Raw genomic sequence first — 104,691 nt, forward strand, 5'->3', positions numbered from 1 at the left:
TAAATACGTCTGTTAGAATGATTCCCTGGAGGTGGTAAAGCATGTGCATTGGGGGGCAGGGGGGCTGAGAAGCAGCAGGCAGGGGGGCGGGGGTGAGCGGCCCTGCCTTGGCTGGGGAAGGGGAGCAGGCAGAGACCTTGGCCCAGAGATACACAACAAACACCGAAAAGGAACTTTTCCAAAGAAGGGTCTTAGAATCTGACCCTACCAGAAGGGGCTGGGGGCTGGGTCCCCTGAGATTTCCCGGAACGGTTGATCCTGACATTCCCATCTCGTCCCCTCCCGAACCTGCGTGGTTTGGGGGTCAGAGGTTCTCTGCTGCATTTTCTCTGGATAAAGGCTCTTCCCAGGCTATGCTCAGGCCGCTCAGATTCGAAAGTTATCATCTTTATCTGAAAGAAGTTGGTGGCGGGTGGGGAGGGGGGGAGGAGGGAAGGGGGGGTGGGTCTCGTCTCCCTGGGGACAGCGAGAAGCAAAGCAGGGGGCAGATCTGCAATATCTTCAGCAACTCCTGAGGTCGTCCTGTCAACAGTTACATCCAAGCTTCCGGAACGTTCTAGGGGAACACAGCTGCATCCTAGGGGGAAACTGTCCCGTTTCCCGATTCTGACTACGGGTTTCGGACTGCCCAGCGGCCTCGCCCCCGATGGAGACCAGGCCTCAGCGAACAGCACAGGGCTCTTTTTTTCAAATTGCGGGGCCTTGACAAAGGGCCGCCCCCTCTAGTGACAATGACCCTGGGGAGCCAGGGCGACCCCGAAAACGTCCCAAATTGGCTTTGTGGCCCTAGAAGCCACTCAAGCGCTTAGGATTCACACAGGAACCTTCCATCTGGTTTTCCGCCCACCGCGGGGCTGGTTTCCCTCTGGGATACCACGTGTGAACGTTAAAGCCAGGAAGATAACATTTCAATGAAAGGGAAAGAAAGATTGTGTTTTGTATTAAAATACTTTATATTAACCATTCGAACTGAATTTTATACAACGGATGCGGACACCGCCCAGATGTCTGTCTCAGAAGAGGGGGTCGGGGAGGCGTCGGGTGGGGGCGCCCCGGCGCCGGCGCGAGCAGGAGACGAAAGGCCGGGAGTCACGGTCCTGTGCTCCAGGCGGAGGGAGAACCGGGTGCCGCCGCTCAACAGGGACGTCACGGCGCAGGTGAGCCCCCCGAGCCCGAGGCCCTCTGACCCGCGAGTCCTTGGCGAACAGTGGCGGCCACGCATCACCACGTGAAACGGGGGCCACTGTGCGTGCGTGTGTGCGTACAGACAGACTCGAGCTTTCTCCTTTTGCACCAGCGCCCCCGCGGCCGTCCCGCCCGCGCCGGTGGCCGGGGCCGGGCGCCTAGGCGGCGGGCATGTCAGCCTTGCTGAGCGCGATGGCCAGCTCCAGGTCCTCCTGCTCCTGCCGCCGCAGCCGCGCCAGCCTCTCCTGCTCCGCCTTCTCGCTCTCCCGCTTGGCCCACGCGAGTTGCTGCTCCTCATTGCCAAACTGCAAAGGAAAATGGAGGTGGGGTTACTCGGCCCGGAAGCTGCGAGCCGCCACTTGGGGGGGGGGCGAGGAGGGCGCCTCCCGCGCGCGCTGTCGGGGTGCAGGAGAATGCAATGCTGGGGTGCGCTGGGGGGGGGGGGCGGGGGCCGCGTGACGTGCACGTGAAAACCGGCAGAAGCCAAAGAAGCCCGTGTCTCGGTCGGGAGCGGGGAGGGGACACGCACGCCCCCCGGTCCTAACCCAGGGTCACATGCACTGAGAAACAGTCTGACCTGAACTGCCACCTGGGACCTCAGAGAAACTAGTCGCCCTGCCCGCAGGAAACCAAGGCAGGCAACGCGAGGCGTCAGTTTGGGGACACAGATTTCCTGCAACTCCCAGGGGTCGGAGTCTATGAGGCTTCAACGGGGGTGTGAAGGAGGAGCCTCTGCGTGGCCTCCTCTCGGGGCGTCTCTGAAAACGGCGGCGGAGCAGAGGTCTGAACCGAGGAGCTCAAACAGCGAACCCACAAGGCCCAGGCCTCGATGACGGGCCGATGACACCAGTGGGTGGAAGGTGCCGAGACTGGAGAGTTCTGGCACGTGCACGGGGCTCTGGGCTTCACATGTGCACAGCCGACTGTCTTGAAACGCGGCATCTCTACCCCGGCCACGGTCCGGGGAGCTCTGGGCCTGCTAAGCGCCACTTTGTACTTGAACATTTACAGCAGCCAATCGGTCCAGGAGTTCTTGAGGTCCTTTTCCAAAGGTTTCAATTCAAAAAAAAATTTTTTTCAGCAGCAGAGGAAACCGTTCTGATACCAAGATGGGTGGTTTCAAACCAGTCAAGGCACCTTAGCTTTCTGGCAAGAAAAGCAAAGCTAGATCTCACACGCTCTTCCCGTGGCGTGGGTCGCTGGCTCCCCCCAAGACCCCCCGTCACATGCCCCAACGCAGACTCGGGGCCCTTCCCAGGTCTCTTCTCGGCACCCGCTCTGCCGGCTCTTCACTAAGCGCTGGACGACACCAAAGAAACAGGCAGGCCGGCCCTTGGAAAGGTGGCCCTCGGGAACAGGCATACAGACAATCCCAATCTGACACGGGCTTCGAGGAGGCCCATACAGACCCCAGGGGGAGCACTGGGGAAGGAAGCACAAAGAAATTCGCGGCTACCTCTTCACACATGTACTGAGCCTGAGTGGCAACTGGGGGGGTGAGCTCGTCCGACAGGTGGGGACACGGAGGCCTGGGGACAGCAGGGAGCTCTGGCCCGCAGCACGCTGCACTTTCTCTCTGGGTCTGGGTGGAGGCGGGGCAGGGGCGGTCAGCCACAGCTGAGGAGTTGGGGCTACAGGGCACCTTCGTGAGTGTGGCTTTTGCCGGGGTGGGGGGTTACCAGCCAACCCTGACGTTGCCAGAACAGAGCATGGGGTGGGAGGGGCTAGACTTCCAAGGGCTTGTGCACCAGAGTGGGGGAGGGGCGGTGGAGGAAGCCTGGTCTGGACCACATGTGGCCTGGAGAAGGAGGTGGGACAGGAGAGGCAGCCTCCCTCCGTCTGGCCTTGGGAGTCAGGTGGGGACAAGTGTGGGGTCAGCATGAAAAAGAGCCGTCCCCAGGAAGAAAAGCTAAGTCTGACTTTCTCAAAGAAGCTACCCAGAAAAGCGTTCAGGGGGGTGATGAGTCTCCAGGTAGGACTCCCTGAAATCTGGTCCCCACCCCTGTTTCCACTGCCCATCACAGAAAGCCCCCACCCCCGCACTCTGGGGAATTTTCCCATACCTCATCAGGAGAAAAACAAGGAAAAAACAACAAATGCTGGCAGAAATGGCAGCATGGTTGACAGGGACCTTGTCCTCTGTCAGCTCAGAGGAGGGGGTGGGTGGGGGCTGACAGGCAACGGCCAAGGTGATCCAGCCATAGCCTGGAAGCAAGGCCAGGAGGGGTCAAGTATCAGCTGAGGCCACACGGCCACACCATGACTCCCGCCCAGCCCCAGAGTCTTAGGATGTCACCACAAAGCCTCCTGCTCAAGGGGTCTCCATTTTCAAATTAGATGTGCTGACAGGAACATTCCAGATGCCTTCAGAGCAGACTGGGTTGGGGCCAGCTTCAGGATCCTCTATGGAGACTCGAACCAAGCATATGGTTTGTGCGCACTTGAGAAGCAGGCTGGACCATCGTTTCCAAGAGAACACCGGAGGAAGAGGGTTCCTTGTGGCTCCCTCTGGGCCTCATGTCAGCAGAAAATTCTCTCCGGGTCCCAGCGGACCCTGGTCCTCTGACCTGCCCACGTCGTGAAGGCCAGAACCTGGAGCACCTGTGGATGCGGCCGCCACTCCATCAACGGCAGCTGACTCCCGCTTCACCCCTGCGCCGTCCTGGAGCGGAGACAGTGGGGCACAGGTTGCTGCCCTCCCTCGACATCTCGAGGTGGACACTTAGCAGTTTTACTTCAGCAGCCTCTTGGCAGAAATCCGGGGTCCAGACGGCTCCGCACACAAGGCACCCGGGACCGTTCCTCCCCGGGGCCCGAGGCGTGTGACAGAGCCTGTACTGTGCCATGCGCGGGACGCCTGCAGCCACCTCCCGCTGGCTCACTGCTGCCACCGTGAGAATCGCATCCAACTCGGTTGAGGGTGCACGGTGCACCCATCTGATAGCTGCTCTGCACTTCTGGAAAAAAGAGCCATTTTGCTAACCTATAAATGCTACTTCCTAATAAACACATTTGCCTGAGACAGAAAGTCTTGTTTTGAAAGAAATCTTGGAGACGTTTCCCGTGAACAGCTCCAAGGACAAGTAACCCATTGATGGAAACTCGGGGCTCATAAATTAGAGGCTTCCAGAGTGGCAGAGCCAGGGCGCCAACGGGGGACGGCACGCGCAGTGACATCGGCGTAACTGAGCTCCAGTGCGGACCCAGAGGCTTCTGCGCGGGGAACAGGGCGTCTCGGTGCCACTCTTAGAACATCCGAGCTGAAGGAGTCACACTGCCAGTGACTGGGCAGGAAGAGACCTGTCAGCGTTTACTTGGGGAAGCTGAAATACACAAACCGGAGGAACCGACTCTGGCCCTGTTTTGAGTTGGCCCAGATCTTCAAGGTCCAGGGAACCAGAAACCAGTGGCCAATGGGCTGCATCCCTGGATGCCATGAAAACGCAAAGACATCCTGAGTGCCCCAAGGTGGGACAGGTTGACCATCTTGGGACTATAGTAGGACCGAAGGGGACAAACCAAACCAGTCAGGTGTCCTGCCTGCCTCCCCCCACACTCCATCCCAGCAGAGTGGCCAAATCCCACTGTCGGGTCATTTCCTCTGGAAAAACTGGGGCATCCAAAGCGGGAAAGGCGATTTCAAACAAAGAACAGCAGGGCTGCAAACTGGGTGGAACCTGATCCCCCACCTGGAAACGAGAATGATCAAATACCAGGGATGTTTCTGGAATGACCAAAAATGTTGGGCCAAATGACAGCTTGAAACCTCAGATTTTTTTTTTTTAAATATTTTCCCCAAACCAGCCATCAGGTGGGGGGTGGGGGTCACAGAAACAGAACCATGCATTTCAGAAAGAGAACAGTCGAATTTCTCCCAATTGCCAATCACATCTACTTACCCCTCTTCCCTACCCAAAACAGAGTACCCGAATCATACGTGAACAGCTCTATTTTTCTCATCAGCATTTAACATTTTTTTTCCCCACCAAAATACAAATGTGGTACTATTCAAGAAACTGTAGATAAAGCGGGTTTTGTTTTGGGCTTTTATTAATAATGTTGCCATTTGTATACATCCACAGTGTGCACTGGCTGTCAACAAAATTCAGCTAAGGGCAGTCGTAAAATATTTATAAGTCGCCAAGAGCCGAGAACGCGTCGGCATCTCGGGCGATTTCGGTAACGCCACAGGACGGCTAGCTGTGCACGAGGTGGATCTGAAGCGAATCAGGCACTCACTGGGCACCGACAGGGCAGAGCCTGTGTTAGGACAGAGAGTCTGGGAGCAGGAGCCTCTATTAGGTCATGCGTCTCCACCCCTAGCCAGGAAACAAAAGTACTTTGCAAATTCGAATGAAGAAAACCTTTTCAAAAACAAACAGTGCGCGACACACAGACCGTGAAACCAGTTCTGGGAAGACAACATCTGAAGCTCTCGGAGAACAAGATTCTCGGTACCCAGGAAGGTACTGAAAACAGCCTGGAGGGACAGCGTTTTACAACCTGGAATCTTTTCTTGCGCTCCGCTCCGAGAAACAAAGCCAGGCTTTCAGAAATCCCAGGATTAGCTTCTGAAAAGGCACTTAGCTTTGCTAACTGGCTCCGGGAGGGTTTTGGTTTTGGTTTAGTTTTGGCAAAGGGAAAGGGCGTCAGGGCAGTTGTTCTGGGCTGGACGTCTCTGTGCATTGTAGCTGGTAACTGAATTAAGCGCTGAAAAATCAAATGGCTCTTCCTTTGCGGGTCCTGCCTGGGTCCATCCGTCCTCACTAGCCGCTCCAAATGCACTGGGGCGGGCCCATCACAACTCTGGCAACGGAGACCCTTCTGGGGGCAGCGACACCCTAACGAAACTTCTGCCGTCTTGTTTTCAGACTTCGGAAGCGTGCGACACCTCAGCTGCCAAGAGTCCCTGAACACAACAGCCTCTGGGCGACAGAAATAACACAGAGTCTAACCAGGAAGGACAGAAACAGGCCTGTGTGGCCACCCCGCTGGAAGAAAGCATGCCCTTATCACAGAGTATCCAAACCGTAGCTCTTTTTTTTGTTTTATTGAGAAACTGTTTTTCTTACAGAAAGCAGTAGTACAGAATAAATAACACAAGTGAGAGCACTGAGGTACCGGGGGACATAAGCCAAGTTTGCCTTTGGAAAGAGACAAAAAAAACAACCCCAAAGAAGCTGCAAGCGGAGGGTTGGGGGTGGGGGGTGGCGCAGAGGAAGCTCAACTTACAGAGGTGAAGTCTGCAAAGCCCAAGGAAGAGGCTTTAGAAGGTTTAGCTGAAGAGGAGGGAGCAAATGGATCTTTTCCACTAAACGGGTCCCCAAACCCCTTTTTATTTTGGAACGGGTCACTGCTGTCAGCCCCGAGTGGCTGGAATGGATCGGGGGGCTCGGGAAAGTCTGCAGAACCAAGCTGGCTTACAGGTGTACTTTTACCTGGAAAGTTTAGGAGAAAAAAGAAAAAAAAAAAAAAAAGGGAGAAAAAAAAAAGAAATACAAGTTACTGACCACGGACAGAACGGAGTCCTGACCGAGGAGGCCGGCACGCGCTCACGGAGACACCCTCTCCCTCTTTGGAAAGGGCTGGAATGCCGCTCAGTGGTGGGACAGATCCCGGGGAATCCTGGGTGGATCTCGCTTTATGCTCACCTTATCCCAGAGGCTTAACGGGTTTGCGGGCAAATACAAGAAAACCACTTCAGACAACCCCCTCCCTTCCCCACCCCACACAGCTAAAATTTACTGTCTTTAACAAGCGTACTCGCAGGCATGTTTCAAAGTGACTCATTTTAGTGTGGCAACACATTTACTTATCACACGGAAAGTCATGGCTGAGCAGAAAAATACACTGTAAAACTTCTAACAAAAAAAAGGGGGGGTATCTGCAATTAAAAGGGGGAATTGGTTTCACAACATGGTACAGAGTTAGCATTAGTTGTGAGGCTCACCAGACAAACCCCCTCTGCTATCCTGAGATTCAGATTTGTTTTCAGCTCCCACTTCTGCCCTTTGGTGCTGGTGGCTCCAACGGGCAGGATTTGGGCCCTTCTGGGTTCTTGCTGAGAGGGTGGCTCTAGGATGCCTGGGTCCTGGCAAGGCAGATCGCTACGGGATGAGTGTGGGATACACATGCTTAGAGTTAGAGACAACTGAGGCCCTGAGATCACACTAGGGGCTGTGGCTTGAGGGCAGGCAGCTTCTCCTAACAAGTCCTGCCAGCGTGCTAGAATATTCCACTAGGAACCAGGGGCCTCCCCAGGCCTGCCTAGCAACACTTGATGAGCCTCCAGGATCTGCCCATTTTGTAGGCCGGGTCCCTGCCTGACGCCACTCCTTTGCCCGATGGCAGGCCAGGGCAGTCGGGGTGCCCAGAGTGAGGTGTTTAATTCAGTCCAAGCAGGTCTGCGTCCAAGCCCCAGGCTAGAGACTAGAGGGCACTTAACATAATTCCAAGTGGTCAATCCAGCTGTTTACGTTTACTCTTGCAATTTCAAAACTAATGTGCGAGAAGAACCTAAAAGCCAAGGGCCACATTGCACATATGACCTGGGACATCTAGCTACACATCCAGAAGATGCCTCCAGCCCCGAGTGGCATCTCAGGTGCCCCCATGCAGCACCTGAGCCTGGGACACCTGCCTTCCTCACCCAGCCAGCCTCTGCCACATCACCTGCCAGCTAGAGAGACCGCCCACCCGTCCATCTTCAGGCCCAGCTCTCAAAACCATCCTCTCCATGCTGCTGCTCGAGCTACATTTCTAAAGGCCCTGAGGTGTCCCCAAGAGCTCTGGGGCCACGGCCTGCCTCTGCTTCTTTTAGTGTCAAGACCTCACCAAGGACAAGCACCTCAGCCCCAGCTGGCCGGTTTCCTACGTGTGAAGCGGGAATAAAGAGGCAGGGGTCAGATGAGATGGCTGAGGCGTGGTGCCCCTAGGAGCAGTGGGGTCTGGCCCCCCACCCCCGAGGCCACCTTGGCATCCTGCACCACAGTGGGTTCTGCCCTTCTCGGTCACACCGCCTGCCCCAGGCAGTACCAGTAGGACTCAGGTGGACCAAGAAGCGGGGAGGGGGCAGGCCGGCGCATCAGCCCACCTCTCCCAGTGGCCTCAAATCGATTCATAGGCAGACGCAGGGCCCGATGGTGGGCGGGCCCTATGAGCTAGAAGAAGGAGCCCCCCCAGAGAGCCTTTGCTGAAGCCCCGGGTGTGCCACGCTGGCATGGGTTATGGGACCGGATGGGTCACTCCCCAGAAGGGTAGTGCAGAGTCCGTGCAGCAGGAATTAGGACCTCCCTCTCCCATAGCAAGTGACTTGCCAGAGAGAAGGCCTGGGGGAGCCCCCCCCACATTCTATACTGGCTGCGACTCTACCGCTGGGGGCTCCTCCCCCGTCCACGACAGAGCCCAGATCTTCAAGCTGTCCTTCCGGCACCAAGTGCTGCTGCAGGTGCCATCCCCCCTGACATCAGCTCTCCCACCTCCTCCTCCTCCTCCTGGACCTCCGCGCCACAGGGCTGCAGGGAGCAGGGTGTTCTGGGTGCTCGCCACAGCTCCCTGGCTTGTCCCGCTGGCCTCGAAGAACCGCCCCCCCCAACACGGCCGCCGTGCACCTCCGGCCTACTCCCTGCTCTGAGGGATGAGCCAACGGGTGAGTCAAGGCCTCCCTGGTCCCCAGACTAGGGGGAGAGGAGACAGCTGTCGGGTGAGGCCGGCCCAGCCGCTTGCAAACTCCAGGCTGTCCACCTGAGAACAGTGGGGGGCAGACATACTCCAGGGGCACCCCAAGCGGGAGGAAGGGTGGGCATGCCCACACCACCCGGAGATGCCCTATTTCTCTTTGCAGCTACCGCCCCGAGCAAGCAGCTCTCCTCTCTCCTGGGTCCCTGGGAACCGCTCACCTCACTGGCCGCTCCCCCTCCCAGCTTCCTGCCCCATAGGCCATCCTCATCCAGCAAAACGGCTTTTTAACGGCTTTTTAACATCGAGCAGATCCCCACGCTGCTGAGATCTCCCAAAGGCTCTAGGAATACGCACCAGCCCCGCCCAGCTGAGTCCTTTGTGCCTGCTGTCCCAGGCCTGGGAAACCCTTCCTCTTGCAGAGCCAGAGGCTGACCCTCCCCACTTCTGGCCGAGATGCCTCCCCGTCTACCGTTCTGCGGCCCCTGTTACCTTCTGTCATTACGTCACGTGTGTATTTTTGCTCTCTCTCAACACAACATAAGCTCCCTGGGGCTAGGGCCCCGCCGTCCGCTGCTGTGTCCTGATGCTATCGTAGGGCCTGATGCTTTACACCCTCGCTGAACGGAGCTTTCTTCCTTACAGGTCCCGCTGTACCCCCAGCCCCACCCCGGGCCTATGCTTCTCCCATCGCGCGGTGATTCCCGAAGGCCCTGCAACCCATGCCAAAGTCTCCCCAACCGCACTGCCTGCCACCCCTCCAGGGCTCGAGTGGCACCTCCTTTCCTGGGAACCCCCCCAACGCGGGGTTTTTTTCTGGCTAGTCCCTCTGCCTAGGATGCACTCCCGACTCAGTTGCTACTGTCCTCTCGGGGGAACTCCTGTGCCCTGTGCTCAACTCTTCCAGCCCAGCCCCGGGGCAGGCCAGACCTACCCCTGGGAGACGGGGGGTAGCACAGCAGCCACCCCTCGACCCTGTCCTCAGCCTTAGTCTCCTACTCCATGAAAAGGGGTTGTTACGGGCCGAACTGCATCCCCCACAAGTTCGTTATATTGTGCCCACCCCCAGCACCTAAGAACGTGACTGCATTTGGAGACGGGGTCTTGGAAGAGGTGATTACACTAAAATGAGGTCCTGTGGGGGGGGCCTTGTCCCATACGGGTGACTTTATAAGAAAAGGGGATTAGGACACACACGTCCACAGAGAGAAGATGACGTGACGTGAAGACACGAGGAGAGGATCACCAGCTACCAGCCAAGGAGAGAGGCCTGAGAAGGAACCAGCCAAGCCTTTCGGCACCTTGACCTTGGACGCCCAGCCCCCACGGCCGTGGGACGGTGGTACATTTCCGTTAGGCCGCCCAGCCTGTGGTCCTGCTACGGCAGCCCGAACACACTCACGTGGGGGTCGTGAGGGGCCCACCCCGCGTGGCTGCCAGAGCAGTGACCAGGAGGAGGGATCCCCCCACGACAGGGCTGCCTGCTTCTGTAAACCAAGCTTCTCAGGTATGCCAGTGCCAACACGCTGTGCCGGCTCGATCCCGTGTCCTCTGTGGCTGCTAGGATAACGTGAGGCCTGCGGGGGATGAACACTGACTCTCTGGCCTTTCACGGGAAAAGCGCACCTGCCCCTGATGTGGAGCGGGCACGGAGCTCGGACAGCAAGCAGGCGGTAAGCACTCACTTCTTCCTGCCATGCGATCAGGCCCTTCTGGGAGACTGGAGCCCCCCGGGGCGCCCACAAGAAAACCGAGGACCCTTGGCTGCAGCTCTCTGCTCTGATGCAGCCACTCAGAAGCCCTGTGTGCAGCACGGTGGCACCTGCAGCCTCCGGACAAGGACACCTTCGCCTTGGACCGCTTCACAGGCACCCGCCCATCCCCCCTCCTCAAGGCCTCCTTTCCCAGCGTGGAGCACAAGCCAGGGGCCGCCCCCGAGAGAAGACGCACAGCCCCAGAAGACCCCCCTGTGGAGTGTGCCAGGAGGCAGACTCCACCTCGCCTTCCAAAGCCCGTGCAGCAGCAGCAGCCGAGGCCTGAGCGTGGGGGGTCACACGTGCTCCTGAGTGAAGCCCACTCCGGGGGCTCCTGGACACCAGGAAGACTGGCCCTCATCTACACACTGACCCAGTGTATGCAAGGACCCCTGAGGCCACAGGCAGGGGTGCCCTGGGGGACAGCATCCTGAGGGTTGGGGACACAGGCTCAGGTTGCATGAGGACGGGATGCTAACCCAGTATGCATGGTCCTCGTGGCATGGCCACTCCTAGCCTCTTTCCCATTGCCACTTCCACTGTCCTAACCACCTGTACCGTCCGTCCTGCCCAGCCAGTCTCTCTCGCCTCGCCCTTCCCCGGCAGACCCCTCCCTCAGGGCTCACTCCTCCCCTGCGGGGTCTCCAACTGCCTTGTCCCCCTCCCGTGGCACCGATCCTTCCTGGTGTAGCCCCCAGCACACGAGGGTCAGTTCCTCCCAGGTGGGGCTCGGCAACTGCTGGTACAAGCAAATACCGCTCCCTGGCCCTGGTGGGGGTCCCCGTGGGCCCGGGGCTGCCGTACAAGAGCCACAGGACTGTCCTGAGGGACCTGAGGCCCTTTCGGGGAGCCCCGTTGGGGAGCTAGAAAAGAGTTCTGGCTGCCCTCCTCTGCAAGAGAGACCAATATTCACTGGTGCCCTCGTGTGCTGATTTTTTTCAAGTCAAAAACTAAAATGACAATGGACCGAAGAAGAAGATTCTAATACAGGAAAAAGTACAGAGTTGCTGGGGACAGGCTGGAAATGCCAGGGCACAGCACAGCCAAGTGGCCAGCTGCTTGACTTCCTGGAGCATTTCTTGCAGGGTCTGGTCCCAAGGGCAGACAGCGGAGTGGGGATAGAGGGGTCAGCCGACCCCAGCCCGGCCCCAAGCGCGAGGAGCACAACGGTCCAAATGTTCAAAGGCAGAGCCTACTCTGTGCTCTTTCCTTCTTTTAAATTGGGAACATCTCCCCACCCTGGTTCGGGCTTGTTGTGGTTTTTAAATTGCTTTTGGGGGTGGTGGTTCAGAATCCAGCCCACTAGGATTTCAAGCTGAGGTTTCTGACAAGCAGAGAGGTGATCGGGGAGATGAAAAGTGTCGTTCACATCAAAACTGCTGGGGCCTGGTCTTGCTCCGTTGCTGAAACCGTTGTTATTTAGAAATCATGACTGCGTTAATATGAAACCAGGGCACATCAACTGCTCTTGATTTCAGAGGGGAAAAAAAAAAAAAGAAACAAAACGGTTTTTTCTCGGTTGTCTGTTTTTGTGCTTGGGCGCAGAGGCTGAATTATTGGACCCGACACGTGCAAAATCGGTGGCGACTCTGGCTTGGCCTGACACCGTGCTGGCGACCAGAGGCTTTCTGCAAAGAAACGCACACCGTGACTGCCCTCGGTCCAAACTTCCTACTCTGCACCCCCATTTATTTTTAGCAGCTGCACTTTTCAAACATTCTGGGTGTAGTTCCTGCTTTTACATAACCACTTCTGCTAACGCCTTAATCGTTTTTCCGATTTTCTGAGGTGCAGTTTATCTCGAACGTGACAAAGTCATTCTAAGCTGCCTCCGTGCCCCTGAGCCAAGTCACTGCCCGTTTTCTGCCTTTTCCACGACTCCAGGTACCACAAGGAAGGAAAGATGCTGACTAGAACATGGTGCAGAGGAGGCAACGGCAATCATTTTTTAGAAAGGGCTGGAAAAGAAACTAACCAGGGTGACTCCCGACACATGCCATTTGGGAGGCGTGGGGTCACCACTCCTAGAGGGCTGCGCGGGGCGCCGCCTGACCCCTTGGCGGAGGGAAGGTGGTGAGCGAGGAGGCACCGAGCGACGACCCCCCGGGGGCTGGGAGCTGCGGGCACGTCGCCCATGGTGACTCTCCAATCCTCAGAGGAGTCCTCATTAACAGAGGAGTGCAAGATTGAAGAAAAGGCAAAGTAGGGCTTATTTCAAACCGCAACAGTTTCAACAGCTACCCAAGCGGTGCACCGAAACCGCACACAGGACTGCCTTCGGCAAAAACAATACGAGCCCGATGGTTTACCACAGTGTGTGCTGTTAAAAAAAAAAAAAACCAGTGGCCGGCTCCACCCTGGTAGAAATTTCTTTAATTCTCCTATTTAACTTTTCAAGGCCGTGTGTGCCCCCCCCTTGCACCCCGAACCCTGGGCACCCGGGATCGGGGAAGCGGCCGGGCCCCGGGCAGGCGCCCCTGAGTCTCTGACATCAGGACTGCCCCCTTGTCACCCCTTTCCCAACGCGCTTTTCAGGAAACCGCTGCCCAGGAAGGGTCCGCAAGAGCCCGGCCCGCCAATGGGAAAAATGACGGGCTTACAAACACAGAAAACCGGGAATGCTCAAAACTCTTGATGGGAGGTAGATTCCCTTATTTGAAAGTCTTTACTTAGGAGGAGAGGAAGAGGTTTTGGGTGATTGAGGGTCTCGATGAACCTGAAGGGTAAAAATATCAAAAATGCACCGAAGTGTGAGTGCATTTTTCATCCCAACTGGACATTTGCTGGGCTCTATTTGTAAGATTCAAGGCCGCAGCTGGAAAATGCAACTACATTTCTAGAGCTGAGAGATAAATACAAAAACAAGAAAACACAACAACAAAAAAAAAAAAAAAAAAAAGAAAGAAAGAAAAGAAAAGAAAGAAAAAAAACAAAGGTTTGTGGTCAGGACAGCTGCCCCACCTTAGCTATTACCCTACACAACACAGGACGTTCACACAACTGCCATTTATGCCAACACGGGACACGTCGACACAGCTGCCCCTCACCCTATACAACAGGGGACCCTCGGGCGACTGCCCCTCACCCTCCACGGCACGGGCACCCACCCGATTGCCACGCTTCTGACTGTCACACCACAAGGGAGGACTGTGGCTGGAGAGGGGGCACTCTTGGCTTCTCCCTTCCCGCCCCCACCCCCCCCCCCCGCCCTCAGCAAAACAGCTTCACCGGGGGCAGTGGGGAGAAAGAAAAAAAGCAGCCCGTGCTGAGCACAAGGCTTCAAATTCATAATCCCTCGGGAACCTTTGACTGAAAGAGACTGCTTTTCAACCAACACACTTCAGCATTTTCCTCCGGCCCCCACCTATCTGGAGGGACATGGGGGAGGCGAGGGAGGGAAGAAACCCATTTCTCCAACCGCGGCGCTCGGGACCAACTAACGGCTTGCAGGCGAGGAGCCCTGCAGATGCCAGCCGTGCTCGCTCTCACTGATGCACATGTGAGAGAAGGCAAACCCCGCAGATCAAAGCCGTGCCAAGTAGCACAGCCCCGGCAGATAAAATCTGAGGTCCCCACCATCACAGCGTTGAGATTTTCCACTAAAAATATTTACTGAATTTTAAGAAAAATCTGCCTAATGCATTGAGGGGAACAGGATGAGGTTTGGTACTGAATTGTTGAGAAAAGCTGAACAAATATTTACTATTATCCACCAGGCATCTCCACAACTGATATGTTTTTCAGCCTCTACGGTGTCTGGGGTGGCCAAAGGTCATGGAATTGAGCTGGGTGACGACCCCGTGGATGTGGGGTCAACCCGCCATCAGAAGAGAGAGGAGAAAAGGGGGAAGGAAAGTGGCCACACTCTTTGGGTCCTCAAGACACACGTATCACTGAGAGAGGATTTTCAAGAAGTTTCAACAAAAGGCTCCCGACAGGGGCTACTTTAGTTCTGTGCCAAAACAGGGAGAGGAGTTCGCGACTTACAAGTCAATTTACCAATCTGTCAAATTACAGATCAGTCTTTACAACAAAAACAATACAGACTGCAGGTCTCATAGTTCTGCTTTTGCAAAAATCACATTTGTTCTTTGAATTTTGCCTTCGACACACTCTGCTGGAACAGCCCCGTGCGCCGACCTGCGCCAACCTCTCCCAGGGGCTCAGGGCGCCCTGGCAGGGGATGGGGAGACGCTCGTGGCTACGCAGCAGCCAGACGGGGGGGGGGGGGGGAGCCCTGGGTGTGTGCCACAGGGCCGAGGTGGCCCAGCCTCCGTTCGTCCCTACAGAGGAGCTCCAAAGCTGCCAAATTGCTACCTCGGCACGGGCAGAAAGGCGTCGTGCCCACATTTAACAAAATCACAAGTGTCATAGGCGGGTCTGAAAGACGGTTAGAAAGCGTGCGTGCACTGGAGGTGCACAGCCCCCCAGGAGCTCCCTCCTACTGTGGGGGCAGCTTGGAAGGAGTGAGTCCAGTCTTAGCAGAACAGGGGACCCCCCCCACTCTTGCTCTCTGCATGGCCAGACTGCCCCCTGCCCCACACGCACATGCTGTTTTTCAGCTGACAAAGGCAAAGGCAAAGGAGTGACTCAGTGCTTTGAATCGAGAAATGAGGGGATGTGGGACCGTGGAGAAGTAGGGGCCACACCGGGCACACCTTCCTAGGCTCCTTCACGTCGCTCTAAGTGGAACCAAGGGGTTGGGGGAAGCCTGGCAGCAGGCACATGAAGCCCTCAAGATGGCTGGGAAGGGGGCGGGGGACCAGGGGCGGGGCAGTGGCTCCTATCCATTCACACACACGGTCGGTGGCAGGATGGGCAGGGGGTCCAGGCTCCCTAAACCCACACCCCACCCTGAGGCCCCACAGCCCCCCAGGAACTCGGATTCCTCTGCTCCGGGACCCCACGCCACTGAGCTACAGATGACAACTGTGTCACTCAACTCCCACTCAATCTTCCCTCCGGGGTGCAGGAGGGTGGGCGTGTGCTAAGATAGGCAAATGCTTCTATTTTCAAACTCAGCCGACTTTGCAGAGCAGAAATGCACCCCAGAGAACAGTCCATCTCCAGGCATTTCTCAAGGAAGAGGCTGAGAAGAAAAGGGCGTTTCTCTGTCTGCGGGGAGCAGGGTCTGCTGGCGAGCGCGTGCTGCCAGGGCGTCACCCCCAGCCCTGACACAGATGCTCGTCCCCTCCCCCGCCCCCCCCCCCAGCTGGCGGGGACGGCGCCCGCGGCTCCGCTGCGGCACCCCGACCCAGGCTGGCCGGCAAGTGCCAGAATTTTCCAGGCTTCTTGAGATGGCGGCGAACCGCTCTTGTCCCATTCTAGAACTTCGCTTGTACCCACCGAATTATCTCTTTGAAATCATCGTGGGAACGGAATTAAAGTAGTTAGGTTCAAGGTTGAGGTGCTAACCGCACGGCTCAACTGGAGAAGCCATTTTAAAAGTGGATCTTGAGCGACAAACAAGAGGTCCGGGACCCACACGGGCGAAGGACGGCCACCCCGGTTTCAGCCTCAGCCTGGCCTGTCAGAGCAGGTGGAGAGCCGAGCGTGCACACGGGCTGGTGCTGTGGAGGAACTCGGGGCTTCCTCCACGAGCGAGTCCCGCGGGCGGCTCACCCGGGACGGGCAGGGTGACCGCCCAGTGAGCGGGCTGGCCTGTGGGTGGGCGGCAGCCAGTCACCCTGCGTGGCGTCCGCACACAGCTGTGGGAGGGGACTCCCGTTCCAGGGGGGACAGGACTGCTTTTTTGTTTTGTTTTGTTTTTTAATCATTTGACTCAAACAGGACTCAGATTAAATGCGATTTCATTTTCCCTGTGTCGGTTGGCGAATTGAGGGCAGGTGGGAGGGGACCAAAAAAGGCAACCTGGGCCTGTGCACGGCTTTATTGTGGAGGTGAAAAGGTCATTAGCAGTAATAAAAGGCTAATTAAATTGCGGAGAGGTTAAAGGTGACTTGGGGGCGCCGCAGGGGCCGGGCAGGGCACAGGGCTGCACTTGCAGGAAGTGGGGAGGGTGGGGCCGAGGGCAGGATCCCGCTATCTGTCGCTGGGGTGCGGAGGCCCAATCACTGACACCCACACAGCCATTTCCTGCCCTTGAAAAAAAATCTGTTTCTCCCTTTGCAAATCAACAACTTTTACCTAGAAACTCTTCAGCGGTGAGTTCTGACTGATCTCGGTCTCTGATCCGTTGCAGAAAATACACCATTGTTTACCTGGGGGAGGTGTGCGAGCACCAGCTTTAACTGACAGGTTTCAGAGGCTGCGAGCGGGGTCTGTTTTGCATCTGCCTGGAAGAAACCAATTCTCTCTACCAAGAACAGGCACCTGCTGCTTACTGAATACCTTGACAGACCTTTCTAGAAAAGAGCTCTGAGCACAGAGAACTCAGTGTGGACCCTGGAGCTCCAGGTGTCCCAGAGGGTGATTCTCAGTGGCCCGGAGGGCACGCTTTCTGGCTCGGGTCAAGACAGAACTGCATCTTTAGCAGCGAAAGCCGATGGCCAGCCGTGGGCTGCTCCAGTCACATGTACATGACACCAGAACTCTTTCACAGGGAACCTCGGTGAGGCTCCCAGGTGGCCGGTCCCCCACCGTGATCGCAACAGGCTGACACTTAAATACGCGAGTTTACTGCACGTCAAACCTCAGTGGAGCTTTTAAGAACAAACAAAAACAACTCCCACAGAAGGTGAACGCTGCAAGATACGGCATGCGAGAGACGGTACCCAAAAGACCATGCGTGACTCAGACCCAAACGTGCACCCAGTCCCGCACAAGCGACAAGAGCTGAGCTTCGCCAGAGAGGACCCTGGAGCCCTCTTTGAAGTTCAGCTACCCATGCTCTCTTTCAACTGCAAAGGTTTCTGCCAAACTGCAACCTCGTGGGGGAAAGGGTCCCTTGGTAACTCCCGGCGTGCACATGGCTGCCTCGGGCCCAGCTTCTGTCCGCCTCTGGGAAAGGAGCCTGTGGAAGAGGACCTGTGTCCTGGTCCCGGGACCCTGGGAGGGGTTGGGGACACACATCACACACATCACAGCGAGGGTCATCACCGTGCAGGGCACTTTCTCCACACGGCCCCTGCTCAGCCAGAGTCGGTCCCATGTTCAGTCAGGGAAACCGAGGCTTGGTGAGGAGCAGGCGCTCGCCCAGAACCCCTCAAGGAGATGGCAGAGCCAGAATGTGACCCTTGGCCCTTGCGCCAATGTCCAGAAACACGGACTGAGCCTGACCTACCATCCTGGATTCTAATGGCCTCACGTATCAGAGCCACCTCCAGGTGCAGAGACCTGGCAGAGTTCTAGACCCTACTACGGACGAGCCGTGCCTTCATGTTGGTTTCTATGAGTGCAGGCATGAAGCCGTGAGTTTTGGTTTGTGGAAAAAACCGTTCTCGCCAGGCAGTCTGGACCGTCCACTTGGGATCTCCATGGAGCAGGGCTCCCTCACTAGGACCACAGGGCCCCCAGCAGCCGGGTACCCACTTCACCTTGCCCCCAAGGTGGGGCCACAGTGGGGCCTTCCGCAAGCTGGGAAGGCCCTTGAGTGTGACCATGTGGTGTTCCCAGGTGGCAGTGGCCACCTCAGATGCCGGCCGAGTGGCCTTTCCACACGGCAAAAGGCCCGGTCAGTGAGAAGAGCGGAGAAGCACATTCTGTTCCCTCACTTTCAAAAGGTTGGCCTTCGTTTTCTTAAAAAACAAAAACAAAAACAGAAGAACAACAAAATTTGGACATCTCCCTGGCTGCTGCCTGTTGTAAGCAGCCAAGAAAACACAAGTCGTGCCCTCTGTCCTCATAACAAACACTTTGAGCAGGACTGGCTCCAGACTCGTCCACTGACCTGTCCTGCTAATAACCAGCTAACCCCCCAACTGCTCCGGGGCTTACGTGGTCTCGCTCTGTGCAGTGTGGACGTGGAGGGGTGGTGTCAGGGTGCACATCCCCCCCCACCCCCCGCTCCAGATGCAATCATTAAAGTGTCAACTGCTCGGTTCAGATGTCATGCGTGGGGTGCATCTACACGGCCGGCAACTTCCGTGTTGTTAGAGGTTAGTACGAAATCGCAGCTGAGCCACCGCTGGAAGCGCTCAAACGACAACGCTCACACGGCGTGTACCTACCACCCAGCAGTGTGTACAGCACAGAGTTTTTCTGATCAGCCACTGCTTCTAGGTAAGAGAATCAGACGAGAGACATTTAGACCTCAACGCAGGTACGTCGCGGCCGTTACAGATCAAACACTGCGCACACATCGCCAATCTCCAGAGCACTCTGAACCTCATTCCAACTGTTGACAGGGATGGAGAGGCCCAGGGGGGGCAGGTCGCTGGGTCCAGGGCTGGCCCTGCTGCCACTTTGCTGGGTGACAGTGGGTGGCCCACGTGACCTCTCTCACTTCCCTTTCCTCTTCTGAGAAACGACCATCATGGTGCCCGTCCTCTCTTGGAGGTCTTGCTAGGTAAGCTGGCTAGGGAACAGACCCACAAGTGCTCCCTGAGGGTCTATGGACATGAACAGGATATTTGGGGCACCAGCACCTCACCGGCCACGGCAGAGCAAGGGTACGGTGGCCCAAAGCCAAGAGCAAAGCAGCCTGAGACTCCCCAGAATACAGGCCCAAACCTCTCCCAAATGCGGATAGCTTCTCTGCTTTCTAAGTCCGCGGTGCGCTACAAGCAGAAGCCCAAACGGGGCGCGGAGGCTTTGCAGAGGGTGACACGAGGGGGAAGGGGACAGTGAAGAGCAAGTTTAAATGCAGATCCGGCACTGGTTCAAGTAAGGGGAGGAGGCGGAAATAAGAGTTTCCAAGAAACCCTGAGCGTGAAGTTCTGGAGCATCTCCTTGAGGCCCGACACCTCCTGCACTGTCCCGTGTACGAGCCCGTGTGTGCGTGAGAACGTGACGTGTGCAACGCACATGCAGGTGCGTGGGAGCACTGTGTGAGAACACGTACAGGCGAGGGTGCACGGGAATGTGTGCATGTGTGCACACGCGTCTGCACGTGTGAGCAGCACGTGAGCATGTGAGCACGCACATAGGCACATAAGCGTGAACCCATGCGTGGGTGGGGGGTATGCAGGCGTGTGCACGCATGCTGTGGCTCCCTTCTTTCAGGTGGAGCACGGAGGCCTGATGACTTTTCATCAGGAGACTGTCAGGGTCCCCGTAGAGCCGCCCTGAAGGCGGGGCTCCCGTCCTCCTGAAAGCAAGCCGTAGCTCTCTCAGGTGATATGACAGGGCAGGCGGCCTCTTAAAAATAACTTGCCCTCCCTTCACCTCTGCTAAGAGGAAGACTTTGGCGGGTGGACCTTGCGTGGGATGACTGGAGGGCCTGGGACCAATGACCAGGTGTCACTAGAGAGTTCCACGGGCCACCGAGTGGAGCCCCAGGCGGACTGAAGGGCAGAAGCTACCTCAGGCAGGACCAAGTTTCGAGGGAGCGTGTGGGTCTCCTATGGCCACCCACTCAGGACAGCGTCGCGGAGACTGCCTGAAGCCAGGGCAGCAAGAAAACAGTAAGCAGGGGTGGAGGAAGGGGCTAGGAAATTGCAGTGAATCCCTCTGCCACTCGAAACAACAGCTTTCTCCTTTCGAGTCCGGCAACCTGGCCTGTCAGCCTGTGGCCGTCATAGGAGACAGAGTCCCCACACAAGCTCTGAGTCCTCGGCCTCCTCAGGGGGACACCTGGGCCCTCTCCTGAGAGTGGGGCCCCAGGGGCAGGACCGAGAGAGAGATCAGCAGCACCAGCCACAGCCAGGACGGGCCAGGTCTACAGGAAGCCCCCTGCTTAGAGCTTTTCGGGAGCGACACCGGGCGGGAGCCAAGCAGAAAAGAGCCCAGAGCCACCTGCCTCCTCTTGCATCAAGCACAGCCAAAAGGACCACCACCCCAAACCCCACGCCGAGTCCTTAACCAGCAGGGAGGCACTGGATCGAGGGGGAGGCCTCAGCCAACTTGGAAAACAGCTCGGGTGGGAGGGGAAGCCAGAGGGGCCACCAGATCTTGACCACACACGCCACCACAAGGGCTGAGCCCTGGGCCTTCTGGAGACCACCCCGGAGGCCCACTCTGAGCCTGGAGCCCAGGGGCCCCCAGGACAGGGTGAGGGTGGGTGGGGTGGGAGGCGCGCTCCAGGCACACACTGTGCACGGACCCAGGCCTAAGCGGGAGGGAGACCCTCTTGCGCCAAGCGTGGGGCCCCCGACATCTGCTCCACTCTGGTCTGGTGAACAGAGAAGCCCCTGGTCCCCCTACCGCCGCCGGCCTGCGACGGGGGGCGGGCGCTGCGAGAGAAGAAAGCGTACTGACCGCTGGGCGGTTTAGGCCGCGGAGGAGCAGGTTTCTTCGGAGGCAGAGCGGGAGTGTCCTGTTTACTTTTAAAGGGGTCATCTGGGAATCCTGCCCCTCCAAAGGAGGAGGTGAAAGGACCAGAAGTTGGGGGCTGTAAGAGAGGACACGAAAGAGAGGCAAAAATAATCGTTAAAACGGAGGCAACGGATGTCCATTCAGCCAACGCTCACGTACCGAGAGCCTCGGCGAGGCCCCCAACCCTCCGGGGCTCTGCGGCACGGCCCCACGGGGACCCGGGTCTCTCCCAAGACCCCTGCTTTCCTCCACCCTCAACAGCCAGGGTCCTCTGGCCTGTGAGGGGCAAGCCAGCGAACAGAGAGCAGGCGAGAGCTGCCCTGTGCCTTGATGGGCTGATGTCACAAGAGGGGTGTGGCCTGCCACACGCACCATCCTACCCACACAGGGACACTGAGTCTTTCCTGACCCCAGGGTCCCCTGGGCCTCCTGCTCATGCTTCAGCGATGGGCCCCGCCCAAGCCCTCGCAGTAGCTGCAGTCCCTTCCGAGTGCCGCCTCTGGGCTGAGCACCGGGTCAGAACGGCAGCGGAGCACCCCCTCGCCCCCAGGTGGCCCGAGGGTGCTGCTGCCCCGCCCACTCCGGCCGGCACCGGCTCAGCTGCCTCTGCCAGGCTCCTCTCACCTCCAGCACGGCCCTTCCACCCCCACCCCCCCACCTCAAATGCAACTCAGAGCCGCCCTCCCAGTGAGACACATGCACGGGTGGGCAGGGGGATAGAGGGGACAGGTAGGTGTACAGCAGTCTGCAGCCCCAGTGCCCACAGGTGGCCTCCACAGCGCTCTTCAAGGTACAGGGGGACTTCGGCAGCGCCCCCCCACTGCCCGATTCTTCCGCCTCATCCCTGGGCCGCCCCCATCCCCTCGACAACTCCCCGGTCCCTGGAACTCCTTGCGCCCCACTGCACACGGGGTCTCCAGCTGGGACAAGCTCTACCTCATCCACCCTGATCCCCTCTTGTTCTCAGAGACTGACCGAGCCTCACCGCCGCCCCCAGAGTCCCTTCTGCCAACTGTGCCTGCCTGATATCCTGGTGGGACGCCACAGGACACACGTCACCATGCGAAGGCACGGGCCCCCGCCCAGGTGGTGGGGCAGCCCTGTGGCGGGCCGTGACTCGTCTCCGTGGGCAGCTCGTGTGCAGAGTGCCAGTACGGTGCCGGGCCACGACAAACCCCCAGCGGCAGACGGACGAGCTGCAGGTGGGCCAGCGCAGGTTCTGGGTGACAGGGCCTGAGTCCTCCCTCCTCTGGGATCCAGTCATGGCACACAGCTCCCCCTCCCCTGGGATCTGAGCACAGGGATAATGACGTGCAACCCCCGCCCCAGGCACAGTCATAGACACCAGGCTCCAGTGGGGAAGAGGTGGCCAGCCCACAACGAGAGGGACATCCTGCTGGGCAATCCTGGTCCCCTCTACCAGCCCTCCGAGACCTCTCGGGTGGGAGATGTTGGCTCCTTGCTGATCTTCTCGTCTTCAACGACGCTTTACACACAGGGAAACTGAGGCACAGAGGCGATGCAGCCTACAGCCACAGAGCACCTCAGTGGTGGAGTCAGGGAGTTAGGAAGCCACGTCATCTGCCTCCGGGGCCAGGGCCCTCCACTGCCGGCGGCCTACCCCCCGCGATAGGTCTGGGGCCTTGAACCAGGCCGAGCTCTGTCCTCGGGCCCAGAGAGACACAGGTGGATGCAGCCAAGAGGCAGAACAGGTCGCGGGGTCAGTGGGACAGCAAAAGCCCTGAGGAAGACGGGGGTCCCCTGCCAAGACCATGCCGGCCCCCCAGGAAGCTCAGAGCAAGAGGGGCAGACGGGGCTGGCAGGACTGTGGTAGGGCAAGGAGGTTCTTCCCTCCGCGGCCACTGCCCCCCCCCGTTCTGGGCTCGGTGGACACCTGTCCTTTTAGGAACAGAAGGCAGGGAGTCCTGCAGCTCAAGTTTCTGGAACGTCTGCACTACAGAGTGCAGTGGTCAGGAGGAGGCTGGGAGGCCCTGCCTGGGCTGGAGGCCCGGCCCTGCCACAGCCAACTGCTCAGTGCCTCAGCTTCCACATCCGTGAAATGGCCATAATGACAGGCCCTCGCTCTAGGGCTGCAGCAAAAATGCAACGAAGTCACGTGTGAACAGCTCCAACAGGCACCCCAAAAACACTGGCCCAAGATGGCAAAATGATCATGCCAAGGGTGTGGCCGTGGTCAAATTCTTTTAGATGCCCATAGGAACCTGCGGATGCCCCATCAGCTACTGATGTTTTATTCCTGCCGTTTCCCATTAACCACAGACCCTGCCCCTGGAGGGCGACAGCGTGAGAGTTGAGGCGAAGTGTCAAGGTCTATTTAGAGTCTGTAGTCTGGGAATGGGGGTAAGGGGTAGGTGGGCAAAGTTGCTGGGAGAGCATGTGGGTTCTGCTCCTGCCCCCGCCATTCACCAAACACAGGCTCATGCGATTTCTGCACAACCTGAGACAGGCAGGCGGGAATCAAAACCAATTTCTTAGCAGGGAGGTGGCATGACCAGCCCAAAGGCCCCCCACGTGGACCCCAGTCTTCGTCCCGACTGTTGGGAATGCACCAGCTCTGGAGTGGCAGCTGGAGCCCTCTGGACACACCCCGCTGTGCGTCGGGTACACGGGGTCCCTGTCCATCCAGCCCACGAGCTGCAGCCTGGACCACGAGCCGTAACGGTGGTCCCAGCTGGTGGAGGGCACTTGCAGGCCAGGATGTCCCTCTGTCCCCTGTGTGCTCAAACCCACTGAGCTGGTGAGCTCCCTCCAGTGGGACAGGGCTCCACCCATAAAGGCCCACTCCCACCACGTCCGTGAGCCACAGCACTTCTAACACCACACAGCCCGCGAGCAACATTTCCGAATCCCAATTTTCACAACTCCAGGTTTCCCAAGAAGCCTCCTCTGGGACCCGACCCGTTCCTCCTCAGGCTGCAGCTTCAGGGAAAGTCGCTATTTTTAGAAGGGTTTCAGTAAAGCCGGCAGGGGCTCTCCGGGCTGGCACAGCGTGAAGCGTGCTCAGAAAGAAAAAAAAAGAAAAAGAAGAGAAAAGCCACTATAAAAAGCACCTCTGAGAGGAACATGTTTGGGTTCACGGTTTAAAGAGTTGGTTTAAAGCAAGCTACTCTCACCTTTTAAGAAACGGCCCTAAATAGGAATGCATAGCTTTAAAAACCACTGGAAAAGCGACTGGAAAGGGCCTGATGACCAGCCAAGGACTGCACGGATGGCTTTTTTTCATGGGGGGAGGGAGTGAAATAATTATGTTCAGGTCTTGTTCTTACTCTCAGATGCTCAGAATTTGTTCTTAAAGCAAGGGGATGGATTAACACGGGTCTAAAAACATCTCTGCGGGTTGGGGGGTGGGAGGACCTCCCCTGCCAGCAGCAAGCCCGAAGATTCTCCCGAAGGAATGTGCTGGAACCAGCTCTCTGGAGGTCACCTTCCCTCTGCACCGCCACGCAGAGGAGGACACCTCGACTTAGGGTGGAGTCAAGAAAGGGCTCCGTGTGCATCGCCTTGCCACCCCACTCAGAAGGGGAAAAGCTGGCAATGTAAAAAACACACACAAAAAAACAAAACCAAGAAGCCAAAAAAAAAAAAAGCCTTCTCGCCACTTTACTTTCATTTCCTTCAGCATTTTATTTATACACACGATGTTTTTCTTGAAAAACAGAAAGAGAACCGAAGGGGAAAACAGAGTCCTACCAGGTTAGGGCTCAGTGCACAGCTGGACAAGTGGCAGGACACTGGGAGGTGACGGGAGCGTGGAAACAAAACAAAGGAGCACTGGAGACAAATTTTCCACGGCCCCGTCCAGCTCCGTCCAGCCGGTGCCTCCAACAGGAAGGGGCCACCAGCTCTGGAGTCACAAGTGCACGTGTGTGTGCAGCCTGATCGAGGGACACGAGGACAAGGAGAGGGAAGCCCAGAGCCCATCCAGACTGGCCGCCCTGCGCAGCCCCCGCCAGCCCACGCAGCCTCGATGAGGACACCTCTCAAAAGGGCACCTCTTGTGCCCTTGTCCTTGTCTCAGCTCTGGCCACTGGCGGCTCACTCCCTCTGTCTTTGGGGCCAGCCTCCCAAAGGGAGAGGGCTCGCTGGAGGACAGCTGGAGAATGCAATGCAGGCCCCTTCGTTTGGGGACTGCTGCCACCGTGTGGCACAAGTTTTCTGCTTTCAAGAGGTGATTTTCCTGCCTACTAAGCAGGGACGAGAAAGCGAAGGACGCACAGCTCCACTCCAGGAGCAGGGAGGGCCGTGTGTAACAGCCGCCAAGTGATAGGCAAACGTCCGAGCAAATCTCCTGTCCTGGGGCCTTCTGGCCAATCCCAGACAGCATCCTGACCGTCCGAGTCCCAGCGTTCCCACACGAGGGACGGAGGCTTGCTCCCCACAGGCACTGCAATGAGAGGCAGCTACACCAGCACCTCCGAGCTCCCTCCTGTGACAGCCGATGGCTAAGCAGACACCCTCTCTCTGGCCAGAAACTGGGTTTGCTACCTTGACAAAGTACGCTCAATGTGCTTCTCTGAAAACCCGAACGGAGTCTCAAAGGTTTCTCAGAAGCCGTGTGCCACAATCACACAGTGGCTCACCACAAGCGCTCAGTGCCCAGACGAGCGTGTGTCCCTCAGGCTGAGTGCACGTGGGGCCAGCAGGCCCCCCCGGGGGGCTGGCTCGGCGGGGACGGGTGGGGGAGGGGTGGGGGCTGCCCAGCAGGGGTGGGCAGCGTGCAGGAAGCAAGTGACTCCTTGCTGCGGATGCTCGGCTCCCACGTGCTCCGAGATGCCCTCCCCAGCTCCCTCTCCACCATCTGGCTTGTGAGCCTTCCCCACTAGGAGGGAAGACCAGGGATGGGGACGGGCTCCCGCTTGTGGCCGCCACCCGCCCCACACACACCACGGCGACGGCACCTGGGCGGGAGCAGGTGGATACTGAAGACTGCGGGAGTGAGTGAAGAAGCATGGCTCTGGGGCCGCGGGCTGTGAGGCCCTCACCCGCCTGCAGGGACTATCAGCAAAGCAGCAGAGCACAAGTGGGTCCTCGGGACGGGGCCCTGAGGCCCACATGGGGCACACCTAATGCCGCTTTCCCGAACTCTTATCAGAGAGGTACGTACTCATACTGAAAACCAAGGGACGCTAAAGATTATAACGAAGATCTGCAGACCCTCGGACCATTGCCTTTCCCACTCACCATGGCCGACGTTTTTGACTTCTTCGCGGTTTCTTCTGAGATTTACCTCTATAATCATGGGCATCTACTGCTATTTCTTGATCTGTCCATTTTGGACATGATCTACTGACTTTTTGCTACGTTAAAGATTTAGCATTCTCAGGGCAACGCTCAGTTGGTGGGTGGCTCAGTGGGTTAAGCACCCGACTCTTGATTTCGGCTCAGGTCACGATCTCATGGTTCATGAGACGGACCCCCACGCTGGGCTCTGCACTAAGCACGGAGCCTGCTTGGGATTCTCTCTCTCTCTCTCTCTCTCTCTCTCTCTCTCTCTCCCTCCCTCCCTCCCTCCCTCCCTCCCTCTCTCTCCCTCTCTCTCCCTCTCTCCCTGTCCCTCCTCCGCTCACGTTTGTGCATTCTCTCTCAAAATAAATAAATAAATGATAGAGCTTCCTAGCCACAACTCCCAGCCCCTCGCACAACAGGACCCCGACACCACCAGGGGCTATATTCGCCTGACCGTGGCACGCAGCTACTGCCCAGCCCGACAAGTGCAGGAGTGTCATCTGTCTTGAACCTGTGTATTTGTTCACAAAACCCAGCCCTCACTTTCCAAACCCTTCTCGGGTTCTCACGGGCAGCTCCCACTTACGTAACCGGCCCACGTTCTCCGGATCCCTCCCGCCTGCCAGCCTGCAGCCCACAGTTCCAGTCTCAGCTGCACGCACACCAGGCCTGGCACCCGTGACCCTCCTGAGTCCCCTGTGCCTAATGCCTTCTCTCCTCTGGGTCTGTGCAGCCACAACTTTATTGCCTAAGATCTGGCAGCTATAACAGACACCAGTAGGACTGGGGGGAGCCCGTGACACGTAGGCCTCGTGGAGGGATTCAGGGCTCTGGCAGTTTCACTCAGAGGAAGGGAAATGGAGCCAATCACAACCACAGGCATTTTCTAGACCCTGCCTGCCGGCTCACGGCCTCACATGAGGATGCGTTTCAGAGTCTGACAGGTGCCGAGGAAATACATACGTGGTATTAATAATTATGCCTGGCTGCTCACGACAAGACCACGACAAGAGGCACAAAGACACTGGCAGAGGCACACGTGCTCCGTGGGTGGGGCTTTACCTTGGACATCTGGCTGAAGTCGGCAAAGCCCTCAGCACTATTGAAGGACCCACTTCCAAAGGGGTCTAAGGTTCCAAAGGGACCTGCAAAGTGGCACCAACAGACGCAGAGTTACAGGGCGCTCAGGGAACACACCTCCTGGGGTCAGGGTCAGGTGCTGCCTCTCCATATTCCACGGCCCCCAGCGCGGGACATCTGAGGAGGTGGCCAGGGCCGTGCACCTGGACGCAGGCCCTCAACAAGGCCTCCCTGGCCCCACCTGCGCTGGCTCATGGTTGGTCTAGCTCGGCCGGAAGTCTCTTGCTGTGACGGCCGCCTAGGGGACAGCCACAGGGACTCTGCCCCATCTGTACTTCTAGCCAGCACTGCTCACGGTCAGCAGACTAGTGACAGGTGTGGAAGCACAGCCCGGGTCAGGGAGGGGGGTGCAGTTCTGCAGTGACCCACCACCAGCGCCATGTATGTGGGGTGCCTGTCCGTGCAGTTTGCCAAGCTTTCTCCTTTGGGGGGGCAATTTGCCTGGATAACCCCCACACCCACCTATGGTAATGAACTCTAGGCAAGCACGAGCTGCTAGGCAAGGCAGTAGGACCAAGCAGGGACTGTCCCCCAGAACCAGGGGGAGTCCACAAATGCTCCCCTCCCTCAATGCAGAAGCCAGTACCCTCGGTCAAACTTTGGATCCTTTTAGGAAAAAGATCCGAAGGTACAAACCAGAGATCCGTAAGGAGCAATGAGCAAAGAGCAACCAGTAACAGTGGTGTTATTACTGACTTCATCCCTACTGCCGACCTCCCTTTCCACAAAGATGAGCAGTGGCGGGGGCAGGGGGAGGTATAGCTGGCTTTGGCTAAAGTGCTTCCGGCGAGGATCTGGGTGCCCCTGGCTAATGACAAAAACTTTGAGGACACACAGCTTTGGAAATAAAACCATCACCGGGTGGGCTCCCTCCACTGGCAGCGGGGAGGGTCAGAAGGAAAATAAGCCATCGGTCTCACCTGATCCTTTTGAGGAGACACTGGAGGATGAAAAAGGTTCACTGGATTCAAAGGGGTCGAGCTGAGTGAAAGGAGAGAGGAAGAGTGAAAAGCAGTTCACTCATTTACCCAGCCATTCGTTCAACCACACACTGTCCTGACATCTGGTGCTGGCCACGAGGAGGATAAAATGATTTGTACTAAACCCTGGTGGAGTAAAATCCCCACAGGCCAAACCCTCCTGCAGATAACGCCTCTAAACTCTGGACAAGATACAAAACACAGGTAAATACAAGCAACCACCCGAAAGCTCAGGAAGTGAACCACAGCAGGAAGACTCTGGACGAGAATTCAAAGTGGGCAGGAATGAACAGAACCAGGTTGAATCTTCTGTCTGGACAGCTGTAACCTGAGGGCTTTGCGAAGCTAAGACCCCAACAGAAAACTCGCCGTCCGGACTCTCTGGAGGAACAGAGCAGTATCCAGTCACCACGAAAGAGCACTCATGATACACAGGATACGTTTCTAAAGAACCAGAAAAACGTGGTCAGTTCTCAAGGGAAAAGACAATCAATAGAACCAATCCCAAGATGCCCCAGATGCTGGAATTCTTAGATGAGGACGACTTTAAAGCAGTAACAACTGTGCTCAGTGAAGTAAAGGAAAATACTCTTAAGAGGAATGGGTAATCTTAGCAGAAAAACAGCAACCACACAAAGAAACAAATGGAAATTCTAAAACTGAAAAATGTACACTATCTAGAATAAAACTTCACTAGGTCAGCTACACAACAGATAGAGAAAAAAGTAAGTGAGACAGAAGACAGATCTGAAGAAATTATCCAATCTACAAGAAAAAAAGAGAGAGAGAGAAAGAAGAATGAGAAAACAGAGCCTCAGGGACTTGTGGTGACATCAGCAAAAGCTCTAACATATAAGTAACTGTAATCTCACAAAGATAGAAGAGAACAGGGGAGACAAAGAAAATGTTTAAGTAACAGCCCAAAACTTGCAAAGTCCAGTAAAAGATTAGAGATTTATGAACCTCAGCAAACCCCAAACAACATAAATACAAAGAAAACCACATACATATGCTTCACAAACTACTGAAAGGCAGAGAGAGACAGAGAGACAGAGAGGGAGAGACAGAGAGACAGAGAGACAGAGAGACAGAGAGGGAGAAAGCAGCCAGAGAAGAACAGGATGGTACATTTGGGAGAACAAGTGCCTGAGACTGACGGCTTCTCCTCAAGGACAAGGAAGGCCAGAAAGCAGTGGAACAATACCCTCAAAGTGCTGAAAGGGGCAAAAACCACTAGCTCAAGCAGCGATACCCTTCAAGAATGACAACAAAGCAGACCTGTATTAGAAGAGGTGCCAGACCAAGTTCTTCAGGCTTAAGGAAAAGGATAATGGGAGGAAACGTCAGATCCGGAGGAAGGAATAAAGAGCAAATGGCAAATATATGGGCAAAAATAAACAGACCACTTTTTTCCTCTTTAAAATTTCTTTTACATACATACAGTGGATTAAGGCAAAACTTAAACGACTGTCTTCCAGGGTTTATGACGTATTTAGACATATTATATTCGTAGGACACCTGTAACATAAGAGGAGACACTGCTGGCTAGGGAGGAGGTGGATAAAGGGATCTATCCTTTAGACAGGATCGTTATCCCCCCAAGAAAATTTGGCTGCAAGTTTTCTACATTTTACATAAAGTGATGTAACGTTCACTCCAAGGAGCCTATGAAAAGTTAAGGGCGTATATGGTAATCCCTAAAGCAACCTCTAAAAAATAATAGAAATAGATATAGGTAAAATAGGCCAAAAGATACTAGAAAATGGAATTCTAGAAAATATTCAAATAGTCTAAAAGAAGGCAGAGGGGTGTCCGGGTGGTTCAGTCGGTTGAGTGTCTGACTCTTGATTTCAGCTCAGGTCATGGTCCCAGGGTCGTGGGATCGAGCCCCACATCAGGCTGTGCACTGAGCATGGAGCCTGCTTAAGAGTCTCTCTCTCCCTCTGCCCCTCTCCCCTAGTGCATTCTCTCTCTCTCAAATAAATAAATAAATAAATAAATAAATAAATAAATAAATAAAAGAAGGCAGAAAGGGAATAGAGTGACAAAACAAAGGGGATAAAGAACAAGCAAATAATAAAATAGACTCAAATCTAACCACAACAATAACTGAATTAAATGTTAATGGTCTAAATACTCCATTTCGAAGGCAGAGATTTCCAGACTGGATTGACCAGCAGCCCCAACTACATGCTTGCTCTAAAAGACCCTTCATATATAGAAACCCATTTATTGAAAGTAAATGGATGAAAAAAGGTATAGCGTACAAAGAGTAAGCATAAGGAGGATGAGGCAACTATTTTAATAGATAGAACAGATCTCAAGACAAAGGTGTCACCAGAGGAAGAAAGAAAGCTTTTATAATGATAAAAGGGTCACTGCATCACGGTGATACAACCAGCAGAAATGTGTAGGCACCAGACAGAGCTTCAAAATACATGAAGCAAAACTTGACCGAATTAACGGGGCTATAGACAATTCCACAATCACAGATTTTTAACATTCCTCTCTCAGCAATTGGGAAAGCTATAAAACAAACAAACAAACAGAAAACAGTAAAGACACAAATGATCTGAACAGTACTATCAACCACACTGATGTAATTCGCATTTATAGAACCTGACAACCATAGATAAACATTCTTCTCAATTATACAGTATGGACACCAATGCAAACCATAAAATGAATATAAACAAATTTAAAAGGATCGCAAAGGGGCGCCTGGGTGGCGCAGTCGGTTAAGCGTCCGACTTCAGCCAGGTCACGATCTCGCGGTCCGTGAGTTCGAGCCCCGCGTCGGGCTCTGGGCTGATGGCTCAGAGCCTGGAGCCTGTTTCCGATTCTGTGTCTCCCTCTCTCTCTGCCCCTCCCCCGTTCATGCTCTGTCTCTCTCTGTCCCAAAAATAAATAAACGTTGAAAAAAAAATTAAAAAAAAAAAAAAAAAAAAAAAAGGACCGCAAAAAATACAAAACATGTTCCCTAGGAGCATATTTAATTAGAAATCGATACTATAAGACACGTAAAAGAAAAAAAAAACCAAGTATCTGGAAACAAAACAGTATTTTAAATAATACATGGTTCAACAGAGATATCGCAAGGGAAACTAGAACATACCACAAACAAAAGGCAGTAAAGATAGAACATATCAAAATGCGTGGAATGTGGCTAAGCAGTGCTCAGGGCAAAATGTGTAGTTTGAAAACATTTATATTAGAAAAAACGGTCTAAGATCAGTGACCTGAGGTTGAATCTTCAGATGTTAGAAATGGAAGAGCAAAGTACTAACCCAAAAGAGGAGGAAGGAAATAATAAAAAGCAGAAATCAGTGAAATAGAAACAAACAGGAGGGGAAATTAACATAACCAAAAGCTGGTTGATGGACAAGCTCACCAAAATTGATCCACAGAGAGTGAGAACACACATCACACACAGCTCAATACCAAGAATGAAAGGGGGTCCCCGCGACAGGTCTCACAGACGGAAACGTTACAAACCAATCCTGGCCTTCAAGAAACCCTGGGTCTAGAGGGACAGACAGGGCACGTGTAGGGCTTTGGAAGAGATATAGCCCAGAACATGAAAGGAGGCTATAAGTCGCCCTCCCCTAGACATGAGAATTCTCTGTTCAATCAGAGTCACTGTTTTTCTTTTCAAATCCTAGCTGACAGCCATTTAATGCAGTGTGTTGGGCCTAACACTGCAAAACACACGGTCCGCTAGATGCTGGGGGTGGAGAGGGGCACGTGAGTGCCTCACACACTAAGTGCTGCCAGGAAGATGGCAGGGTGGTCATGTGGAACGTGTGATGCTTTGTTTTGTTTCATTTTTGTTGGGAGATGGGGTCGCAGTGGGGCAGGCGACAGAACAGAGAAGCCAGCCAGTGGGCCTGAGCTGAAGTGACAGGGGCACAGGAAGGAACAGAGAAAAGAGAGCTATTCGGGGCCCAACCCATCCTGACGCGGGCTCAGTGCACCTCTGAACGTGACCCCTGATTCATGGGACAAGCCTCACAGGGACTAGTCACCTCACCTTCCAGGAGTAGGACATGCCCGTGGCCCAGCTCCCGGAGAACCGTGTGGCGCTCACGGCCTACGCGCACACATGTCAGGCTTCGCGAGCTCAGTCCACATGTTGGAGCCCTGGACTCGGCCCAGGGGTGGGCGGGGGATAAGGAAGGGCCACTTTCGTGTGCGCCAAGGGCACACACGGGCAGCACCTAGGCCTCCCAGGTGACACTCACCTTTGAGGGTAAGGAAGGGTTTTTCGTGAACGGGTCTGAGGTAAATGGGTCATTCTTTGTCTGTTTCTTAAAGAAGTCGTCAGGTGCAGAGCCACGGAACGGGTCGCTTTCTTTGAAAGGATCCCCTCCAAATGGATCTAGAAGGTGTTTTGGAAAGCGAAGAAAAACATGCCCCATGAATAAACAACACTGCGCTTAGTGAAAGAACCCAAACATAAAAGAGTGCGTAGCTGACTGATGCCCCTTATATGAGATTCTAGAAAAGGTAAAAACCATAATGACAGAAAGCAGATCAGTGATTGCTAGGGACCCGGGGATGGGGGTAGGAGGCAGAAGAGAACCTTCTGGGATGATGGAAATGTTCTCACCTAACTCAAAACTCATTTATCAAAACTCATCTAATTATACACTTAAAATTGGTGAATTCTGCTGTGTATAAATTACACCTCCCGACAAAGCTGACTTTAATAATGAAAACACAGGTAAATCCAGAGATAGACAGCAGATTGGTGGTTGCCTGGGGCTGGAGGAGGAGGGCGTGACTGCTCATGGGGATAAGGTTTCCTTTTAGGGGATGGAAACATTCTAGAACTACACACAGGTGGTGGTTGTACATTAAGAATGTACCGAATGCCACTGAATTGTCACTTTAAAAATGTTGAGTTTTGTGTTCTACGAATTTCACCTCAGCAAAAAAAAAAAAAAAAAAAAGAAAGAAGTAGATAAATAAGGGTGAGGACCAGTCCATGAAAAACCAAAAAGCCTCTTCCACAAAGGCTTTTACCTGCTGAAGCGGTCTGTTGTTCTGCAAAGGGGTCATTCTGGAACGGGTCACCTAGATCGGAGGAGAGAGGAATGTTTAGCTCTACCGTAGAAATGACCCTGGCATATCCAAGGAGGAGCAGCGACTGGCCGAGGCGGCTGTTCCCAGCTGGGGGGTTCAGGACGAAATGAGGCACCACTGGCTGCTCGACACGGGGCCGCAGCGGGGGGAAATGTGGAACGAGCCAGAATTCACTGCTTGCTCGCTCTCCGCCATGCTACACTCTTGTACCTCATTCTCCCTCTCACCTCCCCCAGCCAGGACAACACAGGGCCCGACCCACGGCCAGCCCCAGTGTGAGGACGAGCTCCACACATCTGAGCTTCCAGAGCCGCCCGGTGTCGCTTTGGTCCTGTGGTGCTTCGATTCCACACGTGATGCCGGAAAGGCACTCCCCTCTGCCCTCTCCACGCCTCGCCCCTCTCTGTACATTTGCTCAGGGACGTACAGATAGCCTTCCTGGAAATGCTACCTTGCTCTGAAGGACCAAAGCGAGAACATGTATCTCTAGAAGCCTTCTTAGTTATTCTGGACTCATGTGGGGCTCTGGGCAAATGTGTCTCATCGAGATCTTAGATTTATGTGGGGACTTGTCGCTCACTGAGGAGTCTCACGATCACGACTACCTCTGGTTATCTTATCCATCCCACCAGGGCAGCGAGGGAGAACTTACCACCCTGACAGGAGGATGGGAACCAAAGCGAGCAGAGGTCGAGGGCGGAGCCAGCTGCCCGTGAACATGGGCACCTCGCTGCAAGCTGGGAGCTCAGCTCTTCCCTCCCAACTCTAACACCTCAGCTCCGCAGTGGACCAGGCCGAGGTGCAACACTCTGGTGACCCACGGGGCTCAAAGAACTCCCTTCCCCCTCCATTCCAGAAGGTGCTACTGGCCAACCACTCTGGTCATTGGACAACTCTAACAGGCACAAAGTAAACAGCCCTTCAATGACTAAGTGGGCACCGAGAGAGATACCTTTGAAGGGATCAGCTCCTTTAAATGGGTCGGATTTGAAGGGGTCTTCGGTCTGGAAAGGATCCGGATGCAATTCTTGGGCATTGTTGCTAAATAACAAGGCTTTATTTTTGAAAGGATCGTCCTATAATTTTGTGAAGAGACAGGACAGGAACTTTATTATTTCAAATTTAAAGCAAAGTACAGAATTCCATACCCAACTTGGATGTTTCTCCTTCAAGCAGTGGGACCCTACGGAGAATGACTAAAAAAATCATTGAAATGGGGCACCTGGGTGGCTCAGTCGGTTCAGCGTCCGACTTCTGGCTCAGATCATGATCTCACCGTTTGTGAGTTTGAGCCCCACACTGGGCTCTCTACTCAGCACAGAGACCTCTTCGGATCCTCTGTCCCCTTCTCTCTCTGCCCCTCCCCATTCTCACTCTCAAAAATGAATAAACATTTTGAGAAAATCGTTGAAGAAATATGGACATCATTTCATAACGTGTCAGCACTAGTTCATTCAGTGACAGATGTGAGGGATAAGGTGTTAATGACAGGGGGAGCGGAGTGTGGGGCATGTGGGAACTTTCCGTACGACCTGTTATGTTTTTCTGTAAATCCACCACTCTTGCGAACTAAAAGTTTATTTAAACATTGAGTGGAAGGCAGTCATGTAAACCACCACCAATGGATGGACAGATACACTGAATGCAGTAGGTAAATACACAGGAGTATTGTTTAGCCTTGAGGACGTGATGCTCAGTGAAACAAGCCAGTCATGAAAAGACAAGGACTGTGTGATCTCACTTTAGAAGAGGTCCCCAGAGGAGTCAGGTTTGCAGAGACAGAAAGTAGAACAGTGGGTTCCAGGGACTGGGGAGTCAGTGGTTAATGAGCAGAAGAACGTTCTGGGGCCTAGTTGCACATGAATATACTCAGGCATGGTTAAGATGAACGATTTTATGTTCTGTGTGTTTTATCACAATTAGAAATCAAAAATAAGATATTACAAAGTCAGAAGAAAGTGGTATCTTTGGAAGTGTCCAAAGGAAAACGTCACAAGCCAGTCAAGAACCATAGCCTGGGCCTCATTCAAAAGTGTGGCCTCCCTCAACCATCTTTTTCTCATAGAACGTATAGCTAAGTGGGCATGTTTTAAAATGCTGTCTCCACACCAAGAAACACGCTGGCTATTTGCATCTTGGGAGGAAATGAGCTGCTTATGCAGTTGGAACTACTAGAGCATATATAACACTTTGCATTTTGTTTTAAAGTGCTTATTTCTAGAAACAAACAAGCACGTTCAAGCCGGAAGAAAAGACGATTTGCTTTTGAAGAGCACTTTTTTATAGTGGAAAATGGCCCCGATGTGTGTGTGTTGGGGGGTGAGGGGGTACAACCTACACGGGAACAAGCCCCACTCCGTTTAGAAACAGTAAGTGTATTTTGGTTAATGAAGACACACCCTCAGTGAAAACACGAAGGTTTCACTGTGATATGAAAAAGCACAACATCCTCACTGAAGCCAGCAGGTGTGTCGGCACCCGTGGGGCTGGCAAACATCCATTATTCCAACTGACCAAAGCCAAATGATTAAAGAGCTGGGGCTTCCGTAAAAATACAGACAACGGTCACAGGGCCATGACGTCAAAGGTGCCGGAGGAAGATTCCAGACAAGGCCCCCAGCACTCTGTGCTGCTTGACTTCGGAAAGCGGGATGGCTCCCGGAGGCCCTGGGCCAATGGGAAGCCACAGGCTCCTGAAGGACGACAAACACCCCTGTCCTCTGATGAACACGGGATGATTTTTCTTACCTGGGGAACATTACCTGGAGCCTCCAACCACAGGTCTCCCTCCCCAAGGCGGGAAGACCAAGCGGGTTCTTAGGCAAGTAAGTATCGCAAATACTGCGGAAGCGTGCGGCTCCGTAAGGACGTCACAGTGCAAACATGCGAGCTGCAGTCGCCCAACAGATGTCCGACGGGCCTCTCACACACAGATAAGTAGGATGGGGGTGTCCTGATCTAAAGAAGCCGGGCAGCCAAGACGGAAAATCACCCTCTCACGCTGTACCCTGGGGGAAGGAATGGATCTCACCCCAGAAGAAGAGAGATGATGTCCTGGGTACAGTAGCACATTAAGAATGACAGCTTGGTCTCAGAACGAAAGCTTCTATTTAGTTAGAAATTAGCACTGATTTACAAGTTGGTGTTTTTTTTTGGTTTTTTTTTGATGTTTTCAATCATCACTTGGAAGCCTGCCAACTAACAGTGGACGATGGCAGAGAAGAGGCTGTGACTCTAGACGCTTTGGCTGTGAGCCCCCCTGAACTGAAAGCCAGGTCTGTGATCTCTTTCTCAGGTGCAATTATTTGCCTAAGGTAGCAATCGCTCCCTCCCCTTCCAAGGAGAAGCCTAAAAAGACCCCAGCAGGATTCACATACGTGAGGTAACCACCAGTGGTTCTGAGTCCATTTCACAGATTCAGAGCAGAAAATTAGGCTTCCCCTGGTACAGAGATGCCATAAACTCCACCAGCCACTGACCACCTATCAATGAGAACTGAGCCACCTGCCACTTGGGAGACACGGGTGCGGCAGATGAGCACTGGGGTAAATGACAGGTCCTCTAGCAGAGGTAAAATACCTTGAACGTGGAGTTCAGTAACTAGTCCTGAGTTCTGCACTTCTTAAGAAACAGATGTGACAACTCTGAAAGGAGTTTCTGTGACTCTCCCTCCCTTTAGCTAGGGGTTGGGCAGTAGTGTGCTGGTGAACCAGCTCTCTGGGGGGAAAAAAAAAAAAGGCACTGATTGGCAGCTTCGTCCTGTCAATTCCCATGGTGCAAATACTCCCACTGTGGCTGAATTCAAGTCACCAAAAGTTAAACAATCAGGTTACAAAATTCCTATTTAATAATCAGCTCTGGAAAGTCAATAAAGATGGTTCCAGCACGCCAGTGGGGCTGGATGAGATGACAACCCAATCTTTCATGATAAGGTCTTGGCGAGGCTGAAGTCGGGGATGATTTATTGCCTTTTCCTATCATCGTCGGATGAGAGACAAGAAATAAATCTGGCTTTAAGAAGCCTCAGTCTTTGGGACAAAGTAACACGGTATGAGCTGAAAACTAAAGTTAGTGACTTCAGTAGACCTGCCCAGCCGTAGAAACTTCTGGATGCCCCTCTTTGGTTACAGTATTCTCAGGGAACTAAACCCCTCACTGTCACCCACCTCAAAGAGAACTAATGGCTCTCTGGAGCAGTCTCGAAACATTCAAGAGTAAACAAAAAGCCCTCTTCGAAGTGTTTATTAAGAAAAGATAACAAACCGAAAAATGCTTTAAAAACTGTATTTGTACAACAAGATAAATATAGTTTTTCAGACACCGGTTGCAAGTTGCTATGTAACATATCTGACATCGACATTCCAGAATGAATTGCCTATCATGTAAACTTTGCCCCGCTCACAAGATGAACAGAAATGAGGAAAAGATGAAAAATCTGTGGGGGGCGAGGGGAGGGAAAATCACTGGCCACTTGCAAACTGCCAACTTTTTATCCAGGAAACCAATCTTATTCGAACCTGCAAAAGGGTTTAAGCTGTTCCACAAACCAAGATGAAGGAGGGCAAGCGGAAAGCTGTGCGAGGGGGCCAGTGACAGGCGGGAAAAGTAAAATCAGGGTCATGAAGCTGAAATGCACACACTGAGCGGCCAGCCAGCCAAGCGGGCAGTTCTGTCTCACCCAGCGAACGAAGAGTGGACAGTCGTAGTCTGAACTCGGACAATCAAGCTGACGGTGGGCTCAAGAGCAGATACGGAATTCACCCGTTTACAATTCCGTGAGGAAAAGGAATCTGTGAGTGGCAGAGGGAGGCAGTGAGGGCCCAAGACAGGAGACAGATGAGGACACCAACAGCATCTTCTAAGCGATTCGGGGAAGGAGGTATAAGCTTCCCCATAAATTCTTAGGACTGACTACTTGGCTACTGAGGAAAGAAACAGGTCAAGAAATGAACGTGAAGAGCCCAGACTCAAGTTGAGAAAGACAGAGAGACAGAAAGACAGAGAGACAGAGAGAAGCTGTGTGACTACAGGAAGAAGAAGGAATCCACAAAGCCCAGGGCCAGGAGCAAGACAGTTCAGAGGAGTGGCCCCGGACGAGGGGGCAGCAACACGGGGTGAGCGGTCAAAAGGCTTTGGGAGCAGAGCACAGTGAAACCACCGAAACCAAGTGCATCCCATCGGCTCTGTCAGGAGCACAAAGATGCTGTCATCGGCCAGGCTAAAGCGGAAATGGCACACGCTGGGGCTCGGCCACAAGGGCAGGCGCTGGCAGGAAAAAGGGGACGTGATGATATGGGGAAAAAGGGACACCGGCTGGATGTCAGCAGCCCGAGTCCACAGCACCCTGGGAATTGATCAAGGCCCCCGGGGTCATAAGAGCCCAGGTTTTCAGCACACCCCAAAGTGCAGGAGAGGGGCCAGTTCACAGGGCAAACAGCAGTGCCTCAAAGGGCTGTCATTTGTCTTGATCTTCACAAATACATTTGGTTTTCAAGGTGCTCCTTGTGGGAACACGGACACACACACACATTTCTCCCATGCCCCGCCCTCCGCCCCCAACTAGTAGGATGTGGGGTTTCACATGTGTGAGCCTGATCCACTTTTGGTTAGGTTTGGGAAAGCCCTCTGAATTTGGGTGGCTGGCTCACCGAAGACAAGTATCTTTAAAAACTGGTCTTATAAAGGATTCAGGCCTACCCTTGGCTTCGTCCGGGAAGCAAGGATAGCGCACAGCCACGTACCCCGGGCTGCAGGGCCCGTGTGGACACGCAAAGCAGCAGCAAAAACAAGAAACACCCTGCATTTGGACACAATCAAGGCTGGCGAGTGCCGGATCCAGCAAGCAGGGCGTTCTCTGATCCCAACGTGGGACCTAATCCCAGGACTGCAATACGCTTATTCAACCTTTACCATGGCTCCAAAACCGCCCCTCTCTGTCAGGGAGATGGCTTCGCTCAGGTCGGCTAAGTTGGTCAGGCTGGCACCGTGGGCCCCGTCGAGCACCTCGTCATACTGCTCCAGGGTCCTGTGGGCTTCTTGGTGGCTTTCATGCAGCTGGGACAGCTTGCTTCTTGCCTACACGACAAAGATTGATGACGTCACATGGGGTTTAGGGGAAAGGTATCAGGAGAGAGATTTTTTTTCTCCTAACATCCAACCCTGTTGTCCAACTCCGTTCACATGGGGAACTGAATTACTCGCCTACACAGTAGAGGATCCCAAGTGACACGACTTGTAAACCACGAGGTCCTTGTCGCTGCCCCATGAGGCCTCTTTATATCCCTGACCCCTGAGAGAGGCCTGTGTTCAAACAAACATCTGTCAATTCTGAAAAGAACTGAAATTGGTAAAAATCCATGTTCACGATCTGTTCCAAGTGATAGTAAACATTTCCCCTTTATGGGGTTTTATCACCCTGTCCACTGCTCCTTGTCCTGGATAGGGATGTGAGGCCGGGGAAAGGAGGACAATCTATGAAGTCAGACCAGGAATGTTATCTTAACTGTCTCATCCTGTGTGAGACACTGTGTGACCTCTGGCGAGTGACCTAACCTCTCTGTTAGCTCTTCTCCAAAAAGGACCACAGGAAGCGATGGGTAAAACACCTCCTGTAGCATCTGGAAGGGTGGGCGTTAATACATGGCAGTGAACATCACTATTACTATTATTACTAACATACGCGCATGGCTTGGATCCTATCTATGTTACACAAACTCCAATTGCTCAGATGGAAAAGACCTAAGATAATCTCAGATCTAAGAAACAATGAAACACAACACAGGGAATGAAATCCCGCATACGTGTTTGCGATCAACTATTGTCTGCAACCTGGCAAAAAGAGCAAGGGATCGAGTCGGTCAAGAGAGGAAGCTCTCAGGGCGCCTGGGTGGCGCAGTCGGTTAAGTGTCCGACTTCAGCCAGGTCACGATCTCGCGGTCCGTGAGTTCGAGCCCCGCATCAGGCTCTGGGCTGATGGCTCGGAGCCTGGAGCCTGTTTCCGATTCTGTGTCTCCCTCTCTCTCTGCCCCTCCCCCGTTCATGCTCTGTCTCTCTCTGTCCCAAAAATAAATAAACGTTGAAAAAAAAAATTAAAAAAAAAAAAAAAGAGAGGAAGCTCAGCTGGCCACTGTAATAGTGCCAAGGGCAAGCATCACATGCCCGTCTGTCGATGGGACACCCAAGGGCCGGCAAGGAGGCCTTGGGCTGTTACATACAGGGGAGCAGGAGGGAAGCCCGCCCTCTGCTGGCGAGCAGCGGCTGCAGGCCCCAGGGCCTTCACACCAAAGCGGGCTAAGGATGGGGTGCCCAGACAGCCTGCAGAACTGGAACAGGGCCCCACGTGGGGTGATGCTCATCACAGGGTGGGGCCTCAGCAATGTGCCAGTCCTCAGATGGCACGGGGACAGAGAGGTGCTGGAAAACGTCTCGGACTCTGTCCCTCTCGCTGGTCTGAGAACCGTGCTGGGGAGGGCATTTCTACACCCAAGACTCTCTCCAAAGGAGCCACTGAAGTCCTCACACAGACCCTGCCCATTCCCCAAAGAGGACGTGCGCCCAGGTGGGGAAGTGGAAGGACAGCGAGGCACAGCAAACAGCCCGCAGGCCAAAGTCAACGTGATGCCGGAGCACACGCTGCGGGACGCTGGGTGCTTGACCTCCAGGCCAGGACGACAGCTTCTAAGAAGAGAGCCTGACATAAACGGGCTGGGTGAGAGCCAAGGTAACAAGCGGCCTCTGTGCAGGCTGGTCACACACCCCGACGTGACAGCTCACCGCAGCTGCTCCGCTCGCAAGAAGGCCCCAGAAGACCCCAGGCCACCAGCAGAGGCAAGGCCCCGCCCTCAGGGAGATACCTGGTTGATTTCGTCCTGCGTCGATTTCAGGGACTTGATGATGGTTTCCAGCTGAACTTTCCCGGCCTGAATGCTCTGCTCCAGCTGGGTTTCTTCCTGCTGCAATCGGTTCAGCTCCGATTTGGCCCGGTTCAGGTCGTCTTCCTGGGACTTGAGGTCAGATTCCTGAGACTGGATTTGGGTCTTCAACGAGGAAATCTGAAATGAGATGAAATATGACAAAAGGAGGAGTCTTAATTCACATCATTGGAACAAGCAGACCCAGTGAGGCAGACACCTGCCTGATGGCCGGACACCTGGGCTTCCTTCCAGGGCCCTCTCTCCACTCACAAAACAGAAGGAAACAAGGCAGACGTGCAAATGCCCATGGAACTGACAGAAAGTCAATTTTGGGATAAGTCAATTTTGAGGCCTGGGATAAGCAAAGGCAGTCTACCTGTCTCCCAGGGGCTAAACGTCCCTGTGCAAGGCCTCAGAGGAGGGGATGAGGGCTTTCAATCTGCTGAGCTTGCAGCCTCCCTGGTTTATAATGAGCAGTGAAGACAGCAGACGGTGGCAGGGGCGGAGGAGGAGCATGCTGGCTCCGGGGTGCTGTGAGGCACCAGCCAGGGTGAGGTTAGTGGGGACCAGGGCTGTTCACTGTATGACTTGGTGGGTGAGACTGAGGTCAGGCCACAGATGCCTCGATGCTTTTTCAAATGATATGCCCACAACTCAATTAAACCAGTAGGATGCCTCAGCCTTGTGTTTCCAGGTCGTCGTGAGCCCGAAGAAGCCCACAGGAAGCCCCCCCGCCATGCTGGGCGTGAGACTCACCATCTGAGTCTCGTCCTGGCACTTCTGCCTGACGTCGCTCAGCATGTCTCGGAGCTTGGCCTTCTGCTGATCCATTTCGTCGAGGCGGTCTTGGGCGTCCTGCTTCTGAGCTTCCAGCTCTTGCAAACTGCTCGTTTCCCGGTCTAAGTCATTTTGCAATTCCTAGGGAAGAGTTGCGTCAATGTACTTGAGCATGGGAGGTGGGGAGCATGTCCAAGACAGCAGTCTCAGCCTGGGCTAGAGCCCCCTGGATGTCCTACGAGACTGGCCCCTGCCCGTCAGCCTGTGCTCAGCAGGCATCCTGTGCACACTTGCTGTAAATGTGTGCATCTCAGTTGGCGGCCGTGGCGTGACCTCTCACTAAGTCCCTTGGCAAATATTTACTGATGGCCTAAGAGTGGCCAGGGTCCGGGAGAGTAGCTGGGTCCCACCAAGAAGAGCTATCCGGTGACATGTGGTCAGGGGTGGGGAGGGGAGAGACATCACCCAAACACAAACAAACTGGGAGGAACAGAACCGACAGAATGTACGGGTGCTGCTGGGTGGACTCGGGGCGGGGGGTGGGGGCACAGGGAGACCAGACTGACGCTGCACGGAAGTGGGGAAGGGGGTGTGGGGCTCCAGCTCCAGCAAAAGGAAGCAGGGCCACGCAGGAAGCCCCCGCAGGACGTTCAAGTATGAGCGTGGGACAGGATGATTCTCCACTGTTGACGTTGCTCCAAATCGGCAGTATCTACCCAGACGGCCAGTAAAGGTACCCTCAGACCCGACCAGGACACCCCTAGGAAGAGCACCCTGGGGGTGTATGGTGCACGTGAAAACATGCAGTCTGTGGGAGCAAAACCTGGGAACCAAGTAAATTCCCACCAGGCGGGCCTGGCTCACAACTTACGGCGTGCTCGTACCCTAAAGGAAGCTGCACCTCATACTCGGGTTACAACGTGAAGCCCGTGGCCAAGCACGTGTGTATGCTGCATTCTGGCGTTCGTGCCAACAGGAAGGAAAGAACACGCACGCGACCTTTCTGGAAGGCCTCGTGGGAGCTAACTGACGACATCTCTGACAGACTGACAAAAGGAGCAGGGAGGGGACCTGGGCCACGAGGAGATGGTGGCCGTGAGAATCAAAGCAAAGGCAAGATTTGAGGGGACCTTTGGGGGTAAGGGAGGACAGGGACGGTGAGGCCGATCCCCAGGGCCGACCCGGCTGGGGCTTTGCTGGTGCCATTTTAGGAGAAAACCCAAAGCAGGCACAGGGCCTCCTCTCTGCCTTGAGGACGAAAATGTCATGGCTCTCGCCACTCTAGACAGGCAAAACACACCTCTGAATTATGCTGGGAAGCTAGGCCCTCTCTTCCTCAGTCTCCCTGCCCCTGACCTTGAATTCAAGAAGTGGAACTTCAGTGTTCAAGTCTGGGGAAGGGAAGAGGATGGTGGTAGGGAGTCCCAGACACAGGTTTGCCACATCTGAGGGAACAACAAGTGACGGAGGAAGAGGACACAGAGCAGGGAAGAGGGCCAGGCCTGCTGTGGTGGCCTGAAACATCAAGGAATCTGAGCCTCATTCTGTAACAAAGGAAGGGGAATCCAAGAGCCCAGTGGGGATAAAGACCCAGCTCATGGTCAGGATGGGAGCTGGGGTCAGAATGTGGGAGGTGTCTGAGCAAAGAGAACCAAGAAATAACCCAGAGAACCTGCAGACTTAATTCAAACCCCCCTGGAATCCCCAGCTGGCTCCTGCACAGAAATGGACAAGCTGAGGCCAAAATTCATAAGGAAATGCAAGGGATTTGGAAACGCCAAAACAATCTCGAAGGAGAAGGAAAAAAAGTTGGAGAACTTCTACTTTTCAGTTTTAAAACTTACTACAGACATACCTCAGATATATTGTGGGTCTGGTTCCAAATCACTGCAATATAGCACGTGTTGCAATAGAGTGAGTCAAATGAATTTTTGAGTTCCCAAGTGCATGCAAAAGTTATGTTTACGCTACACCACAGTTTAAGTGTGCAATAGTGTTATGTCTAAAAAACAATGTACACACCTTAATTAAAAAATATTTTATTATTAAAAAATGCTAATCATCACCTGAACTTTCAGGGAGTCATAATCTCTGAACACAGATCACCATAACAAATATAATAATAACGAAAAACATTGAAAGATTGCGAGAATTACCAAAATGGGACACAGAGACACAAAGTGAGCAAATGCTACTGGGAAAATGGTGCCGATAAATTCACCTGACGGAGAGTTGCCACAAACCTTCAATTTGTAAAACAAAAACAAAACAAAACACACAGAATCTGTAAAGCACAATAAAGTGACATATGCCTATACAAAGCTATAGTCATCAAGACAGCATAGTACTGACCTAAAGAGAAATGCATGTGGAACAATGGGATAGAACAGAGTCCAGAAATAAAGCCACACATCGATGGCCAAGTGATAGTCGTCAAGGGTGCCAAGGCCATTTGTTCAACAGGGAAAGAACAGTTTCTTCAACAAATGGTGCTGGGACAACTGGATCTCCACATGCAAAAGAATAAAGTTGGATCCCTACCTCACACCATATGCCAAAATTAGCTCAAAACAGACCAAAGATCTGAATGTAGGAGGTAAAACAATAAAGTCTTAGAAGAAAACATAAGGTAGGGGCACCTGAATGGCTCAGTCAGTTAAGCGTCCGACTTCGGCTCAGGTCACCATCTCTTGATTCGTGAGTTCGAGCCCCACATCCGGCTCTGTGCTGATGGCTCAGAGCCTGGAGCCTGCTTTGGATTCTGTGTCTCCCTCTCTCTCTGCCCCTCCCCTGCTCGCACTCTCTCTCTCTCAAAAATAAATAAACGTTTAAAAAAATTAAAAAAAAAAATAAAGAAGAAAACATGGGGTAAATCTTTGTGACCCTGAATTTGACAATGAGTTCTTAAATAAGACATTAAAAGCAAGAACAGAAAAAAAAAAAAAAGGAATAAACTGGACTTCACCAAAATTTAAAGCTTTTGTGCTTCAAAGGACACTATCAAGAAAGTAAAAAGACAACCCACAATTTTTGCAAATCACATATCTGATGAAGAAATTCTACCCAGAAAATATAAAGAACTCTTACAACTCAGCTATCAAAAGACAAAAAAAAAAAAAAAAATTTAATAATGGTCAAAGGGTCTGAATAGAAATGTCTATTCAAAAGGTACACAGATGGCCAATAAGCACATGAAAAGATGCTTGGGGCACTTGGGTGGCGTAGTCGGTTAAGCGTCCAGCTCTTGATTTTGGCAGAAGGAAGGAAGGAAGGAAGGAAGGAAGGAAGGAAGGAAGGAAGGAAGGAAGGAAAAACCAGGCAGACACTACGGGTGCTCACCAGGAGGACAGCGATGGAAATAGAGGTAAAAGACTCCAGGAGGACAGGGAAAGGGCACAATGGAACAGAGCCGTGGGGTCCGAAGCTTCTGCTGCTTAAGCAGCTGAGGACAAAGGACTCGCACTCCATGCAGGGCCCTGACCCACAGACTGTGCTAGCCGGCACGGCCAGACCCATCTGGGGACAGGTGGCAGGAACCCCAACCAAACCTGGTTTTCACAGGGGAACTTTCAAAAAATACGTAGTATTCTGTCTGTGCCATCAAGCACTACAGCAGGGCCCCAGCCCGGCCTGCTTACAGACGACGCCCCCACAGAACAGCCAGTCTGGCTGGCTTAGGGCTCCCTCCCAGCTCTGGGGGGCTGTCGGGGCACACAAGGACCCCGGCACCTCGAAGGCTGTAGGAGCCCACCAGCCAGGGCTCCAGGCAGCCTGGCCGCACCTGCCACAGACCACAGAGGACAGCGTCTCCGGATGTCAGAACAAGTCTCTGCACAGGCCCGACTTCTTCCTCAGAATCACCTAGAGCAGGCGCCAGAGACCTTATGATGGTTTCCTTGGTAGCGACAGGACATTATAGCACCCGGATCCTCAGGGACCAGAATAAAAAACCAAAGCATGTTCATGGCAACCCGGACGCGATAGGAAGGCAGAACCAGCCACACATCCGTGTCACCCAGGCCCAGGCGGGAGGGAAGACGAGGCCGGCTCCACCAGAGGACTAAAAAGATGGAGTGAGGTGACACAGATGATGGAGGCAGGGAGTGGGCTCTACGTCTGGGGGATCAGACACGGGCGGAAATCAGAAATGTGAGGGAGAATAAAATGACAGGATGAAAGTACATACATTCAGAGAAATAAAGTCACTTTGCTTACAAGGTGGTCTTGTAGCTGAAGAAGCTCATTTGAGCAAAAAACCCTTCATATCAGAGGCAGGCCAGTCCCTGCTTTCAATCCACAACATTCCAGGAGACCACCTACGGTCTAGTCCTCACGGCCAACGTGCACAGAGTGAGAAGCCAGAAAAGAAGGGTCTGGATACTGCACGGCAGGCACTGATGAGTGTCCTGAGGCAGGGTGGGCACACCCACCCCACCTCACCCGCAGACCACGGCTAGGACGGACGGCATTTCCCACAGATCGGCGGAACGCGCCCTCCAGCACCCTGAGAGCCCAAATGAGTCAGATGGTACTTACTTCCCCCGGCTCGGGTTCACGCCCTAGGAGGTGATCCAGAGAGAACCGGCCACTCTCGCAGCGCACCCGGCAGCCAGCCCCTGCTCTCGGCTCCGTGAGCAGCCCGCGCGCTGAGCCTCGTGGCCAGCTGAGGTGATGCAGGCCAGGAGGCCGAGCTACCTGCCCAGGTCACTCAGGTGAGACACGGCGGAGCTGGGGTCCTGACCACCTCGCCAGGCTCCTCTCCGGCCACAGCTCGGAGCTCAGAACACTCAGAGTCCTCAAGCAGAGGACGCCAGTCCCTGTGGCATGACTCGGCCTCACCCACAGGGCGCCACAGCCACCTCTAGTGTCCCCACAGTGGCAGGGCTTTCTCTATCCACCCAGACTGGAGACCGTGGGGACCCAGGTCTCTTCAACAGTGTAGCTGCCCAGTGCTGATGGCTTTGCTCCTGATGCAGACTCCCCTCTGCTCAAATGATGGAGAAGAGCAGGAAGCGGCCCGAGTGAGCCCTGAGCAGGTGCCAGATTTTGTTTCCCAGCCCCACAACTCAGGAAAGCAGACCGCTCGTAACCAATGCAGTACAAGACCCAGAGATGTTCAGTAACTTGCCCAAGGTCACACAGCTACAGAGAACTGGGTCTGAGCCCAGGCAGCCAGGCCCCCAGTCTCTGTGTCACCACCACCTGCTAGGAGACGCTCCAGGAGGCGGGACTGTCCGAGAACAGGTTAGCAGCCACTGTCTGAGCCTCAGAAACTGAGACTCGAGTGAAAAAAGCCAGACACAAAAGGCCTCACGTTGAACGTCCAGAGCAGGTATGTCCATGGAGACACAAAGCAGATCAGTAGTTGCCGGGGTGGGGAGTGGGGAGGGCAGTGGCAATGGAGTGTGAGGACTACACGTCATGGGGTTTCTTTGGGGGTGATGGAAATGTTCTGGAACTAGACAGAGGGGACAGCTAAGGATCACACCAAACATGCAAAAAACCAATGAACTACTTATTCTAAAGTAGCAAATTTTATGTTATGTGAATTATATAGCTCAATGGAAAAGAGAGACAGAGAGAGAGAGAGAGAAAGAAAGAAAAGAGAAAAGAAAAGAAAAGAAAAGAAAAGAAAAGAAAAGAAAAGAAAAGAAGAAAGAAACCCCTGTCTATGGTTATAAGAAAGGTAGAAACCTCACTCAGAAGTGCAAGGGCGGGGCTATCTTCCCCTTGCCCCGCCCCCACTGACAGGCAGGCCCTGTCATCTGCCCAGGGTGAGGCTGTTCTTACCTGTACTTCGTTGGTTTTCTGTCTGATTGCCTCTTCCTTTTCCCTAATGTCCTGTTCCAGGGAGTATTTCTCTCTGGGCACGGAAAAAGAATTCAGGAAAAGCACAGATGAGTGATACAGGACTACAGCCATGGTGTATTCTCTCCACGCCGACTTCTCAACACCCAATTCCGTCCATACCCACGGAACCCAGCTCAGCTGGTCCCTAGGAATGACCCTCAGGGATCGTGCCCTCTACATCATCCCCTCCCCCATCAGCGAGTCCGTGGCTACGATGAGGCACTGCTCCCAATGAGACCACTCGAGCCCCTCAAGCAGAGGAAAAAGGAAGTCAGAGTGGTGTCCAGGGTGAGGAGGGTTCAACGCTCCCTGCTGACTGTGCCCATGGAGGGCCAGGTGCTTCCTGGGCCCTCCTCCCTCTCCTAGAACTAACTGGTGGGAGAATGCTGCTTTGAAGAGGAAGCATCTCTTCATGCCAGATTTGAGAGGACAGACACCCCATCCAAAGCCCTTGTTGACAGGTGGGGAGACTGAGGCAGCAGGCACAGAGAGGAGCCAGAGACCTGGACACAAAGGCTCCCTCAGTTTATCTGTCGGTCCTAAGCCATTAACTTGCCCTCGGAGGCTCAGCCGTTCTACGTGCTGAGGGGGATCAAGGCCCATCCTAAGGGCAGGGGGCAGGGCCTATGGCTACCTAGCAACAACCTGCCTGAGATTCCACAGCCCAGACTGACTCCAACTGAGGATGTCATCACTCGAGCTCATTAAGTCAATTCAGGAACTCGGGGGAATGTGCCCTGCTTCGCTTCTGCTGCATGAACTTGTTGACGGCCGACCTGTGTGCCTCACAAGCCTGTGGTACTTGTGGTAACAAGCTGGGATGGGGCCTGTGTAAGGGCCAGATTCCGAGGGGAAGGAGCTTTAACACACCTCTGTAACTGGGCAATCTCTTGACTGATATCATCAAGTTCCTTCACACCAGTGAATTCCCCTGATCCAAGAGAACTTGAACCATCCTGGAACCAAATTCAGACACAGGGTTAAAACTTGACAAGCTGATGGGGCGCCTGGGTGGCTCAGTCGGTGAAGCGTCCGACTTCAGCTCAGGTCATGATCTCACGGTTTGTGGGTTCGAGCCCCGCGTCGGGCTCGGTGCTGACAGCTCGGAACCTGGAGCCTGTTTCAGATTCTGTGTCTCCCTCTTTCTCTGCCCCTCCCCCACTCGTGCTGTCTCCATCTCAAAAATAAACAAACATTAAAAAATTAAAAAAAAAAAAAATTGACAAGCTGAGGGTTGCCTGCCTCCCTTAGTCGACGTAGCCTGTGACTCTTGATCTTGGGGCTGTGAGTTCAAGCCCCGCACTGGATGTAGAGATTACTTAAAAATAAAACTTTAAAAAAAAATTTTTTTTGACAAGCTGACCTCACCACCCAGCAGGTGCTAGTATGAGGGATACAATCTCCAATTCACTAGGGCAAGTAGCAAAAGTGCCAGAACCCAGCTGGAAGACTATCCCAGTGGCCCAGCCCCACCCCCAGCCCCTGGTGAAGGCCGGGCCATGAGAAGGCAGGCTACAACAGCAGGGCACTGGCCTGCTCACATGGGCCACTGCCGCCACCTGGTGGCAGGCTGCGGGAAGCCACAGGAGCATGACAGGGATGTGGCCAGGGGTACTCACCTGGATGGGAGTGCCTCTCTCCGAGGGCGGGACCATGTCCGGTGAGAGGACCTGAGGGGGGTCGATGCCTTTACTGACCTTCTGCTGAATGAAGTACATAGCTAATGCGAACTGGTCTTTACTTAACTTCCCCGTTTGCCTCGTATCAGCCAGGGCCCTGGGAGAAGGCGGGATGCTAATTAGACATCAGACAAGAATTCAGCCCCGCCTGGGAAGTACAAATCACAGAACCCCTCCATTTAAAAAACGAACAGTGACAACACAAACAGCGGGGCACAGCCGCGACTCCTTTTCTGTTGAACATCCCTCTCGAGGACCGCAGTCCCGCCACCGGCCACCCAGGCATCCGGCCCTACGGCTGGTTAAGGAGGGCCGTCAGCACAAGAAGGGGGGCCCCACCTGGCTGGAGAACCACCGAACCCCACCCCACAGTCCGAGGTGGTGGGCCTTTGGGAAGGCCTCATCAACAATTACCAGAAATGCAACCGGTTCTTTATGGCGTGTGTGCGGAAGACAGTGAGGGTCCGGCACGGAGCCGCTCTGGTGGAAGTGAAAGCTGGGCCCGAGCGTGCACCCTTGGATCTTCAGCAAGTTCCCTCAGCCCTGGGTTATCTGAGCAGCCTCAGCTGCTGGTTTTCAACGGGGATGACAGCAGCAGCATTTTGGGTCGTCGTCACGAGGAGCTAGGGCCTGGACGGCCACCCGCGGCCGTGCTGCACCGGACGGCCCCTCGCTGCTAAGGGGCCCTGCTCACGTGGCCTTTGGGCATCCTGGTAGACGGGCGGCACGTGGAGCTCCCGTGGAGCCGGGGTGGGGGAGAAGCTTCACAACCAGCCCGGTAACGGAGGAGCTGGCCGTTACGGGAAGGAAAGCCTCACGCAGTAGGACAAGGCCTCCGCATCTGCAAAACTGTCTCACCCTGGCCACTGCGCAGGCGGTCTCACTTCCCACTGCAGTCGTGACCTCGTGACACCTCTCTAACTCGTAGCCAAGGAGCTGGGCGTGGTGAGCAGACTCGGGCCCAAACACCGACGCACAGGGCCACGGGGAGCACGGAGACCCCACTGAATATCGCTGACACGCGCTGGTTTACAAACGTCTTCATTTTTGTCGCAGTTTGAGGGCGAGGTGTGAGGATTCTGCCTGTAAGCGTCGGTCCTGCCGCCTCGCCTAGCCCACGGCTGCTCCTGGGCTGAGGCCTCTTCTCTGCAGCCCTCTCCTGCTCCCGGTCTCTGAGGGAGTGTGGGCTCCGAGGCCTGCAGGCGGGGTGCTCGGCCAGCCACCAGCCGGGGAGGCCTACACGCGCGTTCTGGCTCCGTCCTTGTTTCCTCCCTGCTGTCCCTCTGGGCGTGCTATCTGCGCTCCCCCTGCCCCCCCGCAGACAAATCCGGACTGGCCTTTTACCCTCCCAGCGGTGATTCCAGAGCTTGCTCGTTCTGTCTTTCCCCTCTGCTCCTTATGCGTTCCCTCTTTTAATCCAAGCGTATTCGTGATTTCACCGTGTTGCTTCCACGTTGTGGCGTCACTGGCAGGTGGAGGGACTGTCCCTATACTACGATTGGGGCGCCGCATCGCTACCTCTGAATCACATGCACGTTCGCTTCAGGGTGATAAAGGGCACACGCATTTTATCGGTTTCTAAAAGGGGACACCAGATCTGAAGGGGCCGAGAATGACTGCCCCTGACCTGTCGGAAGCAGTCGGCCTCCACTAGCTGTTTTGGTGACTGACTCTGGGTGTCACACACTTGTGAAGGGAGAGCCTGTTCTCTCAGGTCGGGGCCTCCCGTCACAACGTGGACATCTATGAATTCTTGCCAAGGGCAGCTATTTCCACAAGCTACTGAGTAACGTGCTGTCACTGCTCTTCTACTAGGCGCTTATCCAAAGGATCCAGGAGTGCTGATTCATAGGGGCACATTACCCCAACGTTTATAGCAGCGCTATCAACAATAGCCAAATCATGGAAAGAGCCCAAATGTCCGTCAACTGATGAATGGATAAAGAAGATGTGGTTTATATATACAATGGAATACTACTTGGCAATGAGAAAGAATGAAATCTGGCCATTTGCAGCAACGTGGATGGAACTGGAGGGTATTATGCTGAGTGAAATAAGTCAGTCAGAGAAAGGCATTATCTGTTCTCACTCGTTAGTGGAATGGAGGATCATGGGGGAAGGGAAGGGGAAAAAATGGTTCGGTTTTAAACAGAGAAGGAGGCAAACCCATAAGAGATTCTTAAATACAGAGAACAAACTGAGGGTTGATGGGAGGGTGCGAGAGGGCGGAAAATGGGTGATGGGCATCGAGGAGGGCACTTGTTGGGATGAGCACTGGGTGTTGAATCATGGGAATCTACCCCCAAAATCAAGAGCACAGTATATACACTGTACGTTAATTAACTCGACAATAAATTCTATTAAAAAAATAAAATAGGGCGCCTGGGGTGGCTCAGTCGGTTAAGCGTCCGACTTCGGCTCAGGTCATGATCTCACAGTCCGTGAGTTCAAGCCCCGCGTCAGGCTCTGGGCTGAAAGCTCGGAGCCTGGAGCCTGTTTCGGATTCTGTGTCTCCCTCTCTCTGACCCTCCCCCGTTCATGCTCTGTCTCTCTCTGTCTCAAAAATAAATAAACGTTAAAAAAAAAATTAATTAAAAGAAAAAAATAAATAAAATAAAATAAAATAAAATAAAATAAAATAAAATAAAATGCCACTGCTCTTGCTTGGAGAGGATCACTTCTCCAGAATTATACAGAAATTCCCTCCCTGTGACTCCCAAGTGAAGCCCCCTAAGCCCTGAGGACAAAAGTTAGAAAGTGACTTTCACCACTGGCCAATTACAAAAGGAGCCATCCCAACACTGGGAAGACTGCTCTGGTTCACCCTGAAGGAAAGTGAGGGTGGGGCAGTCCCCATGGCTGGGGACCGGAGTCCTGTTGACCACTCACCCCCCTGATGGCAGTGGAGTCGCTGACCTTCACAGGCCTCCTAGGGAAGGCGGCCACAGCCCCCGCTGCCCAGGGTGGCTTTGCTAGAGTCCCTGGAGACGTACCACACACTCGCCCCAGAGGGGCAGGGCCATGCGTCTGCACCCTGAATAGCTGTGGCAAAGGCGGAGCCTCCTGCTAGAACCAGCAAGAACTCGCCCCAGACACTCAAGCAAATCGCCCCACAGCTTTCCAGAGGGACTAAACAGGCAGTGAGCTGACATGCCCAGGATATGGGGGAAGGGCCTTCACACTCGTACCTCACTCGGCACCCCCATCAGCCTGCTGAGGATTAAGTGACAGGCAGAGGTGGAGGCCCTGACCCCCAAGCCCTGAAGGTCACCCGCCCTTCCTTCTGCACAAAGCTTGTTTCCTCAGGGCCCCTCGGAGCCACCCGTGGCCATCACCTCCACAAGGGAGGCCCAGAGGGAGCAGACGTCCAGCTACCCATCCTTACCATATGTGTGCTAGAAGGTTCTGGGTGAGGCCCGAGTGCATGAAGATCTCCTTCACCTCCTGGCCACTCACGTAGCCATCCAGGTCCAGGTCGGTCTTCAGGAATATCTCGTCAAATCGCATCTTGTCTGCAACCGGCACCACCCAGCTCACCGTTGGCTGAAAGGGGTTTCAAAACGATTAGCCTAGAGCTTCTAGACTATAAACCATAAACACACGCTATTAGAGGGCTTTCAGGGGCGCCTGGGTGGCGCAGTCGGTTAAGCGTCCGACTTCAGCCAGGTCACGATCTCGCGCTCCGTGAGTTCGAGCCCCGCGTCAGGCTCTGGGCTAATGGCTCAGAGCCTGGAGCCTGCTTCCGATTCTGTGTCTCCCTCTCTCTCTGCCCCTCTCCCGTTCATGCTCTCTCTCTGTCCCAAAAATAAATAAACGTTGAAAAAAAAAATTAAAAAAAATAAAAAAAAAATTAAAAAAAAAAGGGCTTTCACATGCTCCTGATGGATGCTCTCTGTGCATTTGGGCAGCACCACGAAACGAGAGGGCAGACAGGAGCCCCACTCTCTAAACAGGGAAACTGAGGCAGAGAGCAGTGCACACCAACTCGGTCAGTCTCGCCTGGTGGCCAACGTGCACCTCTCCCACCCCATCGCACAGCCCCCTTCTCCTTGTATTCAGAGGGACGTAGAGACCCAGCAGGTCCAAAGGGACTTGAAGGGAAGCCAATGACCTCCTTCCGGGAGGGGACTTCAAGTGCGCCAGGCAAGACCCTCCTGACAGTCCACGCTAGAAGGACGGCCTCCTGAGAACCAACCAGCCCTTCCTGGCCCTCTCGTTTTCCGCCTGCAAACACTTCTCTGCAGCTGCCAGAAGTATTCTCAATGCCCACAGTTGAGGATTCTGTACTCCAACCTTTGTCCCCGTGACATGGCGATCCCCCCGTGAGGTGTCCCACCTGGCACTGATGGGCAGTGAACATGTCTGCCCGTGTGAAAATGGCATCTGCTAGACAGGCAGGCGCTCAGGGCCCCCTAGCGCTGGCTGAGGAGCCCGGGCCCCCGACGAGCATGCCGTCCACCCGCAAAGCCCCACCGCCCCCAAGGGCCCTCACAGGCGGACAGAGCTGAGTATCTGAGAGCCCAGCGTAGCATCATGTCTGCAGTCATGGGGCTTGGCCACCCGCTGCACGCGCGACCCCTCACACCGCCTGCTCAAGTCTACGTGAGGAAGGCAAATGCCACTGAGGGTTCACCGGGGCCCGGGAACCTCCTAATCCAGAGGCACCAGGGCCCCTCCCACCGCTAATTCCAGACGCATCACCTCTGACCTTTGGTGTGCTCTCCGAACCAAGTTCCACAGTGCCTCTATCCGTTTTTCTAGAGATGTTCCTCCTTATCTGCTTTTTCTGAACAGGTCTCCCTCGTTATCCAAATCCAGTGGGATCCTGACCCAAGCACCGGGAATCCAGAAAGCAAGGGTGGGAAGCAAGGGACACCACATTACCCGTATCATTTCGGTTCCAGGATTTCGGATAGGGAGTAGAATGATTTAGCCTGACACGGATTTATCAGAATCCATGGGCCAAATTCAAACAGCAAGGGCTCAGGCAGCAAGAGTTCAGAGACCTGCGTTTTACGCGTCCCATTATATGAATTTTGTAAGCCACCCCAGGGGAGGCATAAAGACACACGTAAAGGATCTCTAGCGAAGAAGTTTGCCGCCTTCACATCCAGTGTCTGGAGCAAGCTAAACCTCAGATGCCAAGCAACCCAGAGAGGAAGTAACAGTGGGTCAGACAGGCTGAGCTGAGGGGGACAACGGTTTCTGTGCTCCGCAGGTCCCAACAGGTTACCACTCTGGGATGACAAAAGTCCTGACGTTCGGTGTGCAAACAAAATGGCTTGCTGCCTGATTTCTGAGATCTCAGAGCAGGTCGGTGGCCAGACTCCAACGCCCAGCCTTTTCCTCGGAGCTGGGTCTCCCAGAAGGGGCTGGTCTGGCAGCCACAGGCCCCAGTAAAGGGGAACAGACCCTGCTGGCTGGAAGTGCCTACACCCCGTAGCCGGCTGGGAGGACAAGACCTGGTGGCATTAGTCTGGAGGTGAGAGAAGCAGAGGAGGGGACAGCATGGTGACTGCGGGTCCCCAGAACTGCTCGATCTCATGTCTGTGATTCCACCAGCGCCCTCATCCTTAGGGAAGGGGACATACGTCTTCTTCCCTCCCCCACCCTGACAGAGGCCCCTGGTAAAACAGGTCTAGTGGTAATCAGCAGCACGCTCCCAGGATCCGGGGAGAGTCACCAGATCACCATGGATCTGGGTTACAAGGCTAGTCAGTCTGCACCTGTCAGCAACTTTGGCCCCACCTGCTTCCTTGTCAGTAAAACCTATTACCACTAACCTAACCTACGGTAATTAATAAGAACTCTTGGCAAGAATTTTGCAGACACAAGGCGCTAGGTTGTCTTAGAAAACAATAGCTCACGCGGGTCCAAGTTACCAGCCTCGGCCCTTGCTTTAACTCCACCCCCATCCTTCTTCCTGTTTCTACAGGTTCCCACTTGAGAGCCCTGGCATATGCTAGTCCTCCGATGGCTTTTTGTCATTCAGGGATCAGCTCAGGTCACCTCATCAGTGACCGTCCAGTTGACCCCACCTACAGGAGCACCTCAGTGCTTCCAGGCTGGGCCCTGTTCTGCTTCTCATAGCTATCTGACCGTCCTTAGTTTATGGTTATGCTTATCGTCTATCTCCCCAAGGAGGGCAGAGGCTAGTCCCACGGTCACTGCGCATGTCCACAAAGTGCTGGGCATGGCTGGTGGTTTGCCGAGCTGAAGGTGCCCACACTGGACCATCTGGATGCTGGGCTTGTTGACCGACAGCCATGTGAGACTCACCAACCAGAGGGGAAGCCCCGTCACCTGTGCCTCTCCACACGGCCGTGGCAGTGACGGGGAACGTATGAAGCCCCCCCAACCCCCAACCCCCAACCGACCAAACCACCTCGGCCCTCCCTGATGGGACCCTTACTCTTCGGTGCAGCAAGCTCCTGGAAAATGAGCCACCAACCGCACCCGCCCAACCACCACCAGGCAGAATGCTTAATTTTAGAATGATGTCACGTGCAAGAGGAATCACTGTCTGATCATCTATTTCTGTAGCGTTCAGTGCCTGACAATTTGGGGTTTTCTTTATTGTAATTTAAGTGCCTGTCATTAAGCTTTTGATTGCCGAGGCACCCATTTCAAAACCATCCATCTCATATAAACACACTGCCAGCCACACAACTAGGAAGCGCCAGGCCAGCCCATGACGGTCCCCACTAAAAAGCTCTGGGTGACCTAGACAACTGGCCGCCTGAGTGACCCTGCTTTTCCCTTCCCCTGCTTTCATTCCCACTCTTATGTTTTAAATTCACCAATGAAGAGCGAGTCTGAGAAACCCTAGGCCCCCACCCTCGACCCCGAGAGAGGCAGAGTCCCGTGCCCAAGCTCACTCTCTCTCTACCCACGACCTTGCTGTGGTGGCCCTGGGGGTGACACGCACTCTGCAGGACCTGTGAGCAATGAATCGTCTTTCTTCAAATTTTCTGGATGGTTGTTGCGAAATGTAGGTGCACTCTGCAATCCTACCAAGAACCACAAAGACACCTCCTCCAGGCCAGAAGCGTCCGTGGGGGCTCGCCCCAAATCACGGGGGCCCGAGTGAGCGCCACAGGCGCTCCTGGCCGACAGCGCCACTGACTGACAGGCCGAGACCAACACAACACATTTCTACTTTTATCGTTCGTATCTGAACTTGCGTGGCGGCACTGGCTGGCCCTCTTCCTGTCACCTTCACTGCTCTGCCTTCAAAGCCGCAAATGAGGCAGAGAGCAAGGCATGACTCAGGATGTACTCACGGCCACGTTCTTCCATGTTTTAGACCATCTCAAAGGTGCCTCTTTATAAAAGAGCCTTCGATGGTGTGCTGCATTTGCCAGAACAAGATGTGTCTTTCTCACACACGAGATGCTGCCCGCTGGGACTCAGAGCCCCCATGCTGTCCTCCTGACGAGACAGATGCCTCCGCCGCTGGCTGGTTGTTCAACAGGCTCACTGAGCATCCAAGCACCTGAGACTGTTCCGACACTGAGATTCTAACCAAGGACTAACTGTTCTCATGAAGCTAAGGTGGGGTGGGGGTGGGGTGGGGTGGGGAGGAGACCGAGGATACACAATTAACTACACATCAAGCCAGGTGTGGGAAATCTACAACGCAGCGTGGACAGAGCCCGGGGCACGCTGGCTGTGGTCACGCCAGGGCCCCCCGATAAGGTGCCCCGTGAGCAGAAGCCTCAGGAAGCAAAGGGCTGGGGTGTGATCTGGGAACACACCGCCCAGCAGAGCAGCTACCTGAGGCAAGGGGGACAGAGACACGAGGAGAGAGCCCAGAGGTGGGAGCCAGCTGAGGGTGTCTGAGGAAGGGCAGTATTTGTGTGCAAATGAATGAGAAACTTAATTCTGCATCCCCGTTGCAACGGACTGAATGTCTGGGCCCCAAACCCTCCCCAGAACTCATGTGTTAAAACCCTACCCCCAATGAGAAGGTATTATGAGGTAGAGCCTTTGAACGATGATTAGATCATGACGGTGGAGCCCCATGAATGAGATCACGGCCTTTATAAAAAGGACCCTAGAGAGCTCCCTCGCCCTTTCCACCATGTGAAGACACAGCAAGAAAATTCCATCCGTGAACCCGGAGCTGGACTTTCATCAGACACCGAATCTGCCGGTGCCTGGATCTTGGGACTTCCCAGCCTCCAGATTTTCTGTGAGAAGTAGATATCTGTCATGGTCACCTATCCTATGGGACTCCATTACACTCAAACAGACTAACGTACCAATCATAAACATTGTTTTAAAAAACGTAATCCCGGGGCGCCTGGGTGGCTCAGTCAGTTGGGCGGCTGACTTCGGCTCAGGTCATGATCTCGCGGTCCGTGAGTTCGAGCCCCGCGTCGGGCTCTGTGCTGACAGCTCAGAGCCTGGAGCCTGTTTCAGATTCTGTGTCTCCCTCTCGCTGACCCTCCCCTGTTCATGCTCTGTCTCTCTCTGTCTCAAAAATAAATAAAAAACGTTAAAAAAATAAAAAAAAATTAAAAAAAATTAAAAAAAAAAAAACGTAATCCCTTGGGGCGCCTGGGTGGCGCAGTCGGTTAAGCGTCCGACTTCAGCCAGGTCACGATCTCGCGGTCTGTGAGTTCGAGCCCCGCGTCGGGCTCTGGGCTGATGGCTCAGAGCCTGGAGCCTGTTTCCAATTCTGTGTCTCCCTCACTCTCTGCCCCTCCCCCGTTCATGCTCTGTCTCTCTCTGTCCCAAAAATAAATAAATGTTGAAAAAAAAAAAAATTAAAAAAAAAAAAAACGTAATCCCAAGGCCGCCTGGGTGGCTCAGTAGTTTGAGTGTCTGGCTCTTGATTTCAGCTCAGGTCATGATCTCAGGGTTGTGGGATCTCGGTGCTGAGCATGGAGCCTGCTTATGATTCTCTTTCTCTCCCTCTGCCCCTCTCCCTGCCTCGTGCACACTCTCTCCAAAATAAAAAAAAAAAAATTAAAAACTAAAAAAGGTATGACAGTTAAAAACATAATCACAAATGTTACCTTTTGGGGGTCGCAAGTCACTTGCTCGCAAGGTACATCTTGCTGGGACTCTATACGTGCAAATGGCTACCCTGAGAAGCAGACACTGTACCTGTGTTTGCTTGAGACTGTGCTTGGGGGACAAGCTTCCCGTGCTGTTCAGGCTGCTGACGCTGCCGTGGGAAGGGGTGGAGCGGAGGCTGTCTTTCGGCGGGGGGCTGGCGGGCAGGACAGGCACAGCTCCTGGGAACACGGTCTTCTTTCTCTTGGAAGGTGGGATGAGGGAGGGGGGCAGGACAGAGGGCACAGGCTCCTTCTCGAGGGCTCGGTACACCAAGTGCATCGCCTGTGAATGCAAGAGAATTACGTTCAGGTGGCCAGGCGCAGGCCTGCTCTTTCCAGGGCTGCAGTGATGTGACATGGGCTGCTCTTTCTGAGGTCACTTCCAAGCTGAACAGAGGGAAAAATAAACCTTTTCTGATGAGGTATCTTGCAATGCATAATTTTTCCAAGAGGTGTGTAATCACACAAGACCCACATGAGCACAAGAGGAGTTCAATCATGCCAGACTCCACACATGTCCCTTCACCACACAGGAGGGCCACCAGCTCCAGGGCTGAGGACTCCCACAGTACTGGAATTTGGAAGTCTAAAGACGCACTGCGATGTGTATTCGCCTGTTTCAGGCGGGCAGAGAAAAGAAACTTTCTCTAAAACAAAGATTTAATCCTGTTTTAAAGTGTAATAAAACCAAACCAAAATCACAGCCCTTCTCCCTTAAAAAGATCCCTTGTTATTTGCAATACAGACCAGATCACTAACATAGGTAAAATTTATCGTCACTTAAAAACACTACAAAGGGGCACCTGGGTGGCAGTCAGTTAAGCGTTCAACTCTTGGTATGGGCTCAGGTCATGATCTCAGGGTCGTGGGACAGAACCCCTGTTTAAGACTATCTCTCTCTCTCCCCCCCCCAAATCCTACCCCCTCTGATTCTTCTCCACTCACACACATTATCTAAAATAAAATTTTTAAAATTTCAAAAGAAGTTTTTAAAAAGTGCTACAAAATGTTAAACCCAGCTAGTGATGAAAAAACCCCAAATGACACAATTATAAGACCCATTTATAGAATAACATAAATCCTGGCTGAAATGATGGGAAATAACAAAAACAAAACAAAAATGGAAACCCAGGGCTCCTGAGGCCGTGAGGGGAGGGGCACGCGTGCGGGCTCACTCTGGGCCAATTATCCCATTCCTGGGCATCACCCCAAGAGCAATTAAATGATACAAATACCTCAAGTCAGTGTGGCCAGAAGAAATATAAAAAATAAGTAATAAGGGACTGGGGAAGGGGAAGCTAGTGTTCGCTGGGGACAGAGTTTCAGGTGTGCAGGATGAAGGGTCCCCGAGATGGGTGCTGGTGACGGCTGCATAGCTGTGTAAAATTATTAATGGCACTGAATCACACACCTAAAAATGGTTACGATGGTAAATTTCACATTATATACGTTTTACAATTAAAGAAATAAGAATAATGCACTGCCAGTAAAAAGAACAGGATGATGGGAGAAACACGGAAAATGCTCAAAGTGAAAAAGGCAAAGCAGAGATGACGGGGGAGGTGGGGAAAGACCCAACCAGTGTTGGTGAGGGTAAGGGGTCAGAGGGCGCTGCTGGAGAAACTTCTAACCTCCCTGGGAAACAGCTGCAATTGAATCTAAGTTTAAAATCCTCAGGGCACCTGGGTGGCTCAGTCGGTGAAGCGGCTGACTTCAGCTCAGGTCACGATCTCGCGGTCCGTGACTTGGAGCCCCGCGTCGGGCTCTGGGCTGATGGCTCAGAGCCTGGAGCCTGCTTCCGGGTCTGTGTCTCCCTCTCTCTCTGCCCCTCCCCCGTTCATGCTCTGTCCCTCTCTGTCTCAAAAATAAATAAACGTTAAAAAAAAAAAATTAAAAAAAAAAATCCTCAAAGGCTTTACACACATATTACAGTAAGGAAATAATAAACCTCAATTCGTGTGTATGTGGTAAATCACATTTTAAGGAGGTTTATGATTTCTAGAATGGAAGATGAATCTTAGGGATACTAGGGAATTCCCAGGTAAGTCACAGTTGGGTTTTGTTTTTGGTTTTTTTTTGGCTTAGTTGAACTTAACTGCTATTTATTAAAACACCATCCTTAACTACAAGAGGCTACTTTATTCTACTTTGAGATTTAAGGGAACAAGGTGAGTGAATAAATTCCCTGAATGGGAGAGAAAGGTCAAAGGTGTGAGGTGGAGGGAAGGGAGGAAGAAGAGGAGGGACAGAAAGACACAGGCCCGGGGTGAGGAGGGCTGGCATGTGAGGATGTCAGTCCGGTTGCTGGGGCAGCTGAAGAGCAGGATGGGAAGGTGCAGGGGCGTGGAGGGAGAACACCCGCCTGGGAAGGCAGTCTACAGGGCACAAGAGCCCTAATCAACATAGAGACAAGCCACTGCCACTAACAGGAGAAGGGGTGGAGTGCCGGGGCTCTCGCATAGGCATAAGCAGACCTGAATGCAGATGGCAGTGTCTTGGGGCACCTGCTGGGCGCACTTCCCAGCTCTGTCTACTGAGAGGGCCTGAAAGCAGTTGGCACCCCGGGGGCCCTGAGCACCCCAGAGCCTACATGGTAGTTTCTAACACCATTCTCCACTACATGGAACCGGGGCCCCCTGGAGAACTCGGGCTGAGGCAGGAAACACACAGGAGGAGCGAGGAGCATCCCACCGTGCCAAGAGGAAGCAAGTGCTCAGAGAATAATGGGATGTGACCAAAGGAGCCAGCTGGGAGCAACTCCAAATGGGCAAAAGAAATCATGCCACTAAAAGACTACAAACATGGCGGGGGCGCCCGGGGGGCTCAGTCAGTTAAGCGTCTGACTTTGGCTCAGGTCATGATCTCGACAGTTCGGGGGTTCGAGCCCCACGTCGGGTTCTGTGCTGACAGCTCAGAGCCTGGAGCCTGCGTCAGATTCTGTGTCTCCCTCTCTCCCTCTCTCTCTCTGCCCCTCCCCTGACTGTTTCTCTCTGCCTCTCAACAATACATAAATGTTTAAAAAAAAAAAAAGATGTCAAACATGGAACAAAGGGCGCAGCCATGAGTCCACTCGGACACAAATTCCTCACAGTAGAAGGCTCACTGGGAAATGCGCAGGAAGTGCCAGAATCACAAACTCATCTGGCAGCCACCACAGTCCTCACTGAATCCTGTGAGACTCCTGGGAGGCCTTGAGAACTAGCGGGTGAGAGTGGAGGAGACTGGGGCATCCGGTCTCCATGTGTCTCCCACGACAGACTGAGCACAGAGGAGGAGAATAACCCTGCAGGGAGAAACCCCGGCCTCCGCTCTGACTGCAATCCAGGTTCATACCATGTCAACAACAAGGGAGAAGACATCCCGGGTCCTGTCAGTGGCACGTACCCCAAGGAAAAGAAGCCATCCCCATGGTGGGGTCCTGCCCCACGTATAAGCACGACCTGGACCATCATGAGGAAACAGGAGGTATCCCTGAGCTGAGGGACACTCTACAAACTGCTGGCCTATGCTCTTCAAAATGCCCATATGCCCACGAGACACAGAGACAGACGGAGATGCCTCCACATCAGAGGGCATGAAAGAGACAGAGCTACAGAACATAACACAGGAGGCTAGAATTTCTTTGCTGCAAAGGACGTTTCAGGAACAACTGGCAATGTCCGAACATCCTTAGATAATAGGTTAATGATGTAACAATACAGAAGACAGGACACGTAATAAATACCATAGTAACTTAGACAATGCCAACGTTAATTTCCTGGGTTTGAATTGGACACTGGTTACATAAGAGAATTCACTGGTTTTAGGAAATCCACCCTGAAGTATTCTGGGATGAAAAGGTATGGTGCGTGCAGCTTCCTCCAAAATGGTTCAAACGAAATTTTTATGTGTGTATACATATGCACATACGGCAAGAGTTAGGAGGAGGATAAAGCAAAGTGGTAAAATAATAACACTGGGGAATGTGACTGGAGGGTATTGAAAAGAATTCTCTGTATCACTGCCACTTTTCTTTAAATCCAAAGCACATCAAAATAACTACTTTCTAAAAATCACAGAAGAAGTGGTGCCTGGGTGGCTCAATCGGTTAAGCGTCTGACTCTTGATCTCGGCTCAGTCATGATCTCATGGTTCGTGGGTTTGAGCCCCACAACGGGCTCTGCGCTGGCAGCATGGAGTCTGCTTGGGATCCTCTCTCTCCTTCTCTCTCTGCCCCTCCCCAACCCTCAAAAATAAACAAACTTTAAACAAACAAACAAATAAATAAATCAGAGGGGGAAAAAAAACGAATCCAGAAACCCCACATGAGCTGTGTTTCCTTCCTCAGCAGAGTAGGAAAAGAGAGTCACAGCAGGGGCCTACCACAGCAAACTCATCTCTGTCCAGGTGCCCATCCTTGTCGATGTCACTGAGGTCCCAGACCTGCAAGGGAAAGAGAGCAAGGCTTACTAGGGAGGTGGGCGGGGGGGGGGGGGGGGGGGGGGCACCGAGGCTCCCTGGGGAAGGAAGCATGTCTGCCAGAACTCAGATTCCATGTGCTCGGTGCACACCGGGGTTCAGACGAAGCACTCAAGACGCGTTGGACAACCCCTCAGCAGGTTCTCTGCAAAACCATCAGCTGGTGAAGTACCATCAATTCCAAGATCCCTCCATTGTATTGTGCTCACTTTCTCTAACAAGTGATTGTAATTACAACCATGTCCACCTTGCTTTTCTCTTTATCGTCTCACAAGGAATTCTTAGATAGGAAACACGGCTTGGTTTCGGCACAGGTGCTGCTCCGAACACAAGCCCCCCCCCACCCCCATTCATGGTGTGCTTGGCCATGGGCACGCGTTCGAGGTCTGTGGGGTCTCGTCTCCTCTCCCATTGGTGGATGGTGAGGCAGGTGACACAGAGCACGCTTGCACCCTCAAGATGAGGCAGGTACAGGTTCCTATACCGGGTCAAAGGCCATGTGCCAGACTGTCTAAACCACAATCAAAGCACTAGCTTCCTGACCCAAGTCAGCATCACCAGAACCAGCAGGCCTGCCTGACTCGGCAACACTGGGCGGGGCGCCAGTACCCAGAGCGAAGCGGACACCTGGGGTCCGAACGTGGTCCTTCACATGCCGGGACCTCCTCAATCAGGAGCGACATCAGCCCAGGGACAGTTCTCATGTGCAGGCCCTCCTCCCCAGCCCTGCTGCTGTCCTTGACTTGGGCCCCTCCAGTCGTCCACAGAGGCCACAGCCTCCAGTTGGCCTCTTTGCCTCTAATCCTTTCCCCAGGGTTACCACAGGAACTGTCCTAGAATGCACTCTGAGCCTGCCCCTTTGCCTGGCACATGGACCCCATCCCCCCTCCCGTGCCCTACACAGGTCCCTGTACCACAGCCCAGCTTCCAGGGACTCCACCTTGACCTCTAGGGACCCCAAACTGTTCACAGTCCCTTCAAGCATGTGGACGCCCTTTCGGAGGCATTCTGCATCAGGCCGAGTGCTGTATGCCTCTGGTTTCAAATAAGGAAGAGTAACTTTTCCAAGCAGATGGCACTTGCTCAGGGAACCAGGACCAGGATGAGAACTCCTGGCTCCATAGCCTCTCTCTGTCCAGGAGCCCCTCCACCTCAGCACCACAGACATTCGAGACCGCGTCACTCTCTGTGGTGGGGCTGACCCGGGCACGGCACGGAGTTGAGCAGCATCCTCGGCCTCCACCCACCGGAGGCCAGCAACACCGGACCCAGGTGGGACAACCAGAACTGTCTCCAAACATTGCTCAGCATTCCCTGGGGGAGGAATTGCCTGGTAAGAACACCAGCCCTCCCGAGCATGTCTCTGCTCATGCTGCCACGCACCCCTTCTCGTCCCATCGCTGGCAACCCATCTCTTTACTCTAGAGAACACAACCCACAAGTGCCTACTCTAGGAAGCCTTCCCTGCCTGCCCCATACCCCTCTGCCCTGGCAGATCAGGCATCTCCCCTCTGCCACTGTCCTCAGTGGGCAGAATCACAATTACCAGGGAAGCACTGGGTAGTAGGGGCTTTACCAGGGAAGAGTGAGGGACCTGGGGACCACCTAGGACCTCATTCCCATCTCCACGAGACCCTGAGGGGCTTACTGGCCACTCTGAAGGCCCCCATTTCCTCATCTGGAAAATGAAAGTGACGCCAACCGTAACAGGGTGGTTGCAAGTACTAAAGGACTTCATTCGTGCAAAGTGTTCCAGTGGGGCTTGGCACGTATTAAGCCCTCGGTAAAGAAATATTAGGATCTCAACCACTAATTATTTTGGATCTTAACTACTATTTGTTTATTCGACCTTCTGGACTGTACCTAATTTCATCCCCATCTTCCCAGTGCTCAGCACGAGGGCTGGCCCAGGGCAGATTCCAAAACTTCCTGAATGCCTGCATGGATGGTTGGTGCACGGGTGCACAGGTAAATGAACGTATGCATAGGCGCATGGATGCACAAGTATACTGACGCATTCATCATGGACAGCTGGGCGCGCAGATAAATGGGTGCGTGAATACGGATGCACACACAGGTGCACAGTTATGAATGTGTGTGTGCACGGATACGGATGCACTCGTGCACAGGTGGGCGGGTGAACGGATGTGGATGCATGAGTACATGGATGAACGGGTGCACATAAGGCTGGTGTGTGAAGAAAAGGAGGGAAGGAGAGAGTAGCAGATGAGAAGTGACCCCTGTGTCACAAGAGCTGGAGCCAGGGCAGAAGACTGCAGAACGCGCCCTTCCTAGCCAAGCTCCCCTTCTAACGAAGCACGTTCCACCTCTGTCAAGTCTGTCTTGTTCGTGACTTGGCTCTACAACATGATTATATCCATCATCGGGTACTTTGCAAGGACTGCCAAGTAAAGGCACACAGAGTGCAGGAACGGGTCACCCCATCCCGCTGCAATTAAAACTCAGGCCTTGGAAAAACTATAGGTGATCAGCCAGGGTCCCCATCACAGAGCTCCACCGACACCATGCCACGGCCAAGAGCGAACAAAAGGATTTGAGAGATTCCCCTTTCTTAATTTTTTTTTTTAATAAACTTTAGTGTATTTACTTAGTGAGAGAAAAAATGGGAAGGAGCAGAGAGAAGGGGAGAGAGGATTCCAAGCAGGCTCCACACTGTCAGTGCAGAACCTGATGCGGGGCTCAAACTCACAAACCCTGAGACCATGACCTGAGCCGAAATCCGGAGTCGGATGCTCAAACAACTGAGCCACCCAGGCGCCCCTCAGTGGCCTTCTTTCAAAGCAAACTGTTAAGGTGGGCTCTACCTGGGTCCTACTAAGCGGGCCAGTGTCCAAAAAAGTCATAATCAAACAGAAACATTATTAGGTGAATCCAAGTGGACAGGAATTTGCACCTTTCCCAGAGGTTCTACCAAACGTCATGAGCTAGACCCACAGGTGTGGCCTAAGGTAGCAGGGACCATGCTCAGTCCCCTGCTGGGCCCGTGACTGCCACATCGTCACAATCCAGTCCAGACAGATGACATCCCTCCCATCTCAATCCAGAGCAGGGGACTCAGTACAGCCTTGTGGAACTGGGCTTTGTGCAGAGCAAACACACAGTGCCATGATGCAAACCTCACTGGAGGGAAAGCAATCCGGAACAGAAAGCTGTACCTAAAAAATTTGTATTTAGGGGTGCCTCAGTGGCTCAGTCGGTTGAGAGTCCGACTTCAGCTCAGGTCATGATCTCACAGTTTGTGAGTTCGAGCCCTGTGTCGGGCTCTGTGCTGACAGCTCAGAGCCTGGAGCCTGCTTCAGATTCTGTGTTTCCCTCTCTCTGCCCCTCCCCCATTTGTACTCTGTCTCTCTCTGTCTCTCAAAAATAAGTAAAAACAAAAAAAAATTTTTTTTAATTGTATTTAATAGAAACAAAGCTGAGGATTTTTTGTTTTTTTTTTTTAAGCGAATGTATAAATTTTCTCTAAGCTTGCAGCAGAATTTAAAGTAACTTCACCTGGGAACCTGGATGGCTTAGTCAGTTAGGCATCTGACTTTGGCTCAGGTCATGATCTCACAGTTCATGAGTTCGAATCCTGCATCAGGTGAGCTCATGGTCCCGCTTCAGGCAAATAAGAACCCCACTTTGGGTGAGCCCCACTTCTCTCTCTGTCCCTCACTCACTTGCGTCCTCTCTCAAAAACATAATAATCTGCATCTTAAGTTCTTAAGCAGAAAAAAAGTAATTCTAAATAGACAAGAATTATAGATGGACACTCCCACACTTCTCCCCAGAAGCACACAGAGACAGGGAGATCCCGGGCCTGGGTTCAAATCTCACCCCTGCCCACCTCTGGGCCCTGGGCAGTGAGATCACTTCTGAGGCTGCCTCCCCACGTGTGCAATGGGCCCACACCAGCATCTTGTCCCAGGCTGCAGAGCATCTGTGAGCCACATCCATGAAGCCCTAAGCCAGCGTGACTGTAACAAATTCTCCATCCACATCGGCTCTTGCAAAGCCCCCTGATGGTGCACGGCCATGCGTAGAGCCTCCAATGTGTACATGGGGAGCAAGTGCGGGGCCTACGGAATTCAGCAGCACTGCAGGGTGTGAGAGAACCACTTACCCGGCCCAGGACATCAAGAGGCAGCTTTGAGTTCATGAGGACCGGCTTGACTTTGTCTCCAGAGAGCAAACCATTGATGGGTAAGAGGCTTTCAAAAATTCCATCAAATTTGGCCTTTTCTTCCACCTAGTTGGAAAGAAAGTGTGCCTGTGTGAGAATCCAAGATGAGCTCTGACCCGCAGCTGGATGAACACGGGCAAGGACCCACCACTGGCCTCGCCAAAAAGCACAGGACAGCCTCACGGCAGTTCAGAGCGAACTTCTGCCCGGTGGCCAAGGTCAATAGGGGGACAGGGCCTGGCCTGGGGCCTCACTCTCCACCACAGGGGCTGCCTGGAAGACAAGGACCACCACTCCCTCCCTCCCAGGAGCGTACTAGGACAAAATAGATGAAGGTCTGAATGGCTGTTCCTTCTTTAGGACAAACGATGAAAACTGGGCATCAACCTACAGAACTAAAAGAGCTCAAGAACCAAATATAAAAATAAACCAAAGACTTAAGGGGGCTCCTGGGTGGCTCAGTTGGTTGAGTGTCCCAACTTCGGCTCAGGTCATGATCTCACAGCTCATGGGGTCGAGCCCCGTGTTGGGCTCTGTGCTGACAGCTCAGAGCCTAGAGCCTGCTTCGGATTCTGTGTCTCTTCTCTCTCTGCCCCTCCTCCACTTGTGCTCGCTGTCTCTCTCTCTCTCTCTCTCAAAAATAAATAAACATTAAAAAAAAAAAAAGACTTAAGCAACCAATGACCAAAATCAACTTTAAGCAGAGGAAATCCTCTCACAGTAAAGAAAACAATTCTAAAAGCTGCTCCTGAACAGAGAGGTGTGAGGAGGACTGAAGGCACAGAGTGGAAGCTACTGAGTCCAGTCAAACATGAACTGTGGGTCACACATCCAAGGGCCATCGGTGAGGCGGGTCCAGGCAGGGCCCTGAAACCTGCCCTCCTCCAGAAATAAAGCCCACAGCCACTGGCCCCGGGGGACTGCATAACCCTCAGCACCCACTCCGTGAACAAGCCGGAGCTGCTGCTGGGTGCACTAACAAAACACCCTCAAGGGGCGCCTGGGTGGCTCTGTCGGTTAAGCATCTGACTTCAGCTCAGGTCATGATCTTGTGGTTCATGGGTTCAAGCCCCGCACCGGGTTCGGCAATGTCAGCATTGAGCCCGCTTTGGATCCTCTGTCTCCCTCTCTCTCTGCCCCTCCCCTGCTTGCTCACCTTGGCTCTCAAAAGAAAAGACCCCCCAACAAGAAGAACGGACAACTAAAATGTGGTGCACCCACACAACGAACTATTATTCAGCCTCAAAAACAAAAGGAGATTCTGACACAGGCTACAATGCAGATGAACCTTGAGGGCATCATGATGATGGACAGAAGCCAGCACACAAAGGGCAGGGGCTGTATCATCCCACTTATGCAAGGTCCCTAGAGGAGTCACACGCCCAGAGACAGGAAGCAGATGGCAAGCTCCAGGGGCCGGGGCAGGGAGAGGGGGTTAGTGTTCATGGGGACAGAGTTTTAGTTTGGAGCAATGAGAAAGTTCTAGAGATGGACGGGGCGGAATGGATGGACAACAACGTGAATGAACCTAACACTAGGGAACTATACTCTTAAAAATGGTCAAGATGGTAACCTTTATGTCACGTACGTTTTGCCACAACTCAAAAGCAAAAAAGAAAACAGAAAGTAGGGCACAAGCCGATTCTATAGGCACAAGGCCCTCGAGGCACTGAGGTGAGCGCCCCGTGTCGGCCCCGAGGGTCTGGAGCGCTGCTTTGAGCAGCCCCGTGCTCTCCCAACAGAAAAGAACACGTGTCACCTCAGGCTGGTCTGTCAATGTTTCTCTGACTGAAACTTGAAAACAGTCTGCCCCCATCACAGCACCACTCCTTCCCAGCCTGCCGCGCGAGGCCTCGCAGCCTCCTCAGGCACCAGCCCGGCTCCTGGGTCTCCCGAGGCCCCACACAGCCCTGCCAGAAAGGGATCGGAACAGTTCCAGGAACAGGATCTCTCAGGCATTGTTTTCCATAACAAAGCAGCTCGTTTTCAAAGTAGGTGCCTTGCAACTGGACTACGAAGAAGGAAATCCTTTGGTACTGTGACCGCTGCCAGCAAAGAGCTCCCCAGCTCACGGGGGTGACTTCGCAATCCCTTGGTCACTTGAGGCCTCCTCCTGCCCTGTCCCTGCACCAATCTCCCCCTGCCCAAACTCTTCCAAGGAGGGGACAGAAAAACTGTATAAAAAACAGGACAGAGGGGCGCCTGGGTGGCGCAGTCGGTTAAGCGTCCGCCTTCAGCCAGGTCACGATCTCGCGGTCTGTGAGTTCGAGCCCCGCGTCAGGCTCTGGGCTGATGGCTCGGAGCCTGTTTCCGATTCTGTGTCTCCCTCTCTCTCTGCCCCTCCCCCGTTCATGCTCTGTCTCTCTCTGTCCCAAAAATAAATAAACGTTGAAAAAAAAAAAAATTTAAAAAAAAAAAAAAAAAACAGGACAGAGGTACTTGAGGCGGGGACGGGGCGGGGGGGGGAGGTGTCTTGATTTTATAGCAACACTGTTATTAATGTCAGTATTTAAGCCAAATAAAAGCGAGGAAATGTGACAGTCCCCTCACCATGAGTGGGGAGTGAGGAGGTCTCGGTACGTGGAGGACCGTCTCCGTGCCCCACATGCTTTTCCTTTAGGACTAATTCTGTGCCTATTAGAAGGCACCTCTCGTGTCTTCCTCTGCTGCTTCTAGAAAGACGTGGGACGTGGAGACGGTCCCCGTACACTGAGAGAAGATTTTCAAAGAGCAATGAGAGCATGAGAGAGGAAAGAATAACACGTGAACTTGCTAGAAAGAAGAGCGACAGCTGCAAAGACGTCTTGGAGGTCTTCATGCTTGCCAAGTTCTCACAATTGCCTCTTCTATCCTGACGAACCAACCCAGGCAGCAAAAGCCACAGAATATGGCCTAGAAACACAAAATGTGACTGCAAAATCTTAAGAACCCGTTGCCGGAAACTCAGCTAACTGCTTTAGCAGGGCAATGCCCAAAAAGGTCACGGGCATTTCAAGAGATTTTCATCTGCAAAAGTGTTTTGGCCAAATTCTGTGGCAAATAATCATCCCATGCAATGTTTTGAACATCGTAAATGGCTCAAACGACCGCACATGAAGGACGGCCGAAGGGCGCTGACCGGGGCTCACTTACCCTCACAGCCCAATGGGCCTCTGCGGACGGCGGCGTGACCATCAACGGGCTGCTGGTGTCGTGCTGTAAAGGGAGAGAAACGATCACTGGTGGCTGGCCCAGAATTAAACTACGGAGGATGTGTTAAGGGAAAGGATACACATTTCAAAGTGCTTTCAAAATGAGGAAAGACCTCAAAAAGTTAAACGCAGAATTACTGTATGTCCCAGCAACTCCACTCTGAGGTGCAGACCCGAGAGCTGAAAAGAGGTGTGCAAATGCTGGAACATGAATATTTATGTCCACCAACAGATGAATAAATTAACAAAACGGGCTAGACCATACAATGCAACCTGGTTCAGCCATGAAAAGGAACAAAGTGTAACACCCGCTACAACACAGAAGAACCCTGAAAGAAGTGAGATCACTGGACAGAACAGGTAAATCCACAGAGACAGAAAGATTAATGGCCACCAGGGGCCAGGGGAGAGGGAACCGGTGAGTGATTACTTTGTGGGAAAGGGCTTCCTTTCAGGGTGATGGAAACATTCTGGAACTAGAGAGAGGTGCTGGCTGTACAACACTGTGAATGTACTAAATGTCACCAAGTTGTTCGCTTTAAAACGGTAAATTTTACGTTATATGAATTTCGCCTTGATTAGAAAGAGAGAGAGAGAAAACATGGATGGACAGATGATATTAGAAGAGCATGAACGTGAACTTACGAATTTAGGTGGTGGCATGTTCAAAGTCAGATTGCTCAAGGTAACTTCGTGGCCGCTCTGTGCACAGGCCACTAGTCTCAGTGCAACATAGAAACCCTGCAAATCCAAGAAAGGGGAAGGTGTGAACACCACTCAGCTGGCAATGACAGGGGGTGAGCTGTCTGCAGCCGTGGGCTTCAAGAGAGAAGGATTTCACGTCACTCCAACACTGAAGACTGAACGTGTAAAACTCAAGAGTGTTGAGCCGAACTGGTCTCACCCTGGGAGCACTGTTGAAATGAATATAGCAGGGGCACCTGGGTGGCTCAGTCGGTTGAGCGGCAGACTTCAGCTCAGGTCACAATTTTGTGGTTCATGGGTTCGGGCCCCACGTCAGGCTCTGTGCCAACAGCTCAGAGCCTGGAGCCTGCTTCAGATTCTGTGCCTCCCTCTCTCTCTGCCCCTCCCCACTTTTTGTGCTCTGTCTCTGTCTCTCAGAAATAAATAAACGTTAAAAACAAAATTAAAAATAAATGAATGAGGGGCGCCTGGGTGGCTCAGTCGGTTGGGTGTCCGACTTCGGCTCAGGTCATGATCTCGTGGTTGACGAGTTCGAGCCCTGCGTCGGGCTCTGTGCTGACAGCTCAGGGCCTGGAGCCTGGTTCAGATTCCGTGTCTCCCTCTCTGTCTGCCCCTCCCCCGCTCATGCTCTGTCTCTCTCTCTCTCTGTCAAAAATAAATAAACATTAAAAAAATTTTTTTTTAAAAATGAATGAATGAATGTGCCAAAGTGGACTTAGTCCATTACATTCTGAATGCTGCAAAATTTCCATTAAATATAGTTTTATACCTTTATTGTTTTTCAAGTAAGCTCTATGATTGACGTGGGGCCTGAACTCACAACCCCAAGATCAAGCAAGAGTCGCATGCCCTCCATATACTGAGCCACCCAGGTGCCCCTCAAATACATGTATTTTAAGCAATAATGAGCTCCCAACATTTAGGAAAATGCTAGATTAGATAAGTAGCAGACCTGGGTTTAAGATTACAAATAAACAATGACTCAAATACATGTTGATTTTTTAAAAATGGTTTGAAATAGACACAGTTGTTTGGGAATTAACACTCGAGATGCACTGTGATCCCATTGGCCTCGCTGAACATAGCATCTCCCACTCATCCCCCTGTGGCCTGAAATGGACTCACCTCCCACGCAGGGTCAAAGGATCTGAACTAGGCCGTCAGGGGCCTTAACTCCTCCTCACCCTCCTAACCCCAGAACCAGCCATGTTACTGGCTTAGGGAACTCAACGCAGCATAATCGCCTAATTTTAATTGATCGGATAGCCTAAGAACATGAACTGTCTTAAAAGCTCTAAACACCATATGGTCTTTCAAACTTCTTCAAAGAGATAAACACTAGCTCAGCCTTTCTCGGACTGATGTCCACAGAACACCCGAGGAGAGCATACGGAAAAGGGGACGTAAAAAAAGTTTATGGAAACTGCATTAGACAAAGCTAACGGGTTTCTTGTCCACAAGGATCCTCAGAATCTTTTAACGTGCAGATGTACAGTATGAATCTCAAGAAAGGGAGGAAAAGCTGATGGTGCCTTCCCAATGGATCGGCTCATGGACAGCGGGACACCAGGAAAGACATCCCTTGGGATACAGTTTTGGGAAAGACTGGACTAAATTAAAATAGGATCATTTAAAATCGTTTGTTAAGTACTGTAAATTTCCATTTATAGAACATTCTCAGAATGACAAAATTATGACGGAGAAGGAATGAGTGGTGGCCACGGATCAGGGTGTGATTACTGTGGGGCAACACGAGAGAGATTCTTCTGGGGGGCAGGCAGTTCTGTATCCTGACTATGGTGGTGATTACGTGAGTCTACGCAGGTGATAAAGTTACACAGAACTATGCGCATCAGAAAAAAGCCCAAAAAGTGGTCAGCCCTGAGTAAGGCCTCTAGTTCAGTATTGAGCGTCATGCCTTGGTGACGTAAGCAGCTCTCCCAGCAGGGAGCTGAGGAAGGATATACCGGAACTTCCTGAACTATTTTTGCAACTTCCCTGAGTCTTAAGATATTTCAAAATATCTTAAATATATCAAAATATCTTTGAAAACATTTGCATCACTTGTGAGCACACAAAATCTTAAAAGACACGCTAACCATGAGAAGACAGCTTCAAGTGTTCAAAAGACCTTTATTTCAAAATGAAACCTTCCCATTTTAACGGTCTGAAAGCCACACTCATTACGTCTAGTAACGCTTGTCAGCAGTGATAACAAGGAAGGAAGTGCAGGGGTGACCCAGCCTGTGGGGGCCCTGGCCCGAGCCCCTCCACTTGCTCTGTGTATACGTGTAAATACCTGTTTGTCCAAGAACCCTTTACCTTCTGGGTCGGCCAAGTCCCATATCTGTGGAAACACAAAGATGTTCATGAATGCAACTGCCCATCGCTGCCTGTTTACTCACAGGGCAGGAGCGCCCAGCGCCGCAGCACGTGGACCTTACGGGTAGGCCAGAGTGGCTACTCCCGGGCTGTGGGTGGGGAGGCAAATTTGGAACGGGTGAATCACCGGCGCCCCTCACCCCCCCACCCACGGGCACACAGCTGGCCGGTGGCAGGGCCTGGAGAACACTCAGGTCCACTCGGCTCCAAAGCCAGAATCAATCCACCAGCTGTCAGGGTCCGCAAAGCACTCAGGCCTCCCGTCCGCTCCCCGAGTGACAAGTGGGCTAACCCACCAGTTACAGCCTGAGAGGCCCGCCGTGGCCAGCCCACTCCCCAGGAGGCACATCCCCTTGGAAGAGGGGTCTGGCCTTCACCTGCCGGGGGAATCCCGAGGGCGGCCTCAGGAGAGAAGTCACTACTGGTCTTCACGTACCTTCCCGAGGATAATGTCTGAGAGCCCGGACTTCTTCAGAAAAAGTGCAGCTTCACTCGCCCCAACGCGCCCTGTGTATGCCGGGTCTACCTGGAATGGGGGCGCGACTGGTGAGACGAGGCTGCAGTAACCAGAACGGCAGACAAAGCAGCACACGGCCCACTGGCTACTGGCCGATAACGTGGAGGACAGAGAGGGACTCGAGGCCATGCCGGGCTTCCATTCAGGACTGTGCCTACTGAGACACGCCCTCGCTAATTCGATCCCCAAAGACACCCGTGAAACTTACCTGCTTGTAATAAGATTCGTATAAGGGATTTCCAGTGGGAATCTGTAAACGAAACCACAGACACTGGTCAGAAGTGGGCACGTCCTGCCTTCAAAAAAAAGTGCCATCCCCTCAAACAAAGTGTCACTGCTAAAATGTAAATAGTGAAAATCAAAACGTACGCACTTTAAACATCCTCTCCACACAGACCGCAGCTTGTTTTTAGACACAGATCTCATACTTACCCAGTTTGGGAAGCGGAAACGCTACCACTCTTTCACAAGTTCTAATTCCTAACCAACAACTTGGCACTCAGGAAGCAGCAGCAGCTGAACTGACTTCCACTCACCAAAGGAGGGGATTTCACTGTATCCAGGGGCTCAGAGGATCCTCTGAGACTGTTCTCTGGTTCCGGAATCAGAACAGGAGTTTCTGCATATCATCACGTGTCACCAGACACGCAAGCTTCAGACTGGTTTCCCCGCCCCAGACCTGGTCTCCACCCATCCCGTCCTCCACCAGCCAAGAGATGCACACTGACTGGCCCCCACTGGGAGACAGCTGGCCAGTGGCCACTCCTACTGTGGCAGGCAGGAAGTACGAAGTCCTCAGCTCAGCACAGAAGACATTCCACATTCCAGCCATCAGTTCCCAAGACGTCACTATTTAGAGAAGGTAACCACCCAGTCGACAGTCATGTGGCTCCCCGATGTGGCTCACTGAGGCCACGTCTGGATCTGGCCTGGTGGACGGCCAAGCCCTCGCACTTTGCACCGCGCGTCCGTGGCCTCTCTTCCCGACCCCGGCGAGCCATCCCCCAGGGGAGGTGTCAGCCAGGGAAGAAATTAGGCAGCCACTAAAATGTCAGCTCCAGGGGCACCCGCATGGCTCCGTCAGTTAAGCGTCCGACTTCAGCTCAGGTCATGATCTCTGCAGTCCATGGGTCCGAATTCGGCATCAAGCTCTGTGCTGACAGCTTAGAGCCTGGAGCCTGTTCCAGATTCTGTGTGTGTGTGTGTGTGTGTGTGTGTGTGTGTGTCTCCACCTCTCTGTGCACCTCCCCCGCTCGCATTCTCTTTCTCTCAAAAAGTAAACATTAAAAACCATTACAAATAATGCCGAGATTACAGTCAGCTCCTCTAGAGGATCCCAACACCTCTGAGTGTATGAAGAGGTGAAAGTACAGAGAACACCACCAAGACAGGATGGAAATAGAAGGAAAAGAGCATGAAGGTCTGAAGGGGAAGAGAGGAAAGTCAAAACAGAAAGAAAGGGAGAAATCCTAAAAAAACAGGGAAAACCAAACGCAGACCAATGTAAAAAGGAAGGCTGGGGAGGAGGAGCCATGGCTTGAGAAAGAAAAGGAGACAACACCAGCGAGAAGGATCAAGAGGTAAGCACATGGGGGGCTCCTGGGTGGCTCAGTCGGTTAAGTGTTCGACTTCAGCCCAGGTCACGATCTCATGGTTCGTGGGTTCGAGCCCCGCGTCGGGCTCTCTGCTGACAGCTCAGAGCCTGGAACCTGCTTCAGATTCTGTGTCTCCCTCTCTCTCTGCCCCTCCCCTGCTCATGCTCTGTCTCTCTCTGTATCAAAAATAAATAAAAACATTAAAAAAAAAAAAGAGGTAAGCACATGGCCTCAGCCACTCCCCGGCTGGCTGCTTCCTCCTGCCTGGTGCACTTGCCCCACCCTGTCACTGGGGGAGTCTGTCACCCTCAGCTCCCAGGGGCCTTAGAGGGCAGTGCCCGCCATCACACCCCATGTGACCTCCTGGGTTTAAACCTCTGGCGTCCTTCCAAAGCACATCACATCTCCTCAGAGGAGGTAAGGCCAGCAGAGGAAGCGAAGTCAGGCAGGCTGTTTGTCAAGGGGACAGTGGCCGGGTCCTGACAACACATCCCGTGCCGGTGGTTCACGGGAAGGGAATGCGCAGGCCCCAGGGACCTCCACCTTGATGGCAAAGATCCCCTTCCCACCAATAATCAGAGAGTCTGAAATGCATTGCCAGTGGGATTTTTTTTTTTTTTAAGATCTCACGGCAGGCAAGAAAGAAGTTTCCAAGCTGCTATAATTCCAGGACAAAAGTTATGGTATTGGGGGCATACAGAGTCAACAACTGCCTCAAACTTCCCAAATGCTTCTGTGCTACTGGATCCACAATCAAGAAAAACAAGACCCTGAAAAGCCTCTGCAGCACCAGACCCAAAGCTCCAACCGTCTGTGCTAAGGGCTCATCCCCCAGGCATTCTATGGCCAGGTTTTAATCCCACATGATCCACAGGTGATGGAAAAACCACTGGAGAAGCCTCGACTATTCCTCTCTTTGGAAGTCGATTTAGTGAAGCTGGGACAAAGACCGCAATTAGAGGTTTTGATCTGATTACTCACACTTCAGCTACTGCAAAAGCCGAAGGGGAGAAAGAAGGGACACCACCAGATCTAATTGGTACTTGCTCTCACCACACTGCCTCAGCCCGGGGACAGGTGGAGTCAGGTCTGCAAGCTGCCTGATGCGCCCCTGAAGACACCTGCTGCTAGCCAACAACATGAACCTCCCGAAGACAGGCAGTCTATGTGGCCAGCTCCTGGGCAAGACCTCCGTCACAACCAGCTCGCAGCATCACAACTAGCAGGCGCAGGCAGCGGCTCCCAGAGGGAGTGTTGCAGCTGCTGGGGCAGGGCGCGCTGAGAGTGGACACCTGCACTGTTTGCTTTTGTTTGACCCCAGACAAAGCCTGGGGCACACACAGAAAGGGGGGACGGGGCTTTCAGTGTAAGAGGCTGCGGAGAGCTGGGCGAGGTCTTAGAAAATGGAAGTAGGACAGAGCCGGCCTGGGACGGCAATCTCCTTCACCAACTCACTCTGCTAAGGGGCCAGCTTCAACTTACAGTGACTGAATCATTGATGAGGTTCAGTCAAAAGTTTGATTTTGACCTTTCAGTTGCTTGTCGTATCTTAAAATACACAGAGATAACATGAAAAGTTCCTGTGGCCTCTTTGCTCTCTCCTCCAGCCTAGATGCACTTTACAAGCGGGGATGGCAGGGAGGGGAGCATAGCAAGGAGTTCACACCCTTCTGTGGGGTGGGCTTTAAAACACCACAGTTCATGTGAGCACATGCAGTTTTAAGGCTGGGGAAACGCAGCTCGAGATGAAGGAAGGACACAGCAGAACCACTTTGGAGGGGAAATCTTCTGAAGATCGGGGTTCCAGCCACTCCTAAACCTCCCAGGATTGAATTCACCCAGTTCGGATCGCCACTTTTGTCCACAGGCAGGACCCTTCCTAAATCCTTATGCCTGGAACCAGGAGAATTCCCACTCTTCCAGGAAAGGATGTGCTCTCGTGCAAAACAAAGCAAACAATCGCCAGTCTTGCTCATTTCAAAATGGCATTCTTTAAAGGAAACTAGTTTTTGTTTTAGGACTTTTAAGGTTTCTTTTTAATTTATTTTTGAGAGAGAGAGAGAGAGCACACAAGCAGAGGAAGGACGGAGAGAGAGAGAGGGGGGGGGGGGGAGAGAGAGAGAGAGTGAGAGAGAGTGAGAGAGAGTGAGAGAGAGTGAGAGAGAGAGAGAGAGAGAGAGAGAGAGAGAGAGAGAGAATCCCAAGCAGGCTCTGCACTGTCAGCATAGAGCCTGACGCAGGGCTTGAACTCACAAACCGTGAGACCATGACCTGAGCCAAAATCAAGAGTCAGATGCTTAGCCAACTGACCACTCAGGTGCCTCTGTTTTGGAACTTTTAAAAAAAGGTTTAATATCTTGCACTAACAAATAGGGGATCACATTTATGAAGCACTCACTGTTTTCCATCCAGTACCTCATTTAATCCTCCAACCACACTACAGCACAGGTATCCAACGTACAGGTGCTAAGACTGAGGTTACCTTGCCCAGGGTCACAGAGCCAATGAGTGACAGAGCCAGAGGAACACCCAGGTCACGTGGCCCTAACCTACTCTGAATGCTGCAAAAATAGCCCAGGCAGCTGGGCACTCGGGCACAGCACAGCCTCCCAAGCATGGTAGCCTGGGAAAATGCAGACTCATGATTATATGACTGTGCATTTTATTCCACTGAAGAGGTCAGACTGCAAGACTCAACTCGAGTACATAAACTGACTTGAAAACCAGTGCAGCCTGTCATTGATTTCCCCAAGAAAGCCAAGACCCCATAATGGCTGTATCTATCTACCCGTCTTTCTTTCTCTTTCTTTGTTTCTTTCTCTCTTCTTTCTTTCCTTCTTTCTTTCTTTCTTTTTTTACTGTCATATATCTTCTTTTTTTAGGTTCCAGTGTAGTTAGCACACGTGTTTTGTTAGTTTCAGGTGTACAATATAGTGATTCAACAGTTCTATATACTACTCAGTGCTCATCAAGATAACTGTACTCTTTAAATTTTTTTAATGTTTATTTCTTTTTGAGCGAGACAGAGCATGAGCAAAGGAGGGGCAGAGAGAGAAGGAGACACAGAATCGGAAGCAGGCTCTAGGCTCTGAGCTGTCAGCACAGAGCCCAACGCAGGGCTTGAACTCATGAGCTGCAGGATCATGACCTGAGCTGAAGTGGGATGCTTAACTGACTGAGCCACCCAAGCGCCCCAAGATAACTGTGTTCTTTACTCCCCATCGCCTGTTTCCCCCATCCCCCAACCTACCTCCCCTCTGATAACCAACTGTTTGTTCTCTATAGTTAAGAGTCTTTTGGGGGGCACCTGGGTGGCTCAGTCTGTTAAGTGTCTGACTCTTGATTTCGGCTCAGGTCATGATGTCACGGTCATGAGACGGAACCCCATGTTGAGTTCCACACTGGGCATGGAGCCTGCTTAAGATTCTCTCCCTCTGCCTCTCTCCTCTGCTCGTACTCGCTCTCTTAAAAAAAAAAAAAAAAAAAAAAATAGGGGCGCCTGGGTGGCGCAGTCGGTTAAGCGTCCGACTTCAGCCAGGTCACGATCTCGCGATCTGTGAGTTCGAGCCCCGCGTCGGGCTCTGGGCTGATGGCTCAGAGCCTGGAGCCTGTTTCCGATTCTGTGTCTCCCTCTCTCTGCCCCTCCCCCGTTCGTGCTCTGTCTCTCGCTGTCCCAAAAATAAATAAACATTGAAAAAAAAAAATTAAAAAAAAAAAAACAAAAAGGTTGGGCATCTGGGTGGCTCAGTCGGTTAAGCCTCCAACTCTTGACTTCGGTTCAGGTCATAATCTCACAGTTCATGAGTTCGAGCCCCACGCTGGGCTCTGCCCTGACGGTGTGGAACCTGCTTGAGATTCTCTCTCTCCCTCTCTGCCCCTCCTCACTTGTGTGAACACTCTCTTTCTCTGAAAATAAATAAATAAAAGTTTAAAAATAAATAATTTAAAAAAAAATTGTTTTAACGTTTATTTATTTTTGAGACAGAGAGAGACAGAGCATGAACGGGGCAGGGTCAGAGAGAGGGAGACACGGAATCTGAAACAGGCTCCAGGCTCTGAGCTGTCAGCACAGAGCCCGACGCGGGGCTTGAACTCACGGACCGCGAGATCATGACCTGAGCCGAAGTCGGCCGCTTAACTGACAGAGCCACCCAGGTGCCCCTAAAAATAAATAATTTAAAAAAAAATTAAAATCTCTTTTGATTTGTCTCTTCTTTCCATTGTTCATTTGTTTTGTTTCTTAAATTTCACATATGAGTGAGATCATATGGTATTTGTCTTTCTCTAGCTGACTTATTTCACTTAGCATAATATACTCTAGCTTCATCCACATCATTGCAAATGGCAAGATTCCATTCTTTCTTATGGCTGAATAACATATGCCACATCTTCTTTATCCATCCATCCATCAATGGACACTTGGGCCCCTCCTTCCATAGTTTGGCTATTGTAAATAATGCTGCAATAAACATAAGGGTGCATATATCCCTTCAAATTAGTGTTTTTGTACTCTTTGGATAGACACCCAGTAGGATAGTTCTATTTTAAATTTTTTGAGGAATTTCCATACTGTTTTCCACAGTGGCTGCACCAGTTTGCATTCCCATCAATAGTGCACAAGGGTCCCCCTTTCTCCACATCTTTGCCAACATTTATTGTCTCTTGGGTTTTTGATTTTAGCCACTCTGACAGATGGGAGGTGATAGCTTGTTATGGTTTTGATCTGTATTTCCCTGATGATGAGTTATTTTGGAAGAACAAATATTGTTAAAACGTCTATACCACCCAAAGCAATCTATAGATTTAAATGCAATCCCTATCAAAATACCAACAGCACTTTTCACAGAACTAGAATAAAAAATCCTAAAATTTCTATGGAACCACAAAAGACCCTGAATAGCCAAAGCAATCTTGAAAAAAGAAAAACAAAGCTGGAGGTGTCATAATTCTAGACTTCAAGTTATATTACAGAACTATACTAATCAAAACAGTATGGTACTGCATAGATAGATCAATGGAAACAGAATAGAAAGCCCAGAAATTAATCTCTGACAAAGCAGGAAAGAATATGCAATGGGAAAAAGACAGTATCTTCACAGAAGGTGCTGGGGAAACTGAACGGCAACATGCAAAAAAATGAAATTAGACCACTTTCTTACACCATACACAAAAAATAAACTAAATGGATTAAGGACCTAAATGTGAGACCTGAAACCATAAAGATCCTAGGAGAGAACACAGGCAGTAATCTCTCCAACACTAGTCGTAGCAACGTCCTTCTAGATAGGCCTCTTGAGGCAAGGGAAACAAAAGCAAAAATAAACTATTGGGACAAGGTCGAAATAAAAGTCCTCTGCATGGCAAAAGAAACAAACTACAAAACTAAAGACAACCTACTAATGGGAGGAAATATTTGCAAATGGCATATCCAATAAAGGGTTAGTATCCAAAATATAAAAAGAACTGATACAACTCAACACCAAAAACAAAAAAAACAAAAAAAAAACAAACAAAAAACCCAAATAATCTAATTAAAAATGGGTGGAAAACATGAACAGACATTTCCCTAAAGACATCCAGATGGCCAAAGCACATGAAAAGATGCTCAATGTCACTCACCATCAGGGAAATGCAAATGGTTGTGTTTTTCAACCCAGTTGCCAAGTTTTGCAGGAATTAGGCATGTAACACTAAGAGACATCCCGTTCTGAGTTTCTACTTGGAAAACCAGAAGCCGATGCAAAAATGCAGCCCAGTACTCACTTAATAATCCTTGCATTTCTGTTTTCCACTTGGCATTAGCTGCCCTCCCTGCTTACAAAGCCATCATCTTGGCTATGTGCACAGTCATATTCTGCAGCTGAGGAAAGTGGGATTTAGCTCAGCAGCATTCAAAAAACATCAGAAAACACTGGGGCATCCCTAATTGCCCAGCAACGACCAGTTCTCTCCAACGGCACCATCGCGGGGGGGGGGGGGTGTCTAAACCCCAGGTAAGGTAAGCATTGCTGACAGAAGGAGAACACTGAGGTGAGAAAGAGCTTTTTATAAGTCACAAGGAAAAAGACATCTTCATTTAAAAATGAGCAAAGTCAAAGACAAAGGTGACTCAGAAAGAAAAGATGTGGCAAAGTTGGGGGAAATGTTCAATTTCGGTATTACAAGAGAGTGACGCGCCAGCGCCTGCTATCAGCTTGGCGGGGTCAGAGAGAGGTTGCTGGGCAGAGCTAGCAAAGAGGGAACAAGCATCTTGGGCCCTGCCGGTGGGAAGATGGCCAAGTGGCTTTTCTGGAGGGTAGTGCCACCCCACACACTCCTGATAGGCAGGTTTTAACTTGATTCCTACCAAATCCCAGCAAGATTTGCTGGTAGATAAAAAGATTATTCTAAAATGTATGGAGACAGGCAAGGGAACCAAAATAGCTAAACAATTCTGAAAAAGAAAAAGAAAGCGGGAGGAACCAGTCTACCTGATTTCAAGACTCACTACGAGGCTGCAGTAATGGAGGCGGCATGGCAGCGATGGAGGGGTAGACACACAGGGCCAGGGAACAGAGCCCAGAGCCCAGAAAGAGACACAGGTGTGCCCAACCAAGAAAGAGGCACAGGTGTGCCCAACCAAGTCCTGACAAAGGTGCAGAGCCATTTAGGAAAAGGAAAGAGGCCTGTTCCACATACGGTGCGGAAGCAACTAGACATCCAGTGGACATCCAATGGAAGAAAAAGAGCCTTGGGGCACCTGGGTGGCTCAGTTGGTTAAGTGTCCAACTCTTGGTTTCACCTCAGGTCATGATCTCACGGTTTTGTGAGTTCGAGCCCTGTGTCGGGCTCTGTGCTGGCACCACAGAGCCTGCTTGGGATTCTCTCTCTCTCTCCCTCTCTCTCTGCCCCTCCCCTACTCGCACTGTTTCTGCCTCTCTCAAAATAAACTTAAAAAACGAAAAGAGAAGGAAAGAAAAAGAAAGGAAAAGAAAAGGAGCCTCAACAGAATCTCACACTAGATTTCTACAAAAATTAACTCCAAATGGATCACAGGCTTAAACGGAAAACTATTAACACTTTTGGGCAAAAACATAGGAGAAAATATTCAGGATCAAGGGCTGGGCAAAGAGTTCTTAGACTTGATACCAACAGCCTGACTCATAAAGGAAAAACTGATAAAGTTGGACCTGATCAAAATTAAAAATGGTTGCTCTGTGAAAGACCCTGGTAAGAGGAGGATAAGCCAAGCCACAGAAATATTTGCAAATCACAGATCTGACAAAGGATTAGTACCCAGCACATATAAAGAGCTCTCAAAATTCAGCAGCAAAAAAGCAAACAATCAAATGAGAACACAGGCACGAGACATTTCACCAAGAGAATGCACAGATGTCAAGTAAGGCCACGAAAAGATGGTCAGAATATGTTGGTCATTAGAGAAAATGCAAAATCAGAACCACTTGCAGATGCCACCACACACCTATCAGAATGGCCGAAAGAACAGTGACCCCAGTGAGCACGCAGAGAAACTGGACCACTTCCACGTTGCCGGTAGGATGGTAAAAAGGTACAGCTACTCTGGAAAACAGTTTAGCAGTTTCTTTGTTTTTAATTAATTTATTTTTTACTTTACTTGGCATATGGTGCAGTAATGATTTCAGGAGTAGAATCCAGTGATTCATCCCCTGTGTGACACCGAGTGAGTGCTCATCCCAACAAGTGTCCTCTCTAATGTCCCTTGCCCATGTAACCCAACCCCCCCCACCCACAACCCCTCCAGCGACCCTCTGTTTGTTCTCTATATTTAAGAGTCTCTTATGTTTTGTCCCCCTCCCTGTTTTTATATTATTTTTGCTTCCCTTCCCTTCTGTTCATCTGTTTTGTATCTTAAATTCCTCATGAGTGAAGTCATGTGATATTTGTCTTTCTCTAATTTTGCTTAGCAAATACCCTCTAGTTCCATCCATGTTGTTGCAAATGGCAAGACTTCATTCTTTTTGGTTGCCGAGTTAATACTCCATTGTATGTATGGAGTGTGTATTAACACACACACACACACACACACACACACACACACACACACACACCACATCTTCTTTACCATTCATCTGTCGATGGACATTTGGAGTTTAGCAGTTTCTTAGAAAGAATTAAACCTGCAACTGTCATGAGACCCAGCAACTGTCCTGGGCATTCATCCAGGGAAATGAAGACTTAGGCTCACATAACACCCTGTACTCACATGTTCAGTGCAGCTTTATTCATCATCGCTCCAAACTGGAAACACACTAGACATCCTTCAATGAGTTAAGCAAACTGTGACCCCCCCCATGGAATACTACCTGCCAATGAAAAATGCCAACAAATGAACTACTGATACACACAACAACCTGGAAAACTCTCTCCAGAGGATTATACTAAGTAAAAAAGGCCAATCTCCAAAGGTTACATGCTACATGATTCCGTTATACAACATTATTAAGATGCTGAAATTATGGAAATGAACAGATCAGTGGTTACCAGGGGTTAAGGAAGTAAGGGGAGTGGCTAAAAAGGACCAAGAGGAGGGATCCTTGTGCGGGATGGAGCCCATCTGCATCTGACCCCAACAATGTCAAAGTCTTGGTTGTGATAGTGTACTACAGATTTGCAAAATGTTACCACTGCAGGAAACTGAGTGAAGGATACACAGGGCCACCCTGCATTATTTTTCCAAACTGCATGTAAATCTACAATTATCCCAAAATAAATTTTTAAAAGAGAGTGAGAGAGACAGGAGGCCTCACAACCAAATAACAAGGTCACCTTTTCAGACAATCAGGGAAATTTGAATAGGGACTGCATATCAGTCGGGTAATACTAAGGAATAATTAAATGTGTAAGGTGTTGGGGCTCCTGGGTGGCTCGGTCAATTAAGCGTCCAACTCTTGATTTTGGCTCAGATCATGATCTCATGGTCATGATCACATCGGGCTCCGTGTGCTTGAGATTCTCTCTCCCTCTCTCTCTGCCCCTCTCCCACTCATCCATGCATGCACTCTCTCCCTCTCCCTCAAAATAAGCTTTAAAAATGAATGAATGAATGAATGAATGAATGAATAAACAAATACATAGATAAAATGGTGTTGATAGGGCACCATGGTCATATAAAGACAAATGGTCTTACTGTTAGAGATGCATATTGAAACGTGATTTCTGAGATTTAAAATAAAAACCTCAGAAATAAAAATGTATATGGCAGAGGAGGTCAAGGGACGGTAGACAAGTGCAGAGAGATTTGAAAAAATGACATTTGTTGTAAACGGGTGGTGAGAAATGGGAGTTCATCACAAACTCTTCCCTCTACTTCGAGTGTGTGTAAAATTTTACAGAAAGACCGACATTTGATATGTTTCTACTTCGGCAAGGATCCTAATGGTACAAGCTGCTTCACGTGTTAAGTATGATGAACAAAGAGTGGCTTTATCACCAGCACTGTCATACTTTTGTCAAAAAGTAAAAACTAGCACTTCTTTAACACACACACACACACACACACACCCTTCCACTACTGCAAGGTCTCCCCTTGGGAGGTCTACCCTGAGGAAGTGATTAACTATGCAGGAGGTGGGGAAAGGCAAGAGGGACGTATCAGTTCACCCTGCTTGAGGGCAAGGACTGCAGGTGACAGCAAAGGTTGAAAACAGGTGAGAAGAATACACCACAAAGCAGTAAAAACAGCAAGGGCAGAGGGGCGCCCGGGTGGCTCCGTAGGTTAAGCGTCCGACTTCGGCTCAGGTCATGATCTCGCAGTTTGTGAGTTCGAGCCCCACGTCGGGCTCTGTGCTGACAGCTCGGAGCCTGGAGCCTGTTTCGGATTCTGTGTCTCCCTCTCTCTCTGCCCCTCCCCTGTTCATGCTCTGTCTCTCTGTCTCAAAAATAAATAAACGTTAAAAAAAAAAAAAAAAACACAGCAAGGGCAGAACCCTTATGCGTGGGCTATGATCATCAGGTATTTGCAAAGGGAGGGTCCAAGCCAGCACACACGGTCACGGCCCGGCTACAAGCGCACAGTGATCATATACGCACACGGACCTGAATGTGGCAGGACGGAAGCCACAGGCTAAGAGATGTGGTTGCCCCCTGTGGCTCTGAGTTTGCCAGCGTTCTACATCAGTGCACCCTGCTTCACTGCTTTTGTGAGTAAGACAGAAAAGGGAAAGAGACATTCAAGGAGAAGAGGGGTCTGAAGCTACGTGATTCTCCCTGGGGACCCTAATGACCGCCATGACGAAAGAAAGACAAGCTGAAGGTGTGTGTACCTGCCATTGGGCACAGGGTACGGCACCTCCACCCCACTGGGAACTCAAGGCCTGCGGTGGGGACGGGAAGCAGGGGGTAAGGGCTGCAGTCCCCAACCACAAGGAGAACCAAAGAGCAAGAGAACCATGCCTGAAAGTTTGGACACACAGTGAAGCATCAAGGCAACCAACACAGCCAGAGGGAGTTCAGGGCCAGGACTACCTGGAGACTCGAGGCGTAAATGCTTCAGCACTGCTGGGAGCCCACTGCTCTTGCCCCATCTACCAGAAATGGAAGCAAAAGAGAAACCGAGGTCACCCGAGGCAACCTTCCCGCCCTGACATGCCACCCTGTGCAGGAGGCAGGACCTACACTGAGTCCCAAAGGTCTCCACCCACACCTCTTGGCCCCGCACTCCCGGCACCAGGGGAAGCAGACCCACACAGAGGTCAACAGTGCCACCAGACAGATGTGGACTCAAGTCCTACCCCACCACTAGTGTGCTGTGCAACCCTGGGGAAGGTGAGCAGCCTCTCTGTGCCTCAGTTCCTTCATCTGGAAAATAAGGATAAGCATTCCCACCACCAGAGACTGACCTGGGGTGAGCTCTCCTCCAGTGCTGGCTGTTTATAGTTCTGTGCTCTCCCTTGTCCTCTCCTTCCACCGTCTCCCATGCGAAAATGTATCCCATCCCCGTAAATGTTCCCTCAGCCCAGTTCTACCTCAAGCTACTGACCGCCCCTTTCCCAGAAGACTTCCTGAAAGAGTGGTCTGCCCTTGGACTTATAAATTCATTCATTCACTCAATCAACAAACCAAAGGTTAAGTTCACACTATGAGGAGGAATCAAGCATACAAAAGGGTGTGAGACACAGCTTTAGGGCTCAAGATGGGGAGACACGCAGGCAAAGTGAGCCCGTGACTGCAGCACAAGGTGCCATGGGACATGAGGGGATGGCGGGATGCACAGCCGAAGCCTCCGGAGCCTGAGCGAGGGGTCAGCGATGGGCAAGGTGGGCTCTAGGACAGAGGGGGCCGCCAGGGACCTGGGCTCATTCAGCACGGTTTCAGCCAGCCACAAGAGTGGACACAGTGAGGTAACAGGGTGTGTGCCTGCCCTGCTGAAAAGCCCGGAACGTGATCCCCAAGGCGACCTGAGCAGATGTGCACACGAGCCAGTGAACTAAATATGCACTTAGCTACGCAGAGTGGGTGACAGGGGAGCACCCACAGGAAGCAACCAGGGAGAGACTTGGGCAGGCCTCCAGGATGATGAGGCCAAGGAATGCAGCCACTCACGGCACACAAACACAGACAACATGAGCCATTCACCTTCACACGTTTCTCTGGGATGTCCCTATGGGCCATCGAGGTGGAAACCTCTGCCATTCCTACAGAATGCCTCGTGGAGCTCCTAGTCTGGAGGGGAATGTCATTACACGCGACAACACACACTGAGGGCCATTAAGGGCTGGGAGGAAAAGACGGTGACAGCAGGGGCACTCGGCAGCCCAGACACGCACCTGCGAGGGCAGGAAGACCGGCCCTGCCCCAGCTGAGCCTGCCCGAAGGGATGCAAGGCAACAAGCAGGCCAAGGACACCAGCAACACAGACAGAAGGAGGCACCACTGGCGGGAAAACACCAAGGGAGGAGGGTCCTGAGGGGACTGGGGGACGGGCATGTGGGGAGCAGTAGGAGGGTTGAGTGCAGCCACAGAGGGCAGGTGGATGGCCCTGGAAAGGGTCAGGCAATGAGAGCCCCCAGGACCTTGCCTGGGCAGCCGAGGTGGAGCAGGGAGCAGATTCGAGCTCATTCTCCCCAAAGTGCTGTTTAAGATGAAAAGTGGCCCCGGCCTCCCCAGAGCCCTCCCTGGATATGGCTCCTCCTAGCATCACAGAGAACAGCCCCCATCCGTTCTGTCCTTCCTTCCTCTGTATGGTGGAGCAGTCCCTGAACAGACTCACGGGGGCGACAGCTCAGCAGTAAGGGCCCCCACACAGCAGAGCACCTACCACCTTCCTCGAGAATGCCCACTTCCCACAAGGCTCCCAGCTTTCCCCAAGGGGCCCTGAATCTTCCCGAAATTCCTTTCCTAGATCAGACACCCTGGGCCATCTTCTGAGCCCTGGTCCGATATTTGGCCATCCTCCAAGAGAGCCCACTGCCCGGGACTCAGGGCTCCCCAAGGCGGATGGGGTCAGCAGCTCTCCATGCCCCTCCCCTCCACTCTGCGGATGGCATCATCAGCTTCCTGGCACCACTGCTCTTCTGTGGAGCCTGGGGGTCCTCTAGGCACCAGGCACCGAGTAGGCTCCAGATTCCACAGATTCCACGGAGGAGCGGAGCATCACGGTCTGATCAGGGAACAAACACAGAAGAGAAAACATGCTGGCAGGAGCAGGGAGAGGAATTACACACGGTCGCTCCTCGGCTCGGAAAAGACCCTCTGTGGTTGGCAAAGAGTGTGAGTTGGCAAAGTGGGTTCCAAGCCTCTGCCGAGTTCTCGAGGTGCCCCACAGCCATCTCCTGCCCCCACCCCCCAGCTAGCTGCACTACTCCCCCCCCCCACACACGCACACATCCACCCGGACGCTCACACACACTCACTCAGAGGCCCTTGCACACAACCGCGGGCACACAGCCCTCAATCCCGGCTTTCCTTCCTGCTCTGGCAGAAGCTCTGCTACTGTGTGCCTCCCGCTCCTGGTCTCCCCCCAAATCATTCCCTATGCCTGGGGGCAGGGGGGCCGAGCCTGCTGAAGGCCAGTTACCTCCCAGCCCCACAAATGACCCCCCGCTTTAAAAAGCCTCCCGGGGCGCCTGGGTGGCGCAGTCGGTTAGGCGTCCGACTTCAGCCAGGTCACGATCTCGCGGTCCGTGAGTTCGAGCCCCGCGTCGGGCTCTGGGCTGATGGCTCGGAGCCTGGAGCCTGTTTCCGATTCTGTGTCTCCCTCTCTCTCTGCCCCTCGCCCATTCATGCTCTGTCTCTCTCTGTCCCAAAAATAAATAAACAAACGTTGAAAAAAAAAAAAAAAGCCTCCCAAAGTCCCCCCCAAATGAAATGAGTCCCTCCCTCCCTCCCTCCCCCACACTCCCATAAGCCCTGAACTTACAAATGAGACATTTCTTAAACGTCCAATTTTTGTCAAGGCCTCCCTCCTACATTTTCAATTCGGTGGAGCTGGGGGGGGGGGGGGAGGTGGAGGTCTCACATTTATTCTACCTCTTGCCATGCCAGCGGGGTAAGCAGGCCTTCCTTAAACGTCTGTTTACAGATCGTTTGTTCACAGATGGAGCCTCAGGAGGGAGAGGGTGGGATGGGTGCAGCAAGAGCGATGCTCGGGTAGAGACACAGCTCCACCACTCAGCAGCAGAGCGGGGCCTCAGTTTCCACTTCCATAAAATGGGAACGATACAGTGCCTGCCCTGAGGATCGCTTTCAGCATCAAGGCAAAGCGCACTCCACAAGTGGGAGGTGCTGCTGTACCCATCAGCGCCCTTGTTACAGCCACCGAGTCAGAGGAGCAGCCTTTCTTTACAGAGAACCGGTGGCGGGTGGGAAGGGAAGTCAGGCAAGGCTGCTAACCAGGGCGTGTCCCACAAGCATCAAATCCGCAGTCCTTACAGCATGCCACACCAAATGATCTTGGCCAAAAAAATGATAAAATATTTCACCAAACGCTGGCTACACTGCAGCACACGTCGTACTCATTTTCTCTCTCAACTAGTCGGCTGAGCCCCTCCCAACATCTAGGACACCCCAGTCTTTTTTTTTTTTTTTCAATGTTTATTTATTTTTGGGACAGAGAGAGACAGAGCATGAACGGGGGAGGGGCAGAGAGAGAGGGAGACACAGAATCGGAAACAGGCTCCAGGCTCTGAGCCATCAGCCCAGAGCCCGACGCGGGGCTCGAACTCAAGGACCGCGAGATCGTGACCTGGCTGAAGTCGGACGCTTAACCGACTGCGCCACCCAGGCGCCCCGGACACCCCAGTCTTTTACTAGTTCTTAAGTCTTACTGATGATTTTTTTTTTTTAACGTTTATTTATTTTTGAGACAGGGAGAGACAGAGCATGAACGGGGGAGGGTCAGAGAGAGGAAGACACAGAATCTGAAACAGGCTCCAGGCTCCGAGCTGTCAGTACAGAGCCCAACGCAGGGCTCAAACTCACGGACCGCGAGATCGTGACCTGAGCTGGAGTCGGCCGCTCAACCAACTGAGCCACCCAGGCGCCCCTTACTGATGATTTTTTTTTAAAACGTGCAATTTCTAAAAAATACCAGGAATGCTAAAAAAAAAATAAAAATAATAAAAATAAATAAATAAATAAAACGTGCAATTTCACACACAGAGGGTTAAGTGCGTAGTAGCTGTGAAGCAAAGGGTATTTTCGAGGGGCTCAAAGGCAACAAAAAATTAAATCAAGAGGCCAAATGCCAACGGGACGGACGAGCTTGGCTTGAAAGAAAATGCCGATTCCCTGGTCTGGCGTGTGGGCGACAGGAACAACAGCACTGGCACGCACCCACTCAGCAGCCGTGGGTGTCCGCTCGTCCCTATGGAACCCCCTTCACCATGGAAAGAGCGCCCACGACGGATATGGGGTGCCCTGCGGGCACAGAGACCGTTCTAGTCTTTGTCAAAGAAAATCCCAACAGGAGAAACACTCTCAATAACACACACCTAGGTCTACCGGGTTCTGGCACCCCCAACCACAAACTGCCGCTTCTAGGGTGTGGGGAATTTTAGAGGGCTAATCCAGTCCCTGAGCCTTCCAGTCCAGGTTTAAGCGTGTCCATGTGAGGGCCTCACCATCAACAGTTCTTTCGGTTCACTCTTTCCGCTTTAAAAACAGCCTGGGGGGTGCCTGGGGGGCGTCAGTTAAATGTCTGACTTCGGCTCAGGTCGTGATCATGGGTTCATGGGTTCAAGCCTCGCGTCGGATTCTGTGCTGACAGCTCAGAGCCTTGAGCCTGCTTCAGATTCTGTGTGCGTGTCTCTCTCTGCCCCTCCCCTGCTCGTGCTCCATCTCCGTCTCTCAAAAATAAACAAACATTAAAAAAAAAAAAAGTGGTCTGAAAGAAGATCGTTTCCTTTTCCCACTGAGTATATAAAACTGAAAACAACCTTTGTGGATCAGAAAAGCCAAGTTTCTATGGATCAACAGGCATGCCTGTCACTGTCACTAGTAAATCAGAGAACCCCCTCCCATACCCTCTCATAGCGGAAGTGAAGAGACACCGGGAGCCCTGCGAACGTGTGGGGGCCTGGCCATCAGGATGCTGGTCTCCCAAGGCTTCCCTGACTCCCGTCCCCAGGGCAGAAGGTGCCTGCTTCTCCACCCAAGACACAGAAAACATTTCCACTAATCAACTACCATCAAGGGCGGCTACAGACGCTGCTCCTGGTTGCTATTCGGAGCGTGAGGCATCCATCAACAGATGGTGATCAACTGCCTGCTGCAGGGGCTCGGGACACAGCAGGGACACAGCTGCTCCTGCCCTCCCAGGAGCCCCCCGGTGTGGTGTCCATGGGAGGGAACACCAGCTTTGGAGCTGCGGTCTGATCCGAGCACCCCACCTCCCTGAGAGGCCTGAAACCAGTCATTTTCCCTCTGTCCTTCTCAGTTTCCTTGTTCAGAAAGAAGCTGCAGGGACAGTGACAATGACACTTCCCTAATGAGGAGTCAGTGGTGAGTGGGCACAAAGTGGGTGTCCAAACACACTCCCTTACTTCTGTGCAATACCTGCACCCCAGATCTCTCCCCGACAACTGGGTTCCCAGAGTCGGGGAAGGGGACTCTGCCCGGGTCGGGACCAGGGCGGGGCGGAGGTGGGGGGGAGGGGCGGTGAGCAGCCAGTCTGAAAGGCTGTACCCTACTGCCTCCAGTCCTGCCGGAACAGAAGAGGGACAGGAGGAAGGAAGACCCAGGCCCCCTCTTCCTCCTGTCCTTATTTCCAATCCTGTAGGGCAACTCATTCCACCCATGCAGGCTGCCACCTGACCTCCACGAAGGAGTCTGCCACACGGGGCCCTACTTATCTGTGTGCCTGGGAGCCCGGCCCCAGCTGAGCTATCTAAAGGGTGGGGGCTGTTTTATTCTTCTTGCTCTCATACCAGCACAGGGCGGATGCTCAGAAAGTGCAACCTGACGGTACCCCCAGGAGGCAGGCTGCTTCTCAACTGCACCTAAACGTGGGGTCCCACCAGGCCTGAAGGGAGGGCCTGCTGCAAGGTGACCCAGACACCCACCTGGCACTGCCCAGCAAAGCTGGTCTGGCCCTGCTGGTTGCACACACCACACCTGCCCCTTTCTCCTGCCTCCTCCCCCCACTTAGAAGGCCCCTCTGCCCAAATAACCATCCCACACAGTCCTCCAATCACCAACCCCTCTCCTCTTCCAGAAACAACCTCATGCCAGGTTGCTCTTTTTTTTTTTTTTTTTTTAACATTTATTTATTTATGAGACACAGAGCATGAGCAGGCAAGGCGCAGAGAGAGAGAGACACGGAATCCAAAGCAGGCTCCAGGCTCTAACGTTTACTTATTTTTGAGAGAAAGAGACAGAGTGTGAGCGCAAGAGGGGCAGAAAGAGAGGGGGAGACACAGAATCCAAAGCAGGCTCCAGGCTCTGAGCTGTCAGCTCGCGCTCAGAGCCCGACGCGGGGCTCGAACTCACGAACCGTGAGATCATGACCTGAGCGGAAGTTGGACGCTTAACCGACTGAGCCACCCAGGTGCCCTAGGTTGCTCTTTATCACCTTGTGCCCATATCACAACAAGCATCTCTGAGCTAGTGCCCAGCTCTGTGCATTCTCTACGCAAGCGGTCAGATCTAAACATCTCACTTCACTCCTCGAGAACGTGCCACAGCTCCTCACTACCTCACACAGTGTGGACCTGCCCTACCATTCTGCCATTTGTTCAACAGGATTACTGAGCACCTGGGGAACTAGGACAAATTAAAACAGGCCTTTTTGAGCGTAGTCTAGGTGGTGGGGGAGACTGACCATCCATCAAATAATCCCAGCAACAGGAAATTACAAACTGGTATGTGGAAAAGTACAAAGCATCCCCACAGGCAGTAACAGAGAAGCTGGGCCAATCTGTCAGGGAATGCTTTACCTGAGGAAGTGATGTGCCAGCTGAGATATGAAGAGTAGAAGTTAACCCAGAGATAATAGGTGGAAGAAAATCCCAGAAAGGAGCAATAAATATAGCATGTGCAAAGGCCCTGAGGCAAGACAGAATGTCGCCTGAACAAGCAACTGGAAAAGAATGCCAAGGGGCCACAGGGCACAGCAAACAGGGAGGAGGGCAGAACTGGGAAGCGTGGGATGCAGGTGAGCAGCACGCTGGAGGGGCAGAAGCCGGCCTCCAGTCTGCAGACAGGGACAGCCAGGCTTCCTGGCACCACCCTTCCCTGCTTTCAGCCAGTGTCTACAAAAGGAGAACTGACTTTTTATCAGCCAGTCTGAACGTAATCAGTAAATCAATTCTGCCATTAGGAGTGCAACAGTCCCCCCCACCCCTTCCCCTCCAGTAGGCAGAGCCAGGCGGAAGTGCAAGGAGATGGCTGTTTGTGGTCATCTGTAACCTCTCCCTCCCTCCAGCAGCTTGGGACATTAAGGGCTGGCCCTACCACTAGAATGGGCAGAGCATTCTAAGCAGGAGCGGCCCTCTGGGCCACACAGCAGGCAGGTCTCCACTCTACCCCACCCCCCTCGTCGGCCACTCTAGGCAAGCAGACACCCTGTCAGTCCCTTTTGTCTCGGGCCAATCTGTAGGCCAGGCACAGACCATGTCCCATTTACCAAGCCACCTTCTCCCTTTAATCCCCAAGTCACCCTAACTAAAAGAGGGATGCGGAGCCCAAAGTTCCCAGCCCCGGCCTCACATTCGGCCCTTTTGAGCCGGGATTCCAATCCCTCGGTTTCTGTTCATTCTGCTCCACCGCTGTCTGAAAAAGCATCCCTCCCTTCCTTCCCAATGTCCCCACGGCCCAGCCCCGGCGCCCTTCCTCGTCCATGCAGCCGTCTCCAACACACCCAAGTGGAAGCAAGTCGTCCGCCCCTCATCCAGCTCAGACCACCCGTGGCCTCTGCCTCCACTGTGGCCCGGACCACGCCGACCCTCCTCGGGGGCCGGACATGGCGCCCTCATTTCTGCCTCCGCCTTGAGGCACCGAACACCCAAGCCAGCAGGGAAACCGACCTGCTGACCCTCTGTAAAGATGAAAAGGCAGCTTTTCCATTTCCCCCATGACTTTCCAGGGAGAGGAGATCAAAACAATAAAATAAAAATTTAAACACGTGATCTTTTCTCCATCAGATTCTACAGCATCTAGCAGATACAGCCCCTAGCACCCAGGGAGCACGGCCGTTGTTTAAAACCAAATGACCTCTCACACTGAATGCTTGGCAGTGAAGAAATAAATAAAAAGAAACTGGAGTGCCGCTCAGAGCCCCAGATCTGTGTCAGATGAGCTGTATCAGTACGAGCTTGTGGGGTGTGACCTTTCACAAGTGACCTCTGCCTCTGGGCCTCAGTTTACCTCTTCATAGAGGGAGGATAAGACGGACCACGGTGACTCGGGAGGGGGAGGTGAGCAATCCAAATGCCTTTTTGCTCAGTCCTTGGCGCCTGTGCAGTGAGGCCTCCCCACCTCACCTGTGGGATTGTAAACTCGGGTTTCACAGCCCTCACAGCGTGGACCACACGGCCCTGGGACAGACTACATACTAGCTCCTTTCCTGCTGTCTGCCCCCCCCACCCCCCCCACCCCCCCGTCCTTAGAACCTCGGCTCCAGGTGACAGAGCTGTCTTCAGGTTCACTGCTACATCCCACAGGCCAGGAGGTGCCCAGCAAAGAGAAGAAGCCTGATACACATCTGCTGAATGAACAGCGCCATCCACAAACGAGCGGCGCTTTCTGACGGCACACCCATCACCCCGCGAGGTGCTGATACTCCGCTGTCAGGAGGCAGATACTTAGAGGTAGGCCCAGTTTGCACACGGACAAAGTGAGATGCGGAAAATACCGCACAACCGAGGGCTCTGAGAGAACATCTGGGGACTATGACACTGAAAACACACACCCCCTGAAGGGACCTCATGGGGTAACAGGGTGGGAGAAGTGTCTTTGAGGAAGAATGTGGAAGAGCTTTCCGAGTGGATGCTGGCTGCTCAGGTGAAGTCTGGGAGGGGAGAACCCGAGGGCACCCCCAGAGTGGCTGACGGGCTGCCTCCTTCGGGGGGGGGGGGCGGCTGTGTTCATCCGTCGGCACATTAACGGCAAGTGGCCTGAGGCATCAGAGAGTGGACGCTCGGCGCTTGGGTACCATCTGATCGAAGACAGTCCACTTCCGGGATCAGCTGATCGGGTAAAGAGCCAGATGTGGGAAAGTTGCTTTCAAGTGCAAAATTGGGGCAGAGGGAGCAAAACTTGGGAGCTACTCAGTCCACAAAAACCAGGCCAATGCAGGTCAATACGACAAAGAGCCAGCCGGGGAATTCTGGATCTTACGGGGCAGGGCCAATCTTTACTCTAAACCCTGGCTCTGTTCCCACCAATTTATACCACATCACCATTAGCATTCTAGTAAGACAGAGAGACTGGCAATTATTTTAGAGGAAAAAAAACAAGGGACGAAAGGACAACCAAGTGTCCCAAGCACTTGGCATTCACTGCAGACACGTTCACCGGGTGTTGCTCTGGGCGAGGAGCCCAGAGGGCCGCCTGGAAGAGGGGAAAGAGCGGGGCTCTGCAGGCAGACGGATGTGGGGTCAACCCACCAACTATGGGACTTTGGCAAGCTACTTAAATCTCTGTGGGTCTCAGTTTGTGAAATGGTAATAAAAACCTTCCAGAACATGGCACCCATTAAAAAGATGATGTGTCTCAAGGGCGTGGGCACAGGAAGTACCTGGCGGACGAGGACACCAGTGGCATTGATGGGAGCACCCCCTTGGGCCCAGGACACTCTCTTCATCAGTGAGCCCAATGCTTCCCGCATGCTTCCTAGGTCGAGGGCCACACAAGGGACCCACAGAAGGTACAGGAGGTACAATGACGTTCTGGTGGGACTGATGGAAGACACCCCCAGGAAGGCCTCTGGGAGTGGCCTCCCGTGGGCGGGAGGTGGGGCAGGACGCAGCAGGAGGTCACAGCATGAGGTGGGGGCAACAGAGCCATGGAGGGTGTGGGGGGAGCGCTGGGAACAGCAAGGGTCTAAATGGAGTGGTGCGAGTGCGGGAGAGCAAGCTGGCAAGGTCAGGCGGGGCAGCACAGGGGCAGCCGAGCTGGACATACTGAGGGAAGGGAGACAGGAGTAGCTGGAAGCTTCTGGAGCAGGGGGTGGTTGTGCGGAATGAACTCGGAGGCAGAGGCTGAGTAGGAAGGGGGGCAGCCGCAGCCTGTGAACTTGTGGATGTGGTAAGGAAGTGGCCAACTCCAGAGGTGGCTGGCAAGGGAGAAACAGGAGGCTGGACTCCGGCAGGGTCTTTGTGGGGGAAGGTCACGCTCTGCGGGGAGACCCTAAGATGGGGGCAGACAGAGAGGACACGGTGCTGTGAGGCTCAAGGGCAACCAGTGACAGGCCACCAGGGTGAAGGATGGCATGGTGACCAGCCACTTACGAGATCACACGGTATAAAGTGGGGAGGGACACAGGTACACTTCCAGGGTAGGAGAGGCAAAGGGGAGCTTGCTCAGAGGCAGGGAGAAACGGAAATCACTGAGCTGCCAACGGAGGGAGAAATCCACCCTGACTCTTCCTTCACAAGAGCAAGATTTGTATTCAGGGTCATCAGAGACTGTACAGGGAAAGAGGTGTCACAGATACCGGGGACTGTGGAGCAGACCAGGAAAGATACCTATAGCAAAAGGGCTGGTGACAGAGGGGAAACACACAGCCCCTCTCCCCTCTGCAACCCTGCTAGCAGCTGCTTTACTCACCTTCACCTGGCCATCCATGTTCCAAGTTCCGTGTGCCAAGAATGTTCCAAGTGTGCCCTACACCTCAGTCCAACCAGAGCACAGCCTCGCGCTCCAGGCGGCTCCCTGAATGCCCCCAACCAGAAATTATCCTGGAATCCTATCCACGCATCTCTGCGAATTACTTGTGAACCTGTGTGATCCCTCAGCTAGACTGAAAGCAGCTGGATGGGCTAAGCCTCACACCTTGGCCGACAGGAACACCTAGTGCAGAGCTTCCCACAAGAACAGGTATAAAGAGGGGCGCCTGGGTGGCTCAGTCGGTTAAACATCCGACTCTTGATTTCGGCTCAGGTCATGATCTCACGGTTCATGAGTTCCAGCCCCGTGCCGGGCTTTGCATCAACAGCGTGGAGCCTGCTTGGGGTTCTCTCTCTCTCCCTCCCTCCCTCCCTCCCTCCCTCTCTCTCTCTCTCTCTCTCTCTCTCTCTCTGCCCCTCCCCAGCTGGTGCTCAATCTCAAAATAAATAAACAAACTTAACAACAACAAAAAAGAACAGGTGTAGAGAAATGTCAGATAACTACCTGAAGGAAGAAAGCCTGGTCATGGCTTTGTTCAACAAACGTGCAAAGGAACAGGAAAAAGCACAGAAGTCTGTGACCTAAACGTGTCATGGGCTCCTGGCTGTCAGTCTCTTGCAACTCCCACCCCTGTCCCCATCCCACACACAGAGAAGAAAAGCCACCTGGAAATGGCGCTGGCATGTATAAGTCATGGGTGCTTCAAGAGTTTACCTGACACCTCCTGGGGGCTGGTCACAGGATCAAGAGGCCTGTACCTGCTCTCCCTGGGTGCCTGGGTGTAAACCATTGATTGGTGCCGAGGGGTGTGTGGAAAAAACACATTTCTGGTGGGATGGAAGGGGCTCTACTTATGACAAGCGATCAGCAAAGGCCTCTGGGAAGAATGACATCTGAGCTACCACCCGAAGGAGGGAAAGGACCCAGGAACCAAAAGCACCAAGGGAAGAGACAGGGAAGAGCACTTCTGGAAGAAGGAACAACTAGTGAGACACCCTGAGGACAGAGAAAGCTGGGACTGTGGGAGGAGCAGAAAAGCAGCAAGTATGGCTGCAGTGTGGGGACCAGGGAAAGCAGGAGGCGGGAGAGGGCTGGCAGGCACCAGACCAGCGAGGCTTCCTGAGAAAGAACTGGGAATTTATCCCAAAGGGTGCTAAGCACATGAATCACAGGACCCAAATCATGTTTCCATTCCTTAATTCACAGTGGCCTTCCTCTGAACCTAATTCTGCATCAGTAAAATGAGAATTTCCTTCTCCTTGTTGTGGGGATAAGTGCCAACATGTTAGAAAGCACTTAAACGCCAACGCACTCAATAGACATTAGCCACTGTTGTCATCAAAGTTCAAATCAGGGCTTTCAAAATTTGACAGGAAGTCAAAGGAACTTTCAAAAAGATTCTTCCCCCCCCCCAAAAAAAATGGGAGCACTTTCTCATTAAGTGAGCCTAAGTGAGTTTCACCCAATGCACATATCCTAAACTATAGCGACTGGCTATTAATAATAATGCCCCCTATCTGTAGAACACCTAATTTACATAGCACTTTCATACCTCTTATAAGAATGTATTAATTAATAACCACTGGCCTTTAACACTTTTAATTTCGTGACGGCATTACAAATTGGCTAGTTCTTGTAAGATTTGGCAGGTATGTCTCTCTCCTTGGAAAAGCTGACCAGTCATGTCAACCTACCTATCAGCTCTCTTAAGGTTCAGCATTCTTACTGCTGTGGTCTACATTCCCATATGTCCCAATCTGCCAGAGAATTAAATGATGGTAATAATTATAGTTTCACGGAGTGCTTTGATGTGCCAGGCACTGTTTACTAAGCGTTTTACATGCTTAATCTTCACATCATCCCTATATGTTTTATATTTCCATTTTCCAAATGAGTTCTGAGCACTTCACCCAAGCACACTCAAAGGAAATAAATGACAGAGCCAAGAACTAAACAGCAAGATGACATGACCCCATGTCTTCACTCTTAATTCCAACTCCGTGCTAGATAGTTCAAAGTGCTTATAACATGGCGCTTGGTACAACACAAGTATTCAGTAAATAAAGGCAGCTGTCGTTAGCAGGACACAGGTAGTTTCTAGTTCCCATAAGAGTGTCACCTCCAGGAGAGCAGCGACCTTGTCTGTCTGGGTGACTGCTGCACTCCCAGCACCTGGCCCAACGCACATTTGACAGACAAATAAATGAATGAACATCCTTCCCAGAAAGCAAAGCTGTCTGCGCAAGGCTCTTTTTTGCACGTTATATGTCGCGCCGCTGTTACTGCCCCTTAGTAAGACCATCAGGCAGATTTGCAGACGCAGAAAGGAGACGTGCGAGCTCCTCTCTCTCAATTCAAGGGTGACAGAAACAGCTCCCAAGGGAGGGATGAGTCCGGGATCGCACTGCTGGAGGGTCCTGACCCTGGCAGGGCTCTGCCCTCCACCCCGGCGGGGACACCGTCTTCGCCGGCGCTGGGACCCGGCAGAAAACAAAGACTCGCGGGGCTGTCGCACCGGCAGAAAGGCTCGCTCCCCTCGCCCACCTCCCAGAGTGAGAGCCCAGTGCCACCGTGCATCACCCGGCCTGGGAGCTGCGGCGAAGGCCAGACTCGTAGCCGGGCCCGGGCCCTGAACCATGCAGATACATGCAGCAGCCCCGCCTGGACGCCGCCCGCAGAGGGTCTCCAGGGCGCGGGAGGCCGCGGGCCGGGCCGGCCTGTCACCTTCAAGACCGCCCGCCCACTCGCCCTCCCTCCGCGCGGGCCCGTCAGCGCGAGCCGCCGCCGCCCGGGTGGGCCTCCCCGCGCATCGGTCTCCCCGGGGCGCCCGCCTCGCGCCTTACGCCCCGGCGCTGCACCCCCGCCCGCTGGCCCATACCTGCTGGGAGAGCGGGATGAGCGGGGCCGCCATCTTCCCGCGGACTCGGGCTCCGAGCGCCGGGGAGACGGGGGCGGGGCCGCGCGTGCGCACTGGTGCGAGAGGCGGTGCGCGCGCAGCTGAGTCCGGGAAGGGGCGGGACCGAAGCAGGCTGCGCACGCGCAACCGAAACCGAAGGGGCGGGGGCGGGGCCGCGCACACCTAGCCCAGGCCGGGAGGGGGCGGGGCCGGTTAGGCGCGCGGGTCCCACCATGTGAGCCCAGCCTATTTGCCCTGTTACCCCTCCGTCCACTGCGTAAGTCTGACATGCTGTCATTCTTTCAGGTGCCGTTCCCTTTTCCGTGCGCCTGGCAAATCCTTATGGGAAGGTTGTTACGCACCCCGCGGAGCGTCAGAAACCGCCGTACCCAACTACACTCGCTGTTCCCAGGATAGGGTGTATGTGTGTGGGGAGGGGTGGGTGGGAGGGTGTGTGTCTGTGTGTGTGTGTGTGATGATTTCCCAGCTCCCATTTCTAGCAGGAGGCAAATCACCTTAGCAAGTCACTTAAGTACTTTCTCGGAGCCCCCAGTCCCCCCTTCTGAAAAGTGGGAGTGGTAATATACGTTTGCTGTTGTTCCACCTCCATGTCTCACACTGTGCCTGGCACAGAGCAGGCACCGGACGTTTGCTGGAGAACCGGTACTGGAGGGGGCATTTATTTCTCGGACGTTTTGTCTTCCATTCGCGAGGGACACACACTCCTCTGTGGCCAGATTCCACTAACAGGATGAGTAAGGATTCCACTAACAAGATGAGGAAGGAAGCCTGGGCCTCTGACTGCAAGGTCTCTTCAGGGCAGGTAGGCATCCCCTTACCTGCCCTCCTCCTGTGATGGTGGCACAGTGAGTCTGATCAGGCCCTGTTTCTCAGGCAGGCAAGCTAGAAGGCCATGTGATCTCAGGGGTGGGACACAGCTTCCTGTCTCCCTCTTCCATTTGGGAGTCTCACAAGCTCCTGCTGATCTTATGAGACACCCCTGAGTAAAGAGCAATGATATGAGACCATGTGTCATCTGGTCTCATCTTGAGAGTGTTTTGCTGTCTGCTCTAAGTTTTCAGTCTCATCATGCGCCTACACTTCTCCATCCCCTGTATAAAGATCAATGGGAAGGGGCACCTGGGTGGCTCAGTTGGTTGAGCATCTGACTGATCCTATGATCCCAGGTGGTGGGATCGAGCCCCATGTCAGGCTCTGTGCTGAGCGTGGAGCCGACTTAGGACTCTCTCTCCTGGGGCGCCTGGGTGGCTCAGTTGGTTAAGCGTCCGACTTCAGCTCAGGTCATGATCTCACGGCTTGTGAGTTCAAGCCCCACGTTGGGCTCTGTGCTGACAGCTCAGAGCCTGGAGCCTGTTTCGGATTCTGTGTCTCCCTCTCCCTCTGCCCCTCCCCTGCTCTCACTCTGTCTCTCTAAAATGAATATGTTTAAAAAAAAAAGGATTCTCACTCTCTCCCTTCCCCTCTGCCCCATTCCCCCCAAAAAAGCAATGGGAAGCCACAAGAGGGACCTGAACATGATCAGATTTGTGTTCGAGAGTGGTGGCTCTGGATGCCAGCAGGCAAAATGTACCGAGCATAGATGGACGGAAGGGAGTGGGTCAGCTGGAAAGCCATAGTGGTGGTCTAGGTGCAGTGATCAAGGCTTTTAGTTGTCTTGAGTGCTTTATTAGTCTGTATTCCATAAGGAAAAGTCATTTTATTTTTTAAATATTTTTTAAGTTTGTTTATTTATTTTGAGAGAGCAAGAGAGAGAGTGCACCAGGGGAGGGGCGGAGAGAGGAGGAGAGAGAAAGAATCCCAAGGAGGCTTCATGTTGACAGCGTGGAGCCCAATGCAGGACTTGAACCCACAAACCATGAGATCGTGACAGAAGCCGAAACCAAGAGTCAGACACTTAACTGATTGAGCCACCGAGGCACCCCAGGAAAAGTCATTTTAGGTATTTCCCACAGAGGATGTTTCATACGGGAGAATGAGTACAAAAGTATGCGAAAAACAGAACAGGCATATAAGGTCGCCTATAGATTAGTAACTGTAGGGAGCTTCAAGCGCTTCTAAGACTAAAGGTCAAAAGGGAAAAAGGTGTGGCCCAAAACCCAAAATCACTGGACCCTGAGCAGGAACCCGGAAGCCCGCTGTCCCCAGCCACTGCTGCTCCTGCCCATCATTAAAGCCACTGCTTTGTTCTTACCATGCCTGAGGTGCCCGCAGAAGCCTGAAAAAAAAATGGCTTCTCCTCTCCACCTGCCTTCCCACTTCTTTCTGACAGAACATGACAGGAAACCAATGGGCACGGGTGTCCGTGAAATGGCATATGCAGGCTTCCAGCCTTGGTGTCAGAGCCTATAGAGACAAGGACAACAGAGACTCTCCTGCATCCTCTTGCCTGGACACAGAGGCTTGGTGGTGTGAGTCCCACCCAGCCAGCGGCCTGGGATTCCCTCTTACTCCGGTAACCACCACACTGGGCAATGATCCCCCCTCCTGGGCCTCTCTCGCTGGACAGAGCTGCACTGTCCAACATGGCGGCCACCTGTCACGTTGGCTGACTAAATTCAAATTAACTTAATTAATTAAATAAGATTGAAAATGCATCCCTCCATAGAATGTACAACACCAAGAGTGAATCTCACTGTAAACTATGGATTCTGGGAGATCACGATGTGTCAGGTTCAGCCGTTGTGACAAATGTCCCACTGTGTTGTGGGATATTGATGGCGGTGGAGATGTGTGGGTGTAGCAGTGGGGGTACGTGGGAACTCTTTGTACTTTGTGCTCAGTTTTGCCGTGAACCCAAAATTACTCTAAAACCACTGTTTATTCATTTGTTTTAAAATTCATTCCTCAGTCTCACCAGTCACATTTCAAGGGCTCAGGTGTGGCCAGTGGCCACTGTATTGGCCAGTGCAAACGGGCAACATCTTCACAGAAAGTTCTCCAAAAGATGAGCTCTGCGGGGTCTGACCTGGTCTGGCCCATCTTCATACAACTGCTTGCAGCGTATTCTCTCAAAGCCTGGCTCTGCTTCTTTCCTCGGTAACTTCTTACCCGTTCAGAGATTAAAGAGGTAGACGGTTGAATGCCATCCCTGCACTTCCAGCGAGTGTCTTTCGTTTCTGAGAGTGATAACCAACCCCAATAAACTGTCAGCCGTCAGCCCAAAAGTCCACATCTGAAGGTCCTCCAACTTCAACCCGTGAGAACGAGACTTGCCAGAATTTCACTTCCTCGGCAGACTTTTCACATTGATCACCCGGCAACATGCCACATATAATTTCTAATGTATGCAGCTTATTTGTAATATCACCGGATTCCAAATTCCTCATGTCCTAAATTTTATCACTTCCAACACAAATTTCTGTGTGAAAAACGGGTGTCTTCAAAGCAGAAGACTGCTTATGTAGGACTTTAAAAAAGCAAGTTATTTGGGGCGCCTGGCTGGCTCAGTTAGTAGAGCATTTGGCTCTTGACCTTGGAGTTGTGAGTTCAAGCCCCATATTGGGTGTGGAGTCTACTTAAAATTTTTTTTTTTAGTTTTTTAATTAAAATATTAAAGGTGCGGGGCGCCTGGGTGGCGCAGTCGGTTAAGCGTCCTACTTCAGCCAGGTCACGATCTCGCGGTCCGTGAGTTCGAGCCCCGCGTCAGGCTCTGGGCTGATGGCTCGGAGCCTGGAGCCTGTTTCCAATTCTGTGTCTCCCTCTCTCTCTGCCCCTCCCCCGTTCATGCTCTGTCTCTCTCTGTCCCAAAAATAAATAAAAAACGTTGAAAAAAAAATTTAAAATATTAAAGGTGCACCTGGGTTGCTCAGCTGGTTAAGTGTCCGACTTCAGATTAGGTCATGATCTCCCAGTTTGTGAGTTCGAGCCCCGCGTTGGGCTCTCTGCTGAGCGCTCGGAGCCTGGAGCCTGTTTGGGATTCTGTGTCTCCCCCTCTCTCTGCCCCTCCTCTGCTTGCACTCTGTCTCTGTCTCTGTCTCTCTCTCAAAAATAAACATCAAAAAATGTTTTAAAAAGAGAAAATAGGGGCGCCTGGGTGGCTCAGTCGGTTAAGCCTCCGACTTCAGCTCAGGTCACAATCTCACGGTCCGTGAGTTCGAGCCCCGCGTCGGGCTCTGGGCTGATGGCTCGGAGCCTGGAGCCTGCTTCCGATTCTGTGTCTCCCTCTCTCTCTGCCCCTCCCCCGTTCATGCTCTGTCTCTCTCTGTCTCAAAAATAAACAAACATTTAAAAAAAAATTTTTTTTTTAAAAAGAGAAAATATTAAAAAGCAAATTATTTGATTAAAGGGAAAAAATTGAACTGAGAAGTAATTATTATTTTCACTCGAGAAAATGAATTTCATTCCTCTGTCCTACAGAGAATAAAAGGCCACAGCAGTGGGTCACAGAGTGACGGAAAAGAAGCAGGAGCATCTTTACAGCACATCAGAAGTGTGTGCACAAGACCTGGGTTCTCCAGAATAGCCTGCAAAACGCTTCCACACTAATGATGGTGTATCAAGATTTCATATTGGGGGCGGGGGGGGGGGCGGTGACGGGCGCCTGGGTGGCTCAGTGGGTTGGGCATCTCACTTCAGCTCAGGTCATGATCTCACGGTTCATGAGTTCAAGCCCCGTGTCGGGGGCTCGAACTCTGTGCTGACAGCTCAGAGCCTGGAGCCTGTTTCAGATTCTGTGTCTGCCCCTCCCCCACTCGCACTCTCTGTCTCTCTCAAAAATAAATTTAAAAAA

General features: G+C 52.7%; 1 protein-coding gene across 5 annotated transcripts; it reads right to left on the reverse strand.

Annotated features, from left to right (window-relative positions):
* Positions 1–932: 932 nt before the first annotated feature.
* On the reverse strand, positions 933–99,985 carry EPS15L1 (epidermal growth factor receptor pathway substrate 15 like 1). 5 transcript variants are annotated; one of them, XM_047097640.1, is made up of 24 exons: positions 99,924–99,985; positions 74,374–74,415; positions 74,085–74,174; positions 73,566–73,613; positions 71,207–71,302; positions 70,503–70,565; positions 67,311–67,436; positions 63,089–63,148; positions 58,776–59,009; positions 53,047–53,204; positions 49,602–49,758; positions 48,853–48,938; positions 47,923–47,995; positions 42,112–42,273; positions 41,296–41,493; positions 39,353–39,517; positions 34,395–34,518; positions 33,383–33,433; positions 32,599–32,735; positions 28,298–28,358; positions 27,300–27,382; positions 20,934–21,066; positions 6,418–6,623; positions 933–1,490 (listed from the first exon to the last, which is right to left on the reverse strand). In XM_047097640.1, exons 1-24 carry the CDS (start codon positions 99,954–99,956, stop codon positions 1,344–1,346), a joined length of 2,733 nt encoding a protein of 910 aa, XP_046953596.1. In that variant the 5' UTR covers positions 99,957–99,985; the 3' UTR covers positions 933–1,343. The 5 variants fall into 5 exon arrangements, with proteins under 5 accessions (XP_046953596.1, XP_046953599.1, XP_046953600.1 ...); XM_047097641.1 differs by lacking the exon at positions 933–1,490 and adding an exon at positions 5,215–6,110; XM_047097644.1 differs by lacking the exon at positions 6,418–6,623 and having other exon boundaries at positions 1,397–1,490.
* Between the last annotated feature and the right edge of the window lie 4,706 nt (positions 99,986–104,691).

The sequence above is a fragment of the Lynx rufus genome, unplaced genomic scaffold (genome assembly GCF_022079265.1).
Source record: "Lynx rufus isolate CCGP_SWC_20201006 ecotype Redwood Valley unplaced genomic scaffold, mLynRuf1.p SCAF_4, whole genome shotgun sequence".
Classification (NCBI taxonomy): Eukaryota; Metazoa; Chordata; class Mammalia; order Carnivora; family Felidae; genus Lynx; species Lynx rufus.

Bases quoted from the DNA above. Each gene is read 5' to 3' on its own strand.
- EPS15L1 (XM_047097640.1), bottom strand. From the start codon at position 99,956: ATGGCGGCCCCGCTCATCCCGCTCTCCCAGCAG. The intron at 70,566-71,206 runs GTAAGTTCACGT...CTCCCTTTACAG, and splicing joins ACATGCCACCACCTAAATTC to CACGACACCAGCAGCCCGTT. The intron at 59,010-63,088 runs GTAGGCCCCTGC...TTGCATTCACAG, and splicing joins ACAGAGATGAGTTTGCTGTG to GCGATGCACTTGGTGTACCG.